A 144,179-nucleotide genomic window follows, 5' to 3' on the forward strand; every position below is an offset into this window, starting at 1 on the left:
ATAAAATCACCATTTCTTGGATCTCTTGTTGTTGTGGGTACTTAATGGAGATCGAGTAACGTCATGGTATAAGTATCCATGGCTAAAACTTTATTTTTTTCTTTAGTAAAAATGATATCCTTGGCTAAAAGCATGAAGTGGAGGGATCAAATGCTGACTGTGATGAGGAGGTTGAACCAGTGCATGAAAAAACGCCAAAATTTGGAAGTGGTGGAAATCAAAATGAACTTGATTGGATTGATGAGGAAGGCGATTAGGAGTGTCAAGATGCCTTTATTTTCCTCAAATGATGAATAAAACTATATCATTTTTTTTTTGTGTAAATAGCCTAGAAATGTATGGGGAAAATTTAGGCTAGAATTGAAAGCGCTCGCATTCCAATTTTGATTTGGGGGATGGATAGGATATTGATTTAGAAGGAAATTGATGCCTTCCGCAAGTCAAGTTGGAAAGAAAAAGTTGTTTCTATAGCGTTTTTCTAAAATAAACCTGTAAATGAGACTACAATGAGCTTGGAATGATGGTGTAGGATGGTGGGAGAAAACTTTTGGGAATCGGGATTGGTGGGAATAATATTTTTGAGTTCAAAGACACCTTCCTCCCCTTCAAAAATACAGAAATTACCCCTGTTGAGTCTTTTTAACAAGATTGTTTGTATCAGGTAGCATGATAGGACAATCTTGTAGCATTTCAAGACTATGCTTTGAATGAACTAGAAATTGATGAAATGATAGAAGAAAAGGTGTTAGGCATGGAATCCCCCCATAACAGGTTTTTGGGGCTCAAAGCCCAAGTTTTGGTCAGAGATGTTGTAAAACTCTACAAAATGTGGGCGCAGAGCGTGAAGTGTACAATTGAGTCATAGGGTGGTCCGCCCTAAACATTGTATTGTAAGATAGTGTAAAAGTCGGCCTACCCATGGTCTGTGGACCAAGGGATTGTATAAATAGAGTGAGGTTCTAAGTTGTAAAGGAAGTTAAGTCAGGATGAATAGATGAATAATGAAGGAATGGTTCGAGCTTAGAGTAGAGTTATAAGTGTCTCGGGTCGTATTAGTAGGAAGAGGCTCTGCAGCTGAGTGCGTAGAGGCCTAGTAGAGTCCGCAGCTGAGTGCGCGGACCCCTATAGCTGAGTGCTCAGGTGGTGTCGGGTTTGTAAGCGAGATTGAAGATTAAGAAAAGAGAAGTTGATTTCTATTCCTGTGTATTTGTTGTGTATTATCTTCTTTATGTTTGTATTCGGTTATGTATTGCACACACTGATAAATTGATATATATGTTGTAATAACCATAAATATTACGCACACAAGTTAAGTAATCGGTTAATTAGCAAGGATCGTGGGTATTATATGGGTCGCACCCCGAGTAGAGTTGCGCGGAAGCCACACCGCAGGTTGTGAAGGGATCACAAGTGTGCCTAGTGATAGGTCAGACCGCGGACCTCCAGAATCCCATTAGGAATCCCTAGGGTACGAAAACCTGGTTCTAGCATGCTCCCATACTACTTCGAGTGAGACCTCAGTCCACGCTCCACGAACTATTGCTGAAAGGGCTAGTAGTACCAGGATTTTCTTGCCTAAATCACCTCTGAACCTGGGTTAGGCCCCACTAAGCCAACAAATGGTTCCGTTGCCAGGACTAGGATCTACATAAGGATGTCTAATGTCGTGCCACTAGAACCCAAAAAAGAAAGAAATTGAAGAGTGGTTGGATAAGAAGATTCATGAGTTCGCGGCATAGGAAAATAGAAATCTACGAGTATTTAAGGAACAGTGGTTGGATAACTACTTGTACACTAAAATTCACGAGATTTTCTTTACATCTTTTCCTTCAGACCTTTATCAGTGGATCGCGAAGTTAGCAGACAACCAGGAAGGTGTAGGCTCAAAAAACCGATAGTGTGGACTCCGGAACTACTGCGTATACTGGAAGCCTCAAAAGATAAGATAACATGAGCTGTGGACCACTGGCTCAACCGGATAATAGGAGGATTTATCACTGAGTTTGTGGTAGACACGATCATCTGCTACAGCAAGGTAGAGTGACATTTTCTCAAGGGACCGCGAGGTAAGTATATTAAATCTTTGAACACTTGGATTAAGATGTTGTTGTGTGAAAAGTGGGTTATGCGAATGAATTAATGTTTGGGACTACACATAGTAGAAAGATCTACAGAAGTGGAAGTAGTGAAGAATTAGAAAACAGTCCCTTGATTTCACCCTCGCGGGAGAGCGAGGACGAGCTCATGAAGGTTTCTCTGAGAAGCATGTTCAGTTTGATAAGGCAGCAAATTCTGCATTTACCACCTCCACCCACACTGCCACCTACTTCACCCCCCTCACCTCCATCTCCACCCACTCCACCTCCGCCACCTCCACAGTTCAGTATGGCGAGCACGATCAAACTACCAGTACTCAAAGGAGTAGGGAATGAAGATCTGGACCAATTTTGGTTCGTAGTGAGAGCAATATGGGAAGCACAGGGCATCGCAGATGATAATATCCAAAAGGTTACACTGGTGAGCGCGCCGTAGGATCATGCATTAATGTGGTATATCAAGCATTCTACTGACCACCTGAACATAGGAATTGCAGAGATCCAGAATGCGTTGAATAGGGAATTTAGCAGGCCAACATTAGAGACATAGTCAATCATCAGGTTTAAAGAGATCGTGATGCTTCTCGGCGAGACCCCCAGGGATATGGAGCAAAGGCTAGAGAGTGTTATCCAAAAAGCCAATATGACGTTAACGGATGCACATCATCATGCATGGTTTGTGGCCTCACTCACACCACACTTAAGGACAGCCACTGTCACATCAAAAACTTTCCACCCAAGCCGAAGCGTTGGAGATGACAATGAGTTTGCATGAGACCCCCATACAAGACCCTAGATTGGGAGTCCAACAGATCCACATGCAGCTATAGAATCTATGTTTGGAAATTCAATGTTTGAAACAGGATAGGGCACCTTGGCTAGAGGCGCGCAAAGAAGTATGGTGCATAAAATGAAAAGGTCAAGGCCACGACAAATATCACTGTCCATTGTTCGTGAACTACTTGGAAGTAGGAAGGCCAATGCCATTAAGACCGGAGGCACAGGTGGGGTTGAGCATGACGCCTGCATTAAGGTGCGCAATCTACCAGATAGGAGGAAAACATACCATGGATAATTGTCATATGTTGTAAAAGTATACGCAGACATCCCAACAGTTTTTTTGTAATTTCAGCAGGTCAGTAGGCCATGAAAAATGCAATTGTTGAAGCTATGAACTAAAGATGGATCAGACTCTTGCCTACAGGGTGCAGGTTGAAACGTGAGCCCTCAACCCAAATGCAGGGATGGCGGGCGCTGGGCTTTAGGGGCGCGATCGAGGTCGAGGTGGAATGGGACCAGGGAGGGGTCGCAAACAGATAATCCGTTACAATTGCGGAGGGCCAAGGCATTATGCCCCTGATTGTACGAACCCAACTAGGATATCATGTTGGTACTATACTCAGTTTGATCATGAGGCAGAAGAGTGCCCTTCACTGATAGTGAAGATGCACGAAAAAGGGGTACTCCAGCCCCCATCGACCTCGAATTTACAAATGATGAGGTCTGAACCACGCGAAGAAGACCCAAATGTAAACATGATGCTCAGGAGTGGTATGACAATGGGAGATGATAAAGGGAAGTAGCCAAAAGAAAGAGTGTGGGTTCACAAGGCTCCTACAAAGGAACCTGAGTTTGATTTAGAATGCGCAAAGGAGACATTCATGGAAACTAAGAAGAGCTTCACAGAGGCCTCCACTTCAGGTACTAAGGATCAAGTAGAACCAGGTATGGATCCTTCCATGCTCACTACCTTTCTCGAGACATGCATGAAACTGTTGCACGACAACAAGGAAGTCAAAGGGCTATAGGAACTTATCACTAGGTGTGCGGGGTCAGGAGAACCACGTGTGGTTCGGAAAATGGGAAAGCATGCATTGCACAGAGGAAGGGAAATAAGGTTGACTACACAAATAGGTGAGTATGAAATGGATCAGGTAATCCTGGATCTGGGTTGGGACATGAATGTACTACCCATGCAAACATGGGAACGCATGGGCAGACCTGCGTTATAATGGTCCCCTATTCAGTTACGAATGGTAAACCAATATAAGATTTTGCTCATGGGAAGATTGCCAGGAGTGACTGTCGATATTGAAGGCGTGAGCGTGTAGGCAGATTTTGAAGTAATAGAGATTGTTGAAGACAAAAATCCCTATCCTGTGCTACTAGGAATAGACTGGGCTACCAATACGAATGACGTCATAAATCTGAAGAAGCGCAAAATGACCTTTGAGAAAAAGTCACTACGCGTAGTAGTAACACTGGACATAGCCGAGGGAATGCGATACACTGAATTGGTGCACGATGATGATAGTGATGACGATCTTGACTATATCTATAAGATAATTGCACAAGGGGAGGATTGGGTGAATTCAATTGCAGATGGAAGGATTTTGTGGGAGTGCAAAATCTTCTGCACTTCAGATTCAGATGAAGAGATAGAGCGATGGTAGAATCGGCTACACGAAGCAACAATGAACTTCAACACGATGATCAGGTCATTGTGTTGCATAAAATCAGAGGCAAGGGAGCTACCAACATATGATGGATTGTCAATGGTGGATGAATTTCAGAGAAAATTCGAAAGTACAGTACCAGAACAGCAGCGGTTCGATGCGCTGAAGTGGGAACTGCGCGCAACACCCGCATGATGGTGGGGTATGCATCAAGGAACTTTTGAAGACTAGCATGGATGCAGAAGGACGATGCACCTACATTTTGGAAAACCCCAGCTTCAAATGAAAGCCAATATAATGGGGCGGAATGACTTATGTGCCCAACTTTCCCAATGGGTACAGGCATATGCTGTACAGTCCACACAAGCGTTCAGCCTAAAGAATCTGAACAAGCCACAACAGTAGGAAGGGCGACATGTGTTACCATTTTTCCATGAAAAAGCATTCGATAGGATGTGCGGAGTGCTGAACAAGGTTTACTAGATGAGATGAACTGATTGGGACCTGCGCGTGCCAACAGTTCGATGGGCCTAAAGGACCATGTACAAAAGCCTGAGTGTGGAGATGATTCCAAAGATGCGGAATGGAGTCGCAACCATAAGTTCGAAAGAAAGGAACCTACACGTAATAGCCCCCACAGTTGGGACAGTGTGTGAAGACCAGAACAAAGAAATCACATGGCTATGCGAGGATGAACATATAATGATTTAGGAAGCAATTCGGCGAGGGAACCTTAGACTTTGCAAACTCGAAGAAGATTGGATACGTTTGAGGAAGAAAAGCATGTTGATGGATGCTGAGATCAAAAGATTGGAAAACGAGGTCATGAAAGCATATCTCATTGATAAACCAAGGATGACAAGGCAAGATACGGATGATCATACCACTGGGTTAGATGATTGTCGCTAAGAATTTATGACTCTGCTACCATGGCTAAGACCACACCTTACCAAACACAGTAACAAAGGGAGCACATCACATGAGGTAGAACACGCTACGCCGACTGTCGCAAAGGCAATTGAGGAGTGTCCACGGACTAGACTGGAAGCCGAATTGGAGTCTCGCACAGATGGTGCAACCACCTGACTAGCCATACGGAGCACAGTCTCAGCGCTCCAAACAGTTGAGAGAGAGCGCGGGACTCTAAAAGAATTTGTTTGGGAACTGCGCAGTGAGGAAGGTGCGTGGAGAATCAACATGGTACAAGGTTCACGCCCACACATGGGTGGTTGTTCTGTCACGTGGGTCAACTGGGAAGTAACCATTGATGTCACTGTTCATGACGAGATGTCCAATTTAAGGCAAAAGGGAGCAAGCAGCGGCCAATTAAGACACAAATTAAGAGCTAGATTTGGGACGATGTATTGCCAAGAACGCATTAATGATTCAGAAATGGGGGGAACAGTAAAATTCAATTTAAAAAGACACTATAAAACTCCCAAGGCTAGCCACGAGACAACACTTGTTCATTTGAGATTTGAGTTGTTACGAAGAGCACAGAGTGTTGAGCGCCAAACAGTATTTGAGCCCCCAAGTTCATGAACTACCATAGAAAATTCAAACGAGATGACAACTATCAAGAGAGGTGTCGATTTTGTACAAAGTACCACCGAGGAAGCCATGCAGAGCCCTACGGTAGGTGGAGGATGCACCAGAAATTCCGAAATCACCTTGGACACCAAGGCCCAAGAAGGATACATAAGCCGCGGGACCAGTCTGCATGTCCTTGTGAAATCTGTGGTTTGGTAAAATTTCCATGGAAGACAAGGGCAAGGATGTCAACCTTGACATAGATGATGAGGAGGAGGACCTCCAGGCTTTCGTAGAGGAGATAGAGGTGGATGAAAAAATGGAAGAAGACATCTAGCCAGTGTGCACTGCAGCAAAACTACCCAAGTATGTCCCTCTATGAAAAGGGAAAGCTAAAGTACCCAAGGATTTGTATGCCACTAAGAGTGCACTCCAAACCCCGCTCCTCCCAGATGGAATCTTGTTTGAAGGCTCGATCCCAGGCCGCGTGCCAACGATGAAATTTGAAAACTGGGACCTTGCAGACAACGAAAATTTCCCACATTTATAGATAGAGAACCTCATGAAACAGAGTAAGAAGGGACCAGTTAGTGTGTTAAAGCTGCAGAAATGGCTATGTAGCATGGAGAAGGCCGGGCTACTCCACCTACTATGGATTCCGCATTTTCACCGGGCACCAATCACGATCTTTGTCATCAAGTAGCTGCTTTTTCTAGTGCGTGATGGGTATTTATGGCTGGAGGAGCCTATTCCCATCGTAGCGGAACTTATTCATAGGATTTCTCGGCTTCCCTGTAAGGGAAAGGACCCCATGGAGATAACTAGAAAAAGCAGAGATTTGGTGCTTGCAGAGGCCATGAAGAAGAAGTATAAATTGGAAAAGAAGAAGAGAGGCTACATAATCCATGGCATTAAAGACAAAGGGGTGTGCGTAGCCACCCAACTGCTAGATGGAAAGGTGATGAGAAAATGCTGCAGAGACGAGGTACCTGCATCGGTCATTTCACTGGCAGAACAATGCGTGGAGGGGGTCCAACTCAACTGGGCTGAATTCCTCTGTGAATAATTTATAACCAACTGCAAGGAAGCTTCAGAGTAGGGCAAGACCTTCCACTACGTGTGGTTACTCTTGTCTATCTTACTGGTCACTATGGAATTGCCCGAGGACAGTCAGTTCCCTCCTATTGAACAGTACTTGCCAGAGGCTACAAAATATGCATTGCTCTGGGCTCCGAAGGATGCTAAGTGGATCCACGAGACTAAGATCTTCTAGGTTCTCATGGAGGTGAGCATCCGAATGTGGATTAACAGAAGGTTGTACCTATTCCCCCACAGTGTATAGCAGTCTGCAGAGCTTTGCAGACTTCAAGGCGGATATGCACAATGTGTATATCAGGGAGCGTAAGAATCCGGCGCAGAACTAGACCAAGATTCCTTTCATCGTAATTGATGATGCCATCTTCTTCATGCTCGACTCATGGCCTCCTGAGTGGCATGCCCCAGATCTGGTAGAAAGGGATAGATCAGTAGCACAGAAGCGAAAGGATGCAACCTAGTTGCGTGTTACCAAGTTGGCCCAGCAGAGGCGAAACAGACAAGCAGCCGCAGAGGTAAGGGCTGCTCGTGAAGTAGCAAAGGCAGCCATAGAGCAGGCAAAGGCCACCGAAAGAGCAGTAGCAACACAAGCAACAGGGGCCACCACGACATAGGAGGAAGGAGGCTAGGGCGTGTCACAGGACAGGGACTAGATACAACAGAAGGTGCGGACCCAAGAACAATGTCCACTCAACTATAACGGTCGCACATCACGGAGCGGTCAGGTCCATGAAAGAAGGCCAAAGCTTCCAAATTAGACATTGAGCCCATTACATTGACAGAGGGTGACCTCTATGACGTCGGTGACACTATTCACGAGGTCACCTAGGAAGTGTTGCAGGAAGCTATGATGGAGCAACAAAATGTGTTGGGGGCCATAAGGGCACAGCTATAGGGACTTCAGGTGTAGGCCACCCAAGAAGGAACAGTCACTTCCTACGGTGCTGCAGGTACATTAGCAGCAGAGAAGCTACTGCGCGCAAGAACGACCAACACCACAGTGCTACCGGAAGGAGAGCTAACAGTAGAAAGCAAGGAGGACCAATCCACGATGGATAGGATCAAGGGACTTGGCCTAAACTTGGTTGCCATTTTGCGGGATACATTATATCAGCTGCAGGATGGAGTAATAGTAGAACTCCATGCTAGGGAAGGACACGCAGTGCATATGCTCAGGGAACAAAGAATCAACATTGAGCAGCTAAGTCTACAGCACAATGAAGTGCTTGCGTAGAATCAATAGATGGAGCAAATAGTAGAGGAAGCATATCGTCGCGTTCCAGAGCTAGGAATCGCAACAAACCTACCATTTGGAGTGCGAATCCACAAATTAGTGAGTGGATTCCGCGAGGCGAAGGAGGAAGCAATGAGGGTACAAATGGACCTCAACCTTCAAATTGTCGAACTACGATTAAAGGCGCAGTCCTCTACACCCTTGGAAGTTAGGGAACAGCGCGTTAGCACTATTCAGAAAGAGTTTGAGGAGATAGGACAGGCACTACAGAACTGCACCGCTATGTTAGAAGAATCCTTCGCGGTCCTCACTTCATTACAGGAGGACCCTAACATACAGCGCCTGGAAACAGAGCCACATGAGCTTGAAGTGCAGTATGATAGTGTGTGTGGAACGACGCAGACAATTGTCCTGACCCAGCGGCTTGCGAAGCTACAACAGGCAAAGGTGTTGAAGCAACAGGTGGATTCCGCGTGGTAGAAAGAGGCAGTCCTTAAAGCACGTTTCCACCCTTGGATTGATGAGGCCTTCCTTATCACTGCAAACATCGAAAGAAAGCTCACATAGATGAAGGAGATGCATGCCTTAAGACACGGAGTTTCCCCTGACAGCGAGACTTCGGCTAAGAAAGTGGCACAGATCCAGCAGACTGTAGAACAGTGTGCTACGGACCTCCAGAAGTGCAGGATCGGTTGGAGGTGCTTCATGCCAAGATCGCTGCACTAGCTCAGTGACTCAGGACAAGTCACGATGATTGTGTTGGGGGCCTGTTGGGCATGGAATCCCCCCACAGCAGGTTTTTGGGGCTCAAAGCCCAATTTTTGGTCAGAGATGTTGTAAAACTCCGCGAAATGCGGGTGCAGAGTGTGAAGTGTACAATTGAGTCATAATGTTGTCTGCCATAAACATTTTAATGTAAAATAGTGTAAATTCGGCCTACCCATGGTCCGCGAACCAGGGGATTGTATAAATAGAGCGAGGCTCTAAGTTGTAAAGGAATTTAAGTCAGGATGAATAGATGAATAGCACAGGAATGGTTCGAGCTTAAAGTAGAGTTCTAAGTGTCTTGGGTTGTAGTAGTAGGAAGAGGCTCTACAGCTAAGTGCGTAGAGGCCTAGTAGAGTCTGCAACTGAGTGCATAGGGTGATATCGGATTTGTAAGCAAGATTGAAGATTAATAAAAGAGAAGTTGATTTCTATTCTTGTGTATTTGTTGTGTATTATCTTATTTATGTTTGTATTTGGTTATGTATTGCGCACACTGATAAATTGATATATATGTTGTAATAACCATAAATCTTACACACACAAGTTAAGTAATCGGTTAATTAGCAAGGATCGTGGGTATTATACGGGTTGCGCCCCGAGTAGGGTTGCAGGGAAGCTACACCACAAGTTGCAAAGGGATCACAAGTGTGTGTAGCGACAGGTTAGACCACTGACCTCCAGAAGCCCATTAGACATCCCTAGGGTGCGAAAACTTGGTTCTAGCATCCTCGCATACTACTTCAAGTGAGACCTCAATTTGCGCACCGCAGACTGTTGCTGAAAGGGCCAGTAGTACAGGGATTTTCTTGGCTAAATCACCTCTGAACCTGGGTTGGGCCCCACTAAGCCAAAAAAAGGTATGGAATAATGTTAGGAGGACTCCAATGGAAAGAGGTCAATTTACCCTTCCTTGACCCTTCTTGAGCAATTTTTACAAGAGCTAAGAAGCATAAGGTAGATTGTTCCTGACTTTCTGCTTGCATCACTATTTTTTTTCCTTATTTTTTATTTTGGTGGCACTGACATATTTCTTTTCCTTGGGCAGGTGGAGGTGTACCTGCATGAAAATACATAGATGCAACTAGAACAAGAAAACATATTCTTCTTTCATTTTCTTTGTTTTCCATTTTTTATTTAGGCCTACTGGCTGCCTTAGTGAGGTTTTCAACTAGCAGGTCTACCGAGGCACCCTAGAAGAGGTTTTCACCTAGGACATTATTTCCTTATTTTTTCTTTTTTCTTTTCTCTTTCTTCTTCTTTCAAACCGACTGACCACCTCATATATTTTTTCAATCAGTAAGCCAATCTTAGTTTCCTCAAATGAGGTTTTCAATTGAGATTTTATTTTTTATCTTTTTCCTTTTCTTCTATCATACACTATTTGAAAAATAAGAAAATCTCTTTCAAGTATATGAATACTTCCATTAGAGCCATGTGCACATCAATATGACATATAAACTCATGTGTAGGCTCCAAATATATGCTTTGGCACGTACTTGAATATGAGAGACCAACTTGTTTGACTAAGATGAGATCAAGAGTTTTTTAAGAAGAGTTTGTTGTTGCAAATCAATGTTTGTCTAGAACCATATTTTATTATAGTTGTGATGCCCTTGGTTCAGTTGCAAATTTGGATCACTTTCCGTGTCCTATTCTACCTTGACATTCACATATTTTTCTTTTTGTTGATTATTCTCTTGAACACATAGAGGATATAAAGGTAAACATGATGAAACTTTCCCAATCTCTAATTCTAATGTTTTCTCTCCATCAAATGTAGTCCATGATTCTTTGGTCTCCTCATTTGAATATTCTTTCTTTGGATGTTGTCCTTTAAAGACATCAAGGAAATCTATTTTTGGAAATAATTTTCCTCATATAAGATGAATAAAATTTAGATTAAGAGGAGTTGTTTGAAATTGTTGTACCTCAGCATAATAAGTGAGCCGAGTTTTATTATTTGGGTTTGGAAATAGTCGTACATGTAGTTGAGTTGGAATGAATCTTTGAGATGGATGTCGTTGAGGTCATGGTTGTGATGGAGGAATATGGTAGGGATAGAACAAAGTTGGATATGGAGGATATTGAGAAAAATATTGAGAATGTTGTGTATTTCTCCCATAAGGTTTGTGCCAACCTACTTTTCAAGGTTGGTTTTGGGGTTGAGATGGGAAAGGTTACCAAGGAAAGGGTGCATTCCAATTACTTTGAGATGGTTGTGCAGCACCTTGAAATTATGAATTAGGTTCTTACATCATAATAGGTTGACTAGGATGCCATGTTCTTATTAGAGCTATATAATAGAGCTACTTTGGTGATTGACTTGCTCCACTGTCCTCTAGTAAACTTCCTTCAACCTTAGTAATGATGGGAAATATTTAGTAGCATATGATTCTGCATGGATAACACAAATATCAACATTATATTATTTCTCATTTTGCATTCTTAACACATTTATTTGTTCACTTAGATTTCTAATAATTTTTGTTTTAAAGATATTAAGAAAATTTCCACGTTCAGCTTGATTTCTCAATATTTATTCTTCTTTAATTACTCTTTCCCTTCCTCTTGATATGCACTTGCATATTTCACAAATTTCTTTAGAAAATAATCGGTATAAATCACCGATAGTCATTAGATCAAGGAGATCAATACACTCATCCCTAATTGTTCTAAGTAAGAGGGTTTTTAGTGTGTCAAATCCTAAATGATGTAATGTTTCCCTCTTAGCATCTTTAGGCTCTCATCCTTTGCTTGAGTCATTCTAAATATTTCTTCTTTAAGATCATGATTTTCATATTTTTCTAGAAATATATTTTGCATATAATTAAATGATATGATTGTATCAGTACCTAAACTCATGAACCATTTAAGAGCTATATCCGTCAATGTTGGCTCAAATTTTTATTGTTTAATAAGTAACCATAATATTTGCAAAGTATTTCAAATTCAAAGAGAAAGGTTTCTAGATCCTTTGACATCATACCATGGAAGTTGGGAAGGAATGATTGAGGGATGTTCTTATTATAAACACTGATATCAATACCTTGGATAGTAAATCCAAGAGGATATTCCTCATTTTCATCATCTCCATCCATTTCTTCTACCTTCTCTACCACCTCTTCTTCTTTAACCTGCAAAATTGGAAGGTGATGCGGTTCTTAGTGCACAACGTGGTTAAATGGGGGGTTGTGGTATTGAAGATATCTATATCTATATCTATATATATATATATATATATATATATATATATATATATATATATATATATATATATATATATATATAGATATATATATATATATAGATATATATATTAAGAAAAATTGAATGAGAATGTTAATTCAATGAGAGCTGCCTATTCCATTTTTTTTATTTTTTTGTAGAAAATATGAATGTAGAAAAGAAAGAATGAATCATTCCAAGAACAAGAGAGTGCTTGCCTTGACACCCTCCCTGGCAACGTTGCCAAAAAATGGTGAGCCCCATTATTGCAACATTTTCCCAAGGACACCAACTTTAATTATCAATCCGATGTTCATATAAACTTAAGAGGTGTCGACACTATATGTGCAACACACAATGTGTCTTTCTTTCATTGATCTGATGCCATGTAGTGAATATCATGAAATCAAACACTAAACTAATTCTAGAAATTTAAATATTACTCTATTTTAAAGAAATGGAAATTTTTCCTTCTCAAATGTAAATTCTAACCCTAATTTTGTAAATGCAAAGGCTATACTACTTGTAGAAATGTAGACATTAAACTACTTGCATAATGTAAATGTTGCATTGAAAGGAAATCTAGTCTATGGAATGGAAATAACTGTGCTTGAAATAGAAGCCCTAGCTTAAGAATAAAGAAGAAAAACTAATATAACTTGCATGAAAGAAAGAGAATGTATTAAATCAATTAATTCCAAATACATTATATCCATTGAAATAGTTCATTAGATACTTCATGTGGCAATCAACAAAATCATTATTTTGCTATCCAATTCATAAATCTGTCCACTAATCGTAATTGTTGATATGTGTTGTAGGGGTGAAAAGGAAAGTACTAAGTGGTATTTAGTATTCCTAAATCATCATTTCAGAGCCTAGGCAACATTACTCAAGGAAAGGTGGAAAAAATCAAGCTTTAAGGGAAAATCTGGTCAGGTTTACATGGTGCTACAAGATGCTACATGATTGATGTACGATTGCCCTATTTTTCTACAGGATTGAATAGGTGAGAATTTTGAGGGATAAAACGATGATATCAAGGTGTAAAAGGGTAGTGGAATGTAGGATAAGTTTTTATGTTTCCCTTTCCAAGCTTAGTACCCTTCAGGGGCCCATCCTGCATAATGAACAATGCACATGGTGGCCTTCAACTAAACATAAATTTACTCTCGATGACCAATGTTTTGGAGTAGTTGTTTAGGTATAACTAAGGAGATGGTGGTAGAATAAAGAGTGTAGATGAAAATTATAACACTCAAAATAAATAGTAGTACTTGCACAACACAAACAATCTATGTTTTATACTTGAAAAGACAAAATACCTAGTTGTCCAACTAGTCTATCCTTTGAGTTATCTCACCAATGACCAAGAAAATCAAATGAAAATGAGATGGGTTAAAATTATTTATTAATTAGGGTTTCATAGGAATACAATAAAAGTGGAATCACTCAAAAATACCCCCATTAACATGTGATAAAAATTAGCAGAAAATTACTACTCTAAAAACCAAAAATTAAAGAACAGTGAGCTAGTCAATCTACCAAGTGCCTAACCTGATCAAGTGAAAATGCTATGGGGTAAATTTTTTTATTAACATGAATGTTTTTATGAATAAATACAAGAGGAAGCAAATAAAATTAACTTCATTAACATGTTTTAAAATTCAACAGAAACTTACTACTATTTTTCTACATGAGACTTCGAGAAATTCAAGAATTGTGAACTAGTAAACCAATCCAAGTAGCTTGATCATGGATATGACTTTGAATTTTTTTTATAATAATGAATCATGCTTTTACGTCTATAAATGACTTGAAAAAAACCTTACTTCAATCATTTAACCAATCTAACCTACAACAAAATAAGCATGAATACTAAATGTAGAAATAAGGGATGCGAGTAAAAGATACATTCAAAGGAAATAAAGAAACTGTACAATAGGGCTTTGAGGCTCCTAAGATGGCCATACCCAAGGATATGAAAATTACTACAAAGGAAACCAAGCTTTAGAAGCTAAAAATGACACCAAACTTCATTATTTGAATCAATCCATGTATATCCTTGCTAGAAATGAAAGTGGAGCTGCTAAATAAAAGGTTTCTCCACAAGAAGACTAAGAAACATGTGCCCCTAGAGGAAAAGTTGAATTGGTACTTATACAAATTGATGGGGAGAAACCTCCTTTAAAGGAGGTAACTTTCCCCTCCAAAATTCCCAAAAAGTGGATCTAGTTCCCAATAGGAGAAATCTTCATTTAATGAGAGGGAATACATTCCTAGATTTTCTCGATTAATGGATCTCCAGAATATGTCAATGATTTCATGATATTTAGTTCATTTATTGTCCAATATTTTTCCATCCTATAGTAGGGAGAAATTCCCTCTAATATATGATGCATAATTTACTCAATATTCTCTCAATATTTTGCCAAAATAAATAATATTAGGCACATAATAAGCAAGGATAAATCAAATTCCTAAGGAAACATTAATATTACAAATTAACTATACAATCTGCAAGTAAGGGGCTCAAGTGCATATTTTAGTTGTTTATAAATAGTCAAATGGGCCTATTAAAATATACAATTTTGGGGCCCATCACCCTCCTTAAATTTATCCAACACTATGGTTCTCACGGAATCCCCTAGCTCCTCATTACCCAAACTAGCAAAGGGAAGATAAGGAAATGCAAAAGAATCACCAGTAGAAAAATACAACCTATAGAAAGAATAAAGCGCATAATTTGTGCCAAATTAAGTAACCAGTAAATAGACCTAAAAGAAATCTATCAACAGAGTCATAACTATTAATAAGATGAATAGCGGGAGATTTCCTTTACTGTTTCCTAACACAAACAACAAAAATTAGAACGAATCATGCCTTGTTTGATTCAATACTTTGCAACCTACTCTTCAAGCCTATGAAATGAAGTAAAATATTATCGAGCCACCCACCCCTATCAAGAGGCCCAGAAATTACAAACTCCCACCTAGAAGAACAACAAATCAACCATAACTTTGCACCTTCTTGGGTATGAAACCTCCAATCTATCCAATTATCTGCCTTGCTACATTCCCCCCTTCCATAAATATTCCTCGGCCAAGCCTCCAACAACCTGTCTCAAAGATTTAAACTAGCATTCTCCCCAACACACTAGGCTATCGAGCCTTGTAGATGTATTAAACCATCCATGCAACTGATTATGGCCATCTTTTCCATCACATGCCCAACACCTCCTCTTACTGTTCCTCGTCATCCTTGCATGGGTGTATAAACAAGGGGATTTATGGCATGCATTCATCTTGAATGGGTGTATATTCAAGAATATTTTTAACATGAATTCACTTTCTTACACATTCCAAGGGTTTGGTTCCACATCTCACATCCTGTTGCTCAGGTGGGGTAGTTGTGACCTACCCTCCCCCCTCTCCATGTTAGTCTCCCCATTCGAGGATAATTTTTTTTAAACTAATAAAATTTAAAAAATATATATATTTATAAATATTCTAAACCTATAAACAAATAATATATTCAAAGTTAAGATATATATTATTTTACAGTAATTACTTTCTGAGAAATATTTCCCACAACCTATTTGAAGTATTTTATCTATTCAAAAAGTTATGATTAATTGTGTGACAACCCAAATCAATCTATATTATGTATGTAGTGTAAACATTTGGAAATTATAAAATGGATTGAGTAATGAGACACTTATTCTAGAGGGATGGGGTGGTTAATTGTTGAAATAATATTAATGTATAAAAAAATAAAATGAGGAATTTCAAAGGTGGATGGAATCAAAAAATATAAGAAGGGGCAAATAAGATAAGGGAGGAAAGTTAGAAAAAAATTAAGGAGTAGAGGGGCAAAAATAGAGAGAGAAAATTTTAACTTCTAAGAGAGGTTGAAAAGACGAAAGGAATGAAGATTTATGTTGGAAAAGGAGTTGGAAGAGACTAACAAGTGAGGAATTGATTACCTCTTGAGTCCCTAGTCACCCAGAGGGTGGATATTATGTTTCTAAAGAAATACCAAAGGGATGGGCTGGAGGAATTGATCCCGGAAAATTCATGGGGGACCTCTGGAAGTTTATTTGTTGTATTTTTATGTTACTGTTGGTTGTGGAATCCCAACATTGGATTGAACCACGGTGTTGTTCTTTGAAGGGTGGAGACTACTAGTCGCTAAAATCCCTTCATGTTTTATTTGTTTCAATTCAGATTGTGGGTGGAGGTACTTGAGTCCTTGGAGTCCATATTTCAGTTGATTTATGTATTTGATACTTGTAGCAAAAGATACCTCAACCTTTGGAATTTGGCTTCTCCGTGACAATTATAAGTGAGACTTGGATGTAGTTTTCTATGGTTGGGTGGAGAGTCATAGTCCTAGAATAAATTTCCCATTAATTTTGAGATAAGTATCCCTCATGTACTCTTGAAATCAAGAATATGTGTGTGTGTGTGTGTGATTATTCACATTCCTAGTAAAAAATGGTGTGTTGATGGAATTGTTTATAAAATCACTATATATGTGATTTACCAATGAGTTCTTTGTCACTGTGTAAAGCTGTTGGAACAACTTCTGGGTACAATTCTTATGTTCATGCAGTAACTGTTATGAAATATTTATTATTGCAGATAAATAGGTTGGTTTTAATTCGCATTACTATGCAATTTAGTGTGTATAAACTACAGACTATATGAGGATATTAAAGCATGAAATGAATGAGATGCATGATTTGATACATCATATTGAATGTATGGGTTAATCCAATTTGATGGTGTTGGGTTTCACTGGTAGACATGAGTGCCTAGTAGTGTTAAGAGATAGTGTAGAAATATTTTAAATCCTATGTTTCATTCCATATTTTACTTTTCTATAAGTATTGTTAGATTTGTTGCATGATACTTGGAGCCTTTATGATTGAAGGTAAGGAATTTTGATGCCTTTCATTATAGTGCATTTTATCATTTAATTGAGTATGCATGAGCTAATAAGGTACATTCACCTATTTGTTCATATAAAAGGACTTTTGAGCCAAAATAAATCAAGGTTTTTCTTTGTTATGAGATGCTACAACTCTCTGTATTTTCATGTAGATATGCACATGAAATGTTGTTAAAATTGTTATCATGCTTATGAATGAGCATTTATTGATTCTAGCCTTAATTTTCTTATGAATTTATTGACAATATGGTACTCAAAGTATTGGTGTACAGAAGAAGGATGGAATCTGGAGGAGACCCTGTATTGACTATTGGGTGTTGAACAATATCACTGTTTGGAACAGGTGTCCAATCCCACGAACTGATGACCTTCTTCACAAGCTTAAGGGGGCCAAATAATTCAACAATATTGACTTGAAGTCTAGTTATCACTAGGTACTAATTGAACCCTCTGATGTGTGGAAGATTGCCTTCAAATCCAAGGAGGGAACTTTTGAATGGTTGGTCATGCCTTTTGGGTTCACAAATGCCCTCGCAACCTTCATGACATTGATGGAATGCATATTATGACCCTTTCACAAAATCATTCATGGTGGTGTATTTGGATGACATTTTGATCTTTATCCAGAGTTGGGAAGAGAACCTCCACCATATTCGACAGGTCTTCCAAACCCTGCAACAACACAAGTTGTGTGCCAGTTTAGAGAAATGAACTTTTGGTATGACCGAGGTTCAATATCTAGGGTACATTATTGATGAGAGGGGTGTGCATGTGGACCTAAACATGATACAAGTCATTCTATAATGGCCAGCCCCAACCACTCTAACAGAGCTCCAAATATTTTTGGGCCTTTCCAAATTCTACCATAGGTTCATGTCGGGGTTCTCTCATATCACTTAGCCCTTGAGTCAAGTCACCAAGGGAGGAGTTGATCTAGGTGAATATTGGTGGCCACACATCTATTCCACTTGGACCGCCACCATTTTTTCTTTCAATTTTTCAGTTTTCTTATTTTTAGCACAATTTACTATTTTTGGCAGATTTTCAGGTCCTAAACTTCCCTAGTTGTTTTGAGGCCCTAAACAACGTTTTTTTGGGAAAACTAAGACCAAAATCGGTCTAGGACCCATGATGGTCATTCAAAAGTTGTAGTACTCGAATAGATATTTCTAACAAGGTATTGTGCACGTCAAACAAAGAACGTATGCCAAAGTTACGACCCCGGGAAGTTGATGTACCAATTTACCCAAACGGGGCCCATAGTTTGGCGCTTCATCTCCTAGGGTTAGGTTTTTGGATGTTTAGGGTTTTCCATTGTTTCTCAATAACAAATAGGCCTTTGAGCCTCGTTGTAACAAATTTCACAGGCATGTAGTTGCCACATCTATTCTCAGAGATAGGCTACCATCGCTCGAGGTAGTCTTATTTCCATTCTGTTTGTAAGCATATTTCAGAATTTGATATTAATGAAATGAAGTGTTATTTCTACTGAATCTTTGTATTTATGGTTATATCTATAATTTGTTGCGTTCCTATTTAGATTTGGATGAGTGGTATCAGAGCAGTCTTCTTTTTTTTCTATTTTTCTTTGCATGTCCTCAACGAGGTCGCAATATAAGGAATTAGGGCTCGATCTGGTTGAAAATTTACAAGATCAACCTCACAAACCCCAATGACTGCCCATGGGGAAAGAAAAGAAAGACGAGGGGTTAGGAGATCCTATCATAATATTTCTTGAGGAGGTCCTCGAGAAATAGAGGAACGCGATCATGGATAACTTTGCCCAGATCCTTCAATGGTTGCCCACTGGCGGTGCATCCACATCCAACAGCCACTCTGGAGACTCGACTCCTTTTAAGGTACAAGTAAGCTTTGACATTCCCATATTTTAGGGCCAAATAGATGTAGATGTCATAGATAAATGGTTAAATCTACTAGAAGGATATCTTTTTGTTCATGAATTTTCCAGCCAAAATAATATTACATTTTCTCTTCTCAAATTCGCACCCCATGTCAAGGACTGGTGAGAAACCTACTGCGAGTAGAAGGATGAAAGTAAAACCTCACTATTTTCAACCGTGCCCACTCAGAACTCATTTCAGGATGCCATCAAGGATCATTACTACCCTGTCGGGAGATATGAGGATAAATACATAAAGTGGACAACGCCGCGGCAGGGAAGGGACCAAGATGTGCCAGAGTTTACCAATGCTTTTCATACTCTTCGCATGAAGTTAGATATCAGGGATTCTGAGAAACATTTGGTACTCAATTACTATGGTTTCCTACATAGGTACATCAAGGACAAGATGGAGTTCCTAGACATCTCCTCGCTTGGCACGACATACCGATATTCCGTCAAGATCAAGCAAAATTTTCAAGAGAAGTGAGACTTTGGATATGCGAATCTGAAGCAAGGAAAAGGTGCCCTGTAGCTGCATAAAAAAGGTCAAAGTCAAGACGGAGTGGCATAGGAAAACCCATCAAATCCATAAGAAAAGAAAGTGGTGTGAGTTCCATAAGAGCTCCACTCACAACACATGTGAGTGTTGCACCAAGAAGTCACTAGTGGCTGAGCTGAAGGCTTAGGAATCAGATGCATGTTCTGACTTTGAGTCAGAACATGACAAGGAGAATCACAAAGGGAAGCAGATTATTGACACAGAGCCTAATTCTACCATTCCCACCATGAAGATCTAGAAGGAGGAACCTGAAGATCCAGAGGAGGAGGAGCGCCTATTCCACTCCCAGATGTGGGTAAAGGGTTCACCACTAGAGTTCATTGTAGACAGCGAGAGCCAAGAGAACCTCATTTCAGAAGAGGTCGTGAAGGGGTTGGGCTTACCGATCACAAAACACCCACAACCATACACCATCAGGTGGCTTCACCAAGGACATGATCTTCGCATGAGCCAGCAGTGCCACCTTCCATACAAAATCAAGCCCTTCACGGATGAGGTATTATGTGATGTTTCTCCCCTTGATGTTTGTGATGTATTATTAGGCCAAAGATACTTATGGAAGGGAAATGCCATGTATCAGTCAAGGCCTCGCGTTTTTATTGTTACTTTAGGAAATAACTTGTACAACATGATGGAGGTAGCACCGCCTACTCCCATCTCTTTGGTTATTGCAAAATAATGTAGTAAGCTCATTTCCAAAATGAGGAAATTTATTTTCCTGATGATATGCCCTCAAGAAAAGAAGAAGATGGTGGCCATGACCTCCAGACAGGGCCCCTCCACATGACAACAATAAATGGACAATGTCATGGAGGAGTACGAGGACATCTTCACCTCCCCCACCGGGGTGCCTCTGCACTCTCAAGTCAAGCACTCCATCGATTTGACCCCAGGTGTGCCATTTTCCAATGGACCAATCTATCGGTACTCCTTTCTGGAGAATGATGAAATCAAGAGGCAGATTTAGGAGTTGTTGTAGAAAGGTCACATCCATTCGAGTTCATCACCATGTGGGAGCTCGATCGTGTTGGTACAGAATAAGCATGGGACTTGGAGACTTTGTATTGACTATCAATTGCTGAACAACATCACTTTCTGGAATAGGTACTCGATCCCTTGGATTTATGAGCTACTCGACCAACTCAAGGGGGGAAAATATTTCAGCAAGATAGACTTGAAGTCCAGATATCACTAGATACCAATCGAACCCTCTGAGCTATGGAAGACTGCCTTCAAAGTGAAGGAGGGCCTTTTCAAATGGCTAGTTATGCCTTTCGAGTTGACGAATGCTCCTAAAACCTTCATGAGGTTGATGGATGACATATTGCGGCCATTCACCAACTCATCTGTAGTGGTATACTTGGATGACGTCCTGATCTTCAGCCAGAGTTGGGAAGAGCACCTCCACCACATCCGACAGGTTCTCCAAACACTACGACAACACAAGCTATATGTGCCTATTTGCAGAAATGCAATTTTGGCATGACCCAAGTTCAGTATCTGGGATACATTATTGATGAACGGGGGATGCATGTGGATCCAGCCAAGATGCAATTCATTCAAGATTGACTAGCCCCAACCACTCTTATAGAGCTTCGCAACTTTCTGGTTCTTGCCAATTTCTACCACAGGTTTGTATTGGGATTCTCTCATATCACTTGGCCCTTGAGTCAAGTCACCAAGGGAGGAGAGAAAGCAAAATTCTTTTGGTCTGAATCTGAACAGAAGGCATTCACAGAGTTGAAGCATCACCTCTGCGCTACACACGTGCTCACATTACCAAAATTGCAACAACCATTTGAAATCGAGACAGATGCCTCTGACTACGTTATTGGGGAAGTCCTTACTCAACAAGGGCATCTAGTGGCATATCACAGTGAGACACTTTCAGACACAGTCTAGAAGTATCCCACTTATGAAAAAGAGATGCATTCTATTGTGCAAGCCTGCCAACAATGGGAGCATTACATTTTTGGGAAGGAAATGGTCATCCACATAGACCACCGACCCCTGCAATTCATACAGACACAAGGTAAGTTGAAAAATGGTTGCCATCAGAAGTGGTCAAGATACTTGCAACAATTCCATTTGAATATCAAGTATAAGAAGGGAAGCACCAATAATGTTTTAGATTGCCTTAGCCAACCACTAATCATGGCATTAACCACCGTGCTCAACTCTTATGGGTAGGAGACTTCTTGTTGGCCACTTCTCTACAAAAGTGACCCAGAATTTGGCCACACATCCCAGACGCTCTTGGAGGGTGAGCAAGTTCCATATTTTCACCTCCAAGATGCCATGTTATGCCACCTGGGACACCTTTGTGTTCCTTCAAGCAAGCCTGCCAAGATGATTTGGGAAGCACACTGCAATCGAGCTCCTTGGCATTTCAGAGTCGAGAAAATGATGGCAGTACTGCAGAAGTATTTCTGTTGGCTGAATCTTTGACAGGATGTTGGGAAGTACATCAGATCCCATACTTCCTATGCCATTGCCAAACCAACAATCAAGAAGCAAGGCCTCTATACTCTGCTTCCTATCCCTAGCCGACCTTGGGAATCCATCCCATGGATTACATGTCAGGCCTTTCTTCTACTGAGCATGGCTAGGACTATGTTTTTGTGATCGTTGACATATTCCCAAAGATGCCCATTATGGGGGCCTGCAAGAAGAATATCACAACAGAACCCACTACTAAACCCTTCTTTGAACGAGTGTGGGTACACTTTGGGATCCCACAATCTATCATCTTAGATCGAGATATTAGGTTCCTCATTAAATTTTGGTCTAGTCTCTAGTCGATGTTTGACACCAAGCTCACTAAGTCCACAACATTTCATCCCCAAACTTATGGCCAGACAGAGGTCGAGAAGAGGATGATCATGCACATTCTGCGCATGTATAACTCAAAAAATCAACGCACATGGGATGAGAGTCTCCCCTATGTCTAGCATAGCTATAACTAGGCTCTTCGCAACTTGACTGGACACTACCCTTTTCAGGTGGGTTGGGGATTCCAGCCACTATGTCCTATTGATGTGGCCATAGCATTTGCATCTACTCCGCCAGATTCGGCTCATGTCTAGTTCAAAGCAAATAAGGCAAACAACTTCATTGAGCACATCCAACATATCTACCAGTAGATCCATCACATTCTAGAGAAATAAAATTCCAAGTGTAAGCATCTACATGATCAACATCGGGTGCCACATAAGTTTCAAGTGGACGACAAAGTCTCATTTCATTTGCAGAAGGAACGCCTTACCAGAGCTTATCAGAAACTTAGACCACTCATATATGGTCCTTACACCAATAATAAGGTTATGGAAGACAATTCCTTTGAGCTCATCATTCCCCCATTTCTTGCCTTGCGCTTAGTGTTCAATGTGGACCGCCTTCGACCATACTTCCCACCATTGCTAGACACATTAGACATTGGAGAACAACTCACACCTAGATAGTTAAATCGAGATTGCATGGAACAAGAAATAATTGATCAGATCATGGACATGAAGATCAAGAACACCCGAAAACAAAGGATCCTACTATATCAAGTTGTCAAAGTAGGTCAACTCCTTCACCGGGGCAAGGGGCTCACAAGGGACCAAGTTCAGCAGAAGTTTCCTCATCTCATGGAGGAACTCAACGCAATGGGGACCATTTCTTCCTAAGTGGAGAGGAATGATCAAGGTGGATATTGGTGGCTACCCATCTATTCCACTCAAACCCCTGCCATTGTTTCTTTCAGTTTTTCAGTTTCTTTATTTGTAGCACAATTTACTATTTTTGGCAGTTTTTCGAGTCCTGAACTGGCATTTTGAGGCCCTAAATGACGTTTTTGGGAAAAATGGGACAAAAATAGAGTATACACCAATTTTTTTCATTCAAAAGTTGTAGTCCTCGGATACATATTACTAACGAGGCATTGTGTGCATCAAACAGAGATCATATGCCAAAGTTACGACCCCGGGAAGTTGACATACCAATTTACCCAAATGGGGCCCATAGTTTGGCGCTTCATCTCCTAGGGTTAAGTTTTTGAATGTTTAGGGTTTTCCATTATTTCTCAATAATAAATAGGCCTTTAAGCCTCATTGTAGCACAGTTCAGAGGCATGTAGCCACCACATCTCTTCTCAGAGATAAGCTACCATAGCCCGAGCTAGTCTTATTTCCATTGTGTTTGTACGCATATTTCAATATTTGATATTAATGAAATGAAGTGTTATTTCTACTGCATATTTGTATTTATGGTTATATCTGTAATTTGTTGTTTTCCTGTTTAAATCTAGATCAGGAGTGAAAGAAAAGTTCTTTTAGTATGAATCCCAATAGATGGTGTTTTCCAAGTTGAAGAATCGCCTCTGCTGTACACCAGTGCTCGCATTATCAAACCTGAAGCAACCATTTGAGATCAAGACAGATTCCTTTGAATATTTTATTGGTGTATTTCTTACTCAAAATGGGTATCCAGTGGCATCTCATAGTGAGACACTTTCAGACATAGTCTAAAAGTATCCCACCTATGACAAAGAGATGTATTCCATTGTGTAGGTCTAGCAACAATGGAAGCTTATATTCTCCGGAAGGAAAATATCATCCACACAGACCATCGACCCCTACAGTTCATACAGACACAAGGGAAGTTGCAAAACGATCACCATCAGAAATGTTCCACATACCTAAAAAAATTCCATTTGAACATTAGGTACAAGAAGATAATTACCAACAATGTTGCAGACTACCTCAGCCAACCACCAGTCATGGTGCTAACCATTGTGCTTGAATCTTGTGGGCATGAGATTGTGGAGTGGTTGCATATTTACAAGAGCAATCTAGAATTCAAAAACACATAACAAATTCTCCCGGAAGGAAAGAAAGTTCAAAATTTTCACCTCTAGGATGAATTGTGATGCCACTTAGGAAACCTATGTGTTCCTTCAAGAGAGCATGATAAGATAATTTGGGAGGCACACTATAGTCATGTCATTAGACATTTCAGGGTAGAGAAAATAGTGGCAATGTTCTAGAAGTAATTTTATTGGTCGAACCTCTGACAGGATGTTGGGAAGTACATGAGACCATGCACTTCCTGTGCCATTGCCAAACTGATCATCAAGAAGCAAGTCCTATAAACTCATATGCCTACTCCTAATTGACCTTACATGTTGGGCCTTCCTTCTACTAAGCATGGCAATGACTGTGCTTTTGTGGTCATTGAAAAATTCTCTAAGATGGCCATTATGGCAGCCTGCAAGAAGAGTATCACCGCAGAAGCCACTGCTAAGATCTTCTTTGAATGGTTGTGGGTACGCTTTGGGATCCCATAGTCCATTATCTCAAATTGGGATAGGAGGTTCCTAAGTACATTTTGGTCAAGTCTCTGGTCAATGCAGGATACCAATATCACTAAGTCCACAGCTTTCCAGCCCCAAATTGATGGCGAAACAAAGGTCATCAACAAGATGGTCATATACATTATGTTCATGTACAACTTGAAGAATCCATGCAAATGGGATGAAAGCCTCCCCTATGTCCAACACAAAAACAAGAGAGCTCTCCATATCTCAACTAGCTACAACCCTTTTCAGGTGGGATTGGGATACTAGCCATTATGTCCCATTGATGTGGTCATACCATTTGCAGCTACTCCGAGAAATTCGGCTCATGTCCAGTCTGAAGTTGATAGGGATAGAAACTTCATTGAGAGAATTTAGTACACCCACCAATAGGTACACGACATATTGGACAAGTACAAGCATGGTCATGATCAATATCGAGTGCCACACAAGTTCCAGGTGGGCGACAAAGTTGGTTACATTTGCAGAAGGGGCGCCTCGCTGGGCCCCATCACAATATTTGTTTGCTCCAATATGGGCCTTACACCATCACTAAGGATATAGGGGGAAATGATTTCAATCTTAGAATTCCCCAATTCCTTGGCCGACACCCAATGTTCAATATGGCCCACCTTTGACCATACTTTCCACCATTACTGGACACATCATACATTACAGAACAACTCACACCAATAGAGTTAAACCCATACTACATGGAATAGGCCACAACTAATCATATCATGGACACACTGATCAAGAATACTCACAAACAAAAGATACAATTGTATCGGTTTGTCAAAGTTGGCCAACTCTTGCACCAAGGGAAGTGGTTCACAAGGGATCAAGTTCAAAAAAAGTTTCCCCATCTCATGGAGGAACTCAATGCAATGAGAACCATTGCTTCCTAAGGGGGGAGGAATGATCCAGGTGGATATTGGTGGCCACCTACCTATTCCACTTGGACCCGCACTATTGTTTCTTTCATTATTTTAGTTTCCTTAATTGTAGCACAATTTAGTATTTGTGGAAGTTTTTTGGGTCTTGAACTGCGGGAGCCATTTTGAGGCCCTGACCAACATTTTTTGGGGAAAATGGTCAGACATGAAAATTTGATTGATGTTTGCAATTGAAATTTGTACTCCCCAAATACATATTTCTAACAAGGTATTATTCACATCAAAAAAATATCACATGCAAAGTCACGACCTCAGGAAGTTGATGTACCAATTTACACAAACAGGGCCCATAGTTTTGGCACTTCATCTCCTAGGGTTAGGTTTTTGGATGTTTATGGTTTTCCATTTTTTCTCAATAATAAATAGGCCTTTGAGCCTCATTCTAACATGGTTCAGAGGCATGTAGCCACCACAACTCTTCTCAAAGATAAGCTACCATCGCTCAAGCTAGTTTATTTCCATTTCTATATGTAAGCAAATTTGATTTCTTTGATATTAATGAATTGAAGTTTTATTTCTATTGCATATCTGTGTATATGTGTGTTTCTATATTTTATTGCATTCGTTCATAAATCTGGATCATTGAGATAGTTGACATGTACTTGAGTGTAAAAGGTGACAGTTGTTTTAGTATGTCTACTGACTACGAATTGACTATCGATTATGAGATGATTGTTAGTCTTAGTAAAGGTTGATTTCAAATTGATAGATATGATTGTATTGATATTTTCAATATGTGGTTGACATATGTGAGCAGTTGCAGGGTAGCATGGTCGAAATTAGAATGACAAGGTAAGGTAACTGGTATATTGTTATATTTATTTATACAATGATGATTATGTGTTTATGGTAGTGTGATGCAAGGAGTTGCATGGAAAGAGAGGTTTTCATGAAATCTTGAAGAAGGCTTGGATTGAGCTTTCCTTGGGAACCATGGGATTGAGGTATGGTATCTATTGTTAGTCTTTCACTTTCGATCTCTTGCAATACGTTTGTGCTTGATTTTCGATTTCTTTATGTCTAGTATATGGCCATACCACTTTGTTTCTGGTGTAGTATTATTATTGGTTTTCATGGTTTGATTCCTTTTTACTTCTTGGTATTTCCTTTTATGTTATGAGAGTCTTGGGAATTGGTTGGGAAAGAGGAAAGTTAATGGAGATCAACAAGATCTTAGTGAAACCCATAAGGTAATATTAGACTCAGATGAAGCTTACTGCATGAGTATGGGCTAGTTGAGGGAAGGAATATCACAGCCAATTGGATTCATTGGGTTCATTGAGGTAAGTGGATAGTGATAGAAAAATCATGAGAAAGGTAACGTAAGGGTAAAGTAAATGGATTTGAGGTTTTATATGCCTTGGCTATGTTGGGAACTATTATTCTCAAAAGTGTGCATGTTGTGCATGAATAAAGGAAGCTCTCTTAACCCTTATGATATCTAGTAATTATGTTGTGATCATGATTTCTTCATGCTAATGTTCATATGGATATATGTATGTATGCATGTTGTTATTTAACAGGGTCATCAGGGATCATGATTATTTTATGTTGATGTTTATATGTATACATGTATGTATGTATGTCATTGTCCAACAGGTTCACTATGGATCATTCTTATGGAGGAATGATTGCTTATGAAGGTGAATGGCATGAAGAGGTTCCTAGTTTATGAGGAATCAAGTGGGAAGAGTAGTCATGACAAATATATGAGGTCAATATCATGTGGATATGAATTGATATTCTATTCTTGTATTATGCCTATATTGAATTTGTCACAGATAACACTGAAGGATACATCAGCGGAATGAAAACAATGTGCTTTGCGGCATCCTAGGATAAGCATAGATGGCAGAGAGACACTGGAAGCAAGGCTTCGTGGTAGAGGTAGTATGGTTTTGGATGTGCAATGCTATGGTTGTGTATATGTTGTGCATGTTGTATATTCAGTGATTATACCTATGGTGATGTGTAATGTTGTATATCTAGTGTCATGTACGTATGATGTTGTATGCATGTTGTATATATGGTCTTCTGTGTATATTACATATTCAGTGCTATGTACATATGGTGTTGTGTGCATGTTGTACATATGGTGTTTCGTGCATGACTATACATGTGGTATTGTGTAAATGTTGTACATGTGGTTATGTGTGCAGGTGGTGTTATGTGCATGTCGTGCATGTGTCGTTTTGTACATCAGTTGTCGTTTACATGCCATGCTTGTGGTGTTTTGTACATCTAGTATTGTGTACACACTATACAGCAGTGCAGTGTACATATGGCATTGTGTACACGTGTCCAGGTGGTGCCATGTACAAGTGGTACTATGTACATGTTGTACATATGGTACTCATGTACATGTGGTATTGTGTGCATGTCATACATGTTCTGCTATGGGCATGTGGTACTATGTATGTACATTGTGTAGTCGTGGTATCGTGACATTTGTATTCATTATTTTGTACTCTATGTACATATATGTATTGTGTTGTACATTGGGTGTAGGTTTATGTATTGTGTTGTGGGGTACACCGGATGTAGGATTATGTATTATGTTGTATTGTACATTGGGTGTAGGTGTATGTGTTGTATGTCAAGTGTAGGTGCATGTATTGAATGGTGTTCTATTTCATGTGTGTTTGTATGTGTGTGATGCACACTATGTGTATGTCCACATGGTTGTGGAGAAGGAATTGGGTGTGGAAACCGATCCAGATTGTGTATGGAATAAGGAAAAAGGTAGAACCTAAGGATTGATTAAAGGACAAGTCTCAGTATTTTATTTCATTTTTATTATGCATGTGATTTAGGATTTTGTTCTATGATGGTTACATGTGATCTATGATGATTGCATGTGATTTATGATGCTTTTGTTTTGATCTAACATGATGTGATATGTTTATACAATGATTTCATCAAAGATTCTAGTTTAACTTGTTGTGACAGGAAACAAACAAGATTCCAAGTGTACCTTACTGATGAGCTACCAATAAAGTATGATGTGAATTTATTTCAAACGTAATGGAAGTTTTGTGCTGGGTAGAATAAGCACAAAAATGTATGGTTGGGTGGCTAAAACTGATTGCAAGAATTAGCAACAACAGTGAAATAAATTGGAATAGGTAGCAGTATGTTTGTAAAAAACTTGAGGAGCAGGGCCATTGTGGAACACTAGTACCCAATAGTATCCATTGATTTCCATCAGCATGATATCACTGATATGATGGTTTTGAGGTAGGTATATGCCTTGGTTGTTGACCTTCCGATGTGAGGAATCCTTTCCAAGGGATGGATCACCAAGGATGGGGGATGCCCGGGAACTTGGAAGGTGACTAACTGCATAGAAGGGGGTGACCAGATTTCCTGAGGGATAGCGTAGTAGAGAAGGGAAGGTCAGAAATGAATTTTTTTTTTTTCATTAGCATTGCCAGATGGAATGAGATTCACATTGGGAGTGTTCCTTGGAACAATGAGTCGGTAACTGTTCACTGACAGGATAAGTGGTGCAAGATTGTAGTGTTGGACATTGGATGCAACTTTGACTTTGGTAGTTGATTTTGGATTTCCTAGGAAGCAAGTGAATCTTAGCATTACTTTTGAGGGTGGAGGTGTAAGCCCTGGATTCCCTTGTTTCTGATGCAACCATCATATCCTTTTATATATTGGTTTAGAAAATGTGCATATCTGTATATTTGGTTATTGTAAATATTGTAATGAGCTATGTTATAAAGCTCCAGTAAACAATATGTTTGTCATGTTTCAAAAACGGTCATTGTAAATAATGCAACGAGCTAAGTTATAAATCTCCATGGCTAGTACATTTTATTTTTAGCTGTTTTGTTGGTTATAGGTTTCATTGAACATCGATGATGGTGTTCCTATAAAGGGGAGGGTTCTATAAAAGATATGGTCAAAATTCCACGTAGAAGTTAATAAAGGTAAAAATAATACCAAGGTCATGCGACATGTATTCCAAGTTGAATGGTGGGAAAATATCCTAGTGTGGTGGTGCATTCGGTTTATTATGGCTAAGGAAATTGGAAAAGGAAATGGAAAAGGATTTGGAAAGGAAAAATGGAATTTTTGGAACATTTATTTATCAAAATAATGGAAATTAGGAGAAAATGAAAGTGAAAGGTCACAGGTTGCATGTGAGGAGGTAATTGAAGGAAAATAATGGGAAATGAATAAAATAGAGGCCTCATTGATAAAAAGGCTTATGAGGATTAGTTGGAAATCTTTTTCTCATGCTTGCTCAATGTAACCTTTTGTCATTTCAGTGTTGGCGCTCTCTCATTATTCTCTCTCTCTCACTCTTGGACACAGAGTTTTATTAGAGCATTCTAGCTTTGGAGCAAGGAAGGGAAAATAAATAAAAGGAAAGACAAGGAAAGGAAAGCGATGTAATGATCAAGCAAGGAGGAGTAGGATAAAGAAAATTCAGAAGGAATACTTGCAGGTAACATATTACATGTTTGATTTCCTAGTTGTTTTTGACATGCATGGCTTTGCATGTTCGTATATGGTCCTCTTGCTTTCGGTGTGTTGTAGCGACAACAACCACCCTCGAAAGTTTTGGCCTGCAGCCAATTTCAAAGCCTCCATTCAGAGTTTCACTTGATGGATGTGCATACTCGGGTTCACTCCGTGAGCTCGTGTGAGTCTTTGCACCCACCTTGCTTGATCATTTCACCCATGTTTTCCATGTTGATGTCAATTTCATTACTGCGATGATGTTTTGGTTATACTCAGGGTCTTCGCTCTATGTGTACTTGTTGTGTTCACTATATAAACATTTGTTGCACTCACACACAGAGTCACGTACACTGTCACGTAAGTGTCATCACAGTCAACCAACGATCAATCACAAGTGTCACGCTTGTCGCTTACACCATTGGTCAGTCACGTTGAGCATGTGTGTCTGGATGGTTTGAGTCGTGTCATGGTCAAGGCATGTAAGTGTGTGTTTGTAGGATTAAGTATGTATCTTTCGCTCGTTCACACACTTAGTCACCTTGCTAAAGTTCTGACGACTGGATTAGCCTCTGAAAGCCGTACCATCACCATGCCATCGACTCAATCGGCTGTCATCTAGAACAACGTAGAATCCCCAAGAAAGCCAGTTCAAGTTACAATGTCCGCAAACAAATCAATCAACCTTCATGTTGAATCATCAGAGACTTTGACCCAGCAGCCACCCTAGTATTGACTCCCCTAAAAAATTGTGTAGAGGTTGTAGACCTTGCCCACTCTGCTGACTGATAAAGTAGTGTAAATAGGCTGGACTAACACCAAGTTCCCGTCCCTATCTCCATTAAAAAATTGTGCAGTTTTTCTAGCCAACCCTCCTGAAATTCGACCGGTTGCTCACCAAGAAAATTGCATAGTTTTCATGAGCAGGTTCTTTACTGCCAAACATTTCACTCTAATCAGAAACTATGCACAGGTGACTAGTAGGCCAGCCTCCAAAATTAGCACAGTTTTTCCCACCAGCATCTCCCGGTAGCAGACTGCTAGTTCCCCTCAAGAATTGCACATTTTTTGTTGCCAAGCTATATCAACTGATTGCTAGTTCCCTCTAGGAATTGTGCAATTTTTTCTACCGAGTTGCCGGTAGTGGACTGTCAGTTCCCCTCAAGAATTGCGTATTTTTTGCTGCCAATGACCTAGTAGCTGACTACCAATTCCCTCTAGGAATTGCACAGTTTTTGTTGCCAAGCTCCGGGCAACAAACTAGCAATTACCCTTAGGAATTGCACAGTTTTTACTACCAGTGACCCAGCAGTTGACTACCAGTTCCTCTTAGGAATTTCACAGTTTTTTCTACCAAGATCCTACTCATTCTAGAAATTGTGCAGATCTTGCCTGCCTAGCCTTTCCGTAGCCAAGATTGTTCCTCTCAAAAAATGTGCAGTTTTGTCCTCCAGCTGAGCCAGACCCTGCGAATAGTCACTGTCAATTCGGATTTCCCATCTTCATCACCCAGTGACTCTTGCATGGTTTTCATTAGTAGTGCCTAGAGCCTCCATCCTAGCTCACAACCTTGTCTCCTCTCTTAGTCACCTGCATCCAAAACGATCATGTATCATGGTATACTGGGAGGGTTTTGGATTTGATGTCATCTCGTAATGAGTGACTGCATATATAGGTACACAAACAAACATGGTGTGATGATGGATGGGATGAATGAAGGGAGCACATGTAGAAGGACAGCTTCACCAATGGACGACCAAAAAATGCATACAAAGAGATGTGCTCACGAACTTACGATCATGCAAAGATGTGTTCACAGATGGATGGATGAGAAAACATGCAAAATGTATTCATAGACGAAAAAACGGACAAACATGCACTTTTCATGAACAGATGAACCTATCAAGCCTTCCAACATACAATCAAGGAGCAATGTGCAAATGTGTAGGTTTTAACCCCGTATAGAAATTACATGCATACAAATTTTAAAACATAGAAAACAAACAATGAGAGAGCATAACACATAAAACACATATACACAGAGATTTTCCCTTGGATCCCAAAACCGAGACTACCCGATTGATTTTTCATTATGTTCTTTTCAATGTTACAATACATATATATACATGTCGAAGCATCCAATACCATGGACCGAAAAACCATCGCGCCTAAAACCATGTGCTAAAACCATGCACAAAACCATAAGTAGGTCCGCCCAACCTAATATACGGTCCAAAAAAAATTTCCCGGGGGTGTTGCCCCGAACCTCGTAGAGGGGACCTACCCACCCCCCTCAAACCCCCTGTGACCCCCCTACTCGTAATTGGCGAAACAAATGGGGGGCTCTATCCCCCCTCTAACTGCCCGATGTTGAGGGACAAAGTCCCCTAGGGTCTTTGGTCAATACCCTAGCAGAGTGGGGGTTATCTACAAAGAAAAACAAGCAATCCATACAGCCATGATGCTAATATAAACAAACTACACGAAGAGAGGTGCACCTAGGGGTCCTTCATTTGGGTAGATCTAGCCAGGGTCCAAACCCTCTTGGAGTTCCTTTCGATCCTTCAACGTGAAAAACAATCAATTCAAGAAATCATAGCAGTATATGGACCAAGCATCATAAGGAAATCAACTTCATAGCATATTGAAAGTTAGTTATACAATTGAAACAACCATTCACATGTAAATCATAACATTAATATCATAAGCATGAAGAAGATTCATATCAGGAATAAGACAAGTGTTTCTTTTATTATAGATAACTAAAATACATTAAGGAATGATTTCACCTGAGTCTTCCTTTTGCAGGCTCCAAGTGGAACCATCCTCTAGATTCATCCAATCTCAAGCCTTCAACAAACTCCTTCCATGACTCACTCAAGGATATCTCAACTAATGGAAAGACATCATAACTCAAGGAAACAAGGGTTTCCTATAATAGGGGAAGTGCTTGAAGCACAAGGATCTTCAGACCTGATCATGGGTAATCTCAGCAAAGCAATTTTTCTCTCTATTCTCTCCTCCCTTAGGCCTTCCCATTGAAGCCTTTTTATACTTCTCCCAAAGTAGTTTTTTAGTTGGGAATTCGTTGGGCACAGTTGGGCCACGAGCACTAATAGGTGATCAACAAGTAAAACCCTTGATCTCCACCCGAAATTAAGGAGATTATTTTTTTTTAAGTGTTTTAAGACATATATGCGGGTTGGGTATACATAGATCCGTTTACACACGTGTTTAGCTCAGGGAAATGTCACGTATAGGGAGTAAAACACTGTTTTTTAAGTATTTGGACTAGGCCTGGAAGGAGGGGTTTCTCTAGGGCATGAGTGCAACATCACAAACATTAAGAGTGAGATTTGGAGCTATAACAGATGCCCCCTAATATATAAGGTCAGAAGGGGTACATGATGGCCGAAATGTATTAAGTAAGTGCATGGAAAGGAAACTTGTCAAAAACTGAGAAGGACTTCACCAGAGTTCAGCCTACCAAGCCACAAAAGGAGATTAGAAAGAAACACTATCTGAGGTGGGCATACCCATGCTCAGAGAAAGTAAAGCATGTCCACATATCAAGTACAAGTGGATCCACTAAGTATACAAGTACAAAAGACTGGAAAATACATAATGGATCATCTGATCATGATCGAAGAAGTACATGTCTGAATATCACATATAAGAATGTCAATGATGCTGAAGGATGAAGCGGATCGCTGGTACCAAATACTGATCCCAAAAGTACCAAATGAACATGATGAAGTAATATGGTACTACACTGTAAACTCAGGTGCCAGCATATAGAATGTTGCCATGAATGACTGTGACATATAAGGTGGAGTGGTATCAACTAGCAGCAATAGGAGCAACTGTCAAGTGAACCAATGAATGCTGATGAAACCTGAGGTCTTGATCGACTGCCGTGGTACATTTCTACACCATGGGAATAAATGATTTGAAGTTGCCCATGTGAGAAATCATTTGATTACCAGTCATTGATGTAAACCGTTAACGAACACGAGACTACTCACCAATAATGATAATGAGAGTCAAGGTACCCAGTACAATCTAACAAGTGTGAATAGATGAGCTAGAGTCGAACACCTATAAGAATCTATCAATCAGGAGACAATGATGGTTTCCCATTGTCGATAGCAAAGGATCTGCCACTAATGATTGCAAATCCCAAGGTACTACCAATTGGACTCTAGATATCTGCCCCAGAGCAATGAGTCATAGTCGATAGGGAAAGATCCGCTAGAAGGAAAGCATTAAGGCATCGTTCATCAATCTAGTGCGAGTGTAACCCATAGGAAAATAATGTGGAAGGAATTAGATGAAAAAAGATGTAGTAACCTGACTGAAGCATGGTTCCAGCGTACACAAGATGTGGCTAGTGCACGACAAAAACCCTCTGAACCAACCAATAATGAAAGCTGACACAGAGGCGAGGTATACACCAATAGGGTCAAATGGAAACCAAGGTACTACACGAATCCCAATGTGTGATAGTGTAAGCTGATGTCAAACACAAGAAAAAACCACTCAGTCAAAGACCCATGGTATTGATCAATGCTGAGAACAAGGTGATCTATCAATAATGAAAATAGGGCTAGGGTGCGGCTCTAGACCTCTCCTTAGAGCAAGATGTCGTCATCAATAAGGACAAGACCCACCAGAAAGAAGTCAATGGAGACCTTCTCAAACAGGCATGAGTAAAGGACCAATATAACTGATGTGATGATAGACAAGACACTGACAACCAGGGATGGCTGACTGAAAAATGAGTCAAGAGACACTGCAGAAAGGCTGACTCAGGCTAACTTCCCTTGAACAAAAGCATGACTTGATGTGACTATGTGGCAGCATATGATGACTCTATATAAGTTCGTCATGCAAGAGGCATGAACGAACCCCCATATGATTGGAAGAGATAACCAATCGGGGGAGAACTGACTTAATAACAAGTTTAAGGCGTACCTAAGTCAAACTAAATCCTGCCCAAATGGAGGAGACTTTGTTTTGAGTGCTTTGTTCAAGGGCGACACGACTGACTCTAGCTACCAACAATAAGTTGAAATATTATCCCGTTCTTGCTCTTTTTGGAATATATAATTTTTTTTGTCTTTTTCTTTAATCTAGAAAAAGAATAAAAGAATTCTATAGTATAGTGGAAAGAATGAGTGTCGGTGAAACAGATGATCTAGTTCCTGGGATTGGAACAATCCTATGCTTAATGCAGGGAGGTGAAAACTGGTCAAAGACGCTCAAAGGTGTGTTCCTTCCATGGGTCAAGGTGTGTCAAGTTGCAGAAGTCAAGGGAATGCAAGTTTGATTTTGTAGTTGTCATGGTCAAAAGTTGGCTTAAACACGAGTCCAAGTGAAGTTGGATTAAGGCCAAAAAAGTACAAACGGTAAAAATGAAATGTAGTAGTACAAAAATGAATGCCAGAACGAAGTGAAGAAGCAAAGAGGAATGAGTCTTCATCGCATAAGTCATGGTGAGACTACAGAGGACTCCCGAGCCTACTCAGATCGAAGTAGCATGGGCAACAAATGTCAGTGAGGTGCTAACTACGATGCCCATGAAAAGGATGGCTCTACCATCATGTCATGATTTTAAAAATCGGCGAGTGAAGATGGTTTACAAACCAAAACGAATGGGATTGACCCTATGGCAAGTGTATCGACAAATGGAGGCTAGTATGCATAATGCAACGGAGAAAATGGCTTCCCTAACCTATATGCCAGTGAAAAACGATACCTGCCAAGACGGGTTAGCAGTCATGGAACCGTCTCGAAACTGTCGGAAAAGCATCCAAAATGTCATGAAAATCAAACCATTCTTGACATTCCAAGCTCCCAAGTTAAAAGTTAGATGAAACAAAACAAAATCAAGTTTTGAAAAAATTTGACATTTTCAAAGCTTATAAAATAGTTTTTTGACTCACCATTATCATCGTTTGGTTTGAGAGCAAAGGAGTGAAGCAAAAGGAGCAAGCATTTCCATTCACCAAATTCAACCATTCAAATCTTCCCAAAATCACCAGGTAACCCTTAAACTTATCTTACATTCAATTGTGATTGGTTTTAGAATTTTTATGATTTTTCAAATATAATAATGAATTTTGAAAAATATATTTTGATAGGATTCAAATGACTATTATGATGATCATGTTCCACATATTGGGCCATTACGACCAGATGGTTCCCATGGCATGGATGTCGTGACCGAGGTGCCGAAGAGGCAGCTGCGGACATAGAGTGACTTCTACACACAATTCAGCGGCACTTGGTGAGACTAACTCACCGAGTATCGATGGAGGCTGTAGAGGATCTCCCTATAGACATGCAGCGTCATGTTGTTGGCATGCCACGAGACTGGGTTTGCACCCTTAGGCATGTGGCCAAAGCAGTAGTCACATACTTAGCTGCTCTCCTGAGCTGGGGCATTAGATGTACTGGACATGATTATGGGCATTTGAGTCCCAATTTTTGTATATTATTTTGGACACACTTATGTACACTCGAGATATTTTATGATATATATATATATATATATATATATATATATATACAATTTGGACTTTTTGATGCTTGATTTTATAGTGATGAATGAATGATATGCCAGTCTAATGCTTGATTAGCAATAGAATCAGCTAACCAATTATGAGATCTTGGAATGTGCAAATAATTAATGTAAGTAAATGATATTTGCAACAACCTCACCCTTAAATACTGGCGATGTAAACATGGATCCCTTATCCGATAAATGTTATTGAGTTGTGACACTATCAATTGCAAATCAAGATAGACTACCAACGACTTGATTTCATAAAAAATTGCTTCGGATAGGAAATTAATAACGGCAGTATACTTAACCATATTATTTGAAGCGGGACCAATGCATACTCCTCTTGACACCATCAATTGACCAGTTGGATAGTAGATTACCTAAGTTGTGGAAGCGAGGTTCCGAGTGTGCCGACTAGCACCATCACCAAATCCAAAATAGACCATGTCATCCATCAACACCTGCCACAGCAGACCAAAAAGTGTCGATATCAAAAAACTTCCGATGAGATATGTAAAAACATACAGAATGTACAAAGAAGCCATTGCCTAACTGCAAAGAAAAGTACTTCTTAAGGTAGAGCCGATCAGGGGGCTCCACCAACTTGCTCCTAGGGATGCTTATTGGTACAATTATCAAACCAATCAATATACTTCCTTTGGCGAGTAACTATGTTGGAGCCAAAGGAACCGTACAAACATCGCTAGTCAGACTGGAGGACCTGGATTCAAATTCATGCAAAGGACGACGATGTAAATCTTCCAAGGATTGATCTACAGACATCATTGCTTCGAATATCACTTCGTTGGATGGAAAAACAGTCTTCGAGCGATCCAACACAGAAGTGGAATCAAGGGTCCGAGTATGAGCCAGATCACTATCCAACTCCTCTCCAGAGAAAGGGGTAGAATGGTTGTCTGCAGAGTTATTGGTAGATTCACATCTAAGCTCTGCTGCAGACATAGAAGATTCTATTTCACCCATGTTATAGCTCCAAATCTCACTCTTATCGTTTGTGATGCTGTACTCATGGCCTAGGGCAACCCCTCCTTCCTGACCTGGTCCTAAAATTTAAAAAACAGTGTTTTATCCCTTATACGCGACATTTCCCTGAGTTAAACGTGTGTATACGCAGGTCTGTGTATATCCAACCCGCATATATGTATTAAAACACTTTAAAAAATATAAAAATCCTTATTTTTGGGCGGAGATCGCGGGTTTTACCTGCTGATCACCTATTAGTGCCTGTGGCCCAACTGTTCCCAACCAACTCCCAACTAAAAAACTACTTTGGAAGAGGTATAAAAAGACCTCAAAGGGAAGGCCTAAAGGAGGAGAGAAGAGAGAGAAAGGTTATTATGCTGAGATTTTTCCCCTAACCAGGTCTGAAGTCCCTTGTGCCTTCTGCACTACCCCCATTTGTCCAAGAAACCTTTGTTTCCTTATGTGTTGATGTTCATCCACCATTTATGACATCATGGAGAGAGTCATGGAAGGAGTTTGTTAAAGGCTTGAGGCTAGAACGGATCCGGAAGGAAGCTTTGCTTGGAGCCTGCTAAAGGTGATTCAGGTGAAAATATTCCTTTTTATGTACTTTATTTTTCTATAATAAAAGAAACACATGTCTTGGTTCCCGAAATGAATCTTCTTTATGTTAATGATATTCATGTTTAGAATTCATATGTAAATGGTTGTTTGGATTTCATAACTAACTACCTTTATTTATAACATGAAGATGGTTTCTTTATAAGGTTTTGTCCATATACTGTTGTGTTCTTTGAATTGGTTGTTTTGTAGGAAAAAAGAGAAGAGGGGAACTCCAAGAAGGGTTTGGACCCTAAAGTCCTTCTCAAACGTAGGACCTAAGGTACGTACCCTTTACAATAGGATTTGCTTATAATAGCATAATGGCTGTGTGAATGTGTGCTTCTTTGAATAGACAACTTTCAGTCTGCTAGAGTTTCAACCCAAAAAGCCCTAGGGGAACATTTCCCTCCATCAGAATTGCCGACTCTACTGGGGATAGCACTCTTGTTGTTCCTAGTTTGGGTGTTTTTCAAGCCAATCAGGGCTCAACTTCCTGTTTGTTTGCTGTTGCTGTCTGGTCTATTTTTGAACTTTAAGTTTTGCCAGTTTCTTCAGTTTGTTTTTTATTTTTCTTGAAACCTTTTATATACGCTGCTTTTCTTAGTTACAGAGGTGTATGTACGCATGTTGCTTTAAGTGAACCCGCGTATACGCAGGTTTCCTTAGTTACAGTAGCGTATACACGCATTTTGTACATAAGTACAGTCGCGTATATCTTTCAATTTTCAAGATTTGTAAATCTTTTTGTCTCTGAAGGTCTGTCTGGTAGTTTGAGTCAGTCTGAAATAGGCATTTTCCAGTATCAGTTATTTGTTTTACAGCAAGCATCTTGTTCCAAATTCTCTCTGAGTATAAAAAGTATTGGTCTTGTTTTTCGTTGATTGCAAGCGTCATCGTTTTTGCTAAAGCACGCAAGATTTCTTGCTAGGAATCTTGGCTGCTCTGATTCATCAGGGTAGGAAGATTGATCTCAATCTTTGTGTTAACCTTTCTTTTGGTGACTTTTTATTTGCTTGACAAAAACCGCTTTTTGTGACCATCCACTTCTTTGTTTCATGAAAATTTGTTGATTGACACTTTCTTGGAATTTGTCTTTTTGATCTTTTCAGTTTTCATTGCCAAAGCTTTCATTGCTGCTTTTGATTGTTAAGAGAACTTTTAAACACATTTATTTTTGTTGAGTTTTCATCCGTTGTGTGGTGTCAACTTGCAAAAGTGTTTCATTGCCTATTCTTCAATCACAGGTTTCAGTGTTGTTGAGAGCATTTTTTTGAAAAGACTCTTTTGTTGTTACTTTTGAAGAAAATCTTTTTGAAAAACTTAGTTTTGCTTTCTTGAACTTGGTTTTCATTTGGTTTCTTTTTAGTGAGTGAAAGTGCTTTATGCTTGTCTTAGAACTTGTTTTTAATGTTTAGATGAAATGAATAGTAACATCTCATATTCCATCTAGACATTTTAAGTGGCAAGATAAAGATTGATAAGCAAGCAAGTTTCATTTTTTGTTTTTAGAGTAGTTTTAAATCTTGCATCCGCATATATTTGTTGCATTAGGATAGATTTGCATACCTTTTTAGGCATACATTGAGTGTTGACTTTTAACAAAAAGAAAAGAAATTTTTTTATTATTAGAAGTTCCTCTGAACCCTATATAAATTGCTCTTCATCGAAAAACGAAAAATTGCATGTGCATGTAGTTAAGTTTTTATTAATTTCTTTTGCGTCAAAAAACACCACTAGTTTCACTTCCGTTACCTTGTGACTTAAAGAACAGCCTATTTTAAAATCAAGTGCTAAATAAAATTCACTAGAACTTTTTGTTTTAGTCAGTTACACCAACAAGTTTAGGATTTTAGGGCCTTGGATTAGGCGAGTGGAGAGTTAACTCTCCAAGGCCATATAAACGTCAAACGTAGGAGTATGAATAACGAGAGAAAATACAATAGCGTTAGGAAGACCAGGAAAGCTCCGGATCTGGGAGTTAAGCACGAGGGTCTGTGAAGACAGGGAAGAGAGATACCCCCTCTCCTACTTGTCCGAACTTACCTCACGACTATTCCGCCTGGCTTTTGCGACGAGTTGGTATCCATAGTTGCTACTCCTAGGGATCTACATAGGTGGCTGCAGAGGGGAATCCCGTGGCACCTAAGGTCGACGTTGCATCACTCTCGACAGTACTACTGGAGGGCACCATTTCGAAGCTTGGGGGCTTGCACCGGCGCAGGCTGTTGTTAGGAGGTCAGCGTAACTTCCTCTGATACCTTCGCTGATAGGACTGGGCCCTCATCATCCCAGACTATCTTTGAAAGGCCCCTTAATTCACTTTCTTGTATTTTGGTGTCCGGTCCTAATCACCTGGAGCGGAAATACTTGGAAGTTGTTTGACTGGCTGTTATCTTTAGGGACTTTATAGTGTGTGCTCTTTGATCTTAGTTGGCCTAGCTTTCAATTTTTTGAGTCTGTAGTTAGATCATAACAAAAAATTCAAAGTCACTGACCGATCTCCCAGACGGTCTCGAAGACTTCGTGGTCTTTCACCACCAAGTTTAGAGCCTTCTCCTAGAAGGCACAGAGGTAATACTACCAGTGGGTTCCATCCCACGCCAGTTGACGCATCGGGGATTGATCCTCCTCTCGGGGGCATTAGTGTTCAAGAAATCCCTGGCACTTCTGAACAAGAGAGGGACACTCCAGTCCTTTCTCGAGTTCTCTTTCAAGCGGAGAATAACATAGAGGTAGAAGAACTCTCAGAGTCGTTAGCGGCTCCGAATTCTCCACTACCATCTAGTCATCCAGACGTATTACAATACGTTGGGACTCCGACACATAGACCATCAAGTCCAGGTTACGCTACGCGCTTACCATCGATGACCACTACTGGAAGCATGGCTTCTACAAGTGCTACGACTATGCAAACTCCAACATCGGTGCAAGGGGGAGGAACGATTTCCATCTCCTCTGCTTCCTTGTTTGGATCTTTTGCTAGCACATATTTAGTTGGGTCTACCTCCATTCCGTCCACGAGTGGAAATGCCCAAACCAATGCTTTTGGTACTGGATTCTTTCCATTTGGCACCCACTCACAGGGTATTCCATCGGTTCCGTTTAGTGCTGCTATGTCCATGATGGGCGGATCGGCTTCATTCCAGGGTTTTCCTTTCGGAAGTGGTCATATACCACATTCCATCCCGATGATAGGATCCATGCCTTTTTCTTTTGTAGGAAAAAGAAGTAATCCTTTCCAAGGTTGGAATAACCCTGGGGTTAGTGGCGTGGTAACTGGGAATCCATTTATCGTCCAACAAGGGAATAGGCCGTACTCCACGGTTAGTTCGTTTCAAAGTATTTCTCCCCTAGCTTCGGCTTGGAATCCTTACCAGGGGTTATCAACCCCTTATAATCCTTTAGGAGGAAAATTTGCTGGTTATGGATGTTTTGCAACCGGAGTTGATCAAACTCTGAATTTTGTTGGATCACAAGGCTTGCCTTTTGGTTCAGCCAGTTCTATGGGTTACTTCGGGTAGCCTGGTGCCTCCCAAAATTCAGGAAAATCTTTTCAGAACTTTGGGAGTTCTGCTCGGTCTGGGTGGAATCCCCAAGGTCCTCCTAGGCTTCCGTTTCTGGCAACGTTGAACTTGCCAGATCTCACTAAGTTAACAAATGACCCAATCAAATACAATCCGGCCTGGCCTCCGGTCCCAACCAAACTCCCTTCGGACATTCTAAAATTCGAAGGGAAGAGCGGTGAAGACCCAAGCGACCATGTAACCACATTCCATTTGTGGTGCTCATCTAACTCCCTTATCGATGACTCGATTAGGTTGAGACTCTTTCAGCGCACCTTGACTAGTAATGCGGCCAAATGGTATATAGAGTTGCCAGGGGGCAGCTTCACATCTTTCGCTGACTTAGCCAATATTTTCTTAAATCATTTCCAGTTTCGTGTCCGCTATGATGCCGGAAATGAACTTCTAGCCACTTTTCGTCAGGATAAGGCAACTCACATTTCTGAACATATTCAGGAATGGAGACGGAGAAAGAGGCTCATTAAAGCCGAAATCCCTCTGGAGTACCGTCTCGAGTGGTTTTTGAAATCTCTACAACTCGAGATCTCCAAGGATGTCTCCATGTCTGGGGTCTATTCTGAGGAGCAAGCCATTTTTAGGGCCCAACAATTAGAATTGATCTACTCTCAGTCTAGGATCCTACAAAAATACTTGCCAAATGCTCCTGGGTCTAAGGTTGACGTAGCTAAGTCGAAGCCAGGTCCGCACACGGATGGTATCGTTGGGTCAGTAGACACAACTACAGTGAACTTGTTGAACCAATTGTAGCAGTTGTCTTTACAAACTGCTTATAACAACCAAGTCACATTGTCTAATCCCCTTGCTTCCCAAACTTCTTCAATTAATGTCGTCCAATTTGATAACCCCAAAGGAAATCAAAATTCCAATGGGAAAAAGAAAGGACGAGGTAAGAAAAAGAACCAGGATGGGAAGCCTGATGCAAATAAATCCAGCAACAACGCTGGTGGTGGTAGAAATGAGTCCTAGAAAGAAAGTCAAGTTTCCATGCAAGTTGTGCAGTGGAGACCACTTAACTCATCTCTGCCCTAAGATTGAAGACGCTTAGTGCTTGTTAGGACAGCAAGGAACTTCTAGTTCTCAAGCTGTGTTAACTAACCCATTTCCCCAAGGGCATCAACTTCTTGCTGGCGCGAGTTCAAACCCTGGAACCTCCGCAGGGGGCAACTAGGAAGGGGAAAAATCATTGAATGTTTTCATGATAGGTTCTAACGTCCATGTGGCTACTCGGTCACGTGATTACAGTGAAGCCGAAACTTCCAAGGACAAGACTATTCTCGAAAATACTGACCTTCATATTGAGCGACCCCCTGTTGAGACTATACCAAGGATACCGAAAGGTTCCGCTAAATGCGCGACTATTAATCCTAATGCTAGGGCCGCCCAGAATTACTGCATTGTGGAGGATCTGGCTCAGAGTCCATGTGCCATGTCCGCTTTAGAGGTTCTCCAGTTGTGTCCGGCTCAGCGAAGTGCTTTACTTTCCACGATTGGAGCAGTCGATCCAGCTAATTCTTTAGTGCTCACTTTTGACATGTTAAATGTCAAAAAGCGACTCCCTCATCATATGGCTTTCCAAATAAAGTCTACATACCGGAAAACAAATATTTTTCGGACGGTTATAGATGAGGGAGCTTCCACGTGTGTCATGTCTATGTCATGCTGGAAGGTCATTGGATCACCGTCGGTTGTTCCTTCACCCACCCTATTGACAACATTTGATGGTCATTCTCATAGGCCATACGGGATTATCCCAGCCTTTCCTATATGTTTTGGAGGAAAGGTCATTAATATTGAAGTAGAGGTCATAGATGCTAACCTAGACTATAATCTCCTCTTAGGAAGGAACTGGGTATACGAAATGGATGCCGTTGTTTCGACTCTGTTTCGTGTCATTTGCTTTCCTCAAGAGGGGAAAATCGTTAAGGTTGATCAATTGGATTATTGTCCAGTCGATCCTCAAGCAACCTCTGACTCTACTATTCCTTTAGTGGGTAACCCCCGTCCGCCTACTGAGAGTCTAGGAGTCGGGATGTACTCTTCATTGATGGGTACGTTTAATCTTCCCCCTCCTACAACTGGAATAGATACAATTTCATCCTCCAGGGACCCTTTACGGAGAGATTTTGTTCAAACTCCTTATTCTTCGAAACCTGCAACCTTAGCTTGATCTGTGACCACATCAGGTGACAACAAGGTGGGTGGAATAGAATCTCTTATATCTGCAGTAGAGCTTAGATGTGAATTTATGGATAACTTTGTAGATAACCATTCTACTTCTTCCTCTGGGAAGGAGATAGACGGTGATGTGGCTCATTTTCGGACCCTCGATTCCACCTCTGCATCGGATTTCTTAGATATTGTTTTTTCATCGGATGAAGCGATATTCAAAGAAATGACGGCTGTAGATTTACCTTTGGAAGATTTACATCATTGGTCACACTTTCATTCCCCTATGCATGAAGTCGACTCTCGGTCCTCCAGTTCGACTAGTGATGTTTGTACGGTCCCTTTGGCTCCAACACATTCATTTTCCGAAGGGAGTATATTGATTGGTTCGATCATCGTAACTATAAACATCCCTAGGAGTAAGTTGGCGGAGCCTCCTGACGGGCTCCACCTAAAGAAGTACTTTGCTTAGTTTTGGCCATGCAATGGCTTCTTTGTACTTTATGTATATTTGTACATATATCGTCGAGAGTTTTTTTATATCAGCACTTTTTGTTCTGCTGTGGCAGGTGTTGATGGATGATTTGGTCTATTTTGGGTTCACCGATGGTGCTAGTCGGCACACTCGGAATCTCGCTTCCGCAGCTTGGGTACTCTATTATCCAACTAGTCAATTGATGGCATCAAGAGGCGTATGTATCGGTCCTGCTTCAAACAATATGGCCGAGTATACTATCATTATTAATTTATTATCCAAGGCAATCTCTCATGGGATCGACTCGTTGGTAGTGTATCTTGATTCTCAATTGATAGTGTCTCAATTAAATAACATTTGTCAGGTACGGGATCCATCTTTATATCGCCAGTATTTAAGGGTGAGGTTGTTGCAAAGATCATTTACTAATATTAATTATTTTCACATTCCAAGATCTCATAATTGGTTAGCTGATTCTATCGCTAATCAGGCATTAGACTGGCACATCAGTCATTCATCATAATAAAATCAAGCATAAAAAAGTCAAACTATCTATATATATATATATATATATATATATATATATATAGTGTCTCGAGTGTACATATGTGTGTCCAAAAATATACAAAATTTGGGACTCAAATGCCCATAATCATGTCCGGCATATCTAATGCCTCGGCTCGGGATGAGCGTCTAAGTATGTAACTATCGCAGTGGCCACACGCCGAAAAGTGTGAACCCAGTCACGTGGCATGCCAACCACATGACGCTGCATATCCTCAGGAAGGTCCTCTATGGCGGCCATCGAGACTCGGCAGCTCAGCCTCGCCAAGTGTTGTTGGACGTTGTTTAGAGTCCGTTCTGTATCCGCAGCCGCCTCTTCGGCTCCTCCGCTACACCGTCCATGCCGTGGGAACCCATCTGGTCGTACTGGCCCAATGTCTGGAACATGATCATCATATCAGTCATTTGAATCTCATCAAAAATATTTTTCAAAATGTATCATTATATTTGAAAAATCCAAAAAAAATCATAAAATCAAAAAATTCTTACCAATCTCGCCCCATGTTGTGTTCGGTGGTAACGCTAGATCAGGATCTCCTCGCAAATCCATCCCAGCATAGGGGTAGTCATCCACGGCGATGATATGCTGATCCCACTAGGTGAAGAAGTCATCGTCGAAGGTAGTCCTTGGGACCTCCCCACCCCCCAGACGTCTCATCAGATCAGCCCACCGGCCCATGCATGGATCGCGTGGGGTGCTGATGGAAACTGCTACCTTGGGGCGGAGTGCAGGAACCTTCTCGAAAAAAAAAGTGCACAGGATAATCCCATATCCAAAGTTCTTGGTCTACCCCTCCTGATAGAAGTGAGCTGGCTCTTCATGTTGGCCAGGAGAGGAGTATACCAGTCGAACACAGTAGTGAGACAGTCAACTGCCACGCTCATGATGACCCGTGACGCCTGATGCAGAGAGGATGATCCGTTCACTCGAGCTATGGTGAACAGGATTATCCTAAGTGACAAACTCGCCACATGTGTGATGGAAATCTGGCTCCCAACCTTCTTGGGATGTCTCGGGTAGTATATTTGTACATAGTCCTCTATCATGAGTCTACTCCGTGTCCTGCCCCGGGAATGTACTACGTCTCCCCTTCGGGAAAGGCCCGTGATAAAATAGATATCCTCCACTTTTACCCTGAGCGGCATCTGATCGATCATAAAGGCTTCCTCCTCGACGTCCCAATAATCAATGAGCATCTCAAGTAGACACGTGTTTGCTTTCATATTTGGAAATTTAAAAAATTTAAGCAAACCACATCCCTGTAGGGCATCTAATGCTTCAGGACTGTTCATAACTTCATTATCTACTGCTGCGTGCTCTCTTTCACGCCACGTGACAGGCATCCTAAGAAAAAATCGATTTAAAACTGTCAGTTTTTGTTTAAAAATGGTTCGCGGTGTATATGTGGGTCCCTGTGCACACAGTTACGTATAGGGCCTGCATGTACGTGGGTTCAATATTACAAACCCGCGTATACGCCGCGAGGAAATTTTTGACAAAAGTTCAACGGTGAAACATCAATCAAAAATCTTAAAACATGTCACAATCAATTGCAAGCTAAGTATAAGAGTTACCTGGAGGTCATTGACAAATTTGAACAGTTGAATCTGGCTATGGGAAGTTTGCTCCTTTTGCTCCAAATCATTTTCTCTCAAACTCAAATGGTAAAAATGGTGAGTCAAAAATGCTTTTTATAAGTTTTGAAAATGCAATTTTTTTTTTAAATTTTATTTTGTTTGGCCTCATGTGACTTTTAACTTGGGAGCTTGGAATGTCAAGAATGGTTTGTTTTTCAGGACATTTTGGACGTTTTTCAGTTTCGAGACGGTTACATGACTGCTGACCCGTCATGGCAGGTATCGTTTTCTCACTGGCATATAGGTTAGGGAGACCATTTTTTCCATTGCATTATGCATACTAGCCTCCATTTGACGATACATCTGCCATAGGGTTGATCCCATCGTGTTATGGTTCGTAAGCCATCTTCACTCGCCGATTCTTTAAATCATGACACGATGGTAGAGCCATCCTTTACATGGGCATCGTAGTTAGCACCTCACTGACAGTTGTTGCCCATGCTACTCCATTGAGTAGGCTCGGGAGTCCTCTGTAGTCCCCCCATGACTTATGTGTTGAAGACTCATTCCTCTTAGCTTCTCCGCTTTGTTCTGGCCTTATACCCTAGAGGCTCCTTTGTGTTGAGTTGTACTACTGCATTGCATGTTGACCACTTGCACCTTTTGGCCTAGAGCCGGCTTCACTTGGACTCGTGTTTAAGCCAACTTTTGACCATGACGACGCAAAATCAACTTTGCATACCTTTGACTTCTGCAACTTGACACACCTTGACCTGTGGAAGGAACACACCTTTGAGTGTCACTGACCAGTTTTCACCTCCCTGCATTGAGCATAGGAATGTTCCATTCACAGGAACCAAATCATCTGTTTCACCGACACTCTTTCTTTCCACTGTACCATAGCATTCTTTTATTCTTTTTCCGGCTTAACAGAAAAAAACAAAAAAATTAAATATTCCAAAAAAAGAGCGAGAACGGGACAATATTTCCATTTATTGTTGGCAGCTAGAGTCAGTGGTGTTGCCCTTGAACAAAGCACTCAAAACAAAGTCTCCTCCGCATGGGTGGGATTTAGTTTGACTTAGGTACGCCATAACATTGTTATTGAGTCAGTTCTCCCCTAATTGGTTATCTCTTCCAATCATATGGAGGGTTCGTTCGTGCCTCCTGCATGGCGAACTTATATAGAGTCATCATATGCTGCCACATAGTCGCATTGAGTCGTGCTTTTGTTCAAGGGAAGTTAGCCTGAGTCGGCCTCTCTGCGGTGTCTCTTGACTCATTTTTCAGTCGGCCATCCCTGGTTGTCAGTGTCATGTCTATCATCACATCAGCTATATTGGTCCTTTACTCGTGCCCGTTTGAGAAGGTCCCAATTGACTTCTTGCTGGCGGGTCTTGTCCTTATCGACGACGACACCTTGCTCTGAGGACAGGCCTAGAGCTGCACCCTGGCCCTATTTTCATTATTGATAGGTCACCTTGTGCTCAGCATCGATCAGTATCATGGGTATTTGACTGAGTGGTTTCCCTTGTGTTCGACATCAGCTTACATTATCACACATTGGGATTCATGCAGTACCTTGGTTTCCATTTGACCCTATTGGTGGATACCTTGCCTCTATGTCAGCTTTCATTATTGGTTGGTTCAGAGGGTTTCTGTCGTGCGCTAGCCACATCTTGTGTATGCCGGAAACGTACTTCCGTTGGGTTACTACATCCTTTTCGTCTGATTCCTTCCACATTATTGGCCTACGGGTTACACTCGCGCTAGATTGATGAAGGATGCCTTAATGCCTTCCTTCTAGCTGATCATTCCCTATCGACTCCGACTCATTGCTCTGGGGAAAAGATCTAGAGTCCATTTGGCAATACCTTGGGGTTTGCAGTCATTAGTGGCAGATCCTTCGCTATCGACAGTGGGAAATCGTCATTCTCTCCTGATCGATAGATTCTTACAAGTGTTCGACTCTAGCTCATCTATTCACACTTGTTAGATTGTACTGGGTACCTTGACGCTCATTATCATTATCGGTGAGTAGTCTCGTGTTTGTTAACGGTATACATCAATGACCAGTAATCAAACGATTTCTCACATGGTCGACTTCAGATCATTTATTCCCATGGTGTAGGAATGTACGACAACGGTCGGTGAAGACCTCAGGTTGTATCAGCATTCATTGGTTCACTTGACAGTTGCTCCTGTTGCTGCTAGTTGATACCACTCCACTTTATATGTTGCAGCCAGTCATGGCGACATTCTATATGCTAGCACCTGAGTTTGTAGTGTAGTACCATCCTATTCCATCATGTTCAGTTGGTACCTTTTGGGATCAGTCTTTGATATCAGTGATCCGTTGCATCTTTCAGCATCATTGACATTCTTATATGTGATATTCAGACATGTACTTGTTCATTATGATCAGATGATCCATTATGTATCTTTCAGTCATTTATACTTGTATACTTAGTGGATACGCTTGTACTTGATATGCGGACATGCTTTAATTTTTTTGAGCATGGGTATGCTCGGCTCAGACAGTGTTTCTTTCTGATCTCCTTTGGTGGCTTGGCAGGCTGAATTCTGGTGAAGTCCTCCTCGGTTTTTGACAGACTTCCTTTCCATGTACTCGCATAATATATTTCGGCCATCATGTACCCCTTCTGACCTCATATATTAGGGGGCATCTGTTATACCTCCAAATCTCACTCTTATGGTTTATGATGCTGTACTCATGGCCTAGGGAAACCCCTCCTTCCAGACCTAGTCCTAAAATTTAAAAAACAGTGTTTTATCCCTTATACGCAACATTGCCCTGAGTTAAACGCGTGTATACGCGGGTCTGTGTATATCCAACCCGCGTATATGTATTAAAACACTTAAAAAAATATAAAACTCCTTATTTTCGAGCGGAGATCGCGGGTTTTACCTGCTGATCACCTATTAGTGCCCGTGGCCCAACTGTTCCCAACCAACTCCCAACTAAAAAACTACTTTGGGAGAGGTATAAAAAGACCTCAAAGGGAAGGCCTAAAGGAGGAGAGAAGAGAGAGAAAGGTTATTATGCTGAGATTTTTCCCCTGACCAGGTCTGAAGTCCCCTGTGCCTTCTGCACTTCCCCCATTTGTCCAGGAAACCTTTGTTTCCTTGTGTGTTGATGTTCATCCACCATTTATGACATCATGGAGAGAGTCATGGAAGGAGTTTGTTAAAGGCTTGAGGCTGGAATGGATCCGGAAGGAAGCTTTGCTTGGAGCCTGCTGAAGGTGATTCAGGTGAAAATATTCCTTTTTATCTACTATATTTGTCTATAATAAAAGAAACACATGTCTTGGTTCCCGAAATGAATCTTCTTTATGTTAATGATATTCATGTTTGGAATTCATATGTAAATGGTTGTTTGGATTTCATAACTAACTACATTTATTTATAACATGAAGATGGTTTCTTTATAAGGTTTTTTCCATATATTGCTGTGTTCTTTCAATTGGTTGTTTTGCAGGACAAAAGAGAAGAAGGGAACTCCAAGAAGGGTTTGGACCCTAAAGGCCTTCTCAAACATAGAACCTAAGGTACGTACCCTTTACAATAGAATTTTCTTATAATAGCATAATGGCTGTGGGAATGGGTGCTTCTTTGAATAGACAACTTTCAGTCTACTAGGGTTTCAACCCAAAAAGCCCTAGGGGAACATTTCCCTCCATCAACCCACCTTGCCATCATTCGATGTGGTCACAGATGAAGATAAGGCTCCAGGATTTGAAAATTAATGAGTTTGAACAAAATCTTTCCATAAAGGCTCCTTGGAGGATGAAATTGTATCTATTCTAGCTATAGGAGGCAGAATATCAAAAGTACCGATTAAGGAAGAGTACATCCCGACTCCCAGATTCTCGGTAGGCGGATGGGGGTTATCCACCATCGGAATAGTAGATTCTGATGTTGCTCAAGGATCAACTGGAGAATAATCCAATTGATCAACCTTAACAATTTTCCCCTCACAAGGAAAGTAAATGACACGAAATAGAGTCGAAACAACAGCATCCATTTCATATACCCAGTTCTTTCCTAAGAGGAGATTGTAATCTAGGTTAGCATCAATGACTTCTACTTCGATATTAACAACCTTTCCTCCAACACATATAGGAAAGGTCGGGATAATCCCGTATGGCTTATGAGAATGACCATCAAACGCTGTCAAGAGGGTAGGTGAAGGAACGATCGAAGGCGATCCAATGGCCTTCCAACATGACATAGACATGGCACATGTGGAAGCTCCCTCATCTGTAACCGTCTGAAAAATATTAGTTTTTTGGTAAGTAGACTTTATCTGGAAAGCCATATGATGAGGAAGTCTCTTTTTGACATTATTCATATCAAAAGTGAGAGCTAAAGAATTGTTTGGATCCACTGCCCCCATTGCCAAAATCAAGGCACTTCTTTGATCAAGACACGACTGGAGCACCTCTAAATCAGACATAGCACATGGAGTCTGAGCCAGATCCTCAACAATGGAGTAATTTTGCGCTGCCCTAACATTAGGGTTGATAGTCGCACATTTAGCGGAACCTTTCAATATCCTAGGTATATTCTCGATAGAGGGTTGCTCAATATGAAGTGGGTTGGTAGTTTCGGGAACTGATTTATCCTTGGATGTTTCACCTTCACCATAATCACACGATCATGTGGCCACATGGATGTTAACACCCATCATGAAAACATTTGATGATTTCTCCCCTTTCTGGTTGCCCCCTGTAGAGGAACCAGGATTTGAAATCGCGGTAGCAAGCATTTGCTGCCCTTAGGGAAAAGGGTTGGTTAACACAACTTGAGAGCTAGAAGTCCCTTGCTGCCCTAACAAGTGCTGAGAATCTTGAATTTTTGGGCAGAGATGAGTTAAATGGTCTCCACTATGTAGCTTGCATGGAAACTTGACTTTATTTCTAGACTCATTTCCACCACCACCAGCATTATTGCCAGGTTTATTTGCATCAGTATTCCCATCTTGACTCTTTTTCTTACCTCGTCCCTTCTTTTTCCCATTGGAATTTTGATTTCCTTTGGGATTGGAGGATTGGATGGCATTAACCAAAGAGGGTTGAGAAGACGAAGGGTTAGACAATGTGACTTGATTGTTAGGAGCAGTTTGTAAAGACAACTGTTGCAATTAGCTCAACAGGTTCACCGCATTTGTGTCTATGGATCCAACAATACCATCCGCATGTTTACCTGGCTTCGACTTGGCTATATCAATGTTAGTCCTAGGAGCATCTGGCAAGATTTTTTGTAGAATCCCAGACTGATAATAAATAATTTCTAACTACTGGGCTCTAAAAATAGCTTGCTCCTCATAATAGACTCGAGACAGAGAGACATCCTTAGAGATTTCAAGTTGTAATTATTTCAAAAACCATTCGAGACAATATTTGGGAGGAATTTCAGCTTTAATGAGCCTCTTTCTCCGTCTCCATTCCTGAATATGATCAGAAATGTGAGTTGTCGTGTCATGACGAAAATTGGCCAAAAGTTCAGTTTCGGCATCATAACGGATGGGAAACTGGAAATGATTTAGGAAAATATTAGCCAAATCAGTGAAAGATGTAAAGCTGCACCCTGGCAATTCTATATACCACTTGGTTTCATTACCAGTTAAGGTGCGTTGAAAAAGTCTCAACCTAATCGAGTCATCAATAAGGGAGCTAGATGAGCACCACAAATGGAATGTGGTTACATGGTCACCCGGGCCTTCACCACCCTTCCCCTCAAACTTTGGAATGTTCGAAGGGAGTTTGGTTGGGACTGGAGGCCAGGCCAGATTATATTTGATTGGATCATTTGTTATTTTCGTGAGATCTAGAAAATTTAACATTACCAGAAAAGGAAGCCTAGGAGGACCTTGGGGATTCCACCCAGACTGAGCGAAGCTCCCAAAGTTCTCAAAAGATTGGCCTGGATTTTGGAAGGCACCAGGCTACCCGAAGTAACCAGTAGAACCGGCTGAACCAAAAGATGAACCTTGTGATCCAGTAAAACTCGGAGTTTGTCCAACTCCATAGAAAAATCTCCATAACCAGCGAAGCTCCCTCATAAAGGATTATAAGGAGTCAATTACCCCTGATAAAAATTCCAAGCAAAAGCTAAGGGAGGAATACTTTGAAACGAACTAACTATGGAGTACAGCCTATTCCCTTGTTGGTCAAAAAATGGATTCCCAGTTCCTATGTCACTAACCGCAGGGTTAGTCCAACCTTGAAAGGGATTGCTGCCTCGTCCTATAGAAGAAAAAGACATGGATCCTATCGTTGGGTTGGAATGTGGTATATGACCATTCCAAAAGGGAAACCTTGAAATGAAGCCGAACCACCCATGATGGATGTGGAGGCACTAAATGGAACTCACAGAATACTCTTTGAATGGGTGCTAAACGAGAAGAATCCAGAACTAGATGCATTGACTTGGGAATTTCCATTCATAGAAGGAATGGAGGTAGACCCAACTAAGGATGTGTTAGCAAAAGACCCAAATAAAGATGCAGAGGGGATGGAAATAGTTCCTCCCCCTTGTACTGATGTTGGAGTCTGCATGGTTGTAGCACTTGTGGTAGAAGCCATGATTCCAGTGGTGGTCATCGAAGGTAAGTGCGTAATATGACCTGGACTTGATGGTGTATGTGTCGAAGTCCTAACATATTATAATACATCTAGATGGTTAGAAGGTAGAGGAGAATTTGGAGCCGCTAATTACTCTGGGAGTTCTTCTACCTCTATGTTATATTCTGTTTGAAAGAGAACTCGAGAAAGAACTGGAGTGTTCCTCTCTAGTTCTGCGGAAGTACAAGGCCTATCCTGAACACTAATGTCCTCAAGGGGAGGATCAATCCCCGATGCATCAGCTGCCATGGGACCCACCAGCAGTATTATGTTTGCGCCTTCTAGGAGAAAGCTCTAAACTCGGTGGTGAAAGACCACGAAGTCTTCGAGATCGTCTAGGCGATCGGTCAGCCACTTTGAACTTTTATTAAGATCTAATCAAAGATTCAAGAAAAAATGAAAGCTAGGCCAACTAAGAGCACATAGCACACACTAAAAGGTCCCTAAAATATGTTAGCTAGTCAAACAACTTTCAAGTATTTCTGCTCTAGGTGATGAGGACCGGATACCAAAATACAAGAGAGTGAAGTAAGGGGCCTTCTGAAAATAGTCTGGGATAATGACGGCCCAGTCGTACCAGTGAAGGTAACAGAGGAAGTTATGTTGACCTCCTAACAACATCTTGCACCGGTGCAAGCCCCCAAGCTTCACAATTGTACCCTCTAGAAGTATAGTTGAGAGTGATACAATGTCGACCTCAGGTGCCACGGGATTCCCCTCCACAGCCACCTATGTAGATCCTTAGGAGAAGCAACTAAGGTTACCAACTCATGTTAGAAGCTAGGTGGAACAGTTTTGAGGTAAGATCCAACAAGTAGGAGAGGGGGTATCTCTCTTCCTTATCTTCAAAAACCCTCATGTTTAACTCCCAGATCCAGAGCTTTCCTGGTCTTCCTAACGCTATTGGATTTGCACTCACTATTCAGACTCCTATGTTTGACAGTTTAAATGGCCTTGGAGATTTTTCTCTCCACACACCTAATCTAAGGCCCTAAAATATCCTAAAACTTGTTGGTGTGTCTAAATTGACAATTATAAAAAAGTTATAGTGTATTTCAATTAGCGCTTGTTTTTAAATGGGTTGTTATTAAGTCAAGGGATAAGTGGAAATGAAACTTGTGGTTTTTTGATGCAAAAGAAATTAATAAAAACCAAACTATATGCAAATGCACTCATTTTGTTCTTCGATGAAATAAATTTCTACTAGGTTCTAAGGAACTTCTATGAAAGCAATAATTTTTTCTTTCTTTTTATTTTACTCAAGCTTCACACTCACAAAAATTAACAAAACTATGGATGCCCTAAAAGATGCACAAATTTATCCTAATGCAATGAGTACATGCTGATGCAAAACTTAAGACTACTCTAAATCAAAGAATGAAAGTAACTTGTTTATCAATTCTAATTCACCACTTAAAATTCTTAGATACAATATAAGTTTCTAATGATCATTTTCATCCAAACACTAAAAGAAAATTTCAAGACAAACAAAAATGCACTTTCACTCGCAGAAAATAAATTAAATCAAAACAAGGCCAAAGAAAGCAAAAAACCAAGTTTTCAAGAAGTCTTCTTCAAAAGAAAACACAAAAATGACTTTTCAAAAGTGCCCTAAATGCTATAGAAAACTTTGAGACCAAAAAATAGGCAACAAGACACTTTGCAAGTTATCAACTCAAAATGGGCGAAAACTTGACAAAATAGGCATCTCAAGATGCCTTGAACGACCAAAAAGCAGCACAAAGAGCTTGGCAACAAAGACCAAAAGATCAAGAAAGACAACTTTGAAGAAAGTGCCATTCAACAACTTTCAGAAAGCAAGAAAAGTAAATGGCCACAAAGATGCAGTTTTGACACGCAAACAAAAAGATCACCAAAACAAGGTTTGCCACAAAGATTGAGACCAATCTTTCTGCCCTGGAAGACTAGAACAACCAAGATTCCCAGAAAGAAATCTTGTGTGCTTAAACAAAAATGATGGCACTTGCAACAAAACAAAACAAGACCAACACTTTCCACAACTGGAGAGAGTTTGAAATCATGAACTTGCTGTAAAAATAAATACTGACATAGAAAAGTAACTGTTCAAGAAAGACTCATACCAGCAAACAGATCTTCAGAAACAAAAATATTTGAAAAATCTTGAAAATTTTAGGGTATACACGACTGTGTCAATACATAGTTGTGTGTATACGCGGGTTTATATGGTGAAACTTGCATACATACGCGACTGTAACCTGACTAAGATGCGTATATAACATATCACAAGAAAAAAACAAAAAAAATTCTGAAGAAACTGATCAAACTTACAGTTCAAGTTCCTACAAGAATAGACTACTCAGTCACAGCAAGTAACTAAACAGCTGAGCCTTGATTGGCTTGAATAAACCCAAACTAGGAACAACAATACTGTTGTCCCCAGAAGAGTCACCAATTTTTTTGAGGGACAAAGTCCCCTAGGGTCTTGGGTCAATACCCTAGCAGAGCGGGGGTTATCTAATGAGAAAAAAAAGCATTCCATACAACCATGATGCTAATATAAACAAACTACGCAAAGAGAGGTGTAGCTGGGGTTCCTTCATTTGGGTAGATCCAGCTAGGGTCCAAACACTCTTGGAGTTCCTTTCAATCCTACAACCTACAAAACAATCAATTCAAGAAAGCATAACAGTACATGGACCAAGCATCATAAGTAAATCAACTTCATAGCATATTGAAAGTTAGTTATACAATTGAAACAACCATTCACATGTAAATCATAACATTAATATCATAAGCATGAAGAAGATTCATATCAGGAACAAGGCAAGTGTTTCTTTTATTATAGATAACCAAAATACAGTAAGAAATGATTTCACCTGAGTCTTCCTTTCACAGGCTCCAAGCGAAACCATCCTCTGGATTCATCCAATTTCAAGCCTTCAACAAACTCCTTCCATGACTCACTCAAGGATATCTCAACTAATGGAAAGACATCATAACTCGAGGAAACAAGGGTTTCCTGTAATAGGGGAAGTGTTGGAAGCACAAGGATCTTTAGACCTAATCAGGGATAATCTTAGCAAAGTGATTTTTCTCTCTATTCTCTCCTCCCTTAGGCCTTCCCATTGAAGCCTTTTTATACTTCTCCCAAAGTAGGTTTTTAGTTGGGAATTCATTGGGAACAGTTGGGCCACGAGCACTAATAGGTAGTCAATAGGTAAAACCCATGATCTCCGCCCGAAATTAAGGAGATTTAATTTTTTTAAGTGTCTTAAGACATATACGCGGGTTGGGTATACACAGACCCGTGTACACACGCGTTTAGGTCAGGGCAATATCGCGTATAGGGAGTAAAACATAGTTTTTTAAGTATTTGGTCCAGGTCTGGAAGGAGGGGTTTCCCTAGGCCATGATTGCAGCATCACAAACATCAAGAGTGAGATTTGGAGCTATAACACCTCGTTAACTATGTTGGCTAGTCATGGAAAGAATATAACACAACCCAACATCCTCCCACTTGTTGTTTTCTTTCCACAAGGGGCCACAGGAGAGCATAGTCATTTATCCAGCCTTGCAATGTCCATTATTTATCTACACCAAGAGAACTTCTCAGAACTCAAAGATTTTGTCAATGCATCTGCAGTATTTGTCAAAGTGTCCACCTTTACCAGCAATACCTTTTTGTCTTCTATCATATCCCTCACAAAGTGATACTGAACATCAATGTGCATTGTCTTTGAATGATAAGCAGGGTTCTTTGCCAAGAAAATTGCACTTTGGCTGTCACAATCTATCCTTATAGCTTCATGTACTAGCCCCATACTTGAACACAATCTTTGCAACCAAACTACTTCCTTGCTTGCATGAGTGGCTGCCATGTATTCTGCCTCTATAGTTGATAGTGCCACTACAGATTGTTTCTTACTCATCCAACTCACTGCACCTCCAAATAGGTTAAGAACATACCCACTTGTAGATCTTCTCTGATCCAGACCACCACCCGAGTCTGCATCAACAAAACCACGAATATCCAACACTCTCTCCAATCCTGGTCTTCCTTGGTAGCACAAACCATAATCATTAGTGCCACATAAATTCCTGAAAACGTGCTTCACTAATGTCCAGTGCTCCTTCCTTGATTTTGACATAAACATGCTCAATACTCCCACTACATGTGCAATGTCTAGTTTAGTACAGACCATTACATACATTAGGCTATTGACTACACTTCCATATGGAACACGAGACATGTCCTTTACCTCTTCTTGTGTCTTGGGACACAGTTCAGCAGATAACTTCACACCTACAGGAATAGGAACCTTCACTGGTTTACTATCCTGCATTTAAACCTCTGCAATATTGTCTCGACATACATCCTTTGGTTTAACTAGAGCTTCATCTTTGCCTGATCTCTTTTAATTTCCATGCCCAAAATATAGTTTGTAGCACCAAGATCTTTCATGTTGAATTTGGAGGAAAATCGGGTCTTTAAATACTAGATAATTTCTTTGTCATTTCCAACTAGCAACATATCATCCACATACAAGACTAGATAAATAACATAGTCACCAATTAATTTAAAATACACACATTTATCTTCTTTGATTTTGGTGAAGCCAAGTCCCAGTATAAATGTATCAAATTTCTGATACCACATCCTTGGTGACTGTTTTAACCAATACAAAGACTTTTTTAACTTGCATACCCGTTCTTTCTTACCCTTCATCGCAAAGCCTTCAGGTTGCTTCATGTAGATCTCCTCTTCCAAATCCCTGTGAAGAAATGTTGTCTTCACATCCATCTGTTCTACCTCAAAATCAAAAGCAACAACAACTGATAAAAGTAATCTAATAGAAGCTACCTTAGCAACAAGAGAAAAAATATCACCAAAATCAATTCTCTACACCGGGGAATAACCTTTTTCTATCAAACGAGCTTTGTATTTTTTCACCTTTCCTTCTACATTTGTCTTCTTCTTGAACAACTATTTGCTACCAATGGGTTTCCTTCCAGCTGGCAACTCCACCAGATCCCAAGCCTTATTTTTGTGAAAATATGCCATTTCATCAACCATGGCCTCTTTCCAAGATTTTCCATCCTCTGAATCTATTACTTCCTTCACATTTCTCGGATCATCATCAGTAATAAATAAATAAAAATTTGAATAGAAAGCAGATGGACTATACCTTTCTAGATGCCTTCCTTCTCGAACTGATCTTCTCATAATCGGAGTTTGTGGCTCTTCATCTTATTATTCCTCTTCTGCTGTAGAGAATGATTCTTCCTCCTTTAGCTCAAACTCTATCTTCTTAGGTTCCTCTGATGGGACTTCATGTTTAATAACATATTTCACCTCTATGAACACCACATCTTGGCTGTGCAAAACCTTCCTTGTTACTAGGTTCCAAAGCTTATAACCCTTTAAATCATCCTTATACCCAATAAAGATACACTTTTCAGATTTACTATCCAACTTGGTTCTTTTCTCCTTTGGAACATGTACATATGCATCACATCCAAATACCATCAGACGTGAAAGAGAGGGTTTCTTACCAGTCCATACCTCTTGTGGAGTCTTATCCTCCAACACTGATGAAGGTGATCTGTTGACCAGGTAACATGTTATCTCCATTGCCTCTGCCCAGAATTCCTGTCCTAACCCGACACCACTAAGCATGCTTCTTTCCCTTTCCATCAACGTCTTGTTCATTCGTTCTGCAACTCCATTTTTCTCAGGTGTATATGGAGTCATCGCCTGTCATGCTATACCACACTTCTTACAAAATTCTTCAAATTCCTTATTGCAAAATTCTCCACTGTTATCTATCCTCAACACCTTTATCTTCTTCTCTGTCTAGTTTTCCACCAGAGCCTTAAATTCTTTAAACTTGTCAAAGACTTTAGATTTCTTCTTGAGGAAATATATCCATGTATTCCTTGAGAAGTCATCTATAAATGATACATAGTACACGTTAGGGTTCAGTAATTTTCCCAAGGTTAAAGAAAGAAATCACCAAGGTAGCCACAAACCACTTTTGGAGATCAAGACCTAGCCTTCCTAATCTTAGAGAGGGCTCTCTCTCTATGATTTAACTTTGTTTTAGTTAATTAATTTTAGGCTAGTTATGGTTGCACTTGGGTTTTGGTTTGAATTTGGGTGGTGGGATCACTTACTTATATGAACAAAGGCTTTCTTTTACCATTGTTCTATGGAGTCAATATCATACAAACTGGATTGGATCAAGTTTTAAAAGACAATGTCTATAGGGAAAGATAGGTGGTTTTTTGCAGATCTCAAAGGTTGTATGGTGAAGTGGCTTCTAATCGGATCTAGGGAGTAATTAAGGGTTCCTTAGGCCGGATTATGGAAGGAATGAAAGAGGCCAATCGGGATGGGAGAGCAATTAAGGGTTCTCAAATCCGAGTATCAGAGGAAAACATATAAATGACTAACTGTTGAAAACAAAGTGTACTTAAACAAGTTTTGAGTTATATTTCCAGTTTATTCATTCAAATTTGGAATTACAATTAAGTTCATGAAAACATGAGAAGGTAACAAAATCACATAAAGAAGATACTTCACTGCAAATAGCTCATCTCATGAATCCTGTAGTGCAATGCTTTCATTACTTGCTCTAGTCTGTTGACTTGAAATTGGTACAATCACCCTTAGGTTCAAGATCAAAATAACTCTACAAATGTATAGTAATCCACACTAAATACTTCGAATTGTGAAGTATTTATACAAATTAATTTACAAAATATCTCAAACTGTATTGAGAACTAATCTAGGAAAAGGAAAATATCTTCATGCAAGAAGATAAAGACAACTTTTGAACTGCTGCTTGTTGTCCCTGTTATTTAGGTTCTACTATCTTTTATGTCTGATCTTTTTCCCTTTAAACTTCCTGGTTGTTTGGTCTTTACGCTCGATGTCATATTTACATATGACATTTCACTCAATACTCTTTCACCTGATACGCTTTGACCTTGTTGACCTGTCAATATCCTTTACTGTGTTTTTAATTTTACTGTACATTTTAACTTTTTACTGTGTATTTCAATAGTAAATTATTTAGTTTTTTACTTGTATTAGCATCGGTCAGTGGGATATTGATCATATTTTTGTTTGTTTGATTTTTCCTTCAACTATATGTTCTGTCTAGTTCCTCTGTTCAGTCTTTTAACTGTATTTCTTTCTGTAAATGATTTCTTCTCTGTTCTGTGTATGATTGTCTTCTTCTTCTGAATATATGCTTTTGAATAGATTTCCTTTCAAGTCTTGCAGTAAACAAGTTTTGTGACTAGTATCAAACATGTTTATCCAAGCTTTGGTCTTCTCCTAATTACCTGCAAAATAAAACGATCATTAAGAAAACACAGGTTTGGCAGGGAAGGTAATTGATGGCTTTATTGCACAGGGATGTCTGTGGAAGGAGTCATGGTAATGTTTTTAAGGAAATCAGAGGTCAAATAGGGTTGTAGAGGTTCAAGGTGGTGCTGGAAGGGTTTGACAAGTTTTATTGTGTAAACAGGCAAAAGGAGTGAAAACGAGGGTTTTCAGGGTTTCAACGGGTCACATTTTAATTTGGTGCGAGATTTGATATTGTGAACAGTGAGCGGTTTAGGATTATGAGGGGAGGTGGTATTGGTGGCCATCGCACTAATTTTGAGTGATGGGTGGTATTATTTTGGGAGCACACGAGTTAACACAGTGTCGGCATGTAACCAAAGGGGCTTGAGCAAAACCACTCATATCGCGTGCTCTCGGGTGGGTAAGCATCGGAAAGTGAATGAACGCGATATGGATGTGCGGCGTCAAATCTGGGAGTGATATATCTAACGTCTGTCACTTGGTGAAGTTGCACAGAGGGCAAAGGGGTGGGGATTAGCGTGGCCTAGGAATAATTACAAGTGATTTGTAATTGATTTGTGATAAAGCAGGGTTTTAATATAATGTGGGTTTAATAAAATACACAGGTTTACAGAGTAGAAAAGGGTTTAAACTGCAGAGGGGTTTACTTAACCAAACCGATGGGGTGGGTTAAAAGGGATATATCGAGTAAAGTGAATACAACGAAGGTTAGTTAAGAAATGCGGGGGTAAACCAAACTTAGGGTAACAGGGGTTTTATGGGTTTTTGGGGAAATCAATAAGGGAAAATGATTTTTTTCAAAGGGGAATAGGCTTCACACTAGGGAAAAGGGGTTTTGGTTTGGGAAATGATTTTTGGGGGGTTAATTTACTAGGGAAAAGTGTGAAACCAAGGGGCAAGGGTGAAAATGAAGGGAAAAAATGGTATTTTAACAAGGAACGATGGGATACTGGGGAATGCTAGTAAATAAGTAGTTGGGGGTGAAAAGATATGAGGGGAAGTTAAGTAAATCAGCTTGTGAACATGTTTTCATTCTCTTAACTACTCCTCCACACTGAAACATATAGTTAAGTATGATGAAGTGCTTATGCTTCAATCAACTTTATACTTCTGTAATCTTTCTTCTACTTACCCTTTTACTTACCCTAAAAAATTTTCTTCACTTTATTTGGTGAATTTAAACTAGCAGACCCTTTCTTTCCTTTTTCTTTTGAAAAGTAAATTATCTAATTCTAACCTTATATCTTCCAATGGATCAGATTAAGCTTATGAGCACATTTTATTTCTCTACCTAACTACTGATCTGCCAAGATTAAACAGTTTGGTCAGATCTTCTCTAAATATAAACATGAAATTTAAAGCACGAAGTAGTCAAGATTAAACAACTTCACTATCATGGGTTGTGGCATTTATGACAAGTTGCACACAAGCATTATTTTGCATAGTAAGTAAAAAGTAGTGGCATTTGGACTTGCACACTTTCATGATCTGTTTCTTGTTTGGGGTTCACATTTTTTACCTTTTTTGATATTTTCTTATCCTTTTTTCCCTTTGATATTTCTTTTAGGACATGCCCTCTTTACATTTTTTAATATTTTAAATATGGGAAAACATTTGCAGAAAGAAAAAGTATGTACAATATTACAAAACTTACATGGTCAATTCAAAATTATGAATCCTATTATTATAGGAACCTAAAAATACACAGACTTACCCAATGATGGAACCTTCAAAGGTCCAAACACATCACTGTGCACAAGCTCTAATATCGGTTTCGCCCTCTTACCACCATAAGGGAAACTCACCCATTCTGCTTCCCATATACACAATTTCCACATAAATCAAAATCAAGGGAGCTATTAGTCATACCTTCTACCATACCTTTACCATGAAGTATTCGAAGGCCCTTCTCTCCAATATATCCAAGCCTTTGATTCCATAACATGGTCTTTTCTCTAGAGACCACTAGATTTTTTGCTCCACTTTCAGGAACCATAGGACTGTTGCACCCATAAGTAACAGTGCTACCTTGCAGCTTATATAGAGTTCCAATCCTAAATCCCTACATCAATACCAGTGCTCCCTGAACCATCTTGCAGGTAGCTTTCTCGAACACTGTTTCTAGACCTACATCATCTAGCTTTCTTATAGAAATCAAATTTTTGGCTAATGTAGGAATATGCATAACACCCATAAGTGTTCTAATCCTTCCACCTTGCAACTTCAACTTTACTCTTCCGTGATCAATGATTCTAGCCTTCCTGTCATCCCCCAAGAAGACATCACCACCATCATATTTCTCATACTCACAGAAACACTCTCTATGGGGAGTGAAGTAAAAGGATGCACCTGAGTCAATCAACCATGCCTCAAGATCTACATGTGTACTTGAAAAATCCAAGTACACATCCCCACCTTCATCTGAGGTGGTTTTCACCTCTACAGAAGAAGCATCATCAGATCCCTTTCCTTTGTCAGGAGATTTAGATTTATAGTCCCTTTTGTAGTGCCCTTCCTTTTTCGCATTTCCAGCACACCACCTTTACAGATTTCCTATAGATTTAGATCTCCCACTCGATGACTTATTTTCTTTTTATGTTCTGGGATCGTCCTCATACAGATAAGGCATCACCATTCTAGCTGTCCATATTTATCCATCTCATCTCCTCTCTTAGCAAGGATGAGACTATTTCATCAAATTGTAAGGCAGTTGCATTGCTACCTATTGCAATAACTAGACTATCCCACGAATTTTGTAGAGAACACAACAAGCTGATGCACTTATCTTCATCTGAAATTTTAATATCAACAGATAATAACTAACTTACCACAGTATTCAATGCATTTAGATTCTCTGTCACCGAGTCTCCATCTTTCATCCTCAAGTTATACATATTTTTTCTTAGGAACAATTTATTCATGAGAGACTTCGATTGGAACAAAGTCAGTAACTTGTCCCACAAAGCCTTCGCCGTAGCTTCCCCTGATACATTCAGCAATACTGAAGCTGAGACACACAATCATATTGTGCTCTTTTCCTTCAAATCTAACTTCTTCCATTCTTCATCAGACACTCCCATTGGTTTAGTACGCGAATCTACCACGATCCACTGATCTTTATCCACCAACAGATCCTCCATCATGAGTTTCCACAACTCAAAACTCTGACCATTAAATTTCTCGATCTCTATCTTTCCATTGCTTGTCATATTCTTTCACCACCAAAACTGATTCCGCAGATCTCCCACTGAACAAGGTCTAACATAGGCCCGAGTAAAGCCCCTCAGCAACAAAGGCATCCCCTTGAAGCCAAAACAACTATGATACCAAATGTAGGTTTTAACCCTGTACAGAAGTTAGCTGCATACGAATTCTAAAACACAGAAAATAAACAATGCGAGAGCATAACACATAAAACACATATACATAGATATTTTGCCCTGGATCCCAAGACCGGGACTACCAGATTGATTTTTCATTATGTTCCTTTCAATGTTACAATACATATATATACATTCCGAAAAATCCAATAGCATGGACCGAAAAACCATTGCGCCCAAAACCATGTGCTAAAACCATGCACAAAACCATAGGTAGGTCCGTCCAACCTAATATAACACAACCTAACAGACTGCAACATCAATCAAACCCAACAACCATCAAAGACTCCACGCATGTTGCCATGTGGAGGTTAAGCAGTGACACACCATGAGGACATCCATCACCAGCAGCAACACGAATATACCAGTACTATCATGTCGAGTCATGTCATGAGTCATGTTGTCCACATCTCTATTGTGGCCATCATGTCAATCAATGTATTGTAACTTGCAAGTCCAAGAGACCCAGTTGTTGTATGAAGAGTCATGTAAAGTTGAAAAGTCATGGAAGTCAAACAGTCATGAGGGTAGTCGAATAGCCACAAGGGTTAATTTCACCCTTGGCTATAAATACCCCCTCATTTGTACATGGAAAGGGCTTTTTCACCCCACCTCCTCCCGCATAGCCTTGAGAGTTTGTAATCTTTTATTTGAGGAAGAAGTTATGGCTCCAACGCCCACACGTGGGGTTAGTGATGTATGGTTTAACAATGTGTCTTGGAATTTTTGGTTAATTCAAAAGCTTGCTCATGGGCCAACACGCTTTCACACATGTATTTTAACTGTTGTAAGACTAATCTTTAACACTTGTAATGCATGTTGCTTTAACCTATGTTTAACACTTGAACTAATTCACTTTTTGTAATACATATATGTTAATGAAAGTGTGTTGTATATGCTATTAGCACTGTCTCGCCCGTGTATACTACTCTCCCGAACATCAGACAAACCTTTCACATAAAACTTTCTATAACAACCATTACACTCACGCGAACTAATCCGCTGAGTATTATACGTGTTATCTTCCCTTGTTTGTTGTGACTGCCACATTTGTGTGGACTATTCCACCAAAGGCTTTGCACGTCTTGTTGTGTTGTGTGTTCCTAGCAGAGTTGGGACTTTTGCAAACCGAATTGGTACTCACTCCCACCCTCTCCCTCTATAGTGAAAGAGCCATTGAGACAAGAGACACTTACAATCACGAGGCACACGAACCTCACTTCTCGCAAGACAAAATAGACCACTCTCCTGTGCTGACAAGAAAGAGTTGAGGCAAATCTTTAAGATAATGGCAACCGGGCCATCGTACCGGATGGGACTCCCACACCAAACAGTGTGAGGTCTAGTTGGGACTTCATACCAGGGTGATCGCCTGGTGTTGGTGGGTCCAACACTGTCACCATTTTGGTGCTAGAAGGAGGGCCAGATGACAAGTTAAACCTGTACATCTAGGTTGAATCTTTAACTCAATGAACAATACACAATTCGTGCTAGTGAGGTGTTTCTCTCATTTCTCCCTCAATCAGTTATCAATCCCTGACGAGCTTCTCTATCACTTGTCCTTGTTAAAGTTTGATGGTGAGGACAGAACGTCCATAACCGAGCACATTTCTAATTTTCTTCATTTATGTGAATCTCATGAAATTGATAGTGATGAGCTTGTTTGCGTACTCTTCTTCCTCACCCTTGAAGGTTGTGCTAATCGGTGGTGTCATACCATGCCACCTAGTTCTCCATTCCCTTCTCACTTTCCTCAAGGAGCTCCATCAAGCCTTTCATGAGTCTGACCACCAAGATGTCAATGAAATAATATCTCATTTGAGAATGAAGCCTGGCGAATCAGTTAGGATTTTTCTACCTGCTTCCTTCACCTATGTCACAAAATTCTTGAATAGTTTGTGGACCTTGACTTCATGAGCTAAGAGCTGAAACACTTGGTTCATGTCTCCCGAAATGGTGAACCTCCTGATTTTCCTTCTTCCTCAACTCTTGCAGATCACGAGACACCTCATGTCTTGAAGAGGTAGCCCCCTTGCAGCGACCACAAATCTAAGAAATATGCGAAGCATGTTCCCAACCCATCTGCTCGACTGTCTCCTGGTGAGCCCCAGTATTGTAGCAATAATGCTACAACTCCTAGAGCTTCCTTCTTTAATTTTATCAACCCGGTAGTTCGTAACAAACTTGGAAGTGACGGTGTTGTATGCACAAGTACTAGCTCTTGCCACAGCTGTCACTTGGTCAGCTGGCACAAGTCCGCTAGGGGCTTAAGCCAACCTCTATGATCTCTTAGAAGAAGCTTTTTAACTGATGGATGAAAGCTAACTCAAAGGAAGCTAATCTACTTGCGGAAAGAAACTAAAAGCCAAAAAGAAACTCAAACCCTAGCAAACCCTAATTCTACCAGCTAGTCCTACTGATGCAAAAGAGAGCATGCAAACTACTGAATGAGATGCCATTACTTCTATGAAGGTAAAATACATGTGTCTAGACTACCTCTATCTGAAGAAAACATCTTTTTGTATTTTTGATTAAGTTGTTGGAATTATAATGCATGTGCTTTTAACTATTTTTTACTGTGCAGAGGTGGATCAAGGAGGAGAAATGCTTGGAAGAGGTCAGGAAGGTTCAAAGAGGGTCTAAGGAGTCCCTAACACCCTTCCAGAGAGTCTCACAAACTTTGGCTGCCAAGAAACCGTGTTTATGAGCTTCTACAGGAAGTCTGCAGGGGTTCTACAGGATGTTCAGGATTTCTACAGGATGTTCTGTAATTCTTCTAAAGGATGTTTCGAAATGGGATTTTGGAGCATGGATGGAGGGAAAAAGATGGAGGAATGAGTATGGAGGTGAAATAGGGGTGTGAAGAGGTCTAGGACTTGGTGGATGAGGCTAAGGAGTGATTGGATTTGTTCAAGGATGGAGGAAGCGATGATGCACAAGAATGTAGGAATTAGGGCAAGGTGGGGAAAGTATGGCAAATGAAGGGTACGAATCATGGACTAAGGGTTGGAGTAGATTATCTGATGGATTATGGGTAGATAGAGAAGGATAACAGGTGCTCTGCAAGTTATTTTTCGAATTTAACAAATGAAGACTTGGAAAATCAAGAACCTAATTACCTTGACCTAATCTGACCTAGATAATAGCAAAAGAAATGGAACAAAAGTTTATTTGCACAAAATCAGATGAACTAACTATGCAACTAAGTAATCATAACCCTAAGCATGCAGTCAAAAACTGATATCAAGTTTGACAACTAAGAATCCAACACTAATACTTGCATGGTGAAGCAAAATAGCGTTTTTGTGGGCAGCAAGGTCACCTTTTTCCCAACTCACGATCCCACTGAGGGAGAGGTAAGATCAGAGGTGCTTGAGCCCCTTTTTCCACAGATCCTTTATGTTATTAATCTATCCAAATCAATCTGAACATGAAAATATACTTTAATCATCAAAAAGCAACCTAAATAACACAACAAGTTTTAAATCTAAATAGCAGATTTTACTCTAAGAATGCAGCAAAGACACATAAAGGTAAACAAAGGAGGTACTGGGCGCTTGAGATGGGCCCAACCCCAAGAGCTACAACCTCCTAAGAGAGATTTAGAGCTGGTGCAAAGCTGGATTCATCTTTATTGATCAAGAAATGAAGAGTTACATCAAAACTGTCCACAAGGAGAACTTGAAAATGAGCTGACAACAAAACTAATCTATTGCCTAAAAATCGAACTACAAAATGACTACAACAAGACTATGAAATGACTAACTACAAGCTAAGCAAAATGAGGCCCTAAGCCTTCTTATTTATACAAATTGAGGACCCAACAGTCCTCCTAAACTTTAGGGACTCGGCTGCCCAAAACTTGTAGTTAACAACAGTCCTACTTGACTTGCTTGGCTGCCCTTGTGCTAATTGATTTGGTGGCCCTTGAACTCCGAGCTGATGGTGGAGAATTCGAGGTAAGGGCCCATAAATGAAGGGGACACCTTCCTACAAATCCTCTCTCTTGTTCTCCCACGAATTTGGCTGCCAAGTGCTCATTAAACCCCTTGATTTTGTCTCCAAATTGACCAAAAAGGCTACACAAAGCACACATTAGACTTGTTGGCATAATGACTAACCCAATTCACTCTATTAGCATAAATATAATCAAAAACATGCAATAAACTAATGAGAATGGTGGATTAAGTCGAATTAGGAGGTTGAATGAGCCCAAATAATTATCCATTTTTGGGGCTCATCATCACCCCCTACTGAAAGTGTTGCTCATCCTCTGAGCAACCAATCTATCTCCTCATCTTTGATGGCCCTGGTGGCCTCCTTTTCATGCCAAGCTCCTGAAGTGATGTCCTCTTCTCTGTCATGAAAACCATGCTTTTCTCTCTGCTTCTTCCCACTGTCTGCTCCTTTTCCTAGAGAATTCTCAGCTTTGGTATGATTGTGCAAGTATATTCAATCTGATGGCAGGAATGGTGGTGGAAGGAGATTAAGCCAGTGGAGGATGGAAGAAAGGAGTGGTTGCATGCCTCCTCAACAGACTTCAAGCTTCAAATCCCTCTCCATAATTGATTCTGGCCTGCCCAAAGGCTTCTACAGGATGTTTCTGGTAAAAATACAGAACTTCCTGTAGAAAGTCCTGTAGCTTCCTGTAGAAGGTTGAACCATGACTAAATTGTGTTCGAACCCTGAAAAAAATGATTTTTAATGGAGGGGATGGATGTGCTTAGGGTGGCCAACACAGGTGCTACCTCCTTAGCTAAAATCTCGGCCAATTTCTCCTTCTGCTGCCCTTTCTCTAAACTTCCTGTAGAAAGTCCCAAACAACGCAAAGCCTTTGAACTCATTTGATGAAACCTCCTCAAGAGTAATTCCCTTGATGCATCATCTAATTCAACAACTGATCCATCTGCAAGTTGTTGAAAAGCACTCCTTTCAAGCAAATTTTCCATGGCGCCCTTCACTAGCAGACGATTTTGTCCCATTGGTTCCATGACAATAACACCCATGGATTTTCGATCACAATCAAACTCCAATAAAGCCCGCCTCTTTGATATTTGTATCCACCAATCACAATTGCCCAATTTCACTGTGCCATTGCTGAGAATGGCACTTGTATCACCTGCCATTAGGTCTGGAACTCCCATTTTTTCAACCAATACCTTCAAGGCTGCCTCAGTGGGAATACCAGTAGCACGGAACTGGTGACCTTGACAAGATATCCCTGCATCATTGCAAACTGCAGCAACTTCTGCCAGAGTTTCTCAATTTTCCCCCATATTATGTGCAGGCCAATCCAATATTTTTCCATCCTCAGGATTATATGTTGCTCCTTCAACAATAAACTCTCTAAGTGAACTAGCACTATGCCCTATGGCTATAAACTCACTGACAGACATCTGATTGGTTGTAAGAGTACCTGTCTTATCAGAGCAAATCACTGTGGTGAAACCCAAAGTCTCCACGCTCAGTAACTTATGCACAATAGCGTTCTTTTGTGCCCTCTTACAAGTGCCAAGAGCCAAACATGTAGTAATCACAGCAGGCAATCCCTCTGGTATAGCAACAACTGCCAGAGCAACAGCAATCTTAAAGTAGTACGTACATTTCTCAAAGGAAAACCTGATATTTTTTTTTGGCCACCCATCTATGACTTCCCATGAAAGAAAATATTTGTAGTTCATGATCCAGAAAAGAATACAAATGGCACCAATCACTGTTGTCAGTCTCTCACCAAATTCATCTAACTTTCTTTTCAAAGGGGTATCATGACATTCCATTGAAGCTTCCTGAATTTGTGCCTGAATTTTACCTATTTCTGTAAACTTGCCAGTGCTCTCAACAATGCATGTGCAGCAACCATTGGTAACTGTAGTTCCTGCAAACACCATGCATGCTTTTGACTGCAACTCACAGTCACACAAGGTGGCTGGATATGTTCTTTTGACCACAGGCATGCTCTCTTTGGTCAGGGAGCTCTGCTCCATCCTAAAGGTGGATGTCTTGAGGGACACAATTCTCAAGTCTGCAAGAACCTTGTCTCCCACCTTCAGTTCCACTATATCTCCTGGAACAAGTTCTCTGGAGGGAAGATCTACAACATAATGTCCATCTCTCAAGACCTTTGCATGATCAGATTGCATTTCTTTGAGAGCTTCCAAAGCCTTCTCAGAATTATTCTCCTACCATACTCCAACAATGGCATTAAGGATGAGAATCAGGAGAATGACCAGGGGCTCTACATAGGCTGTTATTCCCTCCTCAGAAGACACATTATCACGAAAGTAGGCGAGAGGAAATGAAATGCCAGCTACCAGCCTAAGTATTTTAACAACTGTATCATCAAATTGCTCCACTGCCAGCCTCCACAAAGGTGTACCATTTTTCTTCTGGAGCTCATTCCATCCATATATTTGACGGCGTTTTCCTACTTCATGAGAATTTAAACCATTCTCTAAGCTCACATCATATTCTTCTAAGCATTCTTCAACAGTTTTTAGACCAAGCAGGGAATATCTTGTCCTCCATGGACTATGAAATAGATGATCAGATTCTGACTTCAAACAGATTGCTCCACCATTAACAGATCTATAATGCATTTGAAAAACCCCAAAATCAATACTTTCAAGAACCCTGGTAACCTTGGACACGAGCTTTAACTACTTTTCTCATTTCAAGCTTGAATTTTGACAAAAATCTCGGGTTTTCCTTCTGCAGAGCTGTTTTCTGTGTTTCCTGTAGACGACTTCCTGTAGAACCGCCTGTAGAGTGCCCCTGCACCTCTAAGTGAGCCCGATACACTGGAGAATTGTGAACCAGGCCACAAAGCTCAATGGAGGACGATGGGTTAATCATTTTGTGGAATCAGAGGATGCATACTTCAGTTGAAAATGTTGCAAGTGCAAGTTAACAACAGTCCGTGAGTTTCAACTGAGCGTTCATTAATTGCTGCGTCATTTGTGGTGAAGGAGTGAGGTGGCCAGGTGTACGTGGCCACATGCAGATGGCATTGCTATAATGAGCTGCATGTCCTCTTCTTGTTAATCAATTGCACTGGATTTAAAGCCTCTACCACTGTCTGTTTTTTATTTTCAATTTTCACGTGAGTGACTTACCCATGCATGCTGCGTGATTTTTGCCTGGATGAGTGCAATCGGATATGGCTAGCTTCCTCGCTGAATCCCCCCATCTCATTCATTCATGCAGTGCTTATATTAGATTCATGCAATAGAGGAATAAGGTTTAGTCACGTACCTGAAGCCAGCTGGTTGCTGTGAGGTGCTTTTTGCTGCTGCATGCTCATATTCTGCTGCTGCATGCATGGATCCTTTGGTTGCATGAGGGCTTGGATGATGATTTTTGGTTGTTTTCCTTGTGCAGGTGTCCTTTGGCCGGATGCATGCTGCAGGAGTTCATTTCCACGTTCAGATCTGCACCTTCAAGCTGCTGCTGCTGAATTTTCACAAGACCAGAACTTGTTTTCGCCATTGCTCCCAAACGGTAAACTGGATTGATCTAAAACTTGCTAAGTGCATTCCTATCATCATTATGCACCTCCCATAGCAAAATCGTGATCAATGGATGCACAAATTTCGAGAAAAATGGAAAATGGTTGAAGATTTCAGAGATCAATTTCTCGGAAACCGTGCATCAGAATCGGCTGAAACTGCTTGGGTAGGTTACTATCACCCATATCCATATCCCCATGAAACAGGTTTTGAAACGGATGCATGAATATGGAGAAAATGCAAAAATAGATGATGGTTATGGAGGTTGATTTCTTGGAAACCGTGCACCGGAATGGCCTGAAACTACTCGAGCATGTTGCCATCATCCCTATACAATTCTCTGTAAAATGGTTCTTCAAATCGATGCATGGTTTTCAAGTTATGGCAAAAACAAATTTTGTTCTATGTATTTTCTCTTCAAAGCATTTTGCAAGTTTTTGCATGGAAAGAAAAACTGAGCTTGGGCTGTGATGCAGGTATGGAGATGATGGAGGAGGAGTTTGAAGATTGCAGGAGGACTTCTAAACCCTTGAGGAAGCTACCATGTTCGCCAAACCACCTTTTTGAAATCCATTTCTAGCTCCCTACAATTTCTACAGGAACTTCCTGTAGAAGCACAATGAAGAAGCACAATGAGGTGGAAAAGATGATGGAAAAGGGTGAGGAATGGGAACATGGATGCTTGCAGGCATAACCAATGGATTCCAAGCTTTAGATCCCCTTCCAAAATTGAATCTGGCTCGCTTGAAGGTTCTACAGGATGTTTCCTGTAGAAATATAGAACCTCCTCTAGAAGGCACAAAAACTCCTTTGTCTTTGTTTTGAGTGATCCTCCTGACCTGCAATGTCATTGCTGCAACATGAAATTATTCAATGGAAATTAGCTTTATTTTTCTTTTTCTTTTTCTCTTTTTTTTGAATAAAACAACTAGGGCGCCTCATGGAGGTTTTCACCCTAATTGCCTGCCCTGGGCGCCTCCAAGGGAGGTTTTCACCCAGAGATCTTATTCTCTTTTCTCTTTTTTCCCAACCCATTGACCGCCTCATGGAGGTTTTCAATCAATGAGCCAATCTAAGGCGCCTCCGAGGAGGTTTTCACCTTAGATTTTTTTTTTTTTTTTCTTCTTATTTTCATTTTTCTTATTTTTTTTTTTTTTTTTCTACCCTACCCTACTTGAAAAACAAAATTCCTTTCAAGTATAAGAATACTTCCAATGGAGCCATGTGCACATCGAGATTAGAGACAAGATGATGTGAAGGCTCGAAATGCATGCTTTGACAGGTATCCGGATTTTAGAAACCAAAGGATCTAACTTTGAAGGGATCAAACATAGCTAAGGAAGAGAGTACCACTGCAACTTAGTGGCTGTCTGGAACCATGTCTCAATATAGCTTTGATATCCTTGGTCCTTTTGCTAATCTGGATCATTCTTCATGTCACCTTCTATCATGGATTTCTCATCTCCCTTTGTTTGTTGATCTTTCTCTTGAGTACATGGAAGATTTGATGGTAACCACGAAGGATCTTTCTTTATCTCTGCTTCTGATGTCTTCTCTTCATCAAGTAAAGCCCATGGTTCCTTGATTTCCTCTTCTGAATCTTCTTTTTTCCTTTGGTCCTTCAATGTTGTCAACATAATCTCTGCTTTGCAACACTCTTCCTGGGCTATGGTGAAGATCATTGAGCTCAAGAGGAGTAATTTGGACATGTTGTGTCCCAGCATTGCCATTGTGTTGAGCTACTCCAATGGATAGGTTTGGAAATGGTGGTATGGGTAGCTGAGTGGGGGCGTAGATTTGAGATGGATGTGGATGGGGTTGTGGTTGGGCAGGCATTTGGGGTTGCCTTGGTGGAGGAGGAGGTGATGGTTGCGATTGAGCAGGTGGTGGAGGAAAAGAAGTGGGAGGAGTGTTGTACTGGGGCCTCCACCCTTGATGAGGTGCATTCCACTGAGTTTGGGGCTGATCATAAGAGTGAAACGAATGAGCAGTTGGTTGGGCATAATATGGATCTATGAAGGAACAAGGAGGAGGTGTGAACCAAGAAGGATGAGCAGGGGGACCCCAAGAAGGCATGAAAGTGGCTTGATAGGGGTCATAATAGGTCTCGGATGTCCCTTGCAATTCCTGTTGGTAAGATCTAGGTCCATGCGGCCTCCTTTGGTTCATATAATAGAGTGATTCAGTGTCTCCTTTGGCTCTCTGATATGCAGCTTTGATTCTGGGCAAGGAAGGGCACTGATTTGTAGGATGGTATTCTTCGCAGACAAAACACACTTCTATGGAGTACAATGGACATTCATTCCTAGGATGCTTTCTAGTGCACCTAGGACAAAAAATGGCCAAAGCCCTCTTGGCTTCTTCTTGCTTCTTTTGGATCCGCAAGGTATCCAGTTGCATGGCAAGAAACTGCCTCATATCACTCTTGAAATCTTCGATCTGATTTTCAAATTCGTCTTTGGACAAGGTGCTGCTCCCAACATTTCTGCTTGTAGCCATTTGCTCCAGAGGAATGGTTTCTTCTTCTTCATCCCTTGAGGTTCTTCAAATATGTCTTGTTGTCCACCTAAGGGTTCTTTAATCACAGCCATCGAAGAAGAGAGAATGTTGGATGTGTGAAGCAGTGGGGGCGTTGTGCAATCATTTTTCTAACTTATCTCTACTCCTACAAGGCATGAAATGAAATATTTTTGGTTGATTTTTGCTTTTTTTCTACTTCTACCTGCAAAACTGAAATAGATTGAACTGCAACTAACTATCTTGCTAAAATGAAAATGCGGAATTGAAATGAAAGCAGGAAAGGACTAATCTATTTTGCTCAAATGAAATGCTAGTCTACGCTTGCGGAATTGAAATGCTAATCTACGCTTGCAGAAATGAAATTGCGGAATTGAAATGCTAATCTATGAAAGCGGGAAATGCTAATCTACTTTTGCAGAAACGAAATTGCATAATGGAAATGAAATAAACTACTTAGCAGAAGGTTGTAGTGGAAAATAGAAGAAAAGCAACAATCACCAATACTCTGACGCTTCCCCGGCAACGACGCCAAAAAGATGGTGAGCCCCAGTATTGTAGCAATAATGCTACAACTCCTGGAGCTTCCTTCTTTAATTTTATCAACCCGGTAGTTCGTAACAAACTTGGAAGCGACAGTGCTGTATGCACAAGTACTAGCTCTTGCCGCAGCTGTCACCTGGTCAGCTAGCACAAGTCCGCTAGGGGCTTAAGCCAACCTCTATGAGCTCTTAGAAGAAGCTTTTTAACTGATGGATGAAAGCTAACTCAAAGGAAGCTAATCTACTTGCGGAAAGAAACTGAAAGACAAAAAGAAACTCAAACCCTAGCAAACCCTAATTCTACCAGCTAGTCCTACTGACGCAAAGGAGAGCATGCAAACTACTGAAAGAGATGCCATTACTTCTATGAAGGTAAAATACATGTGTCTAGACTACCTCTATCTGAAGAAAACATCTTTTTGTATTTTTGATTAAGTTGTTGGAATTATCATGCATGTGCTTTTAACTATTTTTGACTGTGCAGAGGTGGATCAAGGAGGAGAAATGCTTGGAAGAGGTCGGGAAGGTTCAGAGAGGGTCTAAGGAGTCCCTAACACCCTTCCAGAGAGTCTCACAAAGTTTGGCTGCCAAGAAACCATGTTTATGAGCTTCTACAGGAAGTCTGTAGGGGTTCTACAGGATGTTCAAGATTTCTACAGGATGTTCTGTAATTCTTCTATAGGATGTTTCAAAATGGGATTTTGGAGCATGGATGGAGGGAAAAAGAAGGAGGAATGAGTATGGAGGTGAAATAGGGGTGTGAAGAGGTCTAGGACTTGGTGGATGAGGCTAAGGAGCGATTGGATTTGTTCAAGGATGGAGGAAGCGATGATGCACAAGAATGTAGGAATTAGGGCAAGGTGGGGAAAGTATGGCAAATGAAGGGTACGAATCATGGACTAAGGGTTGGAGAAGTTTATCTGATGGATTATGGGTAGATAGAGAAGGATAACAGGTGCTCTGCAAGTTATTTTTCGAATTTAACAAATGAAGACTTGAAAAATCAAGAACCTAATTACCTTGACCTAATCTGACCTAGATAATAGCAAAAGAAATGGAACAGAAGTTTATTTGCACAAAATCAGATGAACTAACTATGAAACTAAGCAATCATAACCCTAAGCATGCAATCAAAAACTGATATCAAGTTTGACAACTAAGAATCCAACACTAATACTTGCATGGTGAAGCAAAACAACGTTTTTGTGGGCAGCAAGGTCACCTTTGTCCCAACTCACGATCCCACTGAGGGAGAGGTAAGATCAGAGGTGCTTGAGCCCCTTTTTCCACGAACCCTTTATGTTATTAATCTATCCAAATCAATCTGAACATGAAAATCTACTTTAATCATCAAAAAGCAACCTAAATAACACAACAAGTTTTAAATCTAAATAGCAGATTTTACTCTAAGAATGCAGCAAAGACACATAAAGGTAAACAAAGGAGGTACTGGCGCTTGAGATGGGCCCAACCCCAAGAGCTACAGCCTCCTAAGAGAGATTTAGAGCTAGTGCAAAGCTGGATTCATCTTTATTGATCAAGAAATGAAGAGTTACATCAAAACTGTCCACAAGGAGAACTTGAAAATGAGCTGACAGCAAAACTAATCTATTGCCTAAAAATTGAACTACAAAATGACTACAACAAGACTATGAAATGACTAACTACCAGCTAACCAAAATGAGGCCCTAAGCCTTCTTATTTATACAAATTGAGGACCCAACAGTCCTCCTAAAGTTTAGGGACTCGGCGGCCCAAAACTTGTAGTTAACAACAGTCCTACTTGACTTGCTTGGCTGCCCTTGTGCTAATTGATTTGGTGGCCCTTGAACTCCGAGCTGATGGTGGAGAATTCAAGGTAAGGGCCCATAAATGAAGGGGACACCTTCCTACAAATCCTCTCTCTTGTTCTCCCACGAATTTGGCTGCCAAGTGCTCATTAAACCCCTTGATTTTGTCTCCAAATTGACCAAAGAGGCTACAAAAAGCACACATTAGACTTGTTGGCATAATGACTAACCCAATTCACTCTATTAGCATAAATATAATCAAAAACATGCAATAAACTAATGAGAATGGTGGATTAAGTCGAATTAGGAGGTTGAATGAGCCCAAATAATTATCCATTTTTGGGGCTCATCATCTCCCACCACAATAGAGGAAATTCCATAATGGTGTAGAAAACCTATGGAAAAAACTCATCCCTCCATTCTTTAAGATGACATCTCTGTTCATAACCCAAGTGTTGAGTCTAATCTACATCTCTCCCATCCTCCATCATCTACAAGCCATGACTCCTTGCACCATGATTCACTTGAGCGATCTGCTTCACAAGCTAGCTGTGCGCACTCTCTTGAGTCTTGAGTTGCTGGCTCAAGTTGCAGTCGTGTGCAAGGAAGTCTCATCATACAAATGGAGGAGAAGGATGGTGATGACCTAATCAATTACTCTCAAAACATTAAGCCTCCATTCTTGATCGATTCTTGATCCATGAATCTTGGTGAAACATCATGCACAATCAATTCTTTCGATCAACCTCCAGTATTGAGATGTCATCACTCCCATGCTTCCGTATGTTGTGATGAACACCCAAGCACATCATATGATCTACTCTCATCTCATGTACACTCTAACTCAGATCTGAAATGTGCACAAGTCAAAGCAGACATCCATATTGAAGCTTCCTCTACACCTCACTTGCCCATGTGTCCTATCATTCGCAGTGCATCAACATGCGTTGGAGATATTCCACATTCTCTTGCTTCTTCAACCCATGAGTTACCTCCTTGATTGACACAAGTCATTGAGGTTTCCCACGATGAAAATAGTCTCCATGCACAAGACTCTTCCCACTTGTCATCATCTTATGTGTTACATGAAGATAACTCGTCAAGTCATCTTACTAAAAATTTTGATGAAGCCTGTGATAGAGATGGTTGTCATCCTGAAAGTAGTTTTGAAATCAGTAACAAAAACCATCCTCAAGCCATGCATGATCTGGTTCACATCTCAAAATGAAAATTTTCAATTATGAAAAGTTCAAGGATGTGCTAGGGAGTCAAGGCATTTCAACGTCCTTTGATGGTTATCTCAGGACCTTGTAACTCTGGTAAGCCTGCCAAACCAAATCAGACTTCATTTCTCACGCAAAATCTATATATCTGCATGGTTGCAATCGATGTTGATCCCTGTGTAAAGAATATTTACTATTTTGGGTGTGATATTTCAAAATTTTAGATTTTTTGCTAAAGATCGAGTCCACGGGTTTGTTACTGCATGTCTGTCTTCATGCACCTCTCTTATATCTAATTTGGGTTGGGAGTGTCCGTCCCTCATTCAATCATGGGACAACGAAGTTGATCATCTCAAAGACTATCTTTATCTGGAATCATACTTATCAGATGTTATCTCTTGTAATAAGCTCCTTGGTCTTTTTGAAAAATTTTCACGTCAAATCTGCCCACTCATCACACCAACAATCTCCCTATGTGAAACAAGCGCACAACCTATTGCATGAATCAAGTTACTCTCATTTCACCGCACCCTAACTGGTTTCACATATTCACAGTGCTGGCATTCTTTCTACATTTCTGTGATTACCATGATGCCTGTGAACTTTTTCACCAGTTGCACGTGGGTGTTCTATCATGTCTAGCAGACAATGAACTTGGTTCCCTCATTCAGAGCGTTCACACAATTGTTCTAAAATTTTCTTTGTTTGTGAAACTGGGAATATGCCATCTCGATTGAATGGTCTGATTTTTCTGCTACCTTGGTTATCTATCATACAGTTTATCATTTTCCCAACATTACATCCAATGATAGTCGCTTCACATTCTATCATTTTCATTGTGTAACATCTTTAATCATAGATTTTTGTCAAGCAAGTGAGCCACCTCGGCCTGCACTGATGGGTATGGCAGGCCCTCACTGTCTTGACATGACTCATGAGAATGACCAGATCTATCTATCCATATCAAATTCCCATCATGATCCCCTGTCTCGAATCAAGAATCCATCTTCTCAAAGATCACAAATCTTTCAAAAAAAGCATCATGAATTTTATGATCCAATCGCTAAATGCCTAGAACAATATTACTTGGCGAATCATGTTGCAGGTAAAAAAATTTAGTCCTTCCTTGCACTTGCTAAGAAACTTGGTGCAAAACAACACACACTCGCAAGAGGGCTCTGAGGTTTGTTAAAAAATGGTAGTCATGGAAGAGGTAAGCATGTGTGTTGGGTGGTTGTGACACATTGGTCCGCCCACAAGCAAGACCTTCTCTCTCTTGTGAAAGTTTTTCAAGTTTTTTATTTTTCTGTTGCACACTATTTTTTATTTGTTTTAATCGCTCGTATCTTTGTGATTGCAGGTCAAGTACGCCTATGGTGGATTCACTGGAAATTTCATTTCACATAACCCCAACCATTTAACATAGATGTAGGAGTAGTGTTTTATGTTTTTCTTGTCTTTGCTTTCTCTTTTGCATGTTTGTTTGCTTGTTGACTTGGCTAGTTTGCTTGCTTGTTGTTGTTTTCACTTTGTTTGCTTTGCTTACTATTTTTGTTTTCATTTGTTTGGCTTGCTTAGTACCTTAATATTTTTTTTTACGGAAATAACTGTTGCCAACTACTACGTTTTGGCTTTTGAATAGAGTATGTTGCTAAGATTTGAAGAGACTTGTGACACTACAGCACTTGGCAAGTCTTGTGTCCTTCTTCTCTGTGCTCAGTTATAACCTTTGGTCAATGAAGTCTTGATAGAACATACGAGCCTTATACGAGGGACGTTTTGGTCCAGCCATGAGCCTGTGTCTAGACTGGGAAGCCCCATGCCTACACTCAACCTTCTACTCTGTGTGTTTAAGGTCATCCAACTAGTAGAAACGGAGAAGGGGAAAATCTAAACGAGAAAACCTATGTTATAGGTATTACATGCTTCTCTGAAGGAACAACCTCTTCTTCTCTCAATAAGTCGAGATCCCTCTTCTGCTCCAAAAATAAATAAGTGCATATGCACATTCCTCTTGAAAAAATACAAAGGCGAAAGAAGAGAAACGCTAATTGATCCAGATCTTGGGGGAAGAGTGCCAAGATTTAAAAAATTGAAATGGATCTTCGGGCAACAGGCGGCCAAGATATAAAAAATTGAAATGGATATTGGGGCAAAAGGCCCCCAAGATCTGAAAAATTGAAATTCCAGAAGAAAAAGTTCAGAGGCATATAGCCGCCACATCTCTTCTCAGGGATAAGCTACCATCGCCCGAGCTAGTTTATTTCCATTTATGTTACTAGGCATATTTTAGTATTTTACATTAATGAAATGAAGTATTTTTTATGCTGCATCTCTATATTTATGGTTATATATGTACTTTGTTGCGTTCTTTTTTAAATATAGAGATGCAACAGAAATAATACTTCATTTCATTAATGTAAAATATTGAAAAATTCCTAGTAACAGAAATGGAAATAAACTAGCTCGGGCAATGCTAGCTTATCCTTGAGAAGAGATGTGGTAGCTACATGCCTCTGAAATCCCTTACAATGAGGCTCAAGAGCATTTTTATTATTGAACAATAAGAGCAAACCCTAAATAACCAAAACCCTAACCCGAGGAGATGTAACACGAAGAGTTTATGGGCCCCGTTGGGGTTAGTTGGACAACCAAATTCCCGGGGAAGTGAATTAGTCATATTATCTCCATTTGAGCGCATGATACCCCGTTCGAAAGATCTCTCTGAGGACTACAACAGAAAAGATGATTTCATCATAAAATTGTTGGCGGTAGACTGCCAGAAAAACATCATTTAAGGCCTCAAAACAGCTTTGTATGTTTAGAACCCGAAAAACTGCTAAAAATAGTAAACTATGCTACAATTAAGGAAACTGAAAAACTAAAAGAAACAATGGTGGGGGTCCAAGTGGAATTGGAGGGTGGCCACCGATATCCACCTGGACCATTCCTCCCCCCTTAGGAAGCAATTGTCCCCATTGCATTGAGTTCCTCCATGAGATGTGGAAACTTTTGCTGAAGTTGGTCCCTCATGAGCCACTTTCCCTAGTGAAGGAGTTGGCCTGCTTTGACAACTTGATACAATTGGATCTTCTGCTGGTGAGTGTGCTTGATCTGTGTGTCCATGATCCGATTAGTTGCAGCTTGTTCCATGCAATCTGGATTTAACTCTATTGGTGTGAGCTATTCTGCAATGTCAAATGTGTCTAGTAATGGTGGAAAGTATGGTTGAAGGCGGTCCACATTGAACACTGGGTGCAGGCCATGGAATGGGGGATGCTGAGCTCAAATGCATTATCACCCACATCCTTGGTAATGTTGTAAGGACCATATCAGAGTGTTTTGAGTTTTTGATAGGCTCCAGCAAGCCATTCCTTTTGCAAATGCAACTACACTTTGTCGCCCACCCGAAACTTGTGTAGCTCCCAATGTTGATAATGTCGCTACTTGTACTTTGCATTTGATTTCCCCAGAATGTTGTGGAATTGCTGGTGAATATGTTGGATGTGCTCAATAAAGCTATTTTCCTTATCTATTTCAAACTGGACATGAGCCAAATCTGCCTGAGTAGATGCAAATGGCATGGCCACATCATTGGGACATAGTGGCTGGAATTCCAAGCCCACCTAAAAAGGGTTGTGGCCAATCGTGCTATGGAGATCCCGGTTATAGCTATGCTAAACATAGGGGAGGCTTTCATCCCATGTACATGGATGCTTTGAGTTGTACATGCGCAGAATGTGTATGAGCATCCTCTTGACAACCTCTGTCTGGCCATTAGTTTGGGGATGGAAGGCTATGGAATTAGTGAGTTTTGTGTCCAGCATTGACCAGAGACTGGACCAAAATGTACTGAGGAACCTGCTATCCCGATCTCAGATGATAGACTGTGGGATCCCAAAGTTTACACACACTCGTTCGAGGAAGAGTTTAGTAGTGGCTTCTGTTGTGATATTCTTCTTGTAGGTCACCATAATGGCCATCTTTGAGAACCTATCAACAACCACAAAAACATTTTTTTTTCCATGCATAGTAGATGCAAGGCCCAACATGTAATCCATGGAGATGAATTGCTAAGGTCAACTAGGGGTAGGCAGCAGAGTATAGAGGCCTTACTTCTTGATGGTCAATTTGGCAATGGCGTAGGAAGTGCAGGATCTGATGTACTTTTCGACATCCTTTTGAAGATTCGGCCAATAGAAATACTTATGCAGTACTGCCACCGTTTTCATGACCCTGAAATTCCCAATAGCCCGACTGTAGTGTGCTTCCCGAATAATCTTGGCATGCTCGCTTGAAGGAACAGAAAGGTGACCCAAGTGGCATAATAGGGCATCCTGGAGGTGAAAATTTGGAACATGCTGACCCTCCAAGAGTGTCTGGTATCTGTGGCCAAATTTTGGGTTGCTTTTATAGAGAAGTGGACAATCTGAAGTCCCATGCCCACAAGAGTTGACCACGTGGTTAACGCCATGATCGGTGGTTGTTATGAAACCAGCTCACAAAAAGATAGAAAAGATAGATGAACGCCTTAGAAATAAGCCTCTTCGAGGGGGAAACCTCCTTTACATTACACAAATGAACAATTCTTAGATGATACAAATGACAAGACCTCCTTTCTATATATAGGAGTCTAAGGGGTCATAATATAATTAGAACTAACATAACAATAATAATGTAAGGGCACAATAATAACATTATTAGGCTTCTATGGGGCACAATAATAACAATATGGAGACTACATGGGCACAACAATATAATAAGGGGGTTGTACTAATAACAATAAGGGGTTACACTAGTAGTATAGGAACCTAACATGCCCCTTTCCTTCAAAAAATGTTGTCCTCAATGCTTGAGTAGTTCTTGATGCTCCTGTATAAAATTCTTGTCCTCCCATGTGGAATCTTCAGATGGTCAACTCTTCCACTTGATGAAATACTCTGAAATTGATCGATTTCGTAGCTGTCGGGTTCTTGTTTCTGTGACTGCTCCAGGCTCCAATATGGTTTTTACTTCCTCGTCAAGTTCTAGCAATATTGCTTGAACTAGGATCTTCTGCAACTTTTGAATGAGTGGCCACACTTTTTCATCCTTCTTCCGTTCATACCTTGTTTCATTTATCCAATATGGTTGGATAATAGAAATGCCGCACAACAATGCTTCCACATCCTCTTCCTTTCTTGAGAGTGCATCTCCCACAACATTTTGCTTCCATCTTTTGTAGATGATTTCAAAGTCATAACCCAACATCTTTGTGACCCATTTTTGTTTCTCTTTAGAGGATTATTTTTGTTCTAAAAAGTATTTAATACTATCATGATCCTGTAAATTTTCCCTTTCGTATAGGGTTAGAAATATTTTTTTGAGGCTTTTGCGATGAACCACGATGGATGGATCGAAACATCGATACAAACAATCATGGATGTAAGAACTTCGGAAGAAAACAACACACTATCATGATCCGTTTTTACCTTCAAGTGTCTTCCCATTAGGTAAGGTTGCCATTTCTTAAGTGCGTGTAGTATTGCCAACATTTCCTTCTCATAAGTAGCTTTTTGAGGGACATTTGTTTGTATGTATGTAACAATAAAAATACCCAATTGCCTACATCAAAACTTCTTTCATTGCGATGTTGATCTGCCTGTTGTTTCATTCGATTATGCACTAAAGTGGCATTATTCTTTAAAAGTTGGAGAACTTGTTGTTGATGCTCGATGTGATCTTTCACTACTTGAATATTTTTCTTCTTGATATGTCCTTCTATATTTAGAGTTTGAGGAGTGGTAATTTCTTCTAGTGCATTACAAGGTATGGTCAGATTCATTTCTTGATGCTCTATGTGATCTTTCACTTCATGAACATTTTTCTTCTTGATATGTCCTTCTATCTTGATAGTTTGAGGAGTGGTAATTCCGGCCATTGCATTACAAGATATGGTCGAATTCATTTCTTCTTTCTTGATGTGGTCTTTCACTTCTTGAACCTTTTTCTTCTTGATATGTCCTTCTATCTTAAGAGTTTAAGGAGTAGTAATTATTTCCAATGCTTTACAAGATGTGGTTAGATTCATTTCTTCTTTCTACGGGGTTGGTTCCTGGTGTATATACTCTTCTTTTGGCGTGTCTTGATCCTTTTCTTCCTCCTCTCCACAATCAATGTAAAATAATTTCTTCTCACCACAGTTATGACCTTTAATGTATTTTCTATCACAATTGTAACAAAGCCCTTTTTCTCTTTTTTCTTCCAACTATTGTCATGTAACCCTTATAGGTTGTGGAAGGCTAGGAGAAACAACACTTACATCTTTATAGTTGTGAGGGGTAGACTTCCTTGTTGTCATAATTTTTCTTTCCACTTTGTAACAAAGCCCTTTTTCTCTTTTTTCTTCCAATTGTTGTGGTGTTTCTCTAAAGAAGGTGTTGCTCTTTGTATCCTTATAATGTGCTATAATTTCCTCCGTGAAAATTGACCACGTAACAAGTGGTTTATGAGAATAGATCCCTTTATACCATAAAAATTGATCTTGTTCTAAATATGAAGACGCAATACATACCTTCTGTAACAGTGGTACACCATGTAGATCAAAATATTTCTCCATTTGTAGTATCCAATTTATTGGATCCTTGCCATCAAACTTCCCCATCTTGCTTTTTCTTGATTTTAGGAGCTCGATCTTGCAACGACTGTAACTTTGTAATATTGGATCTCCAAGTTATGAAATCTCTTCCTGTGGTAGCTATCTAAGTTCTCTTTCTAACCCCACAAGTTTGTTTAGAATTTAGATTCTCTAAGAAAGAGTTAAGCACAATCTCCCAAGATGACCTGATTATATATACCTTTTCAGAAGAGCAAAATTGTATGAAGTGCCACGTGTCACTATCTTGACCTTAGTATCTAAAAAATATACACAGGGAACTATAGTTTGTCCTCTTTCTGTAACTTCTTATGAAATTTCAATCTAATGCTCAAAACAAAAGTTATGACGATTTTCCCCAGGTCAGCTGCTTGGAATGTAATTCGGGAGGCTGCAAAAAGACTAACTTCCTCATATCATATCTCTACAGATGTAGTGTGAAAAGCTATGAAATTTAGACCCGAGGTTCAGAACGATTTTGACCCAAATGGGTTTTTGTTTTAGCATTTTAAACGTTTTAGAAAAACGTTATAGCGCAAATGCCACAATAACCTGTTTGGAGCACCGAAACCCTAGAATCCAAAGCTCTGATACCAAATGTTATGAAACCAACTCACAAAAAGATAGAAAAGATAGATGAACGCCTTAGAAATAAGCCTCTTTGAGGGGGCAACCTCCTTTACATTACACAAATGAACACTTCTTAGATGATACAAATGACAAGACCTCCTTTCTATATATAGGAGTCTAAGGGGTCATAATACAATTAGAGCCGACATAACAATAATAATGTAAGGGCACAATAATAACATTAGTGGGCTTATATGAGGCAAAATAATAAGAATATGGGGACTACACGGGCACAAAAATATAATAAGGGGGTTATATTAATAACAATAAGGGGTTACACTAGTAGTATAGGGACCAAACAGTGATCGATTGAGGCAATCTTCAACATTATTGGTGCTTCCCTTCTTATACTTGATATTCAAATGGAACTATTGTAGGTATGTGGACCACTTATGATAGCGATCATTCTGTAACTTGCCTTGTGTCTGTATGAACTGCAGGGGTTAGTGGTCTATGTGGATGACTGTTTCCTTCCCCAAAATGTAATTCTTCCATTCTTGGCAGGCCTACACAATGGGTCATGCCAAAAGTGAATTTCTCCAAATTGGCACATAGCTTGTGTTGCCGCAGTGTTTGGAGAACCTGTCGAATGTGGTGGAGGTTCTTTTCCCAACTCTCGCTGAAGATTAGGATGTCATACAAGTATACCACTACAAATGAGTTGGTGAATGGCCTCAAGATGTCATCCATCAAACTCATGAAGGTTACAAGAGCATTTGTGAACCCAAAAGGCACAACCAACCATTAGAGAAGGCCCTCCTTGGCTTTGAAGGCAGTCTTCCACACATCGGAGTGTTTGATTGGTACCTGGTGATACCCTGACTTCAAGTCGATCTTGCTGAAATATTTTCCCCCCTTCAATTGGTCCAGAAGGTCATCAATCCATGGGATCGGGTAACTATTCCTCACAGTGATCTTATTTAGTGCCTAATAATCAATAAAAAGTCTCCAAGTCCCATCCTTCTTATGTACCAACACGATCAGGCTCCCATAAGGCAATGAACTCGGTCGGATGTGACCTTTCTATAGCAACTCCTAAATCTGCCTCTTTATTTCGTCGTTCTCAAGAACATAGCTCTGATAGATTGGTCCATTGGGTAGTGACACACCTGCGGTCAGATCGATGGAGTCCTTGACCTAGCAGTGCAGAGGAACCCCTTTGGGGGAGGTGAAGATGTCCTTGTACTCCTCCACGACCTTGTCCATCTGTAGTTGTCGTGTGGAGGGGCCCTATCTGGAGGTTGTGGCAAGCTTCTTCTTCTTTCTCTGAGGGAATATCATCATGAAAATAAATTTCCTAGTTTTGGAAATGGGCTTATTGCATTATTTTGCAGTAACCAAAGAGATAGCGATAGGTAGTGCGACCTCCAGTATCCTATACAACTTATTTCCCAAAGTAACAATAACAGCACGAGCACTTGATTCATACATAGCATGCACTTCCACAAGTATGGTTGGCCTAATAATAAATCACAAACATCAAGGGGAGAAACGTCACATAATACCTCGTCCATTAATGGCTTGATGTTGTATGGAAGGCGACACTGCTGGCACACATGAGGATCCCATCTTGTGTGAAGCCACCCGATCGTGTACGGTTGGGGATGTGTTGTGGTCGGTAAGCTTAGATGCTTCATGAACTCTACCGAAATGAGTTTCTTTTTGCTTCCGCTGTTGATAATGAACTGTAGCAGGGAACCCTTTACCTACATCTAGGAGTGGAGGAGGTGCTCCGCCTCCTCTGGATCTTTGGGTTCCTCCTTATGGATCATCGTGGTGGCAATGGTGGCATTGGGCTCCGCATAGATACTCTGCCTCCCTTCGTCATTCCCCTTTTTGGGTTCTGACTCAAATTTGGAACATGCATCTGATTTTGAAGCCTTTAGCTTGGCCACCAGTGACTGCTTGGCCTGACATTAACTTGTATTGTGAATGGAGCTCTTATCGAACTCACACCACCTTCCCATGTCCTTCTTCACTTCGCGATGTTTTTCTTTGCTTGAAGATTTGGCAGGTTGTCCTGGGCCACCCCACCTTGGCTTTATCCTTTGTTTTGCGGTTTGGGGGCACCTTTCCCTTGCTTTGGATTCATAGATCCAAAGTTTGGCTTCTTCTGTTTAAACTTCTACTCAATCTTGGTAGCGTATCGGTACGTTGTGCTGAGCGAGGAGATGCCCTAGAACTCCATCTCATCCTGGATGTACCTGTGTAGGTAGCCATGGTATTTGAGTACCAAATGCTGCTTAGTATCCTTGATACCCAACTTTGTGTGAAGGGTATGAAAAATATTGGCAAACTCCGGCACGTCTTGGTCCCTTCCCCACCGCAGCATGGTCCACTTTATGTATTTATCCTCATAGCTTCCAACATGGTAGTACTGCTCCTTGATGGCATCCCAGAATGAATTCCAAGTGGGTGTGTCTGAAAAAAGTGATGTCGTACTTTCATCCTTTTTCTCGGAGTAGGTTTCCCACCAGTCCTTGACGTGGGGGGCGGCTTTGAGAAGAGCAAAAGTAATATTTTCCCATCCGTAAAAATCATGAACAAAAAAATACCCTCTTAACATATGAACCATTTATCTATAGCGTCTGCATCTATCTGACCCTCAAATGTGGGAATGTCAAAGTTAACTTATACCTTAAAGGGTGTAGCACTTCCAGAGTAGCTGTTGGAAGTAGATGTGTCGTCCCTAGGTAGCTACTAAAGGATCTGGGCAAAGTTTTCCATCATCGCATTCCTTTGTCACTCAAGGGCCTCTTCGAAAAGATTTTGATAAGATCTCATGCCCCCTCATCTTTCTTTTCATCCACCATCGGAGGCCATCGGGATTTGCGAGGTCGGTCTTGAAAAGGTTCGACCAATTCAAGCCCTAACTCCTTATATCCCAACCTTGTTGGGGACATACAAAGAACAAAAGTGAAAGAGCATACCGCTCTGATGTCATTGATCTAGATTTAAACAAGAACGCAAAAAATTATAGATATAACCATAAATACAAAGATGCAGTAGAAATAATACTTCATTTCACTAATGTAAAATACTCAAATATGCCTAGTAACATAAATGGAAATAAACTAGCTCGGGCGATGGTAGCTTATCCTTGAGAAGAGATGTGGTAGCTACATGCCTTTGAACTTAGAATGAGGCTCAAGGGCCTCTTTTTTATTGAGCAATAAGAGAAAACCCTAAACAAGCAAAACCCTTACCTGAGGCGATGTAACAAAAATATTTTATGGGCCCTGTTGGGGTTAGTTGGAAACCAACTTCCAGGGGTCGTGACCTGGTCATATTATCTCCATTTGACGTGCAGGATACCCCATTGGAAAGATCTCTCTGAGGACTACGAAAGAAAAGATGATTTTACCAGAAAATAGCTGGCCTCAAAATGGCTCCAAAAGTTTAGGACCCGAAAAGATGCTAAAAATAGTAAATTGTGCTATAATTAAGGAAAATGAAAAACTCAAAGAAACAATGGTGGGGGTCCAAGTGGAATTGACAGGTGGCCACCAATATCCACCTAGATCAAAAGCTTCCTACACAGAGAGGTGAAGCATACAACTCCACCAGGTTACTGACTAGGCTCGCCAATAGTGGAGCAATGAATGTGTTCCTACGTGACTCCACTGGGGTATTGTCTAGGCCTACTAGGAGCGGAGCAACACCAGAGATGTAAACTTATACTCTGAAAATATTCAACTCGTGAGCTAAACTACGCTTCCTGAATTCGAAACATTGTGATCAAGCTGAACTTTTGATTGTGCTTGACTGAGTTGGGAAAAGGTGAACCATGTATGTTTGTGGGGTGAGTGAGGAAGCTGGAGTAACCTGCATAGTGATTCAATTCTCACCAAAAGACCATGCCCTGTGCTATCAATGAACCAAAACAGAGAAGCTGGAGTTCTACCAGTGTGTCGCCCAATGTTTTAGCAGCTACAACCACCCTCCAAAATTTTGGCCTGCACCCAATTTTGGAGCCTCCCTTGAGAGTTTCAGTTGATGGTTGTGCACACTTGGGTTCACTCTGTGAGCTCATGTGAGTCTTTGCACCCACCTTGCTTGATCATTTCACCTAGGTTTTTCATGTTGATTTTAATGTCATGCTTGCGACCATGTTTTGGTTATACTCAGGGTCTTCGCTCTGTGTTTACTTGTTCTGTTCACTATGTAAACATCTGTCGCACTCACACACAAGTCACATACATTGTTGCATAAGCATCATCATAGCCAACAAATGATCAATCACAAGTGTCATGCTTGTCGCTTACACCGTCAGTCAGTCATGTTGAGCATGTGTGTCTAGATGGTTTGAGTTGTCTCATTGTCAAAGCATGTAAGTGTGTGTTTGTAAGATTACATATGCATCTTTTGCTCATTCACACACTTAGTCACTTTTTTGAAGTTTTGATGACCGGATTCCCCTCTAATAGCCAGACCATCACCCCACCATCAACTTGATCAAATGTCACCTAGAATAGTGCGGAATCCCCAAGAAATTAATTTCAAATTGTGCTGTCTGCAAATAAATCAATCAACCTTCATGCTAGTCAACCAAAGCGTTTGACCCGGCAACCACCCTGCGACTGACTCCCCTAAAAAATTGCACAAATGGTGTAGACATTTCCTGCTCCGCTGACTGAGAAAGTTGTGCAGACAGGAGGGACAGACACCAAGTGCCCATCCCTATCTCCCTCATAAAATTACATAGCTTTTCCAGCCAACCCTCTCGATAGTCGACTGGCTACTCACCAAGAAAATTGCACAGTTTTCATGATCAAGTCCTCTGCTGCCCAACAGTCTGCTCAGCTTAGAAGCAACACAGAGGTAACCAAAATGCTAGCCTCCCAGCATCAACGCAGTTTTTCCACTAGTAGCTTCAGGTAGTGAACTGCCAGTTCTGCTCAAGAATTGCATAGTTTTTGCTGCCAAGCTCTAGCAGTTGACTGCCATTTCCCCCAGGAATTACATAGTTTTTTTTGCCAATCTCCTGACTGTGGACTGTCAGTTCCCCTCAGGAATTGCGAAGTTTTTTCTACCAGTGACCCAATAGTTGACTATCGGTTCCCTCCAGGAATTGTGCAATTTTTGCTGCCAAGATCCTGGCAGAGGACTGTAAGTTCCAATGATAATTTTAGGGGCGAATGTTCTCCCTTTGGTGAAACTAAGGGGTTTTAAATTTTTAGTGGGCGAATATTTTGTATCATAGTACATTTTTACAAATCACCTCAAATAGCCCACTTTATTTTAAGGGAGAGGGTAAAAAAGGTAAATTTAGCCCTTGAAATTAGGACTTACAACCTTCCATTCGCCCATTTTCAAGAATAGGTTTTATTTAAGTGAATCCATTCACCCATCTTCAAGAATAGGTTTTATTTAAGTGAATCCTATGGGCTAAATACCATATTTATAAAAGAGGTATGGTAAATTAATAAAAATATAAATAAATGAGAGGTATGGTAAATAAATAAAACATTTTTTATATTTACTCCATAAGTCACATTATATACATGTAAGGGTGTAAACAAATAAAAATATAAGTAAAGTGGAGGTATGGTAAATAAATAAAACGTCTTTTTATACTTACTCAAAAGGTATGGTAAATAAATAAAAATATAAATAAACTAGATGTATCGTAAATAAATAAAACCTCTTTTTATATTTAGTCCATAACCCTCGTTCTATTTATGAAGGCTCAAGAAAGAGATTTTATTTAAGTGAATCCTATTGGCCAAATACCATATTTGTAAAAGAGGTATGGTAAATTAATAAAAATATAAATAAACGAGAGGTATGGTAAACAAATAAAACATTTTTTTATATTTACTCAATAAGTAACCTTATATTTACGAACACTCAAAAAATGGGTTATATTTAGGTGAAACCTATGGCCAAAATACTATGGGACAAATACCATGGACTAGATTGTTATTAATACCATGTAAAAAACCATTATTAACCCTAATATTAGAATTAATAAAAATAAAAATGGCACATGGTATTGACCCATGGTATTCACCAAAATGGCACATGGTATTGACCCATGGTATTCACCTGAAATGTAGCCTATTTAAATGGGGGAATTAAACCAGCATGTAGCCTATGCTAAGATTCACTAGGACATTACAAAGTTTTATTATTTAGTGAAAGACTCGCCAAGATCTTACAAGATTTTATAATTGAGTAAAATGTTCGCCATGCCTAGTGAGAGATTCGCCAAAAAATTATATATACATATTATATTATTGATAAAATCGCCTTCCATTTTTCCTATATACCATGGAGATTCGCCCATTTATTATATTTATAAATTTAGGGGGGGTTCTCCTCAGGAATTGCGCAATTTTTGCTGCCAATGACCCAACAGCTGACTACTAGTTCCCTTAAGGAATTGTACACTTTTTGCTGCCAAGCTCTTGCTCATTCCAGAAATTGCGCAGATCTTGCCTACCTAGGCTTTCCACAACCTAGACTATTCTTGTCAAAAAATGTGCAGTTTTGTCCTGCAGTTGAGCGAGACCCCGTGAAAAGTCAATGTCAATCTTGATTTCCTATCTTCATTACCTAGTGACTCCTATAAAGTTTTCATCAATAGTGCCCATAGCCTCCATCCCAGCTCACAACCATGTCTCCTCTCCCAGTCACCTGCATTCGAAATGATCAAGTATCATGGTAGACTAGGAGGGTTTTGGATTTGATGTCATCTCGTCATGAGTGACTACAAATACAGGTACACAAACAAACATGGTGCGATGACACATGGGATGAACGAAGGGAGAATATGAAGAACAATAGGTTTGCCAATGGATGAACAAAATGCATATGAAGATATGTGCTCACGAACAAACTCTTATGCAAATATGTGTTCATTGATGAATGGATGGACAAGAAAACATGCAAAATGTTTTCACAGACAGACGAACATGGAATTTTCATGAATAGATGAACCTGTTAAGCCTTCAAACATACAAGCAAGGAGAAACGTGTGAATGCAACATCAAGTGAACCCAACGACCATCAAAGACTCCGCACAAGTTGCCATGCAGAGGTGAAGTTGTGACACACCATGAGGACATCCATCAATAGCAACACTGCAACTCAACATGCACACTAGCAGCAACACAAATGTACCAACACTATCATGTCGAGTCATGTCATGAGTCATTTTGTCCACATCTCTACAGTGGGCCATCCTTTCAATCAATGTATTGTAACATGGAAGTTGAAGAGACCCACTTATTGTATGAAGAGTCATGTAACGTTGAAAAGTCATAGAAGTAAAATAGTCATGAGGGTAGTCGAACAACCACAAGAGTCAATTTCACCCTTGGCTATAAATACCCCATTTTTTTACATGGAAAGGACTTTTTCACCTTAGCTCCTTTGGTGTAGCCTTGAGAGTTTGTAATCTTTTCTTTGAGGAGTAAGTAGTGGCTCGAACGACCTACACGCGGGGTTAGTTATGTATGGTGTAATGATGTCTCTTGGAAATTTCGCTTAATTTAGAAGCCTACTCACAGGCCAACATGTTTTCACACATGTATTTTAACTGTTGTAAGAATAATCTTTAATACTTGTAATGCACGTTGCTTTAACCTGTGTTTAACACTTGAACTAATTCACTTGTTGTAATACATATATGTTAATGAAAATTTGTTGTGTTTGTTGTTAACATTGTCTTGCCCATGTAGTATACTCTCTCGGACATCAGACAGACCTTTCAAATAAAACTTGCTATAACAACCATTGCACTCACACAAACTAATCCACTGAGTATTATACATGTTATCTTCCCTTGTGTGTTGTGATTGCCACATCTGTGTAGGTTGTTCCACCGAAAGTTGTGCACGTCCTGTTGTGTTGTGTGTTCCTAGCAAAGTTGGGACTTCTCTAAACCGACTTGGTACTCGCTCCCACCCTCTCCCTCTATGGTGAAAGAACCATTGACACAAGAGACACTTACAATCATGAGGCACGCGAACCTCACTTATCACAAGACAAAGTAGACCACTCTCCTGTGCTGACAAGAAAGAGTTGAGGTAAATATTTAAGATAATGGCAACCAGGCCATCATACTAGATGGGACTCCTACACCAAACAGTGTGAGGTCTAGTTGGGACTTCATACCAGGGTGATTCCCTAATGTTGGCAAGTCCAACACCGTCAACATAGTGGCATGATTTTTCGGGTTATGACAATGGTTTTCAGCCTTGACTTGCCTTTTCTAGATAACCATGGTGTGATGGGATGGTTTTCTAGGTTTTGAGCTTTGGAATTGCTGGATGGTTTTCAAAATCCGAGGCGGAGGTGGTCTGAGGAAAATTCCCAAAGTACTAGGAATCCATCGACCCGTTTTGGTGGGATACATGGTAAAGTATGAGGGTGGTGTCTCAATTTATGGCCTAGTAATCCAATGTGGATATTGGTAAAGCCTAAGATACAAGGAGACAAAAAATTCCTCAAGGATAGTGATGGAGTCTGGAGGCATTCCATGCTCGGTTTGGTTTTGTGATCTGACTGCCTATTTTGGTGAGATCATAGTTTAGTGAGGGTGAAGGTGGTTTAACCTCTATATTCTTGGTAGTCTTTGGATTGGTTTATCCATGATATCCCACATTCATGCTTGGAATATGGCATGGGGGTGACTGGTTGAAAGAAAGATTTGGTTCAACCATGTCTATGGTCAAGTGGTACATGGAAGTCCCGAACCTAATCAGCTCTTTCCTATGTTTAATAAAAGATAATTTCTCTTGCTTTTGTACTTGTTATTATGTGGCCTTAATATTTGTTATCTCATTGTTATTTACATGGTTTGATTTTGGTTATAAGCATGGTTTTGTGACTAGTTATATTCATGGTTATTTCATATATTTACTTGTAACTAAAAGGATAATGGATGAAAGGCCTAATTCATGTCAAAATAGTTAATGGAGGAGGATGGGGATCCTTCTTGTCAAGTCCCATATGAGTTATCAGTCATTTATGCTTTGTCTTGTATTCATGTCCTATAGATTGCATTGATGCCAAGTGTTTGACAAAATGTCAGTCTCGATTAGGGATGGTCAAGCCTAGCCCTATAGTCAGTTTTAATTTGTGAGTCTTGTCATTATGTAAATTATGGATTCTGAAAGCTACAGTGGTTTGTAGGTAGTGATCTAGATTTTGGGCTTGAAGAGTGTCAAAAATCTCGGAGTCATAGGCACACGTCTAAAGATAAAATTCCCTAGATGCATGCATGCCTTGCTATGCGAGCATCTTGAGCCTCCCGATTTACCATTTACCATATCAAGGGAGCATCCAGGGTTTGATGGTCTAAAACTCAGTGGGACCTAGAGGCTGGTTAGGGGAATGGATGTTATTCATTCTAAGAGTCTTCTAGAAGGTGTAAAAGGTCTAGTATGGTGTGTTTCTGTCAATTTCACTTCCTTAACTCACAAATAGGGAATCAAATCATATCATAGTAACTGATCGTCACATGTTTACCCCGGTTGGTCAGTTGCTTGGGTAGATGTGGGAGGAGGTTGTTACACTAGTCCACTTTTCCTGGAATCTATACACACCATGAACCCTTTATTTGGTTTTGTAATATTTAGAACTAGAGAATTTGTAGGTAACTACTTTAACTCCTCAAAACTAGCTGCACATTCCTCTGTCCATTCAAATCTCTTTCCTTTCCTCTGTAAAGAATTAATAGGATAGGAAATCCATGAGAAGTTTCTGATGATCCTTGTGTATTAACCTGCTAACCCCATGAATGATCTGACCTCATCCACATTCCTAGGAGCTTCCCATTCCATGATAGCTCTAACCTTTTCCAGATCCACCGCCATGCCTTTGTTGGAAACAACATGTCCCAAGTAATGTACATATATTAAAGAAATTGTGTTTACTATGCTTGGAATATAACTCATTCTCTCTAAATAGTATTAAAATTTTTGCTAAGTTTTCAACATTCTCTTCCTCATTCGTAGAATATATCAATATGTCATCAATGAATACTATCACAACCTTGCCCATATAAGGGTGCAACACATTATTCATCAAACACACGAAAGTAATTGGTGCATTAGTCAAACCAAAATGAACCACAATAAACTCATAATGCCCATAACTAGTCTAGAAAGTAGTCTTGTAGATGTCCTCATCTTTGATGCATACGTGATGATACCCTGATCTCAAATCCATCTTCTATAACACTACTTCTCCATTCAAATAGTCAAACAAGTCAACACTACTTCTCCATTCAACTAGTAAAACAAGTCATTAGTCCTCTAGAACGGATACTTATTCTTGATCATCAAATTGTTCCGTTGCTTGTAATCAATGCAAAACCTGAGAGTACCATCCTTCTTCTTCACAAACAACACTGGTGGACCCCAAGATGACACACTTGGCCTAATTTATCCCTTGTCAAGTATTTCCTTCAACTAAAAATAGAGTTCCACTAACTATGGAGTGCTTATCTTGTAAGTTTCCTTTGATGATGGTGTTGCTCCTCGTACCAACTTAATAGAAATTCCACATCCCTGTGAGGAGGAAACTCTAGAATATCTACTGGGAATAAACCCTAAAAATGTTGCAAAACTGGATACCTCTTTAATACTTCTGCATCCTCAACATCCTTACCTTTATCACTAGAAACATGCAATGTGAACAATACACACCCTTTCTTGCAACTACGCTCCACATGCATAGACGTAACCATTCTCATTGGTGTAGGCTTCTTCTTACCCAACAATATCCTCTTCTCTCCATCATCATTGAATCACTTAATAGCCTTCTCATAACAATCTACCTTGGTCGTTTGAAGGTATAACCAATCCATACTCAAAAGCATATTGTATCATCCCAATAGAAGCACATTTAGATGTGTTGATGTAGGTATACCATTCAACTCAAATGCACAAGCTCTTACCTAATGAGGAACTATTTTATTAGTACATGTAGCCAAATACACCAACTAATTCTCTACATGCACTTCTTTTCTCAAACCACACTTACCCACCAGGGCAGGATTAACATAAATATAATTAGATATAGGGTCAATCAAAATAGAAACAACTCGTTCAAAAATCTTACTTTCCATCTTAGTAATGGATGCCTTGTGATCCACCTGCTTTTTATCAAAATTTGCATAGATATGAGGAATGCTATGTCCAACATCCCCAACTGTTTGTGCCTCTTTGGCATTGTAGATATGAGGCCTACCACCCTTATACATCAAACAATCATTCTTGTGATGATCCTTGCACATATCAAACACTACAACTGTCCACTACTTATATTCTACTTCTCTCAAGGATGCAACCCATGTCCCTTCTCAATTGCATTAAACTTATTGTAAGGGGAAGCCTTATTGTTCTCACCTACATCTTGGGGTATTCACACTTCAGTGGCCATTTATCCTTAGTCTCATAACTCCCTTTCCAACCCTGCTTAGACTCGGTCTTACACTTTGATTACTCATAACAATGCCTGAACTTTCCAATGACTTCTTCCAGTGACTGATGCTCATCATACTCAATCCTATCCTTGAATGCTAATGGAAGTCCATTGATAAATCTTTGAACTTTTGTCTTCTCATCCTCAATATAACATACATACCTCAACAAATCCATGAACTTAGCCATGTACTCCTTGTCTATCATAGATCCCATCTTTATCTTATAGAATTCCTTGGCCTTTCTGTCATGGTACCTCTCTAAAAAGTATTTTTTCCTAAGAGTCTCTTGAATTGAGGCAAACTAAACTACTATGTCCTAATGTCTCTTGCACACTTCACATCTTCCCACCAGATGTTGGCTTTCCCTTTCAAACTGAAAAATAGTTATGATAGCCTTCATGTTTTGTGTATAGTCATCCAACTTAAATAAATTCTTCATTCCAAGAAACCATGCCTCTTCATCTTCCAAATTCTTTGACTCTCAATCAAATTTAGGTCTTGGCTTTCTTTAACTCAGTCAGTAAATATCCCTTCCCACTCCTCCTATAAGGATAATAACGATGATGACCATGATACTTTTCTACACCAAAACTAGAGTAGAACCCATATCCACCACCTCTCCTGTCAGGTGTATTCAAGAACCTGTCATCTCAGACTGTGTCCTCCCTAACTGACTTGTACCCACCATGAGACTTGCTACTATATGCCCCATTATTCATGTCCTCCTATCCATAGTTGATCTGTGGCTCTGCCTATCTCTCTAAATATGACAAACTTTCAAGGATAACTACATTATATTCTGCTTATTTTTCTTTTTCCCCAACAAGTCTTTCCTATGACTGAATGATCCTATCATTATCTTCATTATGAATTTTTAATTATGCCTTTAAACATTTCAATGTATATTCTATGTCGAGAGAGTAATCATCTCCGTGCCACATATTTGATCTATAAGGAGAGTCTCATGAACTATAATCCACTGCTTTTCTAGTCATCTCTCATCCTCTTCTTCTTGCAAACATACATTGTTAGATAAACCAAATATAAACATAATCAACATACTTTAGTGAAGTTCAAGGGAGGCTATCTTGTCTGCAAAATCAATCCAAGTTAGCACAATACATGTATATACATAATCATATCAATATATGTACATCATGGATGATAATACTAACTGCATACAATGACCTCAGTAATGACAACCATAACGATGACAATGCGTGCATAACAACCATATAGACACTGGCATGCATTCATGACAAAAACATTCTTCCCATTTAGCTCAATTATTTGAACCATGCTCTGATACCAATCTATAACCACCCCTCCCACATTTTACCACTTTAACTGGCCTATCAGGGTAAACATGAGATAAAGGATAGTATTACATGACCCAACATCCTAAGTATAGTTAAGGAAGTATAGTTTACAAACTAGAACTTTACTGACCTTCCTCAAGAGCTATAAGACACCCAAGAGCTAAACAACCACTCCTAGTGCCCAAAACATGAGTTAGATTTATTTTCTTATGACCTAGGCTCCCAACCACATTCATGACATGGCCTTCATGTAGTTACAGGCCTCCAACCACATGCATAAGCCTACCAAGGTGTGATTGTGGCGCAAAAATTGTAGTTCAGAGGGTGCGGTCCCAAATTCTGAGCCAAAATTTCAAGCTAGCCTCTATACCACTGACCATAACTCAATGGGACTTTCCAAAATGAGAAATAACATTAGGAAAGAGCCATTCATGCAAAACTTCACCAAATACTTGACCTATCCAGGCCTAACCATGATTGTAATTTTGTCAAACACATGGTGAACATGTAATCTACAGGTCAAGAATGCATATATGAACATAGGGTTCTAAAAATTATTTGAGAATCACCTAGAAGGTCTAATTACCTCTCATAATAGCTAAAATAAGATTTGTTATCTCATGCATTCATTAACCATTCATCAACTAATCAAAACATATGAAGAGACATAACAAGAACCTGTTATGGAACCATGCTGATAACCAACATATAACCAGAATAATAACCATGATAGAACAACCATAAAAGCCACATAATAACAAGTACAAGTACTCATACAATACAATAGGAAAAGAGCTCTTATTAACATATGAAAAATCCAACCAAGTCAGATACTTCCACATACCACCTGACCATAGATTGGGTTGAACCAAATTTATCTTTCAGCTAATCACGATGTGCCATATTCCAAATATCAATGTTTGACTCAAGACATAAAGAAACAAAGCTTCCTGCAAACCAAACATAAAAATCCAGGGATTACCATAGATTAAACCACCTCCAACCTCAAGCTACTGCAATCCAGCGAAAATCAATCAATAGAACATGAAGCCTAAAACAATATTGGATTCCTCAGAATTTCTTCACGATGATCTTGATGAATTTTCTTGTCTCCACCCAGCTGTTGAGGGATTCGTAGAGATTAAACAACCTTCACCCCCAACCCTTGGGAATTTTCCCAAGACCATCTCACCTAGTTTCAAAATCTTTCGACAATCCAAAGCAACCAAATAAGAAAACCCCATCGCACCATGGATAATTGGGAATGGCAAGGAAAGGCCAAAACAACTATCACACCCAAAGAAAACCATGACAATGAAAAAAAAAACCAAATACACAAATGCATGTTCCATGAATTCACAAACCAACTAGGAAATCACACATGCAAAATGTTACCTAAAATTATTCTTGCTAAAGTTTCTTGATTTAACCTTCCTTTCTTGTCCTTTTCTTTCTGTGTCCTCCCTTTAATTTCCTTGTCCTTTTCTTTCTGTGTCCTCCCTTTAATTTCCTTGCCCTTCCTTTACTTTTCTTTCTACATTCCTAGAGTTTTTGAAAATTTCTCTAAGTGTGAAAAAGTATGAGAGAATAGAGAGAGAGCTCCAAAAATGAACTCACTAATGTTAAAATAGCAAAATATGTGAGTTGATCCTCATAAGCCTTTTTATCAATCAAGCCTCTATTTTCTTCAATTTCCCGTATTTTTCCTCCAATTTTCCTCTCATGCAAAGATGTGACCTTTCATCTCCCTTTTCTCCTATTCTACTTTATTTTCTTAGGTAAAATGCCAATTGATGGCTCTTTTCCTTTCCAAATCCTTTACCAATGTCTTTTCCAATTTTCTTAGCCATAATAAACCAAAAGGGACACCCACTTGCATGTTTTTTACCAAGATTCAGCTTGTAATATGTGTCCCAGGACATTGGCCTTATTTTTTCTTTATTAACTTTATTGCATGAATTTTTAACCCGAGGATGTTACAATCTTGTTGAGCATAGTGTCTTGGGGTCCAGTTTGAAATTGAATGAAATTTAGGTCTGCATAGAGTTGTGGAGAAGTGGCCTCTTGCAAGTGGTGCTTGCTAAGTTGGAGCAATGATTTTGTGCTAGTGGATGCTAGCAAAAATGTAGAAAAATTGATCGCTTTTATCGGGTGGTAGATGGATAATAATTGATGGTGGAAAACTAACTATACTTTTGGGGGTTAAGTCTTGTGTTTGGTAATCTCTGACAAATTGTGTTTTAGGTCGAGTCTCCTAGATGGTGAGTGAAAATAATCTACCTAAAATATTAATATATTTTACTTCACACATAAACAATATCCAAAGCAACACATCAACAACAATGTTGGTTTTTATCCCAAAGGGGTTTCTACCAGATGTCCTTGTTTCTCATGTGTATGATTTTCTATGTGTGTTTTGATGGTTTACATGCTCATGTTATATCCACTTATGGTACATGTTTATGCATAAATTATCTGAAATGTGAAGTTGCTAATAAATGGTTGATTCAGGATCTAAAAAAGAAAGAGCAAAATTGATAATATTACACTATTGATTCACCCTTCCCCCCTCATTAGTTATCAATGTTTCTAAAAATTGGTATTAGAGTGGGACTCTTAGTTGCAACTTAATCACTGCGAGTAGATATAGGAAGTTTTGGTGAAAATTTTGCAATTTTTTTAGGATGAATCATTAGGGATTTCTTGTCCTAATTGTTGCAAATTTCAAGGTATGGAAAAGGAATGTTAAATATCAACTACTTCCTTATGGATCCAACATTTGGATATTGGTATGCTTAAGTTATTTCATTATAGATCTAACTTTCACTTAAAGTTTTGTAGCAGGATGCTCAAGCTAGAAGCATAACTTATCAAAATCTTTACGATGCATATTTGAAGGATTTAGAAAATCTAATATAGGTGAAAGATATGTGGGAAAAAATATAGATAATATTTGGTGATGGTAGCAACAACAATATAGAGAACACGAAGAAGGGAAAGAATAAGAAAAAGAATAAGTGCCCTCAAAAGCATGAACCCAACCACAAGAGACTCACCCTCCTAGTGAAAAAGGTTCAGCCGATAATATAAAGAAATCAAGAACCAAACATATTGCAATATAATGAATCCAAAGGTATAGATAATAATGAGTTACTTTTGAATTATACTATGGATGGTTTAGTTTCTAGTCATGTTGAATTTCCTAGTGAAGATGAGGATAATATTAAGATTTTTAGAGTTGAGTACAAGCTTGCCATGGAAATTTTAGAGAATTTATTTGTTAAGATAAATAGACTAATAGATGCATACAAATATTAGGAGAGTTTATGGTAAATATGGCAAGATATGGAGGCCAAGCTCAAGGAGAATATTATCAGTGTGAGGACTCAATTGGAAAAATCAGAAAGAGTTGACGAATGTTTGAGAAAAAAAATTCAAAGAAAATGAATATTGGTGTGAGAAATTAGAAGCTAAATTATTCTCCATAAGGAAGCAACTAAGATGGAGAAGAGTACCATAGCATTGGATAGTTTTTCGAGATCTAAATATTACCGTTGGATATATCTGGCCTTGGATTTCAAAAGGGGGACTCTAGTTTGCATGTAGGCAAAAACAACAAAGTAGAACCAAAAGTACCTATAATGGACAATAGAAACATCAAGAGTAGCAAAGAAGGAAACAAAAAATAGATCTAGTAGTAGTAGAAATAAAGACCTCAAAGAGCACCTACATTCAGAAAATATTTTTCTCCTACAAAATATAGTGGAAGATCTATCAAAATCCAAAGGAGTCAAAGTCTCTTTGTTCTCTTTCTCCCTTCGATGCACAAGACATAGTGTTGGAGTTGTCGCAAGATTGGATATGTTGCAGCTAATTGTAGAAGAATAGTGTATAGATCTAGTCATTGTATATTGTAATAGTATGAGAAGGCAAGGAGATTGGCGATCAGGTATAATTATGATTTTTATGGTTATTGCTACTCATCTAACCTATTTAGCCACAAGGAAATTGACTACAAATATAGCCAATGGAGGAGAGGAACATTGCATGTGATGTATAGATATAGCATGAGAAACAAGAGATCTAATCCTCTTGCTTCATATATTTACCATGTGGAGTGTTATTCATGCACAACTTTGGTCATATGGCGAGAGATGACATGCTGCCTAGTTCTTCAAGAAAAATCTAGCAAGAGCGGAAGAATCAGAGAGGAGATAACAAAAAACCAGAGAGGAATGAAAAGAAGCGGCTCAATATAGTGTGCAAAAAGAAGAAGCATCATCCCGCAAAGTAGCGATATTCTCCCCTTCATAGTCCATGGTTATCTTAGGCATACTTATATAGGACTGCAAAAGTTCATTAGAGGTGCATAAAGTTAGGGAGAGCATATGGGAGGAGTATTAATAACTTAATGAGTACTAACAATAGATAGTTTTTATCTAGTGCTTCCGTGCATTTTCAAATCAGTAGGATCAACACACTCATGTGAGGTCTATTTTTCTCAGGTGGAGCTATGCTTACTTATAGGGTTTCAAGGCTTCTTCTTTATATTTCTTTTTCTTTTCACTCATATTTCTCGTAGCCAGTTTATTTAATGTTTATGAGTGGAAAGACATGTTCCACAAGCCTTGTTGTGGTTATCATTGATTATTTTTCATCTACCTTCACTTGTGCTTAGAGAAATTGTGGCATGGGCATGAAAATAATAACTTGAGACATAGACCAACCATGTGTGGGTTATATGTTCATCATTACATCCATGTACCTTTTACTATTTCATAATCTTATGTTGGTTGAGAGTCCAATCATTAGTGAGTTAAGTATTCATGGTGATAGGCATGTTTTTGGAGGAGTTTTATGAAGCCTTCTTACAACCATTTGTATGGGCTAATGATGTAACTTGTAATAGTCATGTCATGTTATTTTTTTGGCTCATGATATCATTGGAGATTGTATAGCATCAATATACTTCATTGTTAAATCCATGTAAAACACTTATGAAGCCATGTACTTGTATTGTCCTTATCATTGGGTCTTCCAATGGATTGGAAAGAGAGTCATGAGGCCATATCATAGTCATGTATGAGCTCATGTGTCACTACTACAACCATGTATTTAAAATGGTATATGTCACTTAGTCATGGTTATATGGAGTCTTGGTCCAGATTGTGCTTCTCTCTTGTTCCAAGGATGCAATGATTGTAGTGGAAGTAGTTCACTATAGTTTCGAGATGATTTTGGAGATGGAATATTTTGAGGGGGAGAATATTATATGTTATTTTTTACTTCAACCATCCATTGTTGGCATTATAGTTTTCTTGAAGGTGTTCATGATGTGCCTCATGCTATAATATGAATTTTGGGTTTCTTGACCTCATTACATGAGCAGAGAGGTTTATGACTTCCATTGATGTTGTTGATTGGAGATATGCATTCAGATATGGTTGGAGGTTGTTTTAGGAGTTTTGATATAGTATATTATGCCATTGACATGTGTTTGCTACTATCGGGAGTATGGGTTCATGCCTAATGTGGATATTGTTTCATATTATGATTGAAGCTACTCACAAATACCACATATTAGTGTTCGTTATGAAGATACTCAATGACGCTATGTGTGGTTGCCTCATCTGAATATTGTCGTTTTTGTTAAAGATTGATTCATTTGACATGCTTAGAGGAGACAACTCAATGATTGGTTTGATGTCTTGCTTATTGCTACTGATGTACAAAGGATCGTTATTTGTTGACATGTATTACCTTTCAATCATGTAGAGATCAGATGGTGAAGTGATTGTGTTTGTGCTATAGTGCTCTTCGTAACATATCAAAAGGAGTTAAATATTTTCCATTTATGTCAAAGGGGGAGAGAGAAAAGAGAAGATTGAAGGTCTGGAGATTTTTTGGTTGCCATTAATGTTAAAGGGGGAGATGCTTGACATTATGGAGTTGATGGTTGTAGCTGAATTTTTTTGGCATTGATGTCAACCTTGTAGCATGTGTTATAGAGTTTTAGTTAGTTGCAAGTAGGATGTGTTAAAAATGTTTGGTTATGCATGGGTTATGATGATCTATATGATGCACTGATGTTATCCTTATGGTGGTTTAGATGATGGAATTGATGTGCTTTGATGCAGAGATGAGTTTGGCAGACTGGGCCTTCATATGTTGATCCATGTTGAGGTGTATAAGTACTCATGTTCATGACTTGTTATAGAGGTGTTGGGACTTGTGATGTTATTACTAATGTGCTACAGAGTTGTGCAAAGGTGTTGAAGGTTCTGCAAAGGTCTAATGAAGAGTGGAGGTATTTTTGGAATTATGTCAACCCTTAACTTGTTTGCATCCAGTTCAACTTGGTAGTGAAACTTGTCTATTTAATGACCTACTTTGAGAAGTATCACAGAGTTTGGTAGCGGCCTGGAGGTGTGTACAAGTTTTGAAGAAGGTGTACTAGAATATAGAGGAAATTATGAGCAACGATTCATTATTTTACCTTATGCTCTACCACAGTCACTATGAGATAGTGTCCTCAATGTGGGTGTAGAATTTTAGCTACTAGGATGTAGTGTATAGAGTTCAACTATAGCCGAGAATTTCTAGTTTAGTCCATGCGGGTATGCGATTACATAAGATCTTCTTTAGCATTCCTTCAACACATCATGATAAATTCAACATGGTAATTCCCAGAAGATTTGAAATTAAGTGGATAAGGTTGCATTTGGTTGAATAAGTCCTCCATTTCATGTGAATTCTTTTAATGCACAAGTAGTGATGGTTATGGATGGACTTCATCAAAGTTGTGTACCTATGAAATTAGACCAAAAGAGGAATTCACCCAACACATTACAAAATATCTCATTTTGGATCTGAGATCTAGTTGGTTAGTGTAATTGAGAGAGTAAGAGGACTATAGACAAGAAGATTCTTTAGACATATGTGTGAACAAAGATACCTTGTGATGTAGGAGCATGAGGCTTGAAGACAAAAAACTTCAAATTATTCCAAAAATACAAAAAAAGTTTACAATAAAAGGAGTGGGGTCCTTTAGCTTTCACTTTATAAAGCTTTCTAGACAGGATTAGAGGTAGAATTCAAGGATTTGGATTATCATGTAATAAATTCAAGTAGTTAGGTTTAGCTGAGATTCTCGAGGAGAATATTAGGTAGATTAGATATGATTAGGCAGTTTCGATCCATTGATTTAGGATCTGGTTGTTGTATGTACAAGTATTTATGTAAGTTTTGTATTAATCTAAAAGGGTTTGGCTGTGGAGGATTACACTATAAAATTTGAAATCTCCCTATGTCTATGTGTATTCTATGCATGAATGGTTAAATCCCGGAGGTTTTGAATTTCCTTCGAAATATCTTTGTGTGTTGTTGATTTCTAGTTTGGTCTCTCTAGAATTAGAGTTTCGTATAATCTTGTGTTATCGTGTTTAAATCTTCACTCACTGTGTATTGAAATAACATAACATATTTCAAAACCATAGAGTTTAGTTAGCGATATCCTAAATCTGATAGGTGAGGACTAAACTTGGCGAAAGCGCTAAAACCTTGGTGAAATGAGAAAAACCTGATAAATTCGTGAGGAGTCCAGGAAAATATCTGAACCATCTGATCGACATATCCAATAGATCAACGGTCATCGTGATCCAACAAGCACTGAAGTTAAACAGAGGAGTAAAGCGGTCTTCGTAGGTGAAAGTTGTTTCTTGCTCGGACTTAAGGTGGTAAGTTGTATTTTGAAAATTCACGTGATTCCACTTAGGAACCAACACATAACATGGGGAAACTGTTTTTCTCACGTGCCCTTGGATTGTTATATATTGGAAAGAATTCCTCGCAATATTAAGCGTGAACCATTGGATCAAGCGGGATTAATCAAAAATGAAGATCATCCGGCTAGTTTGTAAGTAGGAAAAGCGATAACCATCGGATTGAGCGTTGAGATTGACGACAGAGTTTTAACATGATAAAGGTTTGTGGAATGATGGACGTGATAAGGTTTTAAACTGAAGTTTTATTTCCTTTTTGATTCCATGGAAAGTCCTGAAGGTTTGCTAGTTTTTGGGTAAATTTAACAGTTCTGCTGTTTTATCAGAATATCTAAAATTAGAAGTTTATGGCTGATATTCCAAAGGAAACCCAGGAAGAAGTCCCACCTAAACTTGAAGAGATCGTTTCTGGTTTTGAACAATTATCCTTAACACTTGCAATCAGCCCACCATTAGTGGTATTAGAGTAGCTTATTGACACTGATCAGGATCTCAAAGATCAGAAAAGGAAATCCAACATGGCTTTCAGAGTTGGAGGAAGACGTGGTGGTGGTCGAAGAAGAGGAAGACCATTTGCAAATGCAGAAGTGTTGGAATCTATGCAAGAGATGCAAGCTAGACTAGAAGCAGTGGAAATGGGAAATCAAAGAGATGGAGATGTCAATGAGCCTGAAGTTGAAGCTACAGAAGAAGAGGAACCTGTAGAAGTTACTCCTGAAATGAGATTCTTTAAATCAGTGTTGGGATCCACATCTAAACCTAGACTTGAGGGTTTAGTTTATACAGGAGGTTTAAACCTTGAGGAGTTGATAGACTGGATTAATGACATGGAGAAATTCTTTGATTATGAACAAATGGAAGAAGGAAAGAGAGTGAAATTTGTTATCACAAAGTTGAAAGGACATTTAGCACTTTGGTTGGATGGAGTGTAGGCAGAAAGAAGGAGACTTGGTAAGCAGCCAATTAAAAATTGGAACATGATGGTGGGGCAAAGTTGAGAGGTAAGTTTTTCCAAATGATTACCAACTTTCTTTATATAGACATATGCAGAACCTTAGACAGAGGTCTTTGACAGTGAAAGAATACATAGAGGAATTTTACAAAGTGAGCATAAGAGTTGGACAAATTCAAGATACAGATGAGAAGGTTGCAAGATACATAAATGGTTTCAGAATGGAGATCCAAGATGAGATAAGTTTTTTGTCTCCTAAAGAAGTAGAAGAGGCTTATCAGGTGGTATTGAAAGCCAAAGAAAAACTCATGAGGAAGCAATCTGCCAGAAGTAGAGGTACTTTCCGAGGAAGGGGAAGTTAAGGTGGTAGAGGAAGATCTACAACACCTAGAGATGGAGCTAGCAGTAGCTTGAGTCAGCATACACCCACAGAAGGTGATGCAAGTGGCAGAAGGAGTTTTTCAGAGGAAGAGGAGGCAGAGGCAGAGGAAGAGAAATCAAATGTTACATATGTAACAAGCTGGGACACAGAGCCTATGAGTTCGCAGAAAATGCAGGAACAAGTCAGAGATATGCAATTGTTGCACAGACTAAAGAAGAAGAAGTAAAGGTGTCAAAAGAAGAAAATGTACCAGAGAGAGAGGAATCTTTGGTAGTTAACAAAGTTTTGTTAAAGCCAACAAAGGAAGTTGTTGAACCAGCACAGAGAAAGACATTGTTCAGGACTGTGTGCAAGGTTCAAGGAAAATGTTGTCAAATGATAATTGATAGTGGCAATACTAATAATTTGGTCTCTACAGAAGTGGTGGAGAAGTTGAAATTAAAGACAAAGAAACATCCAACACCTTACAAGGTGTCATGGCTTCAAAATGGACATCAGTTGTTAGTGAATGAACAATTTGAAGTGGAGTTGTAGTTGGGCAAATACAAAGACAAAATTCTGTGTGATGTGATTCCTATGGATGTGTGTCACATATTGTTGGGAAGACCTTGGCAGCATGACAGAGGAGCCGTGCATGATGGGAAAAAGAACACATATAAATTTGGTAAATATGGTATTAATCATACTTTGTTGTCTATGGAAGAGGAGGATGCATCAAGAAAGTCTAATTCAAATACTCTATTGCTGAGTGGAAAATAATACTTGTAGCAGATTGAAGAGGATGAGGTAAATTTTGCATTGATTTTCAAACCCAAGGTAATAATGACTTCCACTAAAATTTCTGATTTGCAAATTGAAATTCAAGAGATGCTGGGGAATTATTGTGATATCATTGTATATGATTTTCCTAATTAGTTAACACCCATTAGAAAAATCAGCCATCATATAGATTTGATTCCAGGGGTAAATCTACCAAATAAAGCAACTTACAGGATGACTCCCATAGAAAATGAAGAAATTAGAAAACAGGTTCAGGAACTATTAGGTAAAAGACTAATTAGAGAGAGTTTGAGTCCTTTTGTAGTGCCAACGGTGTTGAGTCCAAAGAAAGACGGAGGCTGGAGAATGTGCACAGATTCAAGAGAAATCAATAAAATAACAATCAAGTACAAATTTCCTTACCTAGGATTGAAGATTTGATGGATTCTTTGAGTGGAGCAAGATATTTTATAGGTGGATCTAAAAAGTGGTTATCATCAAATAAGGATTAGAGAAGGGGATGAGTGGAAAATTGATTTTAAAACAAATGTAGGATTGTATGAATGGATGGTAATGCCTTTTGGGTTATCAAATGATCCTAGTACATTTATGAGGCTTATGAATGAAGTGTTGAAATAATTTATTGGTAAATTTGTAATAGTATATCTGGATGATATATTAGTTTATAGCAGATCTAAAGAGGAACATATGGGACGTCTAAATTATGTCTTACAAAAGTTGCAACAAGAAAAGTTCCTGCTAAATCTAAAGAAATGTTCATTCATGAAGGAAGAGTTCGTATATTTGGGCTTTGTTGTTTCTGCTGATGGATTAAACATGGAACCAGAGAAGATAAAGGCAATCGTAGAGTGGCCTTAACTGAAAATTGTTTTTGAGGTAAGAAGTTTTCATGGTCTTGCTAGTTTTTATAGAAAATTCATAAGGAATCTTAGTAAGATCAATGCTTCTATTATTGACACTATCAATAAGGATAAACAACCATTTAAATGGACTGCTGAAGTAGGGAAGAAATTTCAGCTGTTGAAAAGGAAGATCACTGAAAAACCTATTTTCATTTTTCCTGATTTTAACAAACCATTTCAAGTGAAATGTGATGCTAGTGGAGAAGCTATTGGAGGTGTTTTAAGTTAGGAGGACAGACCTATAGCTTATTTCAGTGAAAAACTGAATGCATCAAAGAAGAAATATTCTACTTATGATAAGGAGTTTTATGAAGTTGTACAACCATTGAAGAAGTGGAGAAATTACTTGATGTCTAAGGAGTTTATACTTTATTCAGAAAACCATGCATTGCAGTACATTATGCAACAACCAAAGCCTAGTCAGAAACATGCAAAATGGGTAGAATATCTTTGAAGTTTTAATTTTGTATCAAAACATATAAATGGCCAATCAAACAAAGTAGCAGATGCCTTAAGCAGGAAAAGCATTTTAGTTCAGGAAAGTCAAATTCAAGTGTTGGGTTTTTATTTTCTTAAGGAATTATATGAGAAATATTTAGATTTTAAAGAGGCATTTGAAGCTTGTAAAAATCTTGTTTTGTTAGACAGAAGTGAGTGGCTGGATTTTTTCAGTGAGGGAAAATTTAATCAAGGATAAACATAGTGGTGGACTTGGAGGACATTTTTTTACAGACAAGACTCATGAGCAGTTGAGTCGGTTTTATTTCTGGCCAAAGATGAGATCTGAAGTGGAGAAGTATGGGAAAAATTCTAAAGTCTATTAGTATGCGAAAGGAAGGAGCCAAAACACAGGTTTGTATGTTCCATTACCTATTCCAGATGGAACTTGGGATATGGTAAGTATGGATTTTGTTTTGGGTTTACGAAAATTTCAAAGAGGCAATGATTCAATTTATGTTGTGGTTGACAGTTTTTCTAAAATGGCACATTTTATTCCATGTTATAAAGCCAGTGATGCTACTCACATTGGTAATCTTTTTTTAAGAAGATTGTAAGGTTGCATGGGTTACCTAAGAGCATTGTTTCAGACAGAGATACCAAATTTGTTGGTCATTTATGGAGGACCTTATGAACGAAACTTGGTACTAAATTGAGTTTCAGTTCATCTTATCATCCTCAGACTGATGAACAGACTGAGGTTGTAAATATAAGCTTGGGTAATCTTATGAGAAGTCTTGTAGGTGAACATCCAAAACAGTGGGATCAAATTTTGGCATAGGATGAATATGCTTATAATGATTCTCCTAACAGGAGTACAGGGCAAAGTCCATTCCATATAGTTTATGGAATGCACCCAAGAGGAGTGTCTGAATTAACAGACTTGAGAAAAGCTGAAATGAGAAGTGCTGAAGGAGAAGATTTTGCTTAAGAGATTCAAGCAAGACATGAAGAGGTAAAAAAACAGTTACAAGACAACAACATAAAGTACAAGAGCAGAGTAGATTTGAAGAAGAGAGAAGTTAATTTTGAAGTTGGAGATTTGGTTTTAGCACACCTGAGGAAAGAAAGATTTCCAAAAAGGAAGTATAACAAGTTAAAATTTAAGAAAATTGGACCATGCAGAGTCTCGAGGAAATTTTCTGCAAATGCATATGAAATTGAACTATCCCCTGATATTGGAATATCTCCAATTTTCAATGTTGCTTATTCGTACAGGCATAAAACTAGAAATGCAGAGGATATAGCGAAAGACAAGGAAGAACAAGAGGTTGATTGGGTGAAACAGTTACCTACAACAAAGCCATTGTAGCTAGAGAAGATATTGGATAAGAGAGTGTTTAAGAAGAAAAGGGGACAGGAGTATTTTTAGTATTTGGTCAAGTGGAAGGATCAACCAATTGCTGATATTTGGGCAGATGCCATGTTACAGAAGTTCGGTGGTTCTATAGAAGAGCTCATGGATAGGAGCCCATGAAGAATTTTGTCCTCAGGAGTCTGATGCAGGAGCATGAGGCTTGAAGACAAAAAACTTTGAATTATTCCAAAAATACAAAAAAAGTTTACAAGCAAAGGAGTGGGGTCCTTTAGCTGTCACTTTACAAAGCTTTCTAGATAGGATTAGAGCTAGAATTCAGGGATTTGGATTATCATATAATAAATTCAAGTAGTTAGGTTTAGTTGAGATTATTGAGGAGAATATCATGCAGATTAGATAGGATTAGGTAGTTTCAATCCACTGATTTAGGATTTCGTTGTTTTATGTACAAGTATCTATGTAAGTTTTGAATTAATGGAAAAGGGATTTGGCTGTGGAGGATTAGACTGTAAAAGTTTAAATTTCTTTGTGTCTCTGTTTATTCTCGGAGGTTTTGAATTTCCTTCAAAATATCTTTATGTGTTGTTGATTTCCAGTTTGGTCTCTGTAGAATTAGAGTTTCGTATAATCTTGTGTTATCACGTTTAAATCTTCGCTCACTGTGTATTGAAATAACTTAATGTATTTCAAAACCACAGAGTTTAGTTAGCAATATCCTAAATCTGATAGGTAAGGACTAAACTTGGCGGAAGCACTAAAACCTTGGTGGAATGACGAAAACCTGATAAATTGGGGAGGAGTCAAGGAAAATATCTGAACCATCTGATCAATGGTCATCTCAATCCAACAAGCATCGAAGTTAAACAGAGGAGTAAAGCGATCTTCGTAGGTGAAAGTTGTTTCTCGCGTGGACTTAAGATGGTAAGCTGTATTTTGAAAATTCACGTGATTCCACTTAGGAACCAACACGTAGTGCGGGGAAACTGATTTTCTTGCATTCCCTCGACTTGTTATACATCCGCAAGAATTCCATGTGATATTATGTGTCAATCGTTGGATCAAGCAGGATTGATCAACAGTGAAGATCATCCGGCTAGTTTGTGAGTGGGAAAAGTGATAACCGTTGGATTGAGTGTTGAGATTGACGGTGGAGGTTTAATGCGATAAATGTTTGTGTAATGAAAGACACGATAAGGTTTTAAACTAAAGCTTTATTTCCTTTTTGATTCCTTGGAAAGTCCTGAAGGTTTACCAATTTCCAGGTAAATTTAACAGTTATGCTATTTTAGCATAATATCTAAAATTAGAGGTTGATGGCAAATATTCCAAAGGAAACCTGAGGAGAAGTCTCGTCTAGCTTGAAGAGATCGTTTCTGGTTTTGAACGATTATACTTGACACGTGCAATTAGCCCACCACCTTCTGTATGACTGTATATGGAAATGGAGTGAGAAGATCAAAGGCTTATAAGAGAGTACTAAAGCATAATATTTGTTCGCAGAGAAGAATTTATGGGGTTATAGAAGAGCTTATCTTTCAATACATATGGAGGACATGGAGTAAAATTAATGGTAAAGAAGACAAAACATTGAAGTCTCTATTGTTTATGTGATTGAGTAATTTTTTTTGCAAGGTCGTTGGTTCATATGGTATCATTCCATAATGAATTTATGATGTTGATATACTGAGGGTTTGATGCATTTTTATTTTTTTATTAATCGTGATAGTGTGTGGCCATGTGTATTTTGATTGTTGAATTTTGATGGCTATGTGTTTTGCTGCTAGTTGTTTATGTTGTGACATGATTTTTTTGTCAATGATGAGAATGTATTATTGTTGGGGTTTGATAGGAGATTTGAATATTATTGAGTATAGTGTCTTAGGGATGTAGTTTTAAAATGAATGAAATAAAGGTATGCAAAGAGTTGTGGAGGAGTGGTCTATGGAAAGTGTGTGCTTGCTAAGTTGGAGAAGTGATTCTGTGCTAGTGGGTCCTAGCAACATTTTAGTCGAAGTGGTCACTTCTTCCCAGTGGTAGCTAGATAATAGTTCTTGCTAGTGAACTAACTTTAGTTTTTGGATCAAGTCTCCTAGTTCTTGGTGGCAAACTAACTATGTTTGAGGTCAAGTTTCCTAGCTAGTATGTTCTAATAATCTATGTAAAATATATAGTTTGCTTGACAGATAATAAAAGATTCAAAGTAGTGCAACATAAGCAAGGGTAGTTTTTCTCCAAAAAAGGTTTCCACTGGATATCCTTATGTCTCATGTTTATGTTGTTGCATGTGTGTTTTTGATGGTATATATTCTCATGTTATATCTTCTCATGGTACATATATATGCATAGGCTCTCTCACATGTGAATCTACTAATAAATGGTTGATTCATGATTTGAAAAGAGAAGAGTAAAATTGATAATATTACACTACTAATTCACCCCGCCAGTAGTGTTCAAGGTTTTTAACACATCAGAATAAACCTGTAAAAAATTCAGAAAACAACATGAAGGGAATCTAGGAAAGGCCCTCATATGAAATGATTGTTGAAAATTTTATGCTGAAAAGGATTAATCAATTGGATTTTCACACAAAATACTATGACTTTTTGGAAAGCGGGATGGACAAGGCATTTCAAAGAACATCAAAGTCTTGTTACATATACTTCTACTTACTTTTGGGATGCAGGATATTCAAGATAACTCACTCCTTTTTGAATTTACTTCCAGTATCTTTGTTCTTGATAAGTGGGAAGCCCCAGTTAGAAAGTATGCCATTGATAAGATTTTGACTGGCTACATTAGATATTTTATTTCTTTTATCAATTTTTCTATCGAGACACAATTTTTTGGCATTATGATGCATGTATTGTACTTGATGTCAACCCACTTGCAACATAACATCTCACTTATATATATCTAGATAACTCTACAGTAGTGATATCAGATGTGAGATGCAGAACAGCTCAAAGGAATCAGAAGACAGTTCTAAGTATGAAAAATTAGCTTTGCCATTAAGTCCAAAGGGGGAGATTGTTGGCATTATGGTACAAGTGTTGTCCTTGATGGAAACTCACATAGTGCAGCAGGGCAGTAGCAAAAATTTGATGATCATACTACAAAGAATGTAGAAAATGAAAGTCCCGCAGGTTCCTGTTCACAAAGATGCGGCGTTAGGCCGGGTCCATAGGTGCGTCGTTCAAAAGGTGCGCACATGTTCGCAGGTGTTCCAAACAAAAAGTGCAGACCTAAATTTCATAGACTTTCATGCAGAGAAAAGAGCACGCACGTGGGAAAGCTTAGATGTGATCCATGGTATTTAGTCCGACATTTTTGATCCTATGGTTTTGGTCCGTGGTTTTGCTTCTAAAGTATTGAACCCCGGTTTTGGGTCCCTTGTATTGGTTCTCTATGGTTTTGGTCCATGGTTTGAGGAAGGGCTTGTCTATAAAAAGGAAAGGAGATCATTTGGCTGGGCACTCATGGGTTGAATATCTGAAGAAGAACAGGATCTGAAATACTGGTAAACAATTGAGGAGTTATAGTTGAACCTAAATCAAGGAGGATCCCAAGCATTACAAGATGATGAGTCGAGGTCTCTTTGACGCATGATCAGATCTGATAATTTGGGTATGCAGGTCAGCGCAAGATCAGATCTATAACTCTATTAATTTGGGTATGCAGGAGCGACACAGAGTAAGTGCGGATACACGCAGGACAGAAGACTATTAAGGTGCGGATACCTGCAGATCAAAAGACTCAACAAGTGCAGATACACACAGATCAACAGTGTGTGCAGGTGCGGATACCCGCAGATTAGCAGAAAGCACAGTTGCGGATACCCGCAGATTAGCAGAAAGTGCAGGTGCGGATACCCACAGATCAGAAGAAAGATCGGGCATGAATACCCGCAATTTTCTATTGGTGAAGTTGCGTACCTTTTATTGAAATATGTTTTTCTAGTGTTCTAGGTTTTGAAGTGATGTCTGCTTACTGGTATTGAGTTCTGATAACAACATTCTGAGAAGTGATTGATTGAATGATTATGTTTAGCTTCAGTATTGATGGATGAATGGATCAAGTTCTTAATGACTTATCTTTATGTGATCTAATGGACTAGATTTGGTTGCTAACACACATATTATCCTTCCATATGTAATGATCTGGTGATTGGGTGATTTTGAAGATTGATTGATTACGTATTGATGGGTCCAGTATGAAAATTGGATGAAACGTGGCCTTCAGATTATGTGTTGTGCATCAGGAGTATCCAGTCTGAAAATGTATGAAATGTGATTCCTGGAGGATGAAAGAGAAGGTTGTAGCCTTCTATAGGTCAGCACCTACGTACTAGTACATCAGCTAGTATAAGAGCAAAGGGGGTGGTAGCTCCCTTTCAGTAGCAGCTGGAAAATGAGTAAAGTTAGGAGAATTTCAGTAGGCCGGCACTTACGTACTAGTAAATGGATCAGCTAGTACAGGAGATAAGGGGGTTGTAGCTCCCTTCCAAGAGATTCTGGAGAACGAGAGAAGGTTGTAGCATTCTGCAGGTTGAAGCCTGCGTACTGGTATAAGACTGCGCCAATACAAAATCATTGTAAAAGAAGTTTCTTATTAAAAAGAAGATTGAGACGACTTGCAGCAGGTGGTTTTCACCCACATTGGGTTTCCACCTTACATCATGGTGTTCATGTGTGCTTCTTGTGTTCGATGATCTGTTCTGTTGTTACTACTCTTGTTTACTATTCTTATGGTTCATAATGTTTTGATGCACTCATTAAGGATCAACTAACTGAATCATAAGGTTACTGGATATATGCTTCTACCTTAACTGAAGTAGCTTATATGAATCTTAATATGGAAATGAAAAAGTTACATTGATGTAATAATACTGATTCATCCCCCCCCTCTCAGTATTATTTCCAACAATTGGAATCAGAGTAGGTCCTTTGGTAGAAGCTTGATCGCTTGAAGGAGATCCGTAGAACAATGGGAAAGAAGCTTAAGAAGAAAGCACCTAAGAAGAAGAATGCATCTCAGAAGAACTATGATAGTGGGAGAATCAATTGGGGATTATGTGGAAGAAGCACTTCAGATTCAGAATCACTTCAGAATGAAGATGAACAGACAAAAGAACTTTCAGGTATGAATTTGTTATCCTCTAGTGATACATTTATCTATCCATTTGGAGATGATGAAAGTGATAGCGAAACAACTGAATTTTCTCTTATGGGTGAGCAAGAAAGGCATCAAATAGAGGCAGAATTTAAAAGGCTCACAGACAAAATCAGAGATCAACAAGAGTTGTTGAACAAAAGGGAATGTGCCTTCAAAGAAGAATCTACCAAACTAAAACCTCAACTAGTGGAAGGAAACAAGGTAAGGAAGTTGTTCAAGGAAAAGGAATATCAATGTCAAAAGCTGCAGGATGAGGTGACATCATTAAGAAATGAAGTCAATGAAAGGAGCACAACAATCAAGAAACTCATAGATAGATCCAGCTACTGTGAAAGTCTTGAAGCTACAATCCTCTCGCTAAAAGATGATCTTGAAGGATCAAATAAGCAGAATAAAGAACTACTCCAAGCTCTTGAAAAACAAGACAATGAAGTTCTTGAACTAAGACATCAGTTGGAAGAAGGAAGGAGAGCTGAAGAAGACATGAAGAAGCACTATCATGAAAAGGAAGAGAAACATCAGACTGAGGTAAATATTCTAAAAGATAGCTTAGAAGAAAAGGATAAGCTCTTATGATTTCAAGATAGTACTAAGATCTGGGATGATATTCTTAGTAGTCAAAGGTCTCCTGCCATCAAAATGGGTCTTGTTTTTCATGAATCTATTGAAGGAGAATCTAGTTCACAAAGTAAGACAAGGAACTCTAATGTAAAATCTGAAATGCTTAGCAAGGAGATGAAAGGTTAACCTCATCAACAACCAAGGAAAGAAATTCTTCAAAGAAAATATTTTGCTCCTCCGATGAATAATGTTGAATGTTATGTCTGTCATAATCTTGGACATTTTGCAGCCAGATGCAGAAGAAGAATGGTTCAAGACCATCACATAGAAAGATCATCACGTTCTAGGTACTTTAATGGTTATTGCTTTTCTTGCAATATGTTTGGTCACAAAGCTGCTGATTGGTATAGGAGGAATATGAAACATGTAAGATGTTATGCATGCAATAAGCTTGGACATATAGCAAAGGAATGCAGGAGCAAAGTACGAGCATCACACCAAAAGGAGAAAACATCATCACACTTGAAGATATGGAAGAAGAAGGAAGTACAGTCAGAGAGATGTGGCACAGCACAACATACAGACATAACAGATTCAAAAGGAGTTGGAAGTGTAAAACTTCAGTGTCCTAAATCTCATACGCAAGTTTCATAAAAGGAAGTCGCATATATATGCGAGTTAGTTACTGCACAGTCACGTATGTGATAGTTTGAGGAAAAGCAGTGGAGACAGGCTCAAGAATAAGGGTCTAATTCAGTCCATTATTTTCTCTGTTTGATGATGGTTACATTCTGCTAATAATGTGTGGAAATGTCTTGACACTCATAAGAAGTTTAGAAGTGTTTTGATCCCATCTTGATGATGATGAAGTCTTGATGCTTATTATTGATACATGCATGATCAGATCTGACAGTAATCAAATGGCACAGGTTTAGGGGGAGTTTATGTTTTGAATAATGTATTGTTGGCATTATGGTTAGTAACCCTTGGTGATGATGCTTATATGGCTAGATGATATATCTTGCTATGATATAGTTATGAGTTGTCTCATATGATTCTTGGGGTTACATTGTTGATGATCAGATCAGATTTGTGGTTGATTCTCTAATGATGCATGTATGGTGCTTACATGATGATCTTCATAAGGATAAGGAAAAGGACAAAGCTTGAATTCACATTACTTGATGATGAGTCACTCATATGCTGCTGTCATCATATGCATAAAGATCATATAATACAGTTATGATGCAGGATTCCTATAGTTCTTGGTGCTCATATGGATAAGGATTGTTGTTGTTGATGATATCAAGAAGTCTTGACAAATGATCTTGAGCTCAAGATACATAGTGTTGGATACATGGATGATTACTCAAAGTTGCGTTGATGGAGTCATAATGATAGGTCGATACTTACATATATTGATTGATGCAGATGTTCCCAAGATCTTGATGTTGATGTGATAGCTGTGGTATTTCTCACATATGATATAATGTGAATGATTCTGGATGAGGTTGACATATCTTGTCACAGGTTGATGCCATCTACACTAATGGACATATACAAGTTGTTGGTCTGGATGCTGTTGACAGATGCTTATAGAGAAAATAATGCTCTAGGTATGATAGTTGCTGAGGACTATCATGGTCTTATTTAGATGTTTGGTCTTTGTTATAAATGGTATGTATATCATTCGATGTAAAGGACATATCAAGTCTCATGATGTAATAGTGTGTCTCTATCTAGTGTAGTCATCTGATGAGATCTCTTCTGGTCATAATTGTACCCCCCTCTATGCATAGGAAGGATAATGAAATATTTCAGTCATATATTTCTTGTATTATCAAGGTCATGTAACGACCTATGTTGGTTTCCCCACTATGCTTGGGATGAATGATGTTATACTCTTGTGTTATCATGTGTAAACCTTGATGTATCCCCACTTGGTTAGGTGGATGTGTCAAGTTTGGTATATCCCCATTTTGATGGGAGATGGATGTATGTATGAGTCTTTACTGATAGAAAGGTCATTTATGATGTATAGAGTCATGTTCTTCTTATAGAACATCTTTTACAGACCTTTCTTATAATCAGAGGGAGCATGGACAGATTGGTACACCTTGGCATATACAAAGGGGGAGATCATTCAGAGATTTCAGCAGGTACTCAAGGAGAGTATGGACAGCGGAATGTATATCAAGGAAGAGAGTATCTTGGTCTGCCCTTTGCCCTTGATGTCGAAGGGGGAGAGTGAGATGGTTGTTGCCATCAAGTCCAAAGGGGGAGATTGTTGGCATTATGATGCATGTATTGTACTTGATGGAAACCCACTTGCAGCAGAACATCTCACTTATATATATCTAGATAACTCTACAGAAGTGATATCAGATGTGAGATGTAGGACAACTCAAAGGAATCAGAAGACAGTTCTAAGTATGACAAATTAGCTTTGCCATCAAGTCCAAAGGGGGAGATTGTTGGCATTATGGTACAAGTGTTGTCCTTGATGGCAACTCAAACAGATGACAGATCATAGTGCAGCAAGGTAGTAGCAAAAAGTTGATGATCAGACTACAAAGAATGTAGAAAATGAAAGGCCCGCAGGTTCCTGTTCACAAAGATGTGGCCTTAGGCTAGGTCCACAGGTGCGCCATTCAAAATGTGCGGACATGTTCGCAGGTGTTCCGAACAAAAAGTGCAGACCTAAAGTTCACAGACTTTCATGTAGAGAAAAGCGCACGCACGTGGGAAAACTTACGGGTGATCCATGGTATTTAGTCCGACATTTTTGATCCTATGGTTTTGCTTCTAAAGTATCATTGAACCCCGATTTTGGGTCCCTTGTATTGGTTCTCTATGGTTTTGGTCCATGGTTTGAGGAAGGGCTTGTCTATAAAAAGGAAAGGAGATCATTTGGATGGGCACTCATGGGTTGAATATATGAAGAAGAACAAGATCTGAAATATTGGTAAACGATTGAGGAGTTATAGCTGAACCTAAATCAAGGAGGATCCCAAGCATTACAAGATGATGAGTCGAGGTCTCTTTGACGCATGATCAAATCTGATAATTTGGGTATGTAGGTCAGCGCAAGATCAGATCTATAACTCTGTTAATTTGGGTACATAGGAGTAACACAGAGCAAGTGCGGATACCCACAGGACAGAAGACTATTAAGGTGCGGATACCCGCAGATCACAAGACTCATCAAGTGCAGATACCCACAGATCAAAAGACTCATTAGGTGTGGATACATGCAGATCAACAGTGTGTGCAGGTGTGGATACCCATAGATCAACAAAAAGCGTAGGTGCAGATACCCGTAGATCAACAGAAAGCACAGGTGCGGATACCCGCAGATCATAAGAAAGATTAGGCGCAGATACCTGCAGTTTTCCATTGGTGAAGTTGTGTACCTTTTATTGAAATATGTTTCTGTAGTGTTTTGGGTTTTGAAGTGATGTCTGCTTACTGGTATTGAGTTATGATAACAACATTCTGAGAAGTGATTGATTGAATGATTATGTTTAGCTTCAGTAATGATGGATGAATGGATCAAGTTCTGATGGACTAGATCTGGTTGCTAACACACATATTATCCTTGCATATGTAATGATCTGGTGATTGGGTGATTTTGAAGATTGATTGATTACGTATTGATGGGTCCAGTATGAAAATTGGATGAAACATGGCCTTCAAATTATGTGTTGTGCATCAGGAGTATCTAGTCTGAAAATGTATGAAATGTGATACCTGGAGGATGAAAGAAAAGGTTGTAGCCTTCTGTAGGTCAGCACCTACATACTAGTACATCAGCTAGTACAAGAGCAAAGGGGGTGGTAGCTCCCTTCCAGTAGCAGCTGGAAAATGAGTAAAGTTTGGAGCATTTCAGTAGGCCGGCACCTACGTACTAGTAAATGGATCGGCTAGTACAGGAGATAAGGGGGTTGTAGCTGCCTTCCAGAAGAGTCTGGAGAACAAGAGAAGGTTGTAGCATTCTACAGGTTGAAGCCTGCGTACTAGTATAAGACTGTGCCAGTACAAAATCATTGTAAAAGAAGTTTCTTATTAAAAAGAAGATTGAGATGACTTGCAGCACGTGGTTTTCGCCCACATTGGGTTTCCACCTTACATCATGGTGTTCATGTGTGCTTCTTGTGTGTGATGATATGTTTTGTTCTTACTGCTCATGTTTATTGTTCTTATGGTTACTAATGTTTTGATGCACTCATTAAAGATCAACTAACGGAATCATAAGGTTACTGGATATACACTTCTACCTTAACTGAAGTAGCTTATATGAATCTTAATATGGAAATGAAAAATTTACATTGATGTAATAATACTGATTCACCCCCCCCCCCCCCCCTCTCTCAGTATTATTTCCAACACAATTTATATAAATTGTGGTATATAAATAAGACTTGTGATTAAGAATACTTTATATTTGTTAGATTTAGAAGAGAAAAACATTAAACCTTTGCACCTTGAAGAATATTAATTAATCATAGGCATAATGAAATGTGAATTTATAATCCGTTAGTATATATTGTATATTGATGAGTTTGGGACTTATTTCTAAATACTTTCTTTATATCACTAGGTTGAAGAGTAAATATTATCTCAAAAGGATTCAAGCCATATCTCTGTAATAGTTTTGAACTTCATATTCTGTATTTCTTGACCACATCCTTATTTTACTCCACTCCTTACACATAAATGTCATGGTGGATTACATTAACATATGAGTGATACAACTATAAACACAAGGTTTGACCTTCACAAAATCAAATATTAAAACTCTTGTTGTACTAGTTAGTTAAAATGATACTCCATGCATGCAACCTTCCCTAATCACTGTATTGTTCTTGATTACATGAAACTAATAACTTTTAACAATAGGTTATGCAAATCACTTCATTGAGGCTATGGACGCTCACTGGCAGTGGAGCGATATATGTGGTACTCGGTTACTCTAGTGCATAGTCATCCCATTAGTTGCTTCAAAATGGGGAATTCTCACATCTTTGCTAGGGATATGGACGCTCACTAGGAGTGGCGTAAGGTCAGTGGAATTGGGACAAACCCCATTTTATGATCATCCCATAGTTAATTAATTGATGAAATAAAAATAAAGCTTCTGCAATTCATGTTTATATGAGATTTAAAAAAAGATGAAATTTATTAGTCATGATAGTAGAAGACTTTATCAAGGCTATGGATGCTCGTTGGAAGCGTAGAAACATTTGACTTTGGAAACTCATGTAGTGGATACAAAAATGGGGAATAAAATCTCTAATACCTAGTCTCATGGTTTGAGCTAAACTTTAGTTTAAAAATGAAATCCATCCTTATGATCTTAAACTAGTATCATAATTTCTTCAATATTTTAATTATAATTGTAAGAATGGAATTATTTTTATATGTTTTTGAAATTATCTTATAAAGAATGAGAAATATATCAATAGATGGTCATTATGCCCTAAACCATTACCATAATTACCCTAATATATTGAAACATATAAACAAATGTCTTATATATGAATAACCATTAGACTCATTAGTATTTACATACTATGGATCTCATTTGATTTATCTTGGTTTCATTCTTTCTTTTGTGCATTTAAAACATCAAGATGAAAATATTTTCATTCTCTTTCCTAGAATAGATTAGGGTATGCATTTATCTGCATCAAAACCTTCCTTTCCTCCTCCTGCTAACAAATTAGGGGTTTTTACTATCTTTTATTCTTATAATTATGAGAATGATACATCTTCATGTATAAAATTAAAATGGTTGGTATTAGATTTTTCTCCCTTTTTGAAATTCTCATATACTTTATTTTCATTGAACTTCAGTTATGATCACCCGAATCTTACAAAATATACACTGCATCCTTTGAATTTCTACGCTAATTGGCCAGAAATTTAGAATCATCTTCCTAGCATAATTGAGATGTTAAAATGATTAAATCCAATGGTTGGTGTTTCCCTCAGATTTGGAAAAGCAAGAGCATTAATACACATTGATTGACCCACAATGATCAAACAAATGTTGCTTTTCCAATCTAATGGTTACAGAACGTATCGTGGCATGAAATGCGTGATATTTAATTATGACGTTGCGATTCTATATGATCTGAAGAATCAGAATTATCAGATCTGATGGCTATTATTCATATTAGGTGGAAACATGTGAGAACTTTAATGGGTCCTTTACCACTCGATATGATCCAATGGTCAATGACATTTTAATATAATGACCATTTAATCATATTGGATGGAAAAGTGTGGGCCTCTTAATAGCCTTCATACCACCTGATAAAATTAAATAGTTATCACGTGAATACATCAGTGGCTCATTCATTACGTTGGAAGTAAATTTGTGCACGAGTTAATCCCAATGAAACATATAATGGTAAAGTTGATTATCATAGAGAAATTTCACTCGCATCTTGCATGTTCCAACACAAGTGTAAGAATAAATAAGTGACAAAGTTGGCAAGTCTGAAACCTTTATCCTCGAACTCAAATATCAATCATTAATTATGTTACAAAACTTTAAATTTGAAAATCATCTCCTAATGTGAATGTGGATATTTCCCGAATAAAATGGATTTCCGATAGATTATGGCCAATAAAGTTTCAATATTAATAATTATCTGGAAATATTCCACGTGATGTTTTCATTTTAGAGGGTCTATTTTCTTAACATGAGTTGACTCCATGCTCATTTGAAGGCATCAGGTCTATAGTTGTTTCTACCTGATAGCAAGGTTGTTGGACACTTAATCCTCTAAGGATTGGTGTGGAAGTTGAACCAAAAGGAGTCCAAGGACCACTTGGAATATGAGACCAAAGGTCACTCGTATGTATTATAAATATGTATCATCGTGAATAAGAAATGCAATATCATGTTTATCTTTTCTATTTTGTCTTTGCCATGTATGTGTTTAACATGGTATCAGAGCAGGAAATTTCCTACCCTGATCATATTTGATCCACAAGTTTTGTGACCTCTGTACATGTTAGCTTTTCTATTTTTTTCTCCCTCTCAGAAGCATTTCCTTTACTCACAAAACCTACTTACAGAAACTCTGTAGTCTACAGTTAATTCCCTCAAATTATGCTCATGATGCTTTGCATTGAAGCAGCTGTGCCACTTTAATACAACCATTTTCTTATATAACACAGGACTGACAATCCTTTCCATAACGTCTTTGTTCCTACTCCTCTCCAACGATCTTTCCGTTAAGTTTTGACTAGGTGGTGATGAAGGAAGGGAAACCAGACAATTGGGGCAATACAGTGGACAACCCTACGGTAAATTGGTGGGTAGCCCTTGAATGGCAAGCAAGCAAGTCGCTGGGTAACGTATCAACTAGAGCACATGCCTCACAGAAGCGGTGGAAACAATTTGGAACATAAACAATATCGGCTTTATCCACATCTTTGAAGCAAATTTGGTTATCTGATTCCCGTCTTTGTTCATATTCCTCTATCTATTGATGGCTTCTATGGCTTCTTTGGCAGCTCAATTCATGTGTTATCCATGGTAGGAGATGCAATAATATGAAAGTCCATGGAACTTCATCATATAACGAGATGCTTGGCTGTGGAGATGAAGGTGGCTTAACGAGGAGAATAGTAATGATATCGTAATTTCGGAGCCAATGAGGAACACCAGAACAGCTTGTAGGATCACCAAGTCGTTGGCCGTTAGATTGAATGCTTCACAACCGTGGTTCTAGTGAATCGACCCCAACCAAAGGTGAGGCCGTTAGATTGAATGCTTCACAACCGTGGTTCTAGTGAATCGACCCCAACCAAAGGTGAAGGCCGAGGTATCGAATATTTTGGTGTAATAAAATCCTTACAGAATTTTGAAACTTTGGGCTTGTCTTCTGTGGCTTGTATGACACACTAAATTCAGGTATCTCCTCCTTTGAGTTTTTTATTGTATCTGGTTTTAATAATCTAGCCAACTTGCATACGAAAGTGGTTTTTCCTGTTCCATTTTCTCCCAACATTACAAGAATTTGTGAATCAGTGAATTCTCCTTCCTCTACGTGAAGTTTGAAATTTCCCTGTGTTTTAGACATACTTCGATATTTGCAGCGTCCATAAAATTTTCTCTTTTGCACTTTCTTGCGGAATCTCTACAACCTTGAATGTAAGTGATTCATCTCGAAAACAAAGATTCTCAGTAGGCATGAAACCAGCCAAAAAGATATTTATCCCTTCTCTGACAGAAAATGAAAGCGTTACTACACCATAGACGCCAGGCTTCTCATACATACAACAATTAAAGTTTGATAAATAATCAAGGACACTAAGATCATGCTCGACAATAATAACATAGCTGTTGGGCCTGAGAAAGGATCGAATTACTGGTGCAGCTTTAAGTTGTTTCCTTACATCAAGATAACTTGAGGGTTCATCAAACATATATATCTCAGCATGTTGAATTACAACTATTGCAATAGCAAACCACTGCAATTCTCCTCTAGGTAACTCGTCAACATTTCGATCAATAACCTCATTCAGTTCAAGATCAGTGAAAAGCTCGGACTGGGTGGTGTTTTCCTTCTCACAAAGTTGAGCCAACAGTTATATATATATATATATATATCACCATGACCCCAACTTGATTCATCAATGATAAGCTCCGATTCTATCTCATGTATAGCCTTGTGAATCTCATCAGAGAAGCCGAAACTGGGACGTCCTCCATGCAGGCGGAAACCCTGAGATCCATCTGTGGCAAAGGAAACAACAGTAGTGGCAGAGGCAGTGCCGGTGCCAATAAGTGCAGAGTCAAGACGAGGCCTAAAGGAACAAACTTTAACTCCTCCTCCTAGCCTTAAATTGATTGGATGATCTGTTTGCATAACTCTCTTCTTCTTCACCGACTTCGAGCCAAATAGATGCACCCCTCGCTCCACAATAAAACCACCTGCAGGTAGCCTTCGATTCAGAAAGCGCAGTGTTACAGAGGCAGAGCTCTCCTCATCCTTCCTAGATGAAAGAACATGCTTTCAATGGAAGAGAATATTTATATGAGGAGAAGAATCCACAGAGCGAAGAAGAAGGGTTCCAGAGGCAACCAGAGAAAGAAACAAGGAGACGAAGAAGAAGGGATGATGGGAAACGGGGCTACTGGTATCTGAAAAAGCTTCCTATCTTTCTGCGCATGTGGGAAGCTTCCTCCATTAATGAATGGTCGGCGAGAGTCATCGAATTTAGAACTATTTAAATTGTTGAGTTTGGTCTTATAGATTGCAACATAAGATAGTAATGGTAAGTTGAAATGATCTTGGCTTGGTTTGATGCACTTAAAACATTTGATTGTACCGAGAATTGTGGCAAGTTTTAGAGTGACCATTGGTTATATTGCCAAATTTGAGTGTATTTTGGCCATTTTGAAAAATTATATTTGTGCATTTTGTCCAACACGATATCTTTGTTTATTGTTGCAACCATTTTAGCCATATAATTCAAGAGACTTACCTGATTTGTTCAATGAAAATGACCAGAATTAATGCAATATTGGAGTTCTTGAAAACTCTGATACTATCTGCTTCTAATGACACATTCCAAATCACCGAAGGCTCTCTCTCAGAAATTCAGACTTGTATACAATATGCATAAGAACATATTGCTTTTTTGCAGCTTGAATCTCAAATATAGCAGGAAGAATTACAACAGTGGAGTCATCATTCTGAACCTGTTTCTATTTAGAAGATTGAAACAAACTCCCATAAAAAGCAAGACAATAATGTTACAGTTGATTCAGATCCAGTGCCCAATAAAGCAGAGAGTTACATGCAGATGCAGAAGTTCAGTTTGCACTTCCCAATCCCATCATCAGACCTTTGGAAGAGCTTGTCAGAAACAAACACAAAATAGGTCTTGGATATGATAAGGAGGTTTCCTCTCATATTCCAGATTACTCAAAGCCCGTTCAGTTTCAGAGTGCTGGATTGCTTCATGACAGTTCACCTTCAGTTGTTCCAGATTCTGCTCCTCTCCCATAGCAACAACAACAGATTGTGGAATGCCAACACTTTGACTAAGTTGGCCATATGAGAGATCACTGTTTTGATTTTCATCCATGCAAGCACTGTCATAAAACTAGTCATTCTTCAAACAGATGCTTCAGAAACAAACATCCTGCAAGAACAAAGATTCATCTTGGATGGATCGCTTCTTGGAAATGGGTTTCAACAGCTAAGAAGATATTTTTCTCATACAACAAGATTTGTTCTCGAATATTGAAAAGTCTTGCAGTTGAGATTTCTTCATCTTCTCACCTTGTATCTGACATGGGGGGAAATGATGGTCATCTACAAGCTTCAAAGCCACATCAAGTGAGCGTGAGTCACAACTTGCCATACTAGATTCAGAGTTGTAGCCAAAGACAAATATGCCCCTCAGCATGCCTTCAGTCTGTGATACCTCTTCAAAGAATTGGGGACACTTCCTCTAGCAGAAGACTTCAACTTCTTCCAAGTTTTGGAAGAGTTCCAGCAATTGTATTAAGCATTCCAGAGTTGTTGGTCATCCTTAAACCATCACAGGTTGAGACCTCCCTTTTCAGGTTGAGGTTCTCCCTTTTATGCGGGGTGAGACCTCCCTTTCATAGTCGAAGGTTTTCCTCTTCAAAACATCAGGAGCACTTCCTCTAGCAGAAGACCTGCGCTTCATGCCAGACTTGGAAGAGTTCCGAGAACTGCACTAAGTATTCCACTGTTGGTGGTCATCCTTAAACCACCTCCCTTTATACCAACATTCTAGAGAGCACATTCAGCCTAGTGTTGCCATGCATTTTTGCACATTTTGTATTACAGCTCCCTTCTTGGACTCATACATAACCCTTCAGATTAAGGGGGGGAATGTTGGATACCTAATCCTCTAAGGGTTGGTCTAGAAGTTGAACAGCCAAAAGGATTCCAAGGTACCACTTGGAATATGAAACCAAGGGTCATTTCTATGTATTATAAATATGTATCATTGTGAATAAGAAATGCAATCTCATGCTTAGCTTTCCTATTTTGTCTCTGCCATGTGTGTGTTTAACAAAGGCATCATGCCTAGTAAGAGCTAGATGTTCGTGTTAAATTCTACCCTCTCCAGAAACTTGGCTACCTCTAGGGATTTTGGCCCATTATCCTTTATACTATTTGAGACATTGTCCTTATTCAGACAAAAATTTTAATCCGTAAAATAAATTAAAAACTTGAATAATGAAAAATAACATTAATGATATTTTTGTATGTTATTTACATAACATCTCATATCCATAAAAGCATGCGTGTGTGCTATTATTATTATTTTATTACCTTAATATTGTTGATCACACATACATAACTATACATAAATGATTAATAATGCTAACTAAGATGTCATTATCATACACACCACTAAAACATTATTAATCATAATTGTGACTAAACATCATTAACAACTAAATATCCACGTAAAAAGGAGTAATGTCTAAAAAAATCAAATAATCATAATAAATAAATAAAATGCTTCTTATCATAACCTCTTTTTACCTTTTTTAAGAGAGTTGATTTCTTTCTATATATACACATTTGTAATTCATAATATATTTTACAAAGATCAATGTAAGTATAATACAAGAGTTGGTATTCAAATTTCTCGAGTATAAACTAAATATCTGAAAACCCTCATGTCCTAACCCGTTAAAAAAATCATATATTTCATACAAATTAAATACATCACTTCATAAAAAAGAAATTATCAAAAATTTTTTCCATCCATCAATCTAAAGTCCATTGTTACGTAAGACCCTATTCCAAAAAGGTACATAAATAATGTTATTAAGTCTAGTTAAATAATTAATTTCACGTCCTAACCCGTTAAAAAAATCATATATTTCATACAAATTAAATACATCACTTCATAATTTTTTTTTATCAAAAATTTTTTCCATCCATCAATCTGAAGTCCATTGTTACGTAAGACCCTATTCCATAAAGGTACATAAATAATGTTATTAAGTCTAGTTAAATAATTAATTTCACAAACATTTTATTTAAATGTAATTATGTGAAAAGTCATACCTTACAGAAAATGAATCATATCAAATAAAATGAAAACTAAAGTTATTAACAATAAATAAATGCAAATGAGTGTAAAAGAGAATTTTGTATTATGCTAATCATACACTTACATTAAAATATCTATTAAAACAAATTTCATTAAATAGAGACCTCCATTAAAATGTTTTATCAAACCGTCATGCTAAAATAATGCAAGAAGCCCCCACTGACCTGACATCACAGATGTGGCTGTTATCGGATTGAAACAGAGTGTTTATACACCTTCCAATTCTCAACCCGATATGAAACATGGACCCTTCATCAAAAATAACATCAACGATTGGATTCCATCGGTTCACATGAGGGTTGTTAACCCACCTCCACTTCTCCACTTGATATTAGATCTGAACAATTAATTAAAAGTAATTTCGACATCCAGATTCAATCGAGCTTGCACCTTGGATGGAAATTTTGGTGCTTCCACATTTTTATGACTAATATAAATATAATTTATTTAACACAGTTTTATTTAACTTTTCAAAAAGTTTATTAAATTAGGTAAAGGTTTTGGGTGGGGAATTTGTTTAAATTATGTTTACCTATATCAATCTACCAACATGAAATATACTTTATAATCCAAAATTTCCATTAAATTAATAGGGATTAACCGAGGTTTACCGCAGGAATGAAATTAAGAAAGGAATTATATCATTCATCAAGGAATTAGGTTTGTAAAAGCTGTTTTTGGACCCGATAATTTCACCTCCATGATCTGGAAAGTTATTAAAGGGGTGAGGTTAGATGTATGCTTATCTTTTTTGAGTTATTATATAATAACTAAAGAGCTAATTCATGTTTACTTGATGCAGGAAAATAAGTGTAAAACGATTAAAGACTTCGGCATACAATTCAACAAAGAATTATAGAGGATAAATTATTATTTTTTTCAAAGGTATAAGAGTATATGAAAAGGTCGTCCAATGGCGGTGAAGAAAGGAAAATGAGCTTTGAAATTAGTTTTCATTTTTATTGTAATTATGTAGGCAATTATCAAAATAGTTATCAAAAGTTTTGTATAAAACTCTTGATTTCCCATATGGAAAAGAGAGAGTTTTGGAGAAGAGGATTTAGGGAGAGAAGAGAAACTTATGTATCGATGGTCTCTGCTTGCACTTGTTACATAGACCAAATCAATATTTTTTTATGACTTTATTTTATCCAATTTTGAATGTGACATACTTGCAATTTTTTATTTATTTTTCTTTGTAATCATATGTTGATTAATATTGTGATTCAAATTGTTGACCTCGTCAACTATTTAGGTTACTTTTAGTACTTGATCTCATCTCCTCTCAGATATACATATTATCAGAGCTAGATGAGTAAATTATTTACATGTTTTGTTGTTATTCGAGCACTAGATGCTTGATATTGTTATTTTGTTACAATAATTCATATGAATACTATTTACATCAGCTATATGCTCTATTTATTTCATTTGTTATTAAATTTTCTAATGTTTTATATGCTTACATCTTAAATCTTCCAACATGGTAGTAATCAACATCATTTGTATTGCTCTCTTGCAATTTATAGCAGATTATTTTGTCTTTTGGTATTCATATTATTAGAGGATGGTTATAATCTTAGCACTTACCTTCTTGTAAAGCCAATGATAATGTAATGATACATGATATTGTACATTTTCACATTTTCCATTTAGATAGGTTATCAATAAGAGGATATATGCATATTTCATTTACATTTCATTTTGTTTCTTATCGCAACTAGATGCTCATTTCATTTTCTATTGGATGTTATGTTCTTGTTGAATGATTAAGTTTTTAATTATAATCATTGATTAAATGTTGCTATTTGTTTTCTCCACTTAGAAATTTACCCTTTTATACCCCTTTCTACAATATCATTTATCTAGCACTAGATATATTTTCTTATTTGAATATATTTCTAATAGAATCAAGGAATACCCCCTAAGGTGAAGGGAGTTGTTGGGTCTTTTTATTTCATCCAATTTTATTTCCATTTGCTTCAGAATTTTCCATATTCCGCAGCTCCACAATCATGCACTAAGACCATCTTCATGATCAAATATGGGTTTAGACATATGATTTTCCAATACATTTATTTTGGTATTTTGAGTGAATTTATGGTTAAATATTAGAAAAATAACATGTATTCACTTATATATAAAAGTTGGATGAGTTTTGTGACATGTGTAGGCATATATGGAGATTCCAGGACAATCATATTTGGCCTTCAAGACTCAAATTCGAATTTTCTCTTCAAACTCTTAAATTTTGAGGAAGATTTGAGATCATTATTCAAAGCACAATTTATGGACAAAGATCATAGAAGTTTTCATAAGTGTCTCTTATCAAAGTTAGGAGAGATTTGTGAGAGGATATGAAGAGATGCTAATTGCTATATGTCAACACATGGTTGTTATAACCACATGACATATTTGTGGATCCAGGAGATATTTGCGAATCTACATTTATGAATTCGTTATAGTTTCTGTATAAATATGAGTGCCTTCTCGTCTCAAAAGGTGTGAAATGTTTTGGATTTATGCTCATGCTTCAATTTATAGGTTTGGATGTTAAATATTGACACTATTCTTATGATTGATGTAATGAGTGTCATTGTAGTTAAATTTGATATGGTTGTGCCTTCATTTGGTGTTTGATCAAGAGTTTTCTCAACTTTCAACCTCTTGTGTGCTTTAGGATGGCCACCTAATGAGTGTGGGATGTACTGTAATGATTTATATTTTTAGTTTCTTTATGTTCATGTTAATTCTTTTGATTAGATGCATTATTTACATTCTTTCATGCTCATTCCATTTATGTTATTTTTCAATCTAAGCTTTATTACTCCCATTTCATAGATTCATTGTTTTTCAATTTGTTTGATAGATAATCATGAATTATTCCAATTTGAAAATGTACACATTAGTAATTTCAATTGATCTCTCACTGCTTTCAGAATGAGTTTTCTTTAAATTTCATAGTTTAAGAATTCAATGCTTTCTTAGTATATGATTTGCTTCTTTCTATACAAAATTTACTTTCTAGTCATTTGAATATATTTACTTTCTTGTTGGTAAAATATATTTACTTTAGTGCGTGCATATTCATCTTAGACAATTTCATAGATTAAAAAATTTCTTTCCAAGTTCTAAATTTGAGACTTTTGAAAAAGAAAGTGTGTTCATATTCTTGTTAGAAATTTTTGATGAACAGGTTTGCTATCATTTTAAAAGGTTAATTCACTCTTAAATTGAAATTTGATTCCTACCATATATTGTGTAAGTGTACTTCAAAAATTCATGAACCCTAGGTTTGACAATTTATTGACGAGTAATTTAACAGATAATTTGATTACCCAAGAGGAGGTCAACCCTTATAACCTAATGCACGAGAATGACCATATCAATAGTGAATGTCATTTTGACTTGTTCTCTACACTGGAACAATTTGAAGCCAAACACATGGTTCTATGGGTAGAGAGATAAATTTACTATGTTAATCTCTTTGAAAAATGTTGCATGGTTCTTGTGCATTAATTTCATTAAAAATATTGCATGGTTCTTGTGTGTTAATCTCTTCAAAAGTATTTCATGGTACTAGTGCATAGAATGATAATTTAGCCATGAAATTTTCAATGAAAATATTTCATAGATAAGCTATCTATGTTCTTGTGCATAAAATGATAAGTTAACTATGACTATTTCTTTGAATATATGATCTTTGTAGCTGCATACACATTATTTATTCACATGCAAGCTATTATAAATGTGCCTTGCATTCGAGATACTAATAAAGAGTCATGGTTTTATAATTGCACACATGCTTGTCATTCATATGCAGATGGAAAGTTATTTTTATATAGTTAAAGTGGTTTTACATTTGGAATAAGGATGAATAGGGGAGATTTTATAATTGTATGCATTTAACTAATGCATGTGAAATGTGGATAAATAGGCATGCTTTTATAATTATATATATTTATCTAATGCATGTCAAATATGTACAAGAAAAAGACGGGCACTTATAATTGTGTGCTTTTGTATTATGTTTTTGGGATAACAAATAACAAGATTAGTCATATTTTATAGTACTCATCTACATTATTGTATTAGAAATATAAGAATGGTTATGTATTTAAGGGAATACGTATACTATAGCCATGGTTTTTTATTTAAAAGAACAATTAAATAGTTTTCCATTCTTCAAAAACAAGAAGAACAATGGGGAAACAATACAATAGTTGTGAAAATTGATCCCAATAGTTTTGCATTTAGATTAAATGCAGTTTAAGTGTGGTTTTGTAGATAATTATTAAGGTATTGTATACCTAAATAGTCATGGTTAAGTACTTTATTATGCATGTAAATGTAAAATATTAGTTATGGATATGACTTTTATTCTAACTTATGCATGTGCATGAAAGTGTTTCTAGGCCAAGATGTATAAAGTGAATATTATTATTAATGATTTTGACATGATAACTAATAGAGATTGAATATTTGAGATAAAAAAAATGGTTTTCTTTATTTATTTGATAAAAAAAGTCATAATATTTTGGGCTTGGATAAATTTATTTTTCAAATAAAAAATGATGATAGAGTTGCTGACGATAATGGTTACAGGAAAGAATTGTGACTTACATGAAGACTAGATTCATAGTCCAAACTAATCTCTTTCGCATCAATCAAAAGGTGGATTATAACTAATACTATGATAGGGAATGAGGTCATTATGTTTAACTATTGTTACATGTAAAGTGAAGGATAATGAAACACAATGTTTAAGGGGTTTCTTATTGCAAGAAATAACCATGCCACAAAGACATTAGGTAATAGATTGAGGATTATGTTTCTTTTGTAAAAATTCAATGGTGTACATAGGTAAGGAAACCCTTGTTTCCATTGAGTTAGAGGTGAACTGCCTCACAAAACATTTAATAAAATAAACATTTGCTGGTTTTTCCCTTTGTGGTTTCTAGGTTATATTGGTGTCCATTTGAATGTTTGCATATTCTACTACCTTGATGATGTTGTTACCTTGCATGATATTGAATCTTATATCATTCAATGTGTTATTAATAAGCTTGATTAAATGTAAAATGTTGATGATGCAAAGTTGCAACCAAAAGCATTATGTTAATAAGTTGCATTAATGATGGCTACTTTATAAGATTTTCTATCCATTTTCTAAGGTTACTTCACTTAATGATCATGAATATACAATATACAATTTGATTATCAATTAAGGAGTATGAGATACATCTTTTATGAATATTACATGCTAGTAAAACTCGTACAAACTTCTAATCCTATGTTTTTTGTACAAGGCACACTTTGGAATGTTACAATAGGATCTCAGCCAAAAAATAAAAAACATAGAGTAGTTAGACAATGCCATTTTATATATAGAAATAAAGTAATTAAATTTTAAAAAAGCTCATATTTTCATGCTTGATTTTGATGGAGATGTGTAATTTGTCTAGTAAAATTACATTTAAAAATAATAATATTTACATTAACAAATTAAAGATAGTAATAGAAAAAATATTTCAATGTCCATCAGAAAATGCTTCTACACTTTAATTTTACAACTTTATATAGAGATACAGTAATTGAAAGTAACAAAAGGAATCAATTCAATCTATAATTGATTTCTACATTTTAGTATTTGACATATGTGAAATTCTTTCCCTACTTAATATCAGTTGGAAAGTGACATTAAAAAACAATATTTTTTGTATCAATTTTTTTTAGGAGAGTACTTTAATGCACATATTAATTTTACATCAACTTTATATAGGAAAATATAAAGTAATTGTAAGTAAAAAATTACAACTGATAATTCTTTCATTAATCAATATGAAATTATTTCCTAACATCTAAAATAATATAGTTTTGTAATACATTTTGTAGTTTGTTGACATGTATTCATTAAACACGAACACAGTTAACAAATTTGTTTTTAGTGCTAACTTTAATAAAGTAGTTATGATAGATTAATAGATCTACCAACAATAAGGGGATCAAGTTTCTCAAAATGCAAACTTTTATTTGAGTGAAAAATTTGAGGAAAAGTTTACATCTCAAGAGATTTGATTCCTCTCATGGGTTAGTAGATTTATGCCAATTCTGAATAATATCATTTATACTTATATATTTTATATCAACATATCAACTATTCTTATATATTTTATATCAACATATCAACCTCATATTAAAATTTATATAGAAATTACACAACTCTATTATGTTAAAAATGAAAATATATGATTTTTTTTTTACCTTTTATTACTTTATTTCTCTTTATTGAATGAGGCTCATTCTACAATCCAGTATGAGGGACAAACATGTGTAAGTATGTCAGGCCCTAAAAAAAAAAAAAAAAAATTCATTCATGTCGGCTAAACAAAAATTAAATAACCATATGAATAAAAAAATTAAAATCTATTAACACAATTGTTGATATTCCACTTTCACTCTTCAAGTAATAAATACAATATTTCGATGTCTACTTTAAATAATATGATTTAATCTAACTTTACAGAGACCATATTAGATTGTGTGTTTGTGTATTAATGTTAACCTTAGCTATGAATAACAAGTTAAAATCTATTAACACAACAATTAACTCTTATTGACATTTCACTTTCACTCTTCAAGTAATAAATACAATATTTCTGAGGCTATTTTAGATAATATGATTTTATATAACTTTAGGGAGACCATATTAAATTGCATGTTTATGTATTAATGTCAACCTTAGCTCGAAATGAAAATGTAATTGAAGACAAAGTAGAGTAACTCATTCAATTTTTAATATAAAATATTAATAAAGTTAAAATAACAAAATATACAATTTAAACAATGAAAAATTACCACTATAGATCTATATTAATCACATATTTACCAAGCACTAAAATGTATTAATTGAGGTGTAAATCTTTTTTCAAGTTTGAGATTTGATCCCTCTAGGCTCTTGGTAGATATGTGGTTAAAATGAGTCTATAATGGTTTTATAACCCACTGTAAATAGAAAATCAAAGTCGCCTAAAACAAAAAAGAAAAATATATATGTTATGTGTTTTTAATTAGTTTTACATAAGACCTAATATCATGTAAAGTAATTAGAAGTAAAAAAAAATGTAGTGAAATGTTTAAACCTTATGCTTTTCAAAAATATTTTAATATGTGATATCAACTTTATATATATCTATATATAGGAAAAAATGTTAAAAGAAAATATTTTAATATCCTTTAGAATAAAATAGTAATGTGAGCTATGAATAAAATATTTTAATATGAATTAATAAAAAATGACTTAATACACATATTTGGTAATCTCTATAACATTTAAAAATGAAATTTAAATAGTAAAAAATTACACATTGTTTTTTTACTCTAAAATAAGTTTGGGACAAAAAAAATTGATATCTAGACTCATCTTCAATCTATATTTTAGATAAATCTATAATAATATAAAATTAATACTAACTTATGTTATTTAGTTTATATTTATAATTAATATTAAGCGTTTCTATTATCAAGATGTATTTTATAAACCTGATATGATATGAATTACATATAGATTACTTTATATTAAATTATAATATAAAAAAATACGTATTTATTTATATATATTTAATACATATTATTTCAAAAGTAAATCATCAATATGATAAACATAAACCTAGAAAAACATATTAATATTACAAAGGTCAATTAACTTTTTATGTTAATATATATTTGAGTAAATATAGTTAAATTTTTTTTGGTCAATTGAACTTACCCAGCAATTTCACAACCTATCTCTCTGGTCACTAAAGTTCTCCTTTCCACCATAAATCTTTTACCACAGACAAAACGAAGCTGGGCGTTATTGCATTAATCATGTTACGTATCGAACTGCTCCCGAAGATGGTCATTGGTGACTCATTCTACAAGTTCGCCAAGTCTTACATTGAATTCTCTGAATTAGGGAGATGCTCTCACCTCTGTCACGCCCTTCACGTCGCCACCGGTTTGAATATATGTCACGTATTTGTCGACAATTTTTGAGATGATGCAGAAAACTCTCCTGCTAAAACCGTATGAAACACGGTTGTTCATGGAGCAAGATTTCTACGTTTCCATTCACCTTTTTCTACGTTACCACAGACAACACAACGGTCGGCTGTAATAACCCCAGATTATGTAAATATGGAAATTACTGTGGTAAAAGACATTAATATAGTTGTTGTTTATGTTTAAAAACAAAACTGTGATAAACTATTTTGATGAAAGTAATTTAAATATTTTCTTGGAAATGCTGGCAGCCTCTAAGAGGTGGATTGAAAAGAAAGAGATCAGTTATATTAACTGATGGAAACTACTCTCCCCAGAACAGGAAAAGTCCTGGCTGTAGAGAAAAGTTCTGTGCTGTGGGGACAGACAGAAGGAACCTTTTCCAAGAAGAGAAAAGAGAAAAAACAAGAAAAGAAGAGACTGGTTAAGTCTGGTGAGGATCAGATAACCAGGCACAGAAAGTGCACAAATCTTGTTGAGGGCTGGAGGCCTGCAAGATGGCTCGGGGGGAGAACTCCATCTGAGAGATGGATCTCATGGCTGGGTGGAAGAGCATAAACAAGCACAGGTGACTTGCTTGAGAAACCATTCTTGATACTGGCGAACCAGGTACGGTTTCAACTGCAGAGTCTCTGTTTGAATATGAAAATATACAGTGAATGTACAGTAGTCAAACAGGAAGCAAATTTCTTTTCCTAGTTACTGTCATAATGATAAGAAACTGTATAGATATGGTTAAAGTTAAAGGACAGATTGTCATAAACCTAGTCTGACTGTAGATAAAGCTACATAGAAAGGTGTAGTTAAAAACTGGTTATAGGAACCAGGGAAGGTAACCGAGAACTGGTTATCGAATGACTGTCTGAATATAACCTCGTGCAGAAGACCGAGTCACTGTTTAACAGTGAGTAAACTAACATTGACAGAATAGTATTAAATATCTTGATAAATGATCAAGTATATACCTGAGTGTGTCGACAGAGTGAGGTTAGAACCTCTGAGTCTGAGTAGACGAGCACTGACGGTAGTCAGATGCTACCCTGTCGACGGAGGGATAATTAAAACCTTCAGTTGTTTGATACAAATGACTAACGAAATGAAAATACACAGAAAGAATACCCAGACAAACAGCGTTAATTGATAACTGTGCAAATAGAAAATGAGATTATTATGACATTTCATCAACCCATGTTCTCAAAAATACAGTGTTAGCGAACACGGTAACACGAAGCCAGCTCCGTGGAGCGATAAATTGGAAGAGTATATATTCATGTATACAAAAGCCTGTGCATGCAAATCGAAAGAAGTTATACAGTTATATGTATACAAAATCTGGTTCATGCAACTTCGATAAGAGGTATGCTTACACTTACAAGATAATCCGTGTATGCAAATGCAATGGAAACCTTAAACATATATATAAAGTGCGATGTTTCCATAGCGGAAGGAAAGAACTATAATATCGTTTCGGTTAACCATTCGAATGCATGTTGTACAAATATTGCTATATAGTTAACCGAATGCATGCCGTTCAAACATTGCTGTATAGTTAACCGAATGAAAACTATTCAACCCTAGCAAATAAGACAGATGCATAAAGAATACAGAGCAAACGGCATGGAGCAATCATTATAACCTGAGACAGTTACGAAGATACTGCTATGTAGACGAGCGAAACCAGCATCTAATGATATAAACCTTTGCACTGTGTGGTACGATAAAAAAAGCAGAGTATATAAATACTCATTTGTTATACAAAATGTGTACTGCCTGAGGGCGCAATAGAGTCACAGTCACATATAAATTACAAGTATCCATATACAAACCAACAGCACAATACTCGAGTGGAAATCTTGAATGATTACCGTTGTTCAAATAAAAAACACTGAAAACCCTCAACAAAAGTGAAGATCCAATAACCAGGTCTGCGCACCACGGCCAGACCCGAAACCCATGTCTATCAGCAGAACGACAAACCAAATCAGAGTATGCCGCAAGGGGGTAACCATACAAACAAATGAGAATCCTTAAATACAAGTAAACGAGCTATGGAAAGTTCCGCCGTGCTCAGTAACTAATCCGGCGGGTATGGACTCGACCAGTCACAAAGAAAAACAAATACAAGTCATGAGGGCTCTCTGAGGAGTATACCTCGGCCTGTGAAGCAAGAAGGCCCTCATTCGAGCGGCAGTCTGCAACCATAACCTAATAGCTTAAAAATCGATAACACCGTGAAGCTTTATATACAGGAGCAGGGTAAACAAGTATCGAAGCTTACCTGTGGCCGCTGCGAGGGTGAAGCTATCATGCATAGCCGCTTGACACCGCCAGTGGGGTTGCAAAACCCAGCTTCGTGCCTAGGAGTAAGAGAATACGAAAACTGTAAGAATTAGTATCAATAAAACCAACTGTAAATATGCAAGGTGCATTAGAGTCGAGACCATTACCTGTGTAGTATCGAAGGCGGCCACTGCACAGCTCTGGGTGGATGCAGGTTAAGCGGATAACGCTGGTGAGAATGGACCAGAGGTGAAATGCCGAGACGAACCGGAGGAAACAAACGAAACAATAAGCCTGTGACCGCGTTGTTGAAGCTTTTGTAATGCCTTAAACCCTGGATCGAATCTCAACCCTTCGATCCATGGGTGAAATCCTGTCCGTTCATGCAAGGCGGGAATGTCAGGTGTAAGGGCCGAGAACTCAATGATCGAGGCATCACATGGCCAAAGGAGCCAAGCGGTGCCACCTCGCGCTATAAGGACGGATGCCATTAAGGCAGGATGTGTTGGCGCCTGCAAGAGCTGCGGCAGGACCACCAACGCCTGCACTGCATTAAATACTCACAACTGTGATGTGGACTAACAGCTAAGCTCCACCGAAAGGTCAAAGGATTACACCGAAACCCTTGGCAAGCATATGTTATTGCCACGCAGCATATGTCAACCAAAGTTACCACCGAAACTTAACATGGAATTAATAAACTGTGTAAGATGTGGTATAATATATATAATAATGCTATGTGAGTAAATGTGCGTGCAGACATTATAGTTGCATCAAGTAAAGCATAAGAAGAATAATTATATGGGCATACATTAATTTTTTTTTTTATGTATGTGGTCGAAGGTGTGACAAATTGGTATCAGAGCCCAGTTTCAACACTGTGGCCTCAAGCAAAACATGTTTCACTGTGTAGAAGCCTACACCATGCATACGTATATAAGTTTATAATTTAACTAACTGTTGTTCTGTCTATTTAGGGGTAAAACACAGAATTACAACAGTTAACAATTAAAGCAGTGAGGAGACAAAATGCAAGGAACCGGCAGTAATCCTCAGGAGAACCCGGAGCTGTGGGTACAATTGGGTGAGGCAACACGAAGTACCAATCTGGCAATACTGGAAACTGTTCAAGAATTGAAGAATGAGATGGCACGGTTGCGAGAGGACAACGCGCGTTTAACAGTTGAACAAGAAAGGATTCTGAAGAGCTTGTCGGACAGGCAGAATCCACCTCTATCTAACCCCAGCGCGGAGCAGCAGAGGATGACAGAAGAACAAAATTATCAGGTTGAACCTGAAATTTCCGAGGGCAAAGAGGATCATTCAGACAATGTACCAGAGCAGCAAACTTCAAAACGTCAGAGGATGGAATTGCAGGGAGAATTCCGGAAGATTAAACCCCCACATTTCGATGGCGAACAGGAGGAAGCTGCTGAAGCCTGGTTAATAAATATGAATAAATATTTTCAGTTGTATGAGTATGACCATAACTTGAAAGCGAGATTAGCAATCTTCCAGTTACAAGGTAAGGCAACCTTGTGGTGGGAGGAAATCAAGATTGTCAAGGGGGTCAGCGAACGGACCATTACATGGGAGAAGTTCCAGAAATACTTCAAAGAAAGGTACCTGACTGAGCGCTTCTATGATGAGAAGGCAAGGGAATTTCATGACTTAAGACTAGGACAGCAGACCATGGACGAGTTCATTAATCGTTTTACCTCCCTGTTACGTTATGTACCTTACATCAAGGAGGAGAAAGCCAAGGTCCAAAGGTTTGTGAGCAGCTTACCTGCATATATAAGGGAGAGGATTGAGTTTGACAATCCTAGGACCATGGATGAGGCTATTCGTAAAGCAAGGATCTGCTATCAGCAGAGTAAGCAGAAGGGGGATACTTCGAACAAAAGATGGAATGAGAAAAGGAGCAGTCGGATGGTTGGAAGCGGCAAGGGAGGTCGCAGCAATGGAAGCAAGGGAGCTGGTAAAGGATTAAACAGTAGATCTGTAACAAGAAGTGCGCCCCGAACTAGACCAGGAAGTGAAAACAGAGTGAGTGAGCAGCCTGTTAGACCAGAAGGTGAGGGAATGACCAGACCTCCGGTTCAATGCTGGGGCTGTGGAGGGCCTCACTATGTTAAAAACTGCCCACAGCGAAAGGGGACAGACCAGATATCCCAGATTCATGAAGCATCGACTGTTGGGGACGTGGCACGTAGTGTACCCAGAATTAATGCAGCTTTGGAGGACCGCCAAGCGGAGTACCAGCCATCTATGGTTGAATTTGAAGGTAAAATTTCAAACCTTTCTATAGCTGTTCTTATTGACCCAGGAGCTACTTTAAGTTATGTTAGCCCAAAAATAGTAGAACAGTGTAAACTACAAGCTGAAAAGTTCAGAAATCCGTGGCTGGTCCAATTAGCTACAGGAGCCAAGAGACGAGTCTTGGCCAAAGTAAATAATTGTTCCTTAACCATAGCCGGGCAGCCAATAGTGGCAGATTTAAATATACTACCGTTGGGTTCCTATGATATCCTGATTGGGATGGATTGGCTGGAGAAACACTGGTCCTTAGTGAATTGCAAGACAAAAACCATTTATTATAAGGATGACAGTGGAGAGCAGCAGGAGTTACAAGGAATCAAACATCCTGTACAGATTCGACCCATTACGGCAACTCAGTTAGCTAAATGCATCAGGAAGAAATGTCAAGTCTATGCTATTCAGGTGGGTTACGCAAATCAGAAGGATAAAACTGCCATGTTGGGTAACATTCCGGTGGTGCAGGAATTTGTAGATGTTTTTCCCGAGGAAGTACCGGGATTACCACCTAAAAGAGATGTGGATTTCACCATTGAACTGATTCCGGGGGCAGCACCTGTATCACGGGCACCATACCGTATGAGTGTACCGGAACTAACAGAATTAAAAATGCAACTGCAGGAGCTGTTAGATAAAAATTACATCCGTCCCAGTGTGTCACCCTGGGGAGCCCCAGTGCTGTTTGTCAAAAAGAAAGATGGAACTTTTCGGATGTGCATTGATTATCGTCAGCTGAATAAGCTCACGATCAAAAATAAATATCCTTTGCCTCGGATCGACGAACTTTTTGATCAGGTGAAGGGAGCGACGGTATTCTCTAAGATCGATCTGCGATCTGGTTACCATCAGATCAGAATTAAAGAGGAGGATATCGCTAAGACCGCCTTCAGAACGCGATATGGGCATTATGAATTCGTGGTGCTACCTTTTGGTCTGACCAATGCACCTGCCACCTTCATGTGTTTGATGAACAGTGTGTTTCACAGGTTTTTAGACAAGTTTGTGTTGATATTCATAGATGACATTCTGATTTACTCCCGATCAAGAAAGGAGCATGAGGAACACCTTAGGTTGGTGTTGCAAACTTTGCGAGAACATCAATTATATGCAAAGTTTAGTAAGTGTGACTTCTTCAAGGAGGAGATACAATACTTAGGCCATGTAATCACAAAGGAAGGTATTGCAGTTGACCCTGAGAAAATCAGAACTATAATGGAGTGGCCCATCCCAAAGGACGTGGCAGATATTAGGTCCTTTATGGGGCTAGCAGGTTATTACAGAAGATTTGTGGAAGGCTTTTCAAGGGTAGCATACCCTATCACCTCCTTACAAAAGAAGGGAAAAGTATTTAAGTGGACCCCAGAATGTCAGCAGAGCTTCGAACAGCTCAAGCACTTACTCACCACCGCGCCCATATTATGTATAGCTGATCCTAATAAGGATTACGTGGTCTGTACGGATGCAAGTAAAGAAGGTGTGGGAGGAGTGCTGATGCAAGAGGGAAGAGTAATTGCATATGAATCAAGAAAACTGAAGGAACATGAGCAGAAATATTCTGCTTACGACTTGGAGCTGGCAGCTGTTATTCATGCACTGAAAATGTGGCGACACTACCTCTTGGGGAGGAAATTTTTGCTGTTAACAGACCACCACAGCTTAACGAATTATTTCAGCCAACCCACTTTGAATGCGAGGCAAGCTCGTTGGGCTGACTTTTTAAGCGGGTTTGATTTTGAAATTAAGCATTTAAAAGGAAAGGAGAATCGAGTAGCTGATGCATTGAGTCGAAAGGTACAATGCGTGTGCAAGATTTCGGTCAGTAAGTGGCAGAGTACCCTACTTGAAAGGGTAAAAACAGCGGCTGATCAAGATGCTGTTTATCAGCAAATTAAACAGCAAGTACAGCAACTGTCTGGTAAGGAAATACAACAGGGGTATGAGCTAGATGATGCCGGATTGCTGTATTTCAATAAAAAGCTGTATATACCCAATGAAAATAGTCTTAGAAGACTGATTCTGGACGAATTTCATACCAGCCATTATACCGGGCATCCAGGGTACCAGAAAATGGTTACCGCTCTTCGAAAAGAATATTATTGGCCAAAAATGAAGAAGGAAATAGCTGAGTATCTAGCGCGATGTCTAGAATGTCAACAGATTAAGGCGGAGCATATGCATCCAGCAGGGCTGTTACAACCCTTACCCATTCCGGAATGGAAATGGGAGACTATTTCCATGGACTTTATAACCGGATTGCCTCGAACGAAGAAAAATAATGATTCCATTATGGTGGTAGTGGATAAGTTAAGTAAGGCAGCACACTTCATACCTGTACAATCGACGTATAAGGCTGTGCAAATTGCTCATATTTTCATGCAAAACGTGTTCAAATTGCATGGACTTCCGAAGGTGATTATCTCTGATCGTGATGTTAAGTTCACATCAACCTTTTGGAGGACATTGTTTGCTGAACTGGGAACACAGCTGAACTTTAGCACAGCTTATCATCCCCAGACCGATGGTCAAACGGAAAGAGTGAATCAGGTTGTGGAGGACATGCTGAGAGCATGTGTTATGATGAAACCAACTCAGTGGGAGGAATACCTCCACCTGGTCGAATTCGCTTATAACAACGGATATCATTCCTCAACACAGATGAGTCCTTTTGAGGTTCTGTACGGGCGAAAGTGCCGCACGCCCTCAAGTTGGGGTGGACCTGAGGATAGACTACGAATTGGTCCTGAGATGCTCAAAGAAATGGAAGACACAGTAAAAAGGGTGCGTGCTAACTTAAAAGCCGCTCAGGACAGACAGAAAAGTTTTGCTGATCGAAAAAGAAGGTTCAAAGAATTCCAAGTTGGGGATCATGTGTTTGTTAGAATCCAACCCAGAAGAAGTACCTTGCAGTGGAGCGGGTGTGCCAAACTTGCACCTCGCTATTTTGGACCTTTTCAAATCTTGGCA

General features: G+C 38.8%; 2 protein-coding genes across 2 annotated transcripts; both read right to left on the reverse strand.

Moving 5' to 3' along the window:
- Positions 1–24,134: 24,134 nt before the first annotated feature.
- Positions 24,135–114,604, reverse strand: LOC149249169 (calcium-transporting ATPase, endoplasmic reticulum-type-like). Its single transcript, XM_089452188.1, has 5 exons — positions 114,446–114,604; positions 70,810–71,052; positions 69,915–70,677; positions 69,353–69,719; positions 24,135–24,213 (listed from the first exon to the last, which is right to left on the reverse strand). Exons 1-5 carry the CDS (start codon positions 114,602–114,604, stop codon positions 24,135–24,137), a joined length of 1,611 nt encoding a protein of 536 aa, XP_089308314.1.
- A 24,013-nt stretch (positions 114,605–138,617) lies between these two features.
- Positions 138,618–139,387, reverse strand: LOC149249170 (uncharacterized). The gene is made up of 4 exons (XM_089452191.1): positions 139,336–139,387; positions 139,064–139,190; positions 138,895–138,973; positions 138,618–138,808 (listed from the first exon to the last, which is right to left on the reverse strand). The coding sequence occupies exons 1-4, from the start codon at positions 139,385–139,387 to the stop codon at positions 138,719–138,721; spliced, it is 348 nt and encodes a 115-aa protein (XP_089308317.1). The 3' UTR covers positions 138,618–138,718.
- Between the last annotated feature and the right edge of the window lie 4,792 nt (positions 139,388–144,179).

The sequence above is a fragment of the Pinus tabuliformis genome, chromosome 7 (assembly GCF_031772625.1).
Source record: "Pinus tabuliformis cultivar Carrire ecotype Pingquan chromosome 7, CPIR1, whole genome shotgun sequence".
Classification (NCBI taxonomy): Eukaryota; Viridiplantae; Streptophyta; class Pinopsida; order Pinales; family Pinaceae; genus Pinus; species Pinus tabuliformis.

Excerpts from the sequence above, each read along its gene's own strand:
- LOC149249169 (XM_089452188.1), bottom strand. The coding sequence starts at position 114,604 with ATGCCCGATCTTTCTTCTGATCTGTGGGTATCCGCACCTGCACTTTCT. Across the intron at positions 71,053-114,445 it reads TTGAGTCTTTTGATCTGCAG|TCAGAATCTGATCATCTATT; the intron begins GTATCCGCACCT and ends ATCTGTTTGAAG. Across the intron at positions 24,214-69,352 it reads AGGGAATTACTCTTGAGGAG|GTTTGATAATGCGAGCACTG; the intron begins GTTTCATCAAAT and ends TGGTTGCTTCAG.
- LOC149249170 (XM_089452191.1), bottom strand. The coding sequence starts at position 139,387 with ATGGCATCCGTCCTTATAGCGCGAGGTGGCACCGCTTGGCTCCTTTGG. Across the intron at positions 139,191-139,335 it reads CGCTTGGCTCCTTTGGCCAT|GCTTATTGTTTCGTTTGTTT; the intron begins GTGATGCCTCGA and ends ACGCGGTCACAG. Across the intron at positions 138,974-139,063 it reads CCGCCTTCGATACTACACAG|GCACGAAGCTGGGTTTTGCA; the intron begins GTAATGGTCTCG and ends TCTTACTCCTAG.